Here is a 120167-nt window from a genome sequence, read left to right on the forward strand (position 1 = left end):
ATTATTGCACCACGTCAGAGAGAAGAGAGGTGGTGGTGGTGGTGTTTTGGGTTGAGGTTGTGGGTATTGGAATATATGTAGAGAGGAAGAATATAGATTTGGATGTTTTCTAGACAGAAACGTCTGGTTACTGATGTAACCTCTGTTCCCTGATGGAGGGAACGAGACGTTGTGTCGATGTAGTGACACTAGGGGTTCGATATTGAGAGCCCCAATCACCTTTGCTTAAAATAGAAAAGGTCAATGAAAATTGGCGAGTGGAATTTGCATGCCGCTCTCCACCCCGGACATACGGGTATAAAAGGAGATGGCGTGCATCATTCATTCAGATTTATGCTGAGGAGCCAATAGAGAGTCCCGGCCATGTCACTCCATCAGGGAACAGAGGTTACATCAGTAACCAAGATGTTCCCTGTCTGTCACTCACTCGACACTGTGTCGATGTAGTGACACTACATGTTCCTATAGGAAACGCTGCAGGCGCTGAACCGTGTCACAAGGCACGGAAATGTGGACACGGGCAAGCTGCTGCGTGCCTCATAGTGAGCGCCCAACCACGTCGTGATCTTCCAGTGAGTTAGGTAAGGCGTCTCCTTAGTCCCGTTAAGGGGGGAGGAGGCACTTACCCTAGTAGGCTACCGGCAGTGCCTTTCTAAATTTGCTGTTAAGCAATCTCCCGCCGAGCACTTTCTAGAATAGCTCTGGGAAGTGCTCTTCCCTCTCCAGGAAGGAGAGCACTATGGAGACCACATCCTACTCGAGGGAGGTTAACATGTGGAGCATACCTCACGTGGACTTACCAACGGGGAAGTACACGTGTGGAATGATACCACAGGAGGACCCTATCTACAGAGAGGGTATGCAGCACAGTGGCCGAGACAGAGAAAGCTCTGATGAGGGGAAACACAGGTTTCACCTAAGGGGGAAACCGAACAGTGGAAACTCATCATACGGGATTACCAAGGGGGAATCACCACACATGGAGCACTGAGCCTGAGCATACAGGCTCACCTGAAAAAGGGAATACCACGAGTATTGGGCTTGGTATTGGAGAAGTCCAAATCTCTCCCAAATCAGCTGGACTACGTGGTGGTGGAGTCTCCACTCCCCGCGGAGCATTACCTGCCGTGAGAGCGCATCCGCTGCATGGTTGAGGATGCCCGGAATGTGAGTGGCTCGCAGAGACTTTAAGGTCTGCTGATTCCAAAGGAGAAGGCGGCGGGCGAGTTGCGATGTGAGCTGTGTTGTCGGTTCGGACCAACACATGCTTGCCCTGAATCAATGGCCAGAGCCTCCTCAGGGCAAGCAATGTCACCAGCAACTCCAAGCAGTTGATGTGCCATTGGGGTCGGGGCCCCGTCCAGAGCCCCAAAACTACCTGCCCATTGCACACGGCACCCCAGCCTGAGTTCGAGGTGTCCATCATGACCACGACGCGCCTTGAGACCTGCTCTAGGGGAACAGCTGCTTGTAGAAATGCAAAAATGGTCCGACCAAGGGCTGAAAGTCTGATGGCACTGTGGCGTGATGGTCACACACTGAGTGCTGTGGTGCCATACCCACCTCGGGACTCGAGTCTGTAGCCAGTGCTGAAGCGGTCTCATATGCATCAACCCAAGGGGGAGAACCGCCGCCGAGGATGCCATATGCCCCAGGAGCCTCTGAAATTGTTTCACTGGTGTCGCTACCTTCTGCCTGAAGGTCTTCAGGCAGGTCAGCACTGACTGAGCACGTTCGGTCATAAGACGTTCCCTGAGAGTGACCGAGTCCAACTCCATACCGAGAAAAGTGATGCTCTGCACAGGGGAGAGCTTGCTCTTCTCCCAGTTGACCTGAAGCCCAAGTCGGTCGAGGTGCTGAAGCACAAGGTCCCTGTGTGCATACAATAGATCTCATGAATGAGATAGGATTAGCCTGTCGTCGAGATAATTGAGAATGCATATGCCCTTCTCCCTCAGCGGGGCCAGGGCAGCCTCTGCGACCTTGGTAAAGATGCAAGGAGACAGGTACAGACCGAATGGGAGGACCTTGTACTGGTATGCTCGTCCCTTGAAGGCAAACCGAAGAAAGGGTCTGTGTCAAGGAAGGATCAATACGTGAAAGTATGCATCCTTCAGGTCGATGGCTGCGAACCAATCCTGATGTCGTACTGATGCCAGGATGCGCTTCTGCGTTAACATCCTGAACGGAAGTGCAACCCCCCACCCTTGGGCATGATAAAATAAGGGCTGTAGAAGCCCTGGCGCAACTCGGCTACGGGGACGGGCTCTATTGCTCTCTTCGCCAGGAGGGTGTTAACCTCCACCTGAAGAACAGAGGCACCCTCGCCCTGCACCATAGTGGAGAGAATGCCACTGAACCAGGGCGGGCGTCTGGTGAACTGGATCATGTAGCCGAGGCGAATCGTCCTGATGAGCCACTGCAAGGGCTGGAGAGCACTAACCAGGCCTCCAGCCTCTGCAACAGCGGTACCAGGGGGACGACTGGACTTACCGTGCCAGGGCAGGGTGGTTTGCGGCAAGGAAGAGCAGGCGCCCCACCTGGAAGACAGCCGAGGGGGGACGTGCTGCTCCGTAAGCTTGCAACAGTGGCCGGTGACTGGAGCGGGCGAGCAGCCCCAGAGACCAGCACACTTACCTGTTCACCGGCTGCCACTTGATGGAGAACGAGTGAACGGGAGGTACTCATGTTTGCCTGATTGACCGAAAAGACTTCCAGCGCCTGGCCGTTGCGAGTGCGCTGGCCCAGGGAATGAGGAAACTGCTCTTTTATTGACCATGTGTGTGCCGTGGCCCAGAGGGCACTCAGTGATGTAATACTCACCACACACTGGCCCCGGGGCGATGGTGGGGCTGGAGAGATGCCCCGGGCCAGACCGGTCAGGAGAAGTTGCCTCATCCCTGGGTGGCCCATGTCAGGACCACCTCGAAGCCCATCTGGGGTTCTTGGGGGCCGGCTGACGGGCAGGTGGAGCTGACTTCCCACGGGAGGATCTTTTTCTCTGAGGCCGGCGTGCGGGCTCCAATGGTACACGAGCCAGGGCCGGCACTGCAGGTGAATGGCTCTGGTGAGAAGCAGATGGGGTGCGGGACTCGGTGGCCTGAAGGTGGCCGGGTTGCGCCACGGAAGGATGTGTTTAATCGCCTCGGTCTGCTTCTTCACCATCGAGAACTGATGAGCAAAATCCTCAATGGTGTCGCCAAAAAGCCCTCCTTGGGAGATGGGCACAAGAAAGCAGACTTTCTCAGCATCACACATCTCCGCAAGGTTGAGCCACAGGTGCCGCTCTTGCACCACAAGAGTGGACATTGTCTGGCCCAGGGCGTGTGCCGTGAACTTCGTCACACGTAAGGCGAGGTCAGTCACAGTGTGCAGTTCCTGAATCAGCCCTGGGTCGGTCCTACCCTTGTGCAGATCTTTCAGCACCTGGTGGACCTGCAGGATGGCCATGGCATACAGGGCGGAAGCGGCCTGACCCTTGGCCTTGTAAGCCTTTGTCATTAAAGAGGAATAGAACTTGGAAGGGAGCCTTGGTCGGTCGCGCCAGGTGGCTGTGCCCTGCGGGCATAAATGCACTGCTATGGCGCACTCTACCTGGGGAAGCCCAACATATCCCTTAGCCGCTCCGCCGTCGAGGGTAGTCAGAGTGGACGAGCCCGCGAAGCGTGTACGGGCAGTAAAGGTACCTTCCATGACTTCGTTAGCTCCTCGAGCACTTCCGGCCGTGAGTCGCACTCCGAGCCCAGAAACCAATCATCCAGCCACGAAGGCTCAGGGCAGGGTGGAGGGTTCCACTTCAGCCCGATGTTCGCAGCTGCCCAGGCAAGCACAGCTGCCATCACAGCGTCATCCTCGTCCTGTGCTCTACCGCCCGTGGGAGGGAGCTCAGAAGTTTCATCCGCTTCCAATAGCAGAAGCCCACACTCTGATGCCGTGACCGAAAGCTCAACCTTCTTTGCGAGCCGCAAACGACACATTAAACCCTCCCTGAGGCAGACCGCCTGCATCGCTCGACAGCTCGTTCAGACAGAATGAGCGTGCTTTGGGATGGGTGGTCCGCGGGGGCTGAGCCAGCGGAAATGCTCCCATGTCCACATCCAGATCACCTGCGGTGCTTGCCGACCCGGCCGGAAGTGAGCCGCGACCGCAACGTTCTCATGGGCATGTTCTCGCAATGAGAACACAACCCTTCCACAAAAGCTGCTTTGGCGTGCTGGTGCCCCAGACACTCGAAGCAGATTTCATGGGTATCCGGAGGGGAGAGATAACGGCCACATCCAGTAGCACAAACACAGAAGGACATCTTTAAAAAGATGCCAAGTGTTTGCGCAAGCTCTTTTAGAGAAAATATACTTTTTCGAATATACTCTTTTAACACCTACAGACTCAGGCTGCCGAAGCGCCCAGGGGAAGCACCACACTCGACCGTGCGAGGGTGACCACTGATATGCGGCGTAAAAAATCCAGCAGCGTAGCAAGAGGTGAGAGGACGAACACACAAGCATTCGACTCCGAAGAAAGAATCTGAATGAGTGATGCACGCCATCTCCTTTTATACCCGTATGTCCGAGGCGGAGAGTGGCATGCAAATTCCACTCGCCAGTTTTCATTGGCCTTTTCTATTTTAAGCAAAGGTGATTGGGGCTCTCAAATCAAAACCCTAGTGTCACTACATCGACACAACGTCAAGTGAGTGACAGACAGGGAACAAAAACCTCTGGGAGCCCAGAATTTGACAGGCATCTAATCTCTTGGCGGAACAAGTGTTCAGAAATAAATATTCAAATATGCTGGTTAACCAGAAGAATTAAAACAGTTGTCTGGATCATTGCCATGCATTGTAATTTAAAGCAGAACATGTTTAGATGTTTCACACCTGTTAGAATGGCACTAACTCACTTATTCTTGTATTTATTAGTGGGGGTCTGAAAAGGAGAAAGTTGTACACCTTCCTCTTTGATGTTTTTACATGGGTTTGCATAAAGGCGAGACATTTTCCTGTTCCCTTCTCATCTTCCCTCCCAGTACTCATAACCCTGGTTTGTTTTGCTGATTAGCTGCTTATATAAACATTTCTTTTGCCATCTCACACTCTGTGCTTGAAGCCTGCTTGAAGCTTGGTCCTCCTCTTTCCTGCTTGACCAATTTCTTCCTCTGAGGCCCCCACTGACCGCCTTGTGTGTGTATAAGCTCTGATTGCCTACAGCATGGGGAGTTTATCCATTATGGCTAATCAGCCTAAAGCCATGACCCCATTTTGTTGATGCTGATTCCTTTGGGGTGGAGGGGACATTGAAGGTACTCATCTACATTTAACAAATGGTAATAAATTGGGGGAAAATAATTAAATAAAATCAATGCTTCTCATGAATACTGTTTGTGAAAGTGCATATATTAAATATACATCAGATTCCAGTAGTATTCAAAGCAAATTATTTCCTATTGTCTTGCTTTTCGTCCTGTTGGTTTCACAAGCCTCACAATCTCATCAAGGCAGTTTTATTAACTTCAATAGGAAATTCATATTATCATTAATGACTAATACATATACAAGATGAACATTTCTTCATTTTTCTAAATCTTTTGATACACCCAAGATCAAAACCAGAGAGAGTATACTCCACTGAGTGATTGCACGAACACAGATGCTGGTACTTTTGTGACACCAGGTTCACTCAGAAGTGTCTGTGATGAAGACTTTGAACTTAGGCCTTCACTCTCACCACTTGTAGGTTTTGAAGTACCAATTAGGGAGAACCTACAGTATCCTGCAAGGTTGAGATCTTGTATGGCAAGCCTTTGATCAAATACTGTAGATGTGCTATCTCTCTCTCTCACTCTCTCTCTCTCTCTCTCTCTCTCTCTCTCCTCATGGCTTCCTCTAGACTGTACTGAGCACAACACTAATCTTGATTAACTTCTTGCTCAGTCTTCTGTTCTCTCATCCCAAGTTTGTTTATAAGATTAATCTGAGTTGAAGTTTATTTCCTGAGAGCACCTCTCCAGCTCTCATCCTACAACCCAAAATCCACACTTTGTGCTCTTTATAAATCACCATGGCAACAAAATGCCTCATCTTGATAGTTATACTACAGTATACAGTACAAATGTTGTAAATAGCTAGCTTGGTGATTCTATAGACAAAATACTAAAGACTAACAATTTGCTGGTTTCACTTAAAATACAGTAATTAAAGGAATGTTCTGGGTTCAATACAACTTGAGCTCAATCAACCACATTTGTGGCATAATGTTGATTACCAAACAATTAAATAAAAATAAATAATTGACTCTAAAAAATAAAAATCAGGGTTCCAGGAAGTCCATTTTAAAAGTACGTCCACAAGACATTAGCATTATACATGATTTTAGTGTTATAAAATCACTTGCTGATCTCATCTGTGTAAATTTATATCCAATATTACTTTGTTGTCATGATGGCGTAATGCTGGTATACCCTGTAATCTGGTAAAATGCTGTAACACCAGTAAATTCCAGATTTTATTACAATAAAAATCATATAATATAACATTTAAATCTTGTGGTCATAATTTTGAAACAGTGTGCATTTTAACATTTATGGACTGTCCCCATTTACTTCAATTGTAGATACCTCACTGTAACCATTATTTTTTACTTTTTTTATTTAATAAATGAGAGATGGGTCGAAATTAATAAACATTATGCCACAAATGCCCAAAATTGAGTTTTAATTGTTTTGAACCCAGAACATTCCTTTAAGACTTTCAAGATTTACACATAAAAACATTTAAAGGTAACAAAATCTGTGCTATTTGCAAGGGTTTCAAATAAATCACAAGAAATTAATGAGCATAACTCAAGACAAGTAGTTTATTCTAGTATTTGGCCTTAAATAAAATTCTCTAGAAATCAGTAAAAAAAAAGATTCATAGAGTATCATTAGTAGCAGAAGCTTCTTGTATGCAGAAATAGAAGTTAGACACAGATTTATGCAAAAAATGAATAGAAATGGCATACCAAGTTGCTCCAGAAAACAGGTACAGTATGTGCCACTCTGAGAGTATGTGCAGAGAAAAAATGGGTCTATACAGGTGGTATGGTAAAAATGAAAATTAGAAATAAACTGTAAACAAACAAAAATAGTGAATTTGCATATTGCACCAATAGGTTTGTACAGGCAGCATGTATAAGTCTGAATTTACAATTTGATTATACACATGGCACAGACTAGATAAATTACTTTCATGAAAATAAAATAAATATCAGCCCATATAACATAACTGAAAGGCTGAATTTAAAAGTACACACAACTTTTAATTGCATGAGCTTGCTTTGTCTATGAGTGCTTACAAAAATGTGGCACGCATCTGCTATACATATAATCCAGAACTACACACACTGAGCACTTTATTAGGAACACCTGTACACCTACTTATTCATGCAACTATCTAACCAGCCAATCGTGTGGCAGCAGTGCAATGTATAAAATCATTCAGATACGGGTCAGGAGCTTCAGTTAATATTCACATCAACCATCAGAATGGGGACAAAATGTGATCTCAGTGATTTCGACCATGTTATGACTGTTGGAGCCAGACTAGCGTCTCAGAATGCACAACACGCCGAACCTTGAGGCGGATGGGTTACAACAGCAGAAGACCACGTTGGGCACTTTATTAGCACCATAGTGTTCCTAATAAAGTGTTCAGTGAGAGGATGTTCTGCTCATTAGGTGTTGAGCAGAACAGAGTCTGAACAGAGGAATCTGGACTGTGTTTGATAGTGGAGGACAAATCCCACCAGGTCTGTGAATGCCTGCATATCTCTGAGATAATAACACTGACATTTATGGGTCTCTTTCCGCTTGCTTTTGTACACTCAGTGGGAGTGATTTCCTCTGCACTCAATGGTCAACATTTCCTGTTGAAGTCAGGTTCCAAACAGAATGAGAGCTTAGAGAAACATTTCGGTATTGGATATCACCAACAGCATGGCTGCACAGGCTTAAAGTAAAATAGGTTATATATGTCTGAAGATTGCTTGTTAATTTGCAAAATTGGTGTGGAATAAAGATATAGAAGCCAATATGGCAAAACTACATGTTGCAACACGCTTCTGTGTTACAGTTCAATGGGTCCAGTAAGGTTATGTTTATACACCCTCTTACCGTTTATGAATGGCCCTCAGAGTATCATTTATAATATTGATGGTTTTAACTGATAGTTAAATACTTAACCTGAATGATGCCAAATAGCAGTTAAAACATAAAAGCTACAGAGTTTATGTAAAGCAGCCTTTATATTGTAAGGGTATCTTAGGGTTAATAAAAAGAAAAAATGCAAAACATATTTTGGAAAATTGACTGACTCTGTTGTTCATCTGAATAGATGTCCAGAAATACAATACGCATAACAGACCAAAGGAGAAACAGTTAGCTTGGAGTGTTCTCAAGAGGAAATGCAGTACTTCAGTTGATTTTTAGTACAGAAGACTCATTAATGTAATGAAGCATATACTGTAATGTGATTTTCAAGAGAGAAGTATTACAGTGTGACATTTGATTCTCTGTTTCCTCTGCAATAAATGTAGCAAATCAATTCACATTTTGGCAAGTCTGTTCTAGATGTGTTTTAACTATACTAGCCTTATAGTATGGTGATGCAGTTTCAAATGAATGCTGACACTTTACTGGGATCTGATACACCATCCTTAAAGCATCATAACAAAAAGTCTTAAAGCTGAAGAGTGAAACTTCGTTCTATCCCAGCTTATACAGTATATGCAGAGATAACACTGGGAGTGTTCGGGAGTGAATGGTTACTATGATCTTATCGTGCTCAATGTTTAGGAGTCCAGCCAACTTAGGGGGAAAAAGAAATCATTTTGCTTTGGATATCACAGTCATTTCCTTTTTTTTTTTTTAACAAAACACCAAGTATATGAGAGGAAAAGACCCTTAAAATCCCTTAAACTCAATGGACCCACCGGCGGGTCCAAAGAGAGGTGCTATATCATGAAATAAGTTTACTCTTAAAATGTTAAAGTCCCCAGATACAAGTCAGGCATTTGAGGTATCATTTGAAAGCTTAGAATCTGAACTTTTTTTTATAGAACATCATGACATTTGCATTTATGTTACATAAAATAACAAAATAAGGCCTGATAACTTCAGGTAATGTGGTAGAAATAATAATATAAATATAAAAAACTTTCATATAGCACTTAAATGGACAAGTCCAGGCGTGTGCCATGGGCTATGAGATTGGGCAAACAACAAAGATTTTTTATAAAAATTATTAAACGCTGTGCCCAAAACACATTATATGGGTCAGTGTAATGTTGCGGAAAAGTTATTGATGTAAATTGTTGCCTTAGAACCCACCAGTCAATGGAAACAATTATGTCAGCTTCATTACCAAAGATAGCCAGTTACTAGTTTCATCGTAGGCCTCACATGTCACTCTTTCCACAGTTCAGAACCACTGGAATTGACAGCGGCAGTTAATCTGACCACCAAAGACAACAATCTTACCCTGAATGCACAAGGCAAATGTAACGTAGACACGGTAGTCTACATACCAATATTTGTTTTTTAAACAGACACTGTGCCCTAACGTTAAAACAGACAGAGCAAGTGACTCCTGCCAGGTCTCCTAAGCAACCAAATTGGCCCGGTTGCTAGGGAGGGTAGATTCACATGGGGTAACCTCCTCGTGGTCGCTATAATGTGTGGTTCTCGCTCTCAGTAGGGTGCGTGGTGAGTTGTGCGTAGATGCCACGGAGAATAGTGTGAAGCCTCCACACGTGCTACGTCTCCGTGGTAATGTTCAACAAGCCACGTGATAAGATGCACGGATTGACGTCTCAGACGCAGAGGCAACTGAGATTCGTCCTCTGCCATCCAGATTGAGGCGAGTCACTACGCCACCACGAGGACTTAGAGCACATTGGGATTGGGCATTCCAAATTGGGGAGAAAAAAACTGACAGAGCATAACACAAGAAGGACATGATTGCCAGATCACCACTACATAGCCTCAGACTAACCAGAAACAATGACCTAGTATCAATAACACAGATTTTTAATAAATACATTAACTTACCTTTACTTGAGTACAAAATCTAAAAGTGTGTCTTTGTACAAAAGTCTCTCCTTGTGAATGAACATCTCCGTCACTTTTTTGTAAAAGTCGCCCGCTTGTTGAAATTTCGATAGCCTCTCTTTCTCGATTCCATTGAAATCAAGTTTGTGAAATCCTCGTAGGTCGCCGATGCTAACACAGTTACGTAAACTTGAACATGTTGACACGAAACTAAAATCTAGCCGATCAGGTAGTGTAACTAAAGGAAGAGCATCTGATTGGCTTACTCATTTTAGTAAGCATACTTGGCCATTTGTAGTAGTGGGTGTGACTCAATTTGAAATAACATGCAATGTTGAATTAAAGGTTTATAAACAATGCTTTGAATCAGAGAAAGCATAACATAGTGCTTATACCTAAGGGTAGTGCCAAAGCGAATAAATGAATAACTGTCTGTGCTGCTCAACTGAGATGAAAGATGAAGAATTTGAACAAAAACAGTAGTTTATATTAACAATTATATTTAAATATTTAATGGTGTCATTTTGTTTTTCACACTTCTGTAAGGAAAGCACTGCTTACCTTGCATATGTGGATGGCACATCCCTGGAAAAGTCATATATCAAATGAAAGCTCTCATTTTCAGGAATGTGACTATACAGTTTATTCTGTTGTAAAATATGATTTCTGTAAGACATTGGATAAAAACATCTCTTTTATGTGCCAATCACTGCAGCTGTAAGCCCCAAGTAGCCAAAACCTTTATATCCGCTATTACATTAGGCAGTTTTCTAAAAAATGAGCCATTTTTTACTTGTCTGTGAGCTTGCTTGAGTGAATAATCCAATGTTATATCTTAGATGTCCAGAACAAAATATGCAGTTCAGCAGGATAAGCATGCTAAACAAATCATCAGAAAAATATGTTATGGACTATATATAAAATGTTATATAGCATTGCAAAGGGGAGGATATAAGCTTTCTAAAGACACCTAGTTTGAGCTTCTAGTCCACTCAGAGGCCGAGATATTCTATGAAACATTGGGGGTGGTGCATGAACTGAAAATTAGACTGGGTGTCTATGGACGTACACATCTGTGAGGGCTACAATGCATTAGAGTGCCATCTACATTTTAGATTTGTATTATGTAAGCAAAAAAAACAATTTCTAGTACTCGCTGTCATCTAGTGGGATGAAATAAGACTTTTTAAAGGGTGTTTACAGAACCATAATTACATGCTTACAAATTTAGAACAAATTTTGTTTTAAACTTCTCTTCATCTCCTCCACATTAATGTTACTTAATGTTTTGATGTAAATTGTGGTTTGTTTCTCGTTAGTAGGTCCTCACATTAACGAAAATGGTCCATTCAACTGCAGAATCGTAGTATTCCTCTGAAACCCAATACAGTATCTTTCCTCAGCCACAAAGCCTCCTATGCCTCATATATAAGGTATCTGAATGTAAAGCATATGAATCTTCAAATGCACTCAAACACAAACACTGGACTGATCATTCCACTTTAAAATCACAGATGATCTTTTTGCAAGCCATTTTGGCTACCGAAACTGTGCAAGTTATTGTTGTCCAGACATTTGCTAAGGAGGAAAGGTAGAGGCCAGACCTCTTGGAACTTTAATTAAATACCCCTGCTTTACTTTGTACACCATATAGTTACCTCACACATTTTGTCATTTATCAGTATGTATACCTTTATTTATCAAATTGAAAAACATTTATTAATATCCTCTTCAAACTTTAAGAAAGTGTCTAAGTGTTTATATAAATATAAAAATAAACATACTGTATAATAAATAAACTATTGCTATAATTGTTAGTTGTATGTCTATAATTGTTAGTATATATATAATATTAGCAGTAATGATAATAATAAATGCATGAATATTTCAATTCAATGTAAATCATAATAGTTTAAGTAGATTTAGCTAAAAAAAAAAAAAAAGTACTGCTATAAAGGAATTTTTATGCCTTAAGAAATAATATTATTGTTTTGTTTTGAAAGTTATTACAATGATAAAATTATTAAATTTTTAATTAAAATGTTTTTGGTGAATTCATAATGTAATACATTTCTCATAATGTAATAACCGATTACATTGTCCGCTTAAGTTGTGTTAAATTACATTATGAACATTACATTTAACGTATTACATTAGGTGCAGTTATTACGTTATGCTGCTTTGTTATTACATTATGTGTTGCTACAGACCATTTCCTGGATTATTGTGAGCAGGTCACAAGTGTATACTGTCTCCAGACTCCAGAGTAACACAAGAAAGGCCTCTTGAGCAGTGGCCCAGATTCCCCTAGTAAACAAGTGAATGGACATAAACCCATGGGTCTATTAAAGATATGGTAACACTGGAAATGCATTCTTACTTTGCAGAGGAACAATGCAACAAAATCATAAGATATTAGAAATTAGTGTGAGCAAATTTAAAATGTGTATATTTTATTGTTGGGATACATGAAATTTATCATGTATATTTCAGGTGCTGAAGTGTTTCACAGTTTTGATAACATTTTCCCCAACTTCATTTTAAATGGTTCTGCGGTGTCACAAATACATTTTTAAGTACAACGTTCCATGTTTTCTTTCAAAAGTATCATTAAAACTGCATATATAATTATAAAATTAGCTAAATGTTAATTAGAGTTTTAGATATAATTTAACATGCAGGACATGTCAACTACTCATACGCATTCACAAATTTGCATTTCTCCAATACTCGGTTTATTTTGAACTGAGATATACAGTACTGGGGCTGTTTGCACTTGGTGCTAAACAAAATAATTAGCAATATTATATTCTAAAAAAATCCGTTATTCCATTATTATATTCTAAAAAAAATAATTATGCCATTTCCATAAAATTTAGTTTAAAGCATAAAACTGATTCCCCATTTTATGGAGAGTGGATACTGCAGATACCAGGAGTCTAGTAAACTGGGTTGCCCAGAGGGATTTGTGGTAGTTGAAGTATGTCCTGTAAAAAAAAGTATTTTTGTCTTCTGCCCTTCCTCTCTCTGCTGCCACTAGTTTTGCTTTCTTTGGCAAGGTATGGGTTTGATGTGCCTTTGTGTTGCAGGATGATGTCAGCTGGGTTACTGGGAACACCTGCTGAATTACGCACAATGCTGCCACAAGAGGGGAAAGAGGTTGAGACCTGTCCCTTCTGTTAGAGCATCCAAGTACCACTGTGTGTGTTTATATGCGTACACTCATGTGCAACCCTGGAAACAGACACTCATGGATTTCAGCTTATCAACAAAAAGACAGCGTACTTTCTGTGCTTTCTGAATTGTCTTGCCATCCTTTTGCCACACCTCTTCCATTGCCTCTAATTCCTCTAATCAGAGGCCTTTTACTACAGAGTGCAAGCTTTTGTTCCATGAGGACACCACCCTCCATTGTCCCAGATGGGTGGCTCTGGCTTGTGAAAGTTGTCAGTGTAGAGTGGAGCTTCATGGCCAACTAAGCAGACAATCGTTTGAAATGTATCAAATATTATTTGGGGAAATAAATATGGCATGAATAATTTTGTTGAATTTTGTAATTCAATTTAGGCTATTTGATAAAGGGCATATTACATTTCTGCAGCCTCAACTAAACATACAGCAAAAGGCATGCTCTGTCCCAGGTTGTCAGTTCATGTTTAATGGCACAACACTGTAAAAACAGAGCCTACAAGGTTAAAACAGAGCCCACAAGGTTAGCAACACAATGCACAATGCGTAACGCAGTCCCATAGACATCCTATGGGAGGTGCACTGGTGAGAAGACCAGTTTTTTTTTTTAAATGGATGTCTATGGAGGAGATGCTTCATTGTGCTCAATAAACTGCTTTTGTGATGAAACAGCTCATTACTTAATGAACTGACCACCTGTCTGCCAATCTTCAACATGTTTTATATTAAACAATCCTTTTGAAATAAACTATGTGTGGTGTTTACTAAAATAAATTAGCTGTTTTATAAGAGAAGACAGGCAATTTTGCAACAGTTAGGTGTTAGTTTGCTGCTCTCCCCATTCATTTGTGCGTGATCTGCAAACGGTGACTTACTGTTGTAACATGCTAGTTGACCATTACATGCTGCTCTCCTATGGTGAAAACACAAAAGTTGCTTTATCAGTATAAAAGATCTCTAGTAAGAATTCTGAGATACTAAAGGCACCATTTGGGGCTCCTCAGATGCCACATTATTGGAACTTCGTGGTCCTCCAACCTTTAATTTTCGGAGAAAATGTTAATATCTGCAAGAACTGTCAATGTGTACTGAAGGAACTTATACTGCAAGTATATACCTTTCCCATGATAAATTTGGCTACAGTAGGTCGAAAGTTCAGTTTAAATTGGTCTGTACTTACTGAAATTCTAACCACTGCCCCCAGTGGCTGAATCTGGAAGTGTTGTTGAAAGTATTGGCAATTGAGAGAAGGATATAGCTGCAGGCAGAGTTCCAAAAAATGTATACAAATCTAACAGGGAAAATCTTACAGGGAAAATCCAACCTGAAAAACTGCCATCATTGAATATCTTGACACGATTATGTTCTGGTTTCCATGGGACTAGAAACTGTGTCTGAGACTACTCATGCAACGTGCTATTAATAGCACCTCAGGAAAACTTTGGAATTTATGCGAATATGTCTGATGGGAGGTTACCGAAACAGTCGGTAGTACTTTGTCATGTTCCCTTGTGATCATGTTGGATTGGGTTACTTAAGGAATGGCTTCTTGGGGTTCCATCAGCTGATCAGCATTGTCATGACATTTTCCTGCAGCTCTAGAGTGATTTGTCACATTACGCTCAAATGATTGTCATTGAAATTAATAGGAATGCCACCTGATTGATTACTCTCGGTACTATAGACCTCCTTAGTCTGACCTCAACCTCTTTACTAGTCAATTCTCACACACATCACACGGTGATCAATATTTGACTTAAATGCATGCAAGCAGCATTCTCTAGCTAGCCAAATCAAAATGCTCTGAAAACCATCATGTCGAAGACTTCTTAAATTGTCCATAGTTTACAGTTTTACTCATAGACTGCAAGTGAGGGATTTCCCCTCCTGCAACCTGTGAATTTCTAATGACAATTTAATAGCCCTTGAACAGAGAACTATGTTTGAGAAAGAAATGATTCTCTTTTTTAAGCATACTGCACTGTTTGCTTATTTTATAAAGTGACTCACAGTGCAACTTTGAATTTAATAAGAAATTAGATTATTAGATTGTCAAAGTTATTGCAAGTATTACATTTTAAATATTAAATTTACTGCTTGAACTTCACAAAGCTGTGCAGTAACTCCCCTAACTTATCCAAAACGTGTGCTATGTGCAAAAAAATCCACAACACAAGAGAAAAACAAAACGTTTCAAGAAATAGTTATGTCTATGTTCTAATTCCTCAGTCTTCTCCAGACTGTATAGTCTCCTGTGTGGCGTTCAAGGCTGCCAGGCCTGAGGGTGAAGTGGGAAGTCTTTGTTTTGACACTGTGGGAAAGCAAGCTTTGTTCTTACTTATCTTACTGCTTCATGCTCTCACCACCCTGAGCTGAGAGTGGCAGACATGCACTCAGAAGTGGGAGCTTTCATGTGGCTGTATCGGCAAACATGCACAGGTCCCCCGTCTCCAGCGAAAACTCATTGGAATGGAGGCATTTTCAAAATAGTGTCTGGCTTTTGTCTTAGTGTATGTGCGGTGCCGGTGAGCATTGGATAAAGGGTCTTTTCAAGTGGCATATGTAAAGTTTGACTTACATACTATATAGTGTTTAAATATTTGAGATCTTAACTATTAACGGTAAACACCATGGAAATAAGAGAACTTTGTCATACAGAAACTAAAACAATGATGCTAGATTTTTCCTTAGAACTTTTCGTAGCCATTATTGCAATTACTTTTAACTAACTAGTCTCATGATAATTTAGTGGATGAAGTCAGTTCCCTCAAGTTCACACAGGTGCTCTCGCAGAGTAACCAAAAATGCGGTTCATTACATTAACTATTGCCATGTTTCACAAAGTTTGACAACCAGAATGTGTGTATTTTGTGTCAATTTTGAACACGTCTATTTTTTATAATTTGAAATCTAAAAAAGCTTTTTGTGAAATGTTACTTAAAAATCTTAATATTTTGTTATACTGTATAATGCAAAGGCATACATTTTTGAGACTTAAGTGTCCAAGTAATTTTTGGGGACACTGTATATCATAGTTTTTAACCTTGTCTTCAAGTTAGTTTATTTATGTATTTTTCTATGTGAATAGACACAGACTGAGTTCTGGCCTAAGGCGAAATATAATTCACATGTTCACAGTAGTAGAGGATTGACTCCATAGGGAATGCTGTGACAAGTAACCCGGACCAGTTTTCATCTAATCCAATCAAATGACAGAGAAGTAAGAAACATGAAGGGATGGTAAAAAGAGGCCATCAGAAGCTGCAGGCTATACAGAGAAGGGGCTTAAAACAGTCAGTCATACTCATTTTAGGTCAATGAGTTTAGCGAACCTCATGGACTTGACAAGCATGTCTCTCCACCCCAAATTGTATTACCACAAGTGATATTGCATGATATTGGATGAAGGACCTCAATATTTGTAAATACAAAATGCAAAAATGATTGTTTGGGAAACCTGTATGAAAACAATAATTTTTCAGTTTGGTGATGCGAGTTATGCAGAAATGACACACTTAGGGCTCTATTTCGTGAGTGCACAAAGCGCAGCACTAAGCGCTTCGACTGTGCGCAACATCTAACAATTATTTATGCCAGTGCAAAGCACAAGTGGGTGTGGGTGGGAGTGTTTGCGCTATCTGTGGGTGTGTGCACACAAACTGTGAGTGTATTGTATGTAAATGAAGTGGCGCAAAGCACAATTAGCTATTTTCCAGAGAAAGAGGTCATTGCGCTAAGATGTTTCAACACCATGTCTGTTTGCAGTGCAAAGTCTATACAGTGGAACATCAAATTACGTATGTCCATGACGATCACTGTTGTAGCCATTTATGAAACAAATATTTGTTTTGAGTTTTTTTTTAGGTCTTTAGGTCACAGTTTATTTTTCAATTATTATTACTATGTTTATATTTGTATTTATGATCTAATTTGTATTGGTATTTTCCACCAAGTCACTGCAAAAGAGGTCGGTGGAAGTTGGAGAGAGTAAAATGTTTGGATTTAGTATGATTTTTTTGACCACTTTGTTATTTTGATTATATTTTCGTGTCGTTTGAATTGCATTTTGAATTTAGAAATATTTTTGGTTTCATTTTTTGGTGTTTCAACTGAATTCAATGAATTTAATTTTTCAAAATCAAAATCGACCACTAGAAATGAAGTGCGTTCCGATAGAGTCACTGTTAATATTAGCATGATTTGTGTGTTCCCTTCATGATCATGTGTCTTGTTTTCATTGGTTTATTGTCTTGTTAATTCGTTATCAGTTCTAGTTTGTCATTGGTTTAAGTTTATTAGTCTTGTTATCTTGTTTATAGTTCTGTCTGTTCATTGGTTGTCTTGTTACACTTGTCCGTGTATTTATACTGTTTGCCATTGTCTCTTGTCAGGTATTGTTTATGTAATGTTGTTTTGGAAGTCAAGTCATGTCATGTCATGTCATGTCATGTCATGTCATGTTATGTTATGTTATGTTATGTTATGTTATGTCAAGTCATGTCAAGTCTAGTTTAGTTCGTGTTTATGTTTTGTAGTCACATTTTTGGAATTCCCGTCAGGGGAATCGTCCCCTGGAGGAATAAATAGAAGACTTCTGCGCTTTGGCCAACCAGGTTGGGTTTAATGGGATCGCCCTCAAACACTTCTTCCAGGCAGGCTTGAATGAGCCGGTGTTTTCTCTGATGCCTGGTGGTCGGAGTAGCTTCAGTCTGGTGCAATACATCGACATTGCCCTGCAGATGAGTGGTTCTTCTTTCACTGTAGGAGAGGCTGATGAGGGACTAGTCACTCCTACAGTGGTCGCCGAGCCAGAGTTCCCCGTCATGTCCACCGAGCCAGAGTTCCCCGTCATGTCCGCCAAGCCAGAGTTCCCCGTCATGGCCACCGAGCCAGAGTTCCCCGTCATGGCCGCTGAGTTCCCTGTCTTGGCCGATGAGCCAGGTTCCCACGTCATGGTCACAGAGCCAGGGTCCCACGTCATGGTCACAGAGCTTGCGCCACCTTCTGCCCCGGATCCTGAGTCTGCTCTATGCCATGTCACAGCCACGCCTTGGCCTGCTCCATGCCATGTCACAGCCACACCAGAGTCAGCTCCATGCCATGTCACAGCCACGCCAGAGTCAGCTCCATGCCACGTCACAGCCACACCAGAGTCAGCTTCATGCCATGTCACAGCCATGCCAGAGTCAGCTCCATGCCATGACACAGCCACGCCAGAGTCAGCTCCATGCCATGTCACAGCAACGCCAGAGTCAGCTCGCCTGAGTCTGCTCCATGCCATTTCACAGCCATGCTTGAGTCTGCTCCATGCCATTTCACAGCCACGCCTCAGCCTGCTCCATGCCATGTCACAGCAAAGCCTCAGCCTGCTCCATGTCATGTCACAGCAACGCCTCAGCCTGCTCCATGCCATGTCACAGCAATGCCTCAGCCTGCTCCATGCCATGTCACAGCAACGCCTCAGCCTGCTCCATGCCATGTCACAGCAATGCCTCAGCCAGCTCAATGCCATGTCACAGCAATGCATCAGCCTGCTCCATGCCATGTCACAGCAACACCTCAGCCTGCTCCATGCCATGTCACAGCAACGCCTCAGCCTGCTCCATGCCATGTCACAGCCACACCAGAGTCAGCTCCATGCCATGTCACAGCCACGCCAGAGTCAGCTCCATGCCACGTCACAGCCACACCAGAGTCAGCTTCATGCCATGTCACAGCCATGCCAGAGTCAGCTCCATGCCATGACACAGCCACGCCAGAGTCAGCTCCATGCCATGTCACAGCAATGCCAGAGTCAGCTCGCCTGAGTCTGCTCCATGCCATTTCACAGCCATGCTTGAGTCTGCTCCATGCCATTTCACAGCCACGCCTCAGCCTGCTCCATGCCATGTCACAGCAAAGCCTCAGCCTGCTCCATGTCATGTCACAGCAACGCCTCAGCCTGCTCCATGCCATGTCACAGCAATGCCTCAGCCTGCTCCATGCCATGTCACAGCAACGCCTCAGCCTGCTCCATGCCATGTCACAGCAATGCCTCAGCCAGCTCAATGCCATGTCACAGCAATGCATCAGCCTGCTCCATGCCATGTCACAGCAACGCCTCAGCCTGCTCCATGCCATGTCACAGCAACGCCTCAGCCTGCTCCATGCCATGTCACAGCAACACCTCAGCCTGCTCCATGCCATGTCACAGCAACACCTGAGCCTGTCACAATACCGCCTTAGTCTCCTTCAAGCAATGTCACAGCCAAACCTCAGTCTGCTCCATGCCATGTCACAGCCAAGCTTCAGTCTGCTCCATACCATGTCACAGCCAAGTCCCAGACTGCTCCATGCCATGTCACAAGCAAGCCTCTGGTCCACGGTCCAGGTCCGCCTCTGCTCCACGGTCCAGGCCCGCCTCTGCTAAACAGTCTAGCGCTCATGCCTGCCATGGCCAACGAGTCAGCATCCACGCCTACCACGGCCAATTCAGGATCCTGCCGTACCATATTACCATGTCATGCCATGTAACCACGTCAAGTCACCATGGTCCCCCCCCCCACCCAGCTCCCTCTTGTACTTTCTGTTTGGGGTGTCAGGAGCCGCCCCTAGTAGGGGGGATATGTCACATCTAGATGTGTTTTTGTTCATGTTTTATGTTAATGTATTTTATTTTGAAAAGTCGTGCCATGTCATGTGATTCCCTGATTCCATGTCAAGTCATGTGATCATCCTGTTTCCCTCCATGTTCATGTGTCTTGTTTTCATTGGTTTATTGTCTTGTTAATTCGTTATCAGTTCTAGTTTGTCATTTGTTTAAGTGTAAACACCTTTACCGGCATTCCTACTGGCTTATCCACGTTTTCTTGCTTAGTTGGATTTTTTTTTTATTAAGCTGATTTTGTGTAGTTATTAAATACATTGTTTATTATTGAGACTTTTGTTTTAAACCATGTAACAATGGGAGATTTTGGGTTTTCATTTTTTACAAACCCTTTCTGTATAGCTCTTTGTGAATTAGAATTTGAAAAGCTTGTCTTTACCAGAAGCTTCTGTCCTCTGTCTCACCTCTCTATAAACTTCCTAACAGTAGCTCTCTCCCAGCAACAACTAGTTCCTGTCTCTGCAGTGTATAGAGCTTTTATGTAGGATTACTCACACACATTTATGATGCCTGAGGGAGGACACTCATATAGGTTTAAATAGCACTGTTATGTTACCACTGACAAGACCTTTCCTGCTGGTTCCAATATTGAGCTAATGAATAATATCGAAAGACTGACCAATCACATTTGAAGAGAGGCCTGGGTTTTAGTGCCCCAGACATACTAATGGTCCAGACGAAAAGAAGATCTGACATTAGAGAACATTTCCATTAATTATTATAACGTTGCACTGTTCATACCTGTTATTTAAGGGGGTTGATGAGCTGTGCTACAGAGCCAAATGCCTGTTTCTTTAATATAATATAACTGACGAGTATGTTTTACATTCTTTAAAGAGCACAGACAGTTCAGAAGCCTTTCTTATTAGCAAACTGACATAAATATTATTCAAATATGAACAACTTAAAGGACATCTTGCAGTTCCTAATAAGCATTTAACCTAACCAAATGCTTACGTAAACCTCCCTGAAGCAAAGATGCTCTCACTTTGGGGGATGTTTTTTTCTCATTTCCTAACTGAAGAGTAAAGATAAAACATGTTACACCATGAAATTGTTGCAGTCTTTTATTTCTATTCATCAATTAAATTAGGTATTGCCATTTATTTTCCCACTTTGACGATAACTCTCCTTAAATTGTCCTTAAATAGTCTTTAAATTGTTTAGTAGCATTGCTGTTTGTACTTTGCTGTCAGGTCACTCTTCCAAAATAGATGATCTCAATAGGTTTTATTCATGAAAAACAAACAAAGCAACTTTGTGTGTAAATTGTTCATGAATCCATTCTAACGTAAATTGTCCCATTGAATTAAATGGGACAATTTACGCAAGAATGGATTTACACACATTTGATCTGCACGTGTTTCATGAATAAGGCCCATTGCATTGTCTTTTACCGCAAAGGTAACGGAAGAGTATTCCAATTGGCATAATTTATCCTTTGCCCTAAATTTCTGCATGAAGTTGTGGCATATATTTCAACACCTGTTACTTTCTTCCTTGTTTCAGATCCACGTGTACGTATTTTCAGCCTGAAACCTGGCAGTAAAAAAGTTTACTTGCAAGACATTGTCCATTTTATGTAGAGAGCAGTGTTAGAATTTTAATAGCAATTACAGTGCGCTGCTGAGGAAATTATGTTAATTAACCAGCACAGCTGTGTGCTATGAGGGACATTTTAACTCACTAATGCTAATATTGTCAGCATACAAAAGCATGCAGGGGGAGGCACGCAGAATGTTCACACAAATTTTCTGATATAGTGAAGAAAAGGATTTTGAACAGTAGTTCTGTAAATGCTCAAGAGTCCTTCTCTTCCTTTACAAACTGTTGAATATTAATGTAACAGTTAAGGATGGGAAAGGAGGGGGTGGGAATCGGCTGAACAGTCAACGTAAAGTTTAATATCAAACTCAACATAAAACAAACTTAAAACAAACACACACACATGCAGCGCGGCTGCGTGCATCTCTCTCTCTCTCTCTCTCTCTCTCTCTCTCTCTCTCTCTCGAACTGGCATCTCCGTCTCCCCTTTATCTCGCTCTCCCGCTGATCATCTGAATCAGCGCCGGCCGTGCACCCTCACGGCCTGGCCACGGCCTCCTCCTTGTCACACTCCTACCCTTCCCGATTCAGGCCGGGGCACCACTGGACTGACCAAATTTCACCCCCCCATCTCTAAAGGGGAGACACTGCCCTTCCGGCCGTTACTTTAGCCGGTGGTCCACCCCGCCTCCTGGGAACCTGGGGGAGAGACGAGAGGAGGCGTGGGGTGAGGGAAAGGGTGAGCGGGAGACACAGAGAGAGAGAGAGAGGAGAGAGAGAAAAACTTGCCCGCTGGTCCCCGGAAACGCTGTCACCAGGTCCTCAACCGCTCCTCTGCCAGATGCCAGCTCACTCCTCCCCCAGCGGACGGCTGTGAGGCCTATGACTCCTGGTGGATGGAACAACTCTTCCATATCTCGGCGGATGGCAGCGGTTCCTCCGGCTCTCGGCAGCTGGCAGCAACCCCTCTGTCCCCAGGCAGATGGCTGCGGCTGCTCCTCTGAAAGACGGCAGCGGCGAGGACTCCGTGACAGCGCATCCCTCCTCCTTCCCGGGTTTAGGCACCACTGTAATAGTTAAGGACAGGCAAGGAAGAGGCAGGAACCGGCTAAACAATCAACGTAAAGTTTAATATCAAACTCAACATAAAACAAACATAAACAAACACATGCAGTGCGGCCACGTGCATCTCTCTCTCTCAAACTGGTATCTCCAGCTCCCCTTTATCTAGAGACAGGGAAACCAGTAGAAATAACACTCCCATCCATTGTAAAAAAAAATTGCATGTAAACATGCTACTAAAGTATGTATTTATGAAGTATTTGTTGATGTTGTGGCAGTTGGTTTGCATGTTTGTTTCTTCAACTTTTTGGATCCTCACGTCTATATTTCAAGAGGTTTTGGAAGGAAATCAGGAACTGTTCCAAAGCATGTGCTTGTAAGATTACAAAATGCCATCACAATGCCTTGGTAATGAGTAAAGCCAGGAAGGGTGCCAAAAAAAGAGCCTGCCTGTTTTTATATTTCCCTTCATTATCGGACTCAATAAGACCCGAGTGATTTCTAAGGGGCCCATAAAAACACTCAATAAATCTGTCCAATTTTACCTTCAGCCTTCTACCTCTGCAATTTCAGGGAAGGTAGACGATGTTTTTCTCTTTGATGCCCCGATTCAAATCACTCACATCAGCCTCTGTTTATTGCCTGACATTAAACTTGTTCCTGGCAGATAGGTTTTCTATGGGTAAGAGGAATGCGAATATAACAAGATGGTTTGGAAAACTGTGTTACAGTCACCAAAATGTGTCAGAATTGAATCATTCTAACTTGCTCCTTGACATTTTTGTCCATAAATAATCTGGGATTTCAGAGTAGAGTAATCCTTATCCGGAGTAAATCCTTATTTTTCAAGCTGTCCTTTTAACCTGTATAAACATCAATGACAAGGTTTTGATTGGAGGTTAAAATACAGAATTTTGTTACAATATGTTAGACACAAATATTTTCAAATCCATATTGACCACAACACTTTAAATCAATAAAATTTTAACATCAGCTTCTTCAAAGTAGCCACTTTACCTAGATTACACTCTGGCCATTCTCTCAACCAATTTCATGAGGCATCCACCTGGGATGCTTTTTAGTTTTTTTAGGCAAGAAGTTCCCATATACCCTCCTGAGACCAGACCATAAATGCTGTGGGCATTTTCCAGTTCCCTTTTTGATTTGTAACTAGTAGCATCGAATAAATAAAAAAATACTAGAGAAAATAGTTTTCCTAAAAATTTAAGTCCATATATAAGCAGGGGTGTAAAGTAACGAATTACAAATATTCACATTACTGTAAGTTTTGTACTCAGGAATTGTACTTTTTTAAGTAGTTTAAAGTTTTTATACTTTTACTTGAGTACATTTTAAGTGCTGTAACTGTACTTTTACTGTGCTCTTTTCCCACCTTCTGTGTTTGCTACTTCCCTGTCCTGATTTTATTTTTATCTATCAACATGATTGGCTAGAGAGAGTCTCCTGACTCCCATCCAATCAAATCACATGTAAAAACTTGAACAGCAGTTGCAGATCTGGCGCCAGCTGTGGAGGATGCCTTAAGCACAGTTCAACACCTGAACATCACGGCCGCACCTAAAAGGGCTTTTCGCAGTGAAAAAGGCCAATTGCATGACTGTGTCATGTGTGTTTCTCTTGCTCAAGCCAGATATCAGCATTAATCCTGCCTCTAATTTGAAGAAACATATCGAGGTAAATTTCATATTTCTGCATACTAAATTCTGTGTCTATAACATAGCCTGTAATTTAACTATCTATCACTGAGATCATTGGGCTGCTGTGAGAGATTAATGCAATGTTATCAATAGGGCTGGGTGATAAAACTATCTAGATGTTTATCGGAAAAAAGAGAGATGTCCTCGATCAAACTTTTGAGTAATTTTCTATATTTAGTCTATGTCCTACATCTAGACCAAGGGTGTTCATTACAACGATCGTGATAGCAAGAGCACCACTGGTTGGTTGATCTAGATAAAATTTTACAAGATTGACTTTTTATTTCCTGACGTCTGTAGCTGCGTGCTCTTTGATTGACAGGCAGTTAATGTTTGTACGCTTTACATGCGCGTGTGCTCCGAGAGCATTAATGCGTGTTCGCGCCTAAACGGTCAAATACACTTAATTCTGCCAGTGCCCGTCTTGGTGAGGCATTAGTGTAAACGCAGTCATTTATGTCTAAAGTGAACTTAAACAGTGGGACAAAAAGCGTATTTGCATCAAAATGTTGGACTTGAAGTGTAGTGCTGATTTATGTGATTTGTGGAGCTTACATTGTATGGACCTACAAAGCTGAAATATTCTTCTAAAAATCTTAATTTGTGTTCTTCTAAAGAAAGAAAGTCATACACATCTGGGATGGCATGAGGGTGAGTAAATGATAAAATAATTTTCATTTTTGAGTGAACTATTTCTTTAAGTAGCACATGGGGGGCCACATTGTCCTCCTCTTGAGATACAATGACTGTGTCTCATTTGGAAGGCTGCATCCTCCGGAGGTCGCATTTCTCGGCCGCATACATCATCAAGGCTGTCTCGTTTCAGAAAAGCGAGTAGGACACTTCGAATGCAGCCTTCAAATGCGACCTTCTTTCACGGGAATTCAGAGGATGCATGAGGTCTATCCTTTGTGGGCACTCACAACCCACAATTCTTTGCTTCAACGGAAATGTCTAAACAAAATAATGCCAATTTGCCCGTAAATATGATGTTCAAATGCAAGTAATGTTAATTCCCAAGTTGAAGTACCCCAGTGGATGGGTGCAGAGTATATAATGTGTATTATTATATTAATATATAATTAAAATAAAGTATTAGACTAAAATTACACCTGTAAAATTTATTTTCGTTTCTCTTTACATCTTTAGAACTCTCCTAAAATGTACCTCATACATTTCCTTCTTAAGGGACTTTGTTCCCTTCTCACTCAAAGCGCTCACGCTTGTTAAAGAGTGGTGTGCTGTCATAGCAACCATGTTCCATTCCGTTTCCATTTGTCCTATGAAGGCCGTCTCGTTTAAATGAGATTTGTTTAAAGGAGGACGCTCGGTATACTGCAGCCTTCAAAGGACGCGTCCTACCTAGTACACAGCCTTCGAAACGAGACACAGCCAATGTTCCACATTGATTTATTTCTTGTATCCTTTAAGGCAAGAAATAGTTGTGTTCTCATTCTAATGCATGATGCACAATTTTCTGAAGTTTGTGACTGGTGGAATGTTCTGCCTGAAGTATTGCTCTACAAATGTTGATCTTTATAAAGGCTAAGCATAATTATACATTTTTTAAAAAATTTTCCTGGTAATTTATTATACCAATTAACACACTCTCTACATCTGTGGTTGGTATTATTTAAAAACAAACAATATTAAAATATATATATATATATATATATATATATATATATATATATATATATATATATATATATATATATTATTATTATTATTATTATTATTATTATTATTAAAAATGTCACTGTTTTATTCTATTACATTAATACTTTTAAAGCTACTCAAGTTATTCAGCCAAAAGTAGTGAGTGGTATTTTCGTTTCCTTGATATTGTTGTCTGATTAATATCCTTTCTATGACATAGCCTACTAGACAGTGCTCAATTTACATACATGTACACTTCAAGTCCAACATTTTGATGCAAATACGCTTTTTGTCCCACTGTTTAAGTTCACTTTAGACATAAACGACTGCGTTTACATTAATGCCTCACCAAGACGGGCACTGGCAGAATTATTAAGTGTATTTGACCATTTAGGCGCGAACACGCATTAGTGCTCTCAGAGCACATGTGCATGTAAAGCGTACAAACATTAGCTGTCTGTCAATCAAAGCTACAGACGTCAGGAAATAAAAAGTCAATCTTATAAAATTTAATCTAGATCAACCAACCAGTGGTGCTCTTGCTATCGCAATCGTTGTAATGAACACCCCTGCTCTAGATGCAGAACATAGGCTAAATATAGAAAATTACTCAAAAGTTTGATCGAGGACATCTCTCTTTTTTGCGATAAACATCTAGATAGTTTTATCACCCAGCCCTATTGATAACATTGCATTAATCTCTCACAGCAGCCCAATGATCTCAGTGATAGATAGTTAAATTACAGGCTATGTTATAGACACAGAATTTAGTATGCAGAAATATGAAATTTACCTCGATATGTTTCTTCAAATTAGAGGCAGGATTAATGCTGATATCTGGCTTGAGCAAGATAAACTCACATGACACAGTCATGCAATTGGCCTTTTTCACTGCGAAAAGCCCTTTTAGGTGCGGCCGTGATGTTCAGGTGTTGAACTGTGCTTAAGGCATCCTCCACAGCTGGCGCCAGATCTGCAACTGCTGTTCAAGTTTTTACATGTGATTTGATTGGATGGGAGTCAGGAGACTCTCTCTAGCCAATCATGTTGATAGATAAAAATAAAATCAGGAAAGGGAAATAGCGAACACAGACGGTGGGAAAATAGCGCAGCAAAAGTACAGTTACAGCACTTAAAATGTACTCAAGTAAAAGTATACAATTTTTAAACTACTTAAAAAAGTACAATTCCTGGGAAAAACTACTTAATTACAGCAATGTGAGTATTTGTAATTCGTTACTTTACACCTCTAGCAGAAGCTTGCCCGTGTCTACTCTTCCGTACCTCGTGACACGGTTCAGCGCCTGCTGCGTTTCCTATAGGAACCCCTAGTGCCACTACATCGACACAACGTCGAGTGAGTGACAGACAGGGAACGTCTTGGTTACTGATGTAACCTCTGTTCCCTGATGGAGGGAACGAGACGTTGTGTCCCTCCTGCCGTGGCACTGAACCGGCCACTGACATGGCCGGGACTCTCTATCGGCTCCTCAGCATAAATCTGAATGAGTGGTGTACGCCATCTTCTTTTATACCTGAATGTCCGGGGCGGAGAGTGGCATGCAAATTCCACTCGCCAATTCTCATTGGCCTTTTCTATTTTAAGCAAAGGTGATTGGGGCTCTCAAGATCGAACCCCTAGTGTCCCTACATCAACACAACGTCTCATTCCCTCCATCAGGGAACAGAAGTTACATCAGTATCCAAGACGGTTTTTTTTACTTGCGCAACAAAATCTCAATGTTCTCTCTTTGTACTGTCAAACAAACAAGTTAAAGCCAGTGCTGATGCATTTTACCAGTCAGAAATTAGAGCAATTAATTCTGATACAATTAATGGCCAACATTGTCCAATCAATGCCAACCAGGTTAAAATAAAATCAGACATTGTAACTTCTGAATCTAAGTACTGATTACCATTGTCCCATGTCTGCCAAACATGTTGAGAGGTCCAAACATCATCTGCAGACTGAAACTGAACTTTTGATAGGAGGTTCGGATTGAATGCACTTGGCTTCATAGGAAAGCTTTAGGATGCTCCCTTGTTCCCTATTTAGTGAATGTCTTAATCTCCAGTATGCTGTCTATCTGCACTGGTCTCAGAACAGTTCGAATTGCACAATATGTTCATTCTAACTCCATATAAATCCTCTGAAAGCATTTTTTTTTTTTTTCCTCAATGTGAAAATGCACAGTAAATAATAGGATTTATAATGAAAACCTTGTGCTATTGTACACTATAGAGTACATTGTGATTTGCAGCGTGGCTTTTCGCAATTAATTCACATTGTTAAAATGGCATATCGGATTAAACTAGAGACTCTAATCTTTTGACTCAAACAGGTGGGGGGAGAGAGTTGAAGCAAGTTGAATCTTTTAAAAGCAGAGAAAAAGACAGAGCCCTGCTGAAGCCTTTGAGAGTGAATGGTTTTTTGACTGCCAATCAGTGCAGCCTTCCATGAGGTATGAAACGGAAAGAGTGGATATTGTCAGCATGCAGTGTACAACAGAATGCAGTAGTCATGAGTCATCTGCCGGTAAGGTTAATGCTGTGAAAGTGGCTAGGTGTAAACTGCAGCCATGAATCTCCCCGAAAGGTCAAATGTATACAGTGTTACGTTTGATATTTTATTTAGATTGCTTACTGATTGATGACTGAGTGGCAGTGTCAGAAATTAACTTTTTATTAAGTGGCAAATATTTGCCCCCTGGAATTGATTCATGGGGGTATATGTTTTCTGACGATATGTAAAAAACAGTGTGTTGTCCATTTTATGTCATACTTGAGTTTAATCAAATAACAATTATTGCCGTTACCTATAAAATCGGATTAACATCAAATACACTAAAAAAATGGCCACTAAAATGGTAACCTCCAAAGGCATTCCTGTCCAGTTTGATCAATGCTACATTAACACCACAGAAAGTATTTACTGTATGTAGTCCCAACTCAAATGGATTAAATAAACTTCCATTTTTGAAATGTAAATTAATAGAACGCAGTGAAATCAAGTTGACAATGTTCTAGAATTGTATCGCTTTAGTTCATTTTAATAATTAAACTGAACAAGAATCCTTTTTTTGAGTGTCACATCAAAGAAGCTGTATAATGCACAAGGTTTCATAGCAATAAACCTGCTACACTCAAAAAAAAAATGTAAGCCTATTTTATGATTTATGCATTTCAATTTCCTTACAAATTTCCATCAAATGTAATTTTGTAATCTTTATAAAATTAGATAAATAAAGCTTAAAATATCAAATGGTTTTTAATTTCATTTTCTTAAAGATTACTCAAATTTGATGGATAATTGTTATGAAATTGAAATGCATACATCTTACAAATATTTTTGTTGAGTACAGAATATGTTTTAAAATATAGCCGCAAGCAGCAATCATCGGGGTCATGTGAAGAAATAACCAAAATAATCAGAATTGACAGAAATCCAGTGGATGCCAAATTACACAAATTGACTATATAAAGCTGCTGAAAGCTGATTGGTCGATGGCGGCCATGTTTTTCAAAATATGCGACTGTCCTCATAGACCTTGATGACACCTTGGACAAATAAACTGCATACAAAATTTCAAGTCGATCGGACCAACGGTTCCATAGTTAGAGCCATTTTTGTTTTTAACCATGATAGCGCTACCAAGAGGCAGAGGTGCGTAATATTTGTGTTTGTCCTCAGAATAACCTCATACATAAGTGTACCAAATTTGGTGATAATATCTCAATCTTTTCAAGAGTTATAACCATTTTAGTAAAAGTGGCCACACCCATTATGAACGTTTTGGCATACCATTTGACGATAAATTACAATTTTACAATTCCTTTGATAACTTTTCATTTTGGGACTCCAGAGAATGTTTCTGCACTGGTTTGGTTCCAATCGGGCGAATGGCCTACGACTAGTTCGAAAAAGTAATCTTTTAAAATAGTTTCAAGTACTTATTAAACGTTTTGTTTCAAACCAATGGTGCTTAATGCAAAGTTGTTTAGAATGAGGAGGTTTACAGCATGGTCTGAATAATGTGTTTCTTTTTTAAACACAGTGGCATATACAACAATTTACATGCATGTAAAACACAATAGCGCCTCCAGGTGGCCAATTTTTGTCAAATTTTGCACAGACCTCTTGGGCCAAGAGACAAATAGTCATACCAAGTTTAGTTCCGATTGGCCTTATTTAACCCTATATAAAAGCTACTGAAAGCTGACTGGTCGATGGCGGCCATGTTTTTAAAGATATGCGACTGTGTTCATAGATGCACATTTAATTATTATTGCGCTACCAAGAGGCAAAGGTATGCAATATTTTTTGTGTGACCTCAGCATGAGCTCATACATACCTTTACCAAATATACCTCAAACTGTTGAAAAGTTATAACCATTTTAGTAAAATGGACATGCCCACTACGAACGTTTTGGCGTACCGTTTGACGATAAATCAGAATTTAAAAATTGCTTTGATAACTTTTCATATTGGGCTTGGTTCCGATCGGGCAAACAGCCTAGGACGAGTTCGTTTTGAATTTTTTTCAAACAATCTAAAATAGCAGGAAAATGAAGGGGCGGAGCAAAATTCTGTCAGGTGATAAAGCTTTTTGGCATGAGGCAAGGAATCAGAGGAAAAAAGAATTTTGTTTCTAGCCCTAACGGCCCAAGATTTATGGCCCAAAATTTGATTTTTGTTTGTTTTGTTCGCAATAGCACCACCTAGTATCTGAAGGATGTGTGTCTGTACGCCTGAATAGTGGGGGGGATTTGGAACCATCCTGCCAAGTTTGGAATCTCTACGACTTACGGTCTCTGACGCCCAGACACTTTTAGTGCAGAAAAAAATAATAAGAAAATCGGAACAAATACAGTAGGGTTCCTGCACCTTCGGTGCTTGGACCTCTAATAATAGAACTGTCCCTATGTTAGTTTTAAAGCTTTCTACTGTCTACCATGGAGAGTTGATTTTGTACTCATTGTTTTGGAGTTGTTGCTGTTGATTTCATAGCTGATTTTAAGGCTGATTTTATTTTATTAATTAGATTTTTTTTTTTCAAAGACACTTCATATTAGCTCTTGAGACCAATTTTTGAAAGCTACAGGTCACTAAGGTCTGTAAAGTCACTAGATGAATAGAATAGAATAAAACATTATAAAATATACCAAATGTTAGACAAAAACTAAGAATTCACTATATTGGATTTATTTTTTCCCCCACAAATTTCCCCCTGTGGCATTTTTGCCATGCCCCTGGTTAATTTGGGACCATTCTTGGTGGTTATGTGGCATATTTTTATTTTAAGACTGCCTATAAGACTCAAATCTGTTAAACCCAATAAAATCCATTTTGAATGATCACGATGACAAAGCCTTGAAGTACAGACAGTCGATGATTGGAGCCACATTCAATGACTCAGAAGGGAATACCCATTAAATCAACCAAGCTCAACATATATCTGCATGGGAAGATTCATAAGCTATTTTGAGCGGGAGCAATTATGTGAATAGCATGCAATCTGACTTCCCTGTCTCACTGTTTTTAAATTGATTAGGTTAATTACTGATCCTACGTAAATGTCCAGCATAGTCAGATGAAACAGTCTATTGTGTTTAGTCACCCCTAGACCTGTCTATAGTCCCCAGGATGGGCCATCTGACTGGGATTTTTTGAAGGGGGAATACTGAGTCATCCACAGGTATGCTGCGAAGGCCTTGATTTAGACGTGGCAGATACTAAAATAAGTCAGTTGTTAAACACTGACTTGTTAAACTTGTTAAACTTGCACAAACCTCAGGCATGAAGCTTCTTTTTCTTCCTACAGTAGATGGTCTTAATGCCCCATTTCCCCTTAGAATGGTAAACACTTAGTATCATTAAATGGTTAATCATTAGTGAAAAGAGCCATCATTTGGAAGTTGAGTAAATTCTGTAGGCTTGAAAGGTTTCCTGGAATGTGTGGAATGTCCAAGTTCCAGTTTGCAAAGAATGAATGGGTTAGCTTGGATTACAGCCTCTTATATAGTATTGCATTGAAATACTGTAAAGCAAAAAGCCACAATGTTGTGGTTTTTTTTTTTTTTTTTTTTTGGTTCCTGGGTAGTAAGTGTTATTTCCTAATTGCTTATGCCTCAAAGGTATAGAAAATGGCTATTATTCCCCTCAAACTTTGCTTTTGTGACTAGGACAGTGATATTTTGAAATTTACCTATTTTCCAGAACATTCCAGATAGATTCAGTGCTGAGTAAACTTGGAGTAACTTCTAGAACTTTCTAGAACTTTCCAGTAATATAAATAGTAGTATAAATACAGGGGCCTTAAGCCCACCAGTTCAGTTTAGTTCCAGCTGCCTAAGTAGATACATATCAAGACCTTGCTTTGAAGTATGATGAGTATGGCTGGGAGGTCATAGGAGACTTCAAAATGGTGGCATTCCTGATGGGTCTCCAAGGCGGTTTTACTAAGTTTCCCTGCTATCTTTGCCTTTGGGCAGCAGGGACACCAAGGCGCACTACCACAGGCGAGACTGGCCACAGCGGACCGAGTTTTCTAGGAACAATGTCAAGTGGGAGCCACTGGTGGACCCCTGGAAGGTGCTGATGCCACCACTGCACATCAAATTGGGCCTTATGAAACAATTTGTCAGAGCTCTAGATAAGGAGTCGGCAGCCTTCAAGTACCTTCAAGACTTCTTCCCTAAGCTGTCTGAGGCAAAGGTCAAAGCCAGTGTCTTTGTCGGACCACAGATAAAGAAGATCCTGGAGTGCAATGAATTCCCCAAGAAGCTCACAAGTAAGGAGAAAGTGGCTTGGAACAGCTTTGTCGCAGTAGTTCAGGGCTTCCTGGGCAATCACAAGGCCGAAAACTATGTGGAGCTGGTTGAGACTCTGTTGAAGAACTACGGCACAATGGGCTGTAGGATGTCCCTCAGAGTCCATATCCTTGATACTCATCTTGATAAATTCAAGGAGAACATGGGAGCATACTCGGAGAAGCAAGACGAGCGCTTCCACCAGGATATACTGGACTTTGAACGCCACTACCAAGGACAGTATAATGAGAACATGATGGGAGACTACATTTGGGGGCTGATTCGTGAAAGTGAATTACAGTATAATCGTAAGTCTCGAAAAACTACTCACTTCTAAATCTTTTGTAGTCATTTTTTAATTACTTTAGTATAAATACATGTTTTTTGTTTTTTTCTGACTTTATGTGAACGAAGAGACACAAATTTGCCTGTTTTCTCATTGGAAATACGTACATTTCAACATATCACTGTCCTGGTCACAAAAGCAAAGTTTGTGGGGAATAATGGCCATTTTCTATACTTTTGAGGCATAAGCAATTAGGAAATAACACTTACTACCCAGGAACAAAAATTGTGTTGCATAATGTAATTAGAATAAGAATCAACAATTCGTCCACCAAGTTTATTAGCCTAACTGTAGGCTTTTACAATTGTCAAGCAACTATGCTGATTTCAACTGATGTTCAGTTGATAACTCAACTGATGTTTACAGGTGTGCATATTGACTTTGAACACTGCTCATCCAATTGGGGTAGGAACTATCTATTTTATTCAGTTTTCCTGAAGAACCACTGGGCTGCACAATGATGATTCTAACTGCTGCTGGATGGTTTCTGGTCTCCATAAAAAGCAATGTAAATATTACCGTAACAAGCGATCCAGATGGAGAACAACCAATTTAAGTCATAGTTGGACTCAGGGGCGTGTCCAGAAGCGTGGCTTGGGGTTGCCTTGGCCACCCCTAGAATCTGATTGGCCAACCCAGGTGTGGGAAGATTAATTCCAAAGATTGGAAAGCAGTGTCTAGAAATGACAGTTAATCGAGTGGGAAACACTGCGTTCAGTCATCCGATAACAGTTCTTTTCAATGTTGCTCGGGCTCGACGACACGGAATTTATCCGGAACTATTTCCGTCAACTGAGGGGAAAAAGACAAAATAACTGCCAATATAGTAACTAAAATGTAAGTTACTCGATATAAACTTTATTCAGAGTAGAGCCATATTTCATTTTTGACAGGAATAAATGCTGTTAGGGATAGACTTACAGTCTTTTCAAAAGTTGTACAGTTGTTTAAAGCGGTATAGACCAATTCCACTGTTAACAAAAATGTCAGCGTGTGCACAGTAAGTGGTGGCAGAGAGCTGGCAAACTGTTGTGTTAGATTTGACAGACTAGACGATTAAACAAAAGTAAGACACAAAACCATCATAAATACACAAATATTCTTAGATATACAATTATTATAATGATATATAATGATCCAATCCTGTCAAAAATTAAATATGGCGCTACTCTTAATAGAACTATTAACATCTTGATCGAACTGATATGTAAAGAAACTGCATGAAAAAATGGTCTTCGGGTTGAGGCAAGTTTACAACATAATAAACTAATCATGAATGGAACCATTATTATTCGCTTACGTAAACATGCGTACTGTATTGATTAGGGTTGTAAGTGAAGCCACATACACTGAGCTGAATGACCAGCATGGCAGATTGGCAGCGGAATACTGATGAACTGATATTTGAAGAGCTGGTCACACGCACATCATCGCCCCTGGGACACCCATCTCCACGCAAAGCAGAAGAGGTTGGCAGACACCACAGACTGGCCTCTCATTTCCAATCACAGGGGAGAATTTAATGAGAGACAAACACCAGGCACTCCCACAGGACTTTAAGTGATAAATTCATACTTTCACTGATTAGAATAGGAGACAGCACAGGTGCTGAGCATGCTGCATACAATGTCAGGGACACTGCAACTTTCTTGTGATAAAGTGTAGGGTTTCATTTTTGGTTTAAAAGCCTTCTATTCATGACTTCAGGGGAGCTATGTATTATACTGCCATCTGCTGGCGGATGCATAATAAAACTGGTTTGAGTGTGCAGTCACAAAGATGGGATACACAGTTAAAGCAAAAACTTACAACTTGGTTATCTTTTATAAGTACATAATCATATTTTTATTTGTGAATATGCCTTTAATATTAGATTTAAAAAGATTTAAAAAGGTTGTAAAACATATCAAAGACGACATATACTTTTTGTCTTTAAGATGCAATTTAGTGCACACAGAGACTTTGTAAGTTACGGCTGTGCTATTTTTATCCCTGGTGTGAATCATAGGATTTACTTGTTCAGGGAGAACTAAAATAAATGAATGAATCACAGCGTGAGAACTGAATGTATGTAACATAAAATTACACTGACAAACAACACACACCAACAAAATATGTTCACAGAATATGAACATCTTCACAACCATCCAATTTCAATTAGTCCAATCCAGGCATAAAAAAGAATAAGTGATTTCAAAGACAAAAGCTTTGTTCATTTGCTGATCTCTCTCATCTCTCTCTCTCTCTCTCTCTCTCTCTCTCTCTCTCTCTCTCTCTCTCTCTCTCTCTCTCTCTCTCTCTCTCTCTCTCTCTCTCTCTCTCTCTCTCTCTCTCTCTCTCTCTCTCTCTCTCTCTCTCATCTTTTACTCCTAGGGGAGATATTTGTACATCTAAAGGAGAAAACATAGCATGCGACATGGGCTTACATGCTTATATGAGAATGAGAGGACAAATCCCTTATCATTCCAAGCAGATAATAAGACGTACATGTGTGTGAAACCCAGGTCAATATTTAAGTCCCTTTTTACTAAAAATCTCCACTTTCACTTTCCCATTCTTTCACACTCTGAAAGTGAAAGTGAATTTGGAGATTTCTAGTATAAAAAAAAAATTTTTTTTATTTGTTTCTCACCCAAAGCGATTGCATCACTTAAATTAAACCACTGGAGACTTATGGATTACTTTTATGCTGCCTTTATGTGATTTTTGGAGTTTCAAAGGTCTGGCCATCATTCACTTATATGGACTTATATGTATGGACCTACAGTGCTGAGATATTCTTCTAAAAATCATTGTTTACATTCAGCAGAAGAAAGAAAGTCATACACATCTGGAATGAAAGTGAGTACATGATGAGAGAATTTTCCTTTTTGGGTGAACTATCACTTTAATGGCCTCATTCTGCCCAGAACAGTTCACCTCACAGGTACTCTGTTAATTAATAGTTTATCTTTATTTAATAGTTCAAAGTATCATATTAGGCTTTTCGATATAGTGTAATGTGTCCTTTAGTTTTCCAGATAATAATCACAGTAAAAACAGCACTGTCACTGATGCCATTAGCCTCTTGATTCAGTGCACCCTATGGGGGTGGGGGGGTATCCCAGAGGGACTGCAGGACTTTAGCTACTTAACCTTTTCCATTAATGAGAGCCACAGGGGGGTGTTAAAGCTCTCTCTTTAGATCTGACTAGAAGAATCCATTGGTTATCAAAAGACTCAGAGTTGTGTTTACAGTACAGTGCTCAGCCAGGGTCCGTTACATAACCCCCTTTAGAGTAAATCTTTTAGATCAGCAGTGTCACCTGAGAGGGGCCATTGTCAGTCAACAGATGATTATGTTCCTAATTTGGGAAAAAGGACAGGGAATTCTGCCACAGCAGCCTCCACAGATATACAATGGCATAATTTTATTCAAAACCTCCAGGACCTCGGGAAAGTTTTCAACATGTCAAAAGCTACAATTTATGAAAAGTTGTTTGGTTAAAAACAAAAAAAAAAAAAAGAAAAGAGAAAAACCAATTATGATTCCTCACTGAAAATCTGGGATTATATTTTATTTAAAATCTAAACAAAAAAAATGGATTCTTAATAATGTGCTTTATTAACATTTCTAGGCCCCTAATCAATTAAGCAAATTTGTGACATTAACGCCTTTGTACAAAAAGTCATATTTCTTTGCTACCATTAAATCACACAAGCTGCTGTTTGGTACATTGCCAAATCCTGCTGGGAGAACACGGATCACCAGGTTTTGCACAAACTTTGAGTGTATTCAGTTACTAAAGCAAATGGTGGATATTATAAATGCTAATAAATTCTGTTAAACTCAATTCAACTTTTTCAAATTGTTAATAAAATTATATTGCTAATAATATAACTTATTACTGAAAAAGCTATTATATTATAAAAACAAACTGAAACATATTTACAAGTAGACATTTGAAATCACTATGTCTTTAAATTTAGAATAAGGAAAGTAACAGTTGGAAAACCATTGTGATGTGGTTCACCGTGTCTTTATTAGTTAACGACAAGTCCGTAACTTTGCTTGGAGGACTCTGTATCAATCACAGTAATCTTTTATTAATTCTGATCTTTAATATTTCAGACTTTGTGGTGACTTGCCACAGAGATTTTTCACCTTGAGAAAAATGAACTTCAAAGCCATTAGAAAAAGGAAAGAACCATGTGGGAGGACTTGGCTTGACATTGGAGATGGGCTTCAAATGCACACAGGGTCAGCAGATCACATTAATATACATGATAAGAAACGAACATTTCTACCATTAGTTCAGATTGTGACAGAGTGATATGTCACTGTCCACAACCCAGAGATTACTTCTAGGGGGGTTTGAGATCCATGTGTTTTATCATCAAAGGAAGAGTTACTTTCTCTTTCAAGACACAACTTTTATCTTTAAACTAAAGTCTAACATAAAAACGTAAACCTTCACAGGATAGTTACAGTTGCTGCTGACATCATTGCTTTGAGTGTCCAGAGATGGATCTGACAATGCAGATTTAAAAAATGAGAGATTCCATATAAAAACTACTACCTAATTGCTCTTGCATCAAGCCAGATCTTTTTGCCACGTATTTTACCCACTTTCGAATAAACCAGGCATTTTTGCTCATCAGCATTTTTTGCATTCTTTAGTGAAGGTCCGTTGGCGCTTCATATAGTGTGTAAAACTGTACATGGAGTTCTTGGACCTCGACTGGCAGAGCATGGTAGTATAGCAATGCTAAGATAAAGGGTTCAATTGCAAGGGAACACATGTACTGAAAAAGTATACCTCAAAGCTGAAGTGGTCATTTCTGCCCCACAAATGACTGCTTTCAAACAGGTTTTCCAAACACTGCCCCTGTCTGCTATTGGTCGACCCAACAGATAGTCCCACTCCAAACAAACACCTTTGGTTGAGTCAGTGCTGCTATGTCAGGCAAGTAGGTTTAGCTGCAGGCCGGAGGTCTCCAAATAGGAGCGGAATCTCCTAAAGAGGACGGGGTTACTCCAGAAGTTAGTTCACTTCCGCTCACGGTTAGGGTTCGGAAAAGGGTTAGGTTAGATGCGCCGTATATCTTTGCTGGCGGTTTGGAGCTCCGGACCCTTTTTGGAGCAGTGCCTGCAGCTATATCCTTTTCAGGCTGATTGGGATGCTCAAACAAACAAACTTTGATAAAGCCATAGTGTTTACACTTTTCGGGGAATCAACCTAAAATGGCTTACTTGAAGATGTCTCTTCATGTTAAGTTGGAAGAGGAGAAAGTATTTTTACTAGGGCTGTCAATCGATGGAAATTTTAAATCTAATTAATTAAATAATGTGCTGTTTAAATAATTTAATTGATCACATACATATATATTTGCAGAGAAAGGCCCCGAAATAAAAATAATTTAGTAAATGATAAAATAATGATCTTATTCTTCTTCTTTCAGCTGCTCCCGTTAGGGGTCGCTACAGCGGACCCTTGATCCGCATATTTGACTTGGCACAGGTTTTACGCTGGATGCCCTTCCTGACACAACCCCCAATGGCTGGGGGAATCTAAATGGCCTATAGTCCACAGCAAATCATTTTGCAATTGAACTCATCAATCTGTCCAAGACAGACTTATAAGGGCTATTCTAATGCTGCCTTCACATGCTATTGTAATTATCGTAAATACGAGTTCCCACTCAGAAACTGCACATGAGCTCCTTCAATTCACAATTATGACTGGGAAACTCTGAGATAATTTTGATACCCGAGTTTCCGAGATGGGAGGAGTCGTAAACTTTCAACATGGCTGAGGAGAGGACAGTTTCTGTAGTGAATGAGTGGTTTTATACATTTTTCTACAGCTAATTGTTAGCGCTTGACGTATCAGTCATATATTAATTTATGTATATCAGCAACCAATTAAGTGCCTCCTTAAAACTTCAATGTATAGCCCACTGTTATGATTGGCTAACATAGGGCAGCCAATCAAATACAGCCATATTTAAAACTCAGTTGGAAGAGAATGAACATGCCCCTTAACATTATAAAACTAAATTTCAGGGTTTACACATAACGCACATCCAACACATTGCATATGAATATATTACACTGTTCATCTTAAGCACAATTGTTAACACCATAAACTATCAAACAGTCATGACATTTGAAATATTCATGAATGAAACGGTTTACTTATGGTTTTGCGATCTGTGTTTTTACTGGCCCATCCTTCAATAACAGTTCCTTTGCAAATCTTGAATCGTATTATTATGACTGGTTCACAAGCAGTCCATGCTGATATTAGCCGAAAAAACGTAAAATGCACACTGGTATGAGCTGAAAAAAAAAGGCACATAGTCCAAAGCACAGGGAATAGACGCACACACATACAGCATCACGTCGCTGGAAACTCATCAAAACAGTCAAAGACATCCATCTAGTGCATGTTTACATATATCAACAATTAAAAATAGTGCAGATGAGCTCTAGAAAGCGTCCAGGACATGTTTGTGCTCAAAACAGCAAGAGGCAGAGCAGCTGATGAAACCGAATGGGTTTTCCTTTTCAGAGTTATAACTTGAGCCCGCATTTTTTAAAAGCAGCGAGATACATGACAATGGTCAAAGACATCTGTCTAGTGCATGTTTATATACAAAAATAATTCAAAATAGTCCAGATGGGTCCTCTTTGGTGTTCAGGAATAGTGAGGCCACACTAACCTGTATGTGTTGCTCTCTCTCAGTTTCCGTACTGAAGCACCATTGCCGGGCCAAGGGTGCGATGACGTAAAGTAGGTGTTGATGTTTTTTTTGCTGTAAAGGTGGTCATGAATTACTAGGCCCCCTAGCGACATAGAGAAGTCGCAGAAGTAGAATGAGGTGTTTATGCAGCTTGGCTTCAATAAATGCTTTTATTGCATTGGGGATTAAGTTTTATTTTTTTATGGTAGAATGACCTCTTATATATCAAAATATCAAGAAAAATGTGATTCCTCATGCATGACCCCTTTAAGATTGCTGTCAGCAAGTGTAGCTTGTTGCCTTTACAGCTGCACTTTGCCTCTTCAGTTTGAGTTGCGTTTACTGCCCCTACTGACAGAGACTCATAAAAACATGAACGTGAACATTCGTTATTATGGCCAAGGGATGTTAAATCGACAGCTCTAATTTGAACATAAAAAACTGCACACTTCAGCTTTAAATGCACTATAAGTTGTACTGGATAAAAGCATCTACCTAATGCATAAATGTAAATGTAGGGAGGCTGAAGGAATAGTGCTTCCCACTGATCAGTTTGGGATGTTTGGGTACATATAGAGATGAGCCAGTGCAGATGATGGAGATTGAGGGTTTTTGAGCTGATCCGCAGATGTGAGCCCTCCTGCTGGGAGCTCAGTATGAGGCCAGTCACTGGAGAACAGGCCACTTGTTTGCCATTTGATATGTGGTTGTGGTTTTTGTGTGCAATGGTTTCAAATCATTTGGTTGAAATCATTTGTGTTTTATGTATGTGACTCTGAATTGTTTGAATGGTTGCTTAAACAAGACATTATATTTTGAGACAATTATCAACATTTTAGCTGTAGTCTTATACCTTTCTTTTTCAAGTTTATAAACCACTAACCACAAATTGCTTGATGGTAAATGAATCATCATCAACCATCATGAAACTACAAATCTCATGAAAATATCCATTGTTTTAAAATGTACCAATCTTTGGTTGAATATCCAGCATGGAAAAGGACTGAAGAATATACTTTTACATTTTCCAGCTTGCATTAGCCCTTAATGCACACATTTTATACACTAAATTCCACAATGTATTCAAATGTGTCAAATTAAGTGGGTAATCAAATCTTTCCTTTGAAAACAACTAAAGTTACAATGATTCTGTACATTCTGAATGATAAAGAATGCAGTTTTATTTAATATACGTAATTTATATCATGCTAGTTGAAGACTCAAGCCTAGACATCACGGCCCTTGTAATTTTGGCATGTTTTGAGTGTGTTTGCCTCTGGTGGTTAATTGGTCTGTTTGTTGCCTCAGTTTGTCTTTCCATTAGTAAACATTGTTATCTCAGCAGGGTGCTGCCACATTTCACTATTCATGAGCACACAACACGTCAAGACTGACAATCACTCAATGACTCATCAGGCTCAACAAATGATGTATTAAGGGCCTACTGCATACAGACTGAACGAATAGACTATCTTCCTGCATCATCTGCAAGTATGTGTATTTGTACAAATAATATAATACTTCTGCACTCCTTAAAGGTGATTCAAAAGAGGAAAAAAAATCACATTTTATGATACGAAATTAAATAAAGCTATAGTTCACCACCAAAAATGGAAAGATTCAGTCATGTAGGCTACTTGCCGTTCATGCCCATGTATACCCACTTACCCACAAATCCATTTAATTCAAAGCCTGGCCAAAGAACTCTCAACACTTTACATAATTCTGGTTGATCTTTTTCCTTAAATTTGAATTACCTGATCAGCCTTTCTGTCATTTTTGTTTCAGGGTCTCAGGTAACTTTTCCGTTTGCTAGGGTTTACATTAATCATAGACATCACCACTGCGGCTTCACTACCTGATCTATATGACCATGTTGCTCTCCAAAACAGCCAAGCGCTGTGTGAAAAGGTGATAAAAAAATCTCTTCACACATAATAACTCATCAGGCTTCTTGTGTGAAGGAAAGTCAGTTCGGGGAATTCATTCATTAATCACGAAGCCCGGTACGGACTGTAACACCACTGCTCCTACTGAACATGCATAACTGTCCTGGCAGGAAGAGAGATCACGGGCCCCTCGCTCGGCAAGGATCTAAAAACATCAGGGCCCACTGCACGCTGAGAGTTTTTGTGAATGATAGGGCCCAGCTGAAATGTCCATCAGAGTGTGTATGTGGCATTTGGCTAGAAGGAAAACAAGAAGTGTGAAATAGTTAAGAGCCGAGTATGCTTGTCTAGCTGGTCTTCAACTCTTACAGCACGGGCTATAAGTGCCCCTGAGGTCCATATATGTTGCTTTATCCAATATTTCACAACAACCCAAGGTTGTTTTTTTTTGGGGGGGGGGGTGTTTTGATGATTCATACTAAGTCCTGTAAGGACAAGAACATTCAGTATTATAAAGATAATGAGTTTTACAGTGATCAGAGTCAGTATTTGCATGTTGTAGAGACTTATTGGAGAGAGGTATTGCTAATTGTGACAAAATAATTATTATTATTTAGGCTCCATTTATTTTGGCTCTATAATACTTTCATATTTTGTTGCTATGGTTATTTCAATTTCTTATAAAGTAACTACTGGTAATGAGCTATTCAATTCACATATCCAACAAAGAATTATTTTAATTGAACACTATAAAGGGTACGATATAGAACATTTTAAGGGTTCCAAGATATGAAGGGATTATTATTACCTTTTAAGGTTCTATAGAACCATTTCTGCTATATAATTACAAAGTCAGAGTTTCTCTCTGTCTAGGTTATCTCAGTACATCCTTAATTGATGTCTATAGCCCTACATCTTCTTTTAGAGCAGCATAAATGAGTCCTGCCCCTCTTTCTCAAATATAATTTTCTGGGGCTGTTTCAGGATACTGTTTCCCAGAGGTGTGGTAATTTTACCCTAAACATAAAACCATATCACATAAAATCATTATCTTGACCCAGAGGATAATGTGGGTGATGGAACTCACTCATAAACTTCATAGCATAAAATTGACCTTTGGATAGATGTGCAGCTGATACCTCCAAATGGAATATAAAAATAATGTCAAGAATTACAGTTCCCATTACATCTGACAGTGTCATGACATGTCTGACATGTACTATTTCCTTTGGTACCGCACCAGTTGGATCTGTTGGTACACAGGAATGGATAAGCAGTCCATAGGAAATACAGACTAAATGTGTTTACTCTCAGGCTGTAATTATGAAAGCCACATTGTACTGAATGGAAAGTGGGGCCAAATCAATCATACAGGGCATGGCAAATCTATGAGTGTTCTGGAGCAGAGTCATTCAAAGTCAGGGTGTAATTGCTGGATAAGAAGCATCAGTTTTCCACACAAAGTCTTGTGGGCCTTGTTTTTATTTTTGCTGTTGCACTTGCCAGCTTATCTTTGAAATATCTATCACAAAATGTATGCTCTGTACAAAGCCAGAATGTTACGCTTTATGTGAATGTGTTGGTGAGTATGTACTCAAACTTTGCTAGTTTGGGGACAAATTTATCCCCAAAAGTGAAATAAATCTGACTAAACCTCGCCTTGTGGATATCTTTTGGAAAGAAGATTAACAAAGCACTGTTTTGTTTTGTGTTTTGATTTGGTTTTTGTTTCAAAAATTGAAAGTTTTTTATTTGTTTTTTATTTTTTGAGTGTTAGGGGTAGCCTAAACCTAAATAAGGAGTTAGTCTAAATGTAATTAAGACCTACTAATTTACCTTTAAATTATTTATCCATGGGACTTCATTACCACTCAGTCACAACAACAGAAACAAATCTGAGTGGAATCTATTTGGACATGCTCTCATTTCAAAGACAAATCAAAGGAATATTAGACTATTTTATGCACACTTATTTGTAATCATTATTAAACCTGCTTTAAGATTTGATTCCCCCCTCCAAAGTGTGGGGCTGGAGTGTGGGGCAACAGAGAGATCTGTCTCCTTCGCATGGCTCACTCCCCCAAGTGTATGAGGGTCTTTATTAATGACTGTGGCTCACCCCAGAGGGTCAAACCCATTCTGCCTGCTGATGGATCTCATATGCAACTGAGTGTGGTGGGATCTTCTGCCTCATATGTGCTGCACCATCAGTCTTACAGTGAACACAGGGTTACACTGATGCTCTGTATCCAGAGAAATGACCAGTGACCAAAAGAGAAATGATGACAAAACCATGTACAATACATGCAGAGATTACAGTATGAGGCAGTACATGAATATAAAGAACACTCTCTCTCTCTCTGTCTGTCTGATCAGTAAGTAACCCTTAGAGTTGAGACCTCTTAAGTCACTGTTAGGAAAGTCTTAAATATCAAGAGGTAAGATTTAAGTATGAGGGAAGAACTCTGTTGACATATTTAAGTTTTAAAAAAAAGAAAAAAAAAAAGAAGGAAATATACCTAATTTATAAGTAAATTATTATAAATAAATTTTAACAAAGGTTGATATCACAACAGTCAATACAAAATCAATGCATGGAAGCTAGAAATTTGCAGTAATATATAAGCTTGTATCAAAGTTATTAAACTGAGAAATTACTTTAATCTTATGTTAATCCATATGTAACATAAAACACTCAAATGACCGATTTGCTTTATAGTTATTTATAGTATTTACACTATTTATAGTCTATATTACTAAATACTATGTGTATATATAATCTACATAACATCCTAACTAATTTTAACATTTAATTTTATTACACTACTTTCAGAATACACTTTTGGTACATCTGTATCAAAATACTGTGTATGTATTAATCACCAGTTTATATACTGTATATCAAATGATCACATCTTTATAGGACCATAAAAAGCAGATATTTTTGAAGAGGCTGTTTATTTGCCAAAAGCCTTAAATAGTCGATTTAACTTGATAATTTGATTATTTTTGTTCTTAGGAGAGACAACAATTATATAGGTTAAATTCATAAATAACTGTTAACAGAGCAGTTAAAATAGATCAATACAAAGCCAATATTTTAGTAGTACTGGTAATGATGACGATTTTGTCAGTTACATTTGTTACATATTTAAGATCACTGAAAAAACAATGTTCTCCACAACTAATACCTAATTCACAAAATAATAATAAAGAAGTGTGCATTGAAAATGCAAGTGTGTTACAACAGGGTTTCAAATGTGCTAAATTACATTTTTAAAACAGCTATGATTTGAAATTACTCAACAAATCTCATCTGACCTTCAATTAAAGGGCTCTAACATAAGAGTGAGGGGCGTCTAAAATGAATAAATCGGAACACATTAAGTATAGTTTTAACAACTTTTAATGAACTTTTATTACCATAAAATAAAAAATTGCTCCTCCGCATGTGGCACAGTGCAGACCAGCCACAGCTGAAGAGCATTATACAGCTTTGCTGCAAAGCACACAGACATACAGTAGTGTTAGTATGTCAGTCACAACATCTCTGTAAATCATGAGAGTATAATACTTTTGAGCGCTGTGCTCTTGATAATCACAACAAGAGATGCTAAGACAAAAATTACAAAAATCACTGTTTTGTTAAGAGATTTCTGTAAACAGTAATTCTTGGAAGGACAGAAAACTCCAAATAGAATATTCTATAATCACTGCTGATACCTTTGTCTTTTAATTTACAGTATTATTGCTGATAATAGAGAATAAGTCTTTCACACATTCTTATAGTTTGTTGGTCATTGGGGCAACAACTGATTCATAGTGAAAAGGTAGAGTCTTTTTTTGGCAGTTTGGTGCCCACAATTATGGCTGTATTGTTATTCTTTTTAAAACACTGTTCAGATCTGCACTATTAGAATAGGTTTAGAGTTCACATAGCCCAAGATATGTTGGCTGCATGTTCCTTAGCCTTCATTCGCAGTACAGCAATGCTGGATGAACGCCTTTCAAACTCAGGTTTGGTTTCAAATGTGGCATGATTGTTTGGTGAAGGAGCCAGAAGTGAATCGGCAAAGAAGTTATTAAGAGACACGTGATTAACTCCAAACTGGTTTTGCTGGTGATTAGGGAATCCCACGTAACCATGCTCACTGGCCCGCGGTGAGTGGGGGTAGGGAGATGTCACACAGGGAGGGGAACCTCGTGGGATCATGCAGGAAGAGACTACAGAGCTGCCTGGAGTTGGACCCGTCCACAAGTTGTTGGGAATCTGTGTGGTCAGGGAAAGGCGGAATAATGAAAAATCAAACAAAGATTGCACCTGTATGTAAATCACACCAAATCAGCAAGCTTCCAATTTAATACACTGTAAAAAGTGAATACACATGCAGTTGTTACCTACACTGAAATTTTTTTTTTGTCAGATAACCTAATAAATGTGCATCATGTGGTAACATCTAAATTTACAGGTTTTATTCAAGTCAAAAATATGATTTAATATGACTGAATCAACCTGACTACATGAGGTTCCAGCAACAGCAGTATTTTTATGGGTTGGATCAGGTAGTAATATAACCTAAGACAATTGCAGGTTACCACTTTCTACAGTGTATTTCTACACTGCAAAACCTTAGTTGTCCTTAATTAGATTTTTTCAAGGCATTCGGTTTGCATGCTTTTTCTAAGTAAACATACTAATTTGGCTCAAGTAAACTGAACTTCCTTTTTTTAAGTAATGTTAACTAGTTACAAGTAAACTTAACTCATCTGTGATTAAAGTATTATTGTATTTAAATTGAGTTATAGCACATCTAAGATCAATTATGTCTGGAATCTCAGTTAGCCATACGGCACATTGGATTCTACTCAGTACTTCTCAGTGCACATAAATAGGCACTTTTGTAAAGTACAATTGAGTAGAGAAGAATGGCTTAAATTTAACAGGCATCAAGTTCACCAGAGGTAACACTAATCACCCTCATGGTGACTTCATACAAATCTCATCAACCAGCTACAACGAAACACAACAACAGTCAGAAGAATGAAAACTTTATACATTTTTAAATAACAATTATTATTTTTATACATCAGTTCCTTTGTTTTGACCAAACATACATAATTTATACAAGCGCAAGGACTTATGCATATTCCACACAGCTGCAATTTTGTACTGGATAATTTTAAGTTAGCTGGACTCAAAGCCAAAGTTTAAAGAACATATACTGTATATTTCAGTTCTGATTCCAAAATGTGACATTTTAAGTACTGATTAATTAGGACCTCTTAAATGTTTTATTAATGACAACTTTAGGATTTAGAGAGTAACGTTAACTTAAACTAGTAAGAATAGTGAAAAGTTAACCTTGAGTAAACAATTTTATTTTTATAATTTCAGATAACTATTAATATTTACAGTGTACCTAATCTGACCGTTAAAATTACTTTTGTTAGAAATAACAGTGGTCAATTATATCTAATAATCTATGTCAATAAAACCAGTTCTTTTAAATGTTATCACATAAAGCTCTTGTTTTTTAGGTTACAAATTGTACAGTGTATGCTAATGAGAGGTGAACTATAATTGGACATAAAATCCCTGCTTAGTAAGGATATCTACAGTAAATGAAAAAGGGAGGGAAAACAACATCAGGAACTCATGGAGCAAAATATCCACAATCAAAATGAAAGAAATCAAAATGTTTGGAAATTCAAAGCACGTATAGAACATAAATCTTGTATATATATATATATATATATATATATATATATATATATATATTTTCCCCAGGCATGCTAAAATGCATATATATATATTCTGATAAACTGGTGACATCAAATCAGATATGACCTCAGACTAAATTAAAGTGCAGTTTCAATTATATCTAAAGACTTTAAATAAATCCAGACCAGGCTTTAAAACAAACAAACAATGCATGCAGCCCACAAAAATGCATTTATGTTGGCCACAAAAATCCACATTATAATGTTGACTGTACACGTCAAGGGCATAAGACAAACACAAGCACTGCAATCTTGCTTAGCCCTCCCTCCTCTTCTTGGCATGCTCAGCAAGGACCTATCATAATCTCATATGAAGGCAGATAATTTTTTTTTTTTTTTTTTTTTTTTTTTTATGAATATTGAAAACGCATGAGCGAAGAATATAAACCCTGTGAAATCTGCTCTAAAGGAAATTGAGGTCCCGCAGTGCCAGAAAAATCTTCATCACTGTCAGTTACCGTGAGACTACGTTTTGCGGCCTGACTGGTGGACCGCACCACACCCGTCAAAAGTCAAGTTAGGAAGACGTTGCTACCCGACAATTCATGCCTAGTGTTTGTGCGTTATTTGCCATGCGTTATTAGCGACCCATCCAAACACACACTTCATTACACTGTGCAGACATCACAAACAATATCATGTTCCTGTTTTATTGGGGGGAGGGGTGCCTTACAGGGGTGGGGGGAATCAAATAAATTATGAAACCTACTGTGCGGGTATTAGCAATAGTGAAGTGTAATAATGGACAAATAAATGTGCAATATATGTTAATTAAGGCCTGCAGCATGATAAATTCCATGCATAATAATAATAATAATAATAATAATGCTGATTTGGAAGAACACATGTCATGCGTTTGCATATAGGAAGTGTGAACCTATAACCAATGCATAGCCTACCTAATTAAAATGATCGGCCACGGTGGGTCTATATGCCTTAGTTGATTTTCTCTCTCTCTCTCTCTCTCTTTTACATAAGTCTTTGAGGACACTAATAAAAACAAATAATAAAGAAATAAAGAAAGTCACTCACCTGTGAATAACTGTCTGTCCGGGGCACCATTGAAATGTCATACGTCGCTGCAAAGTGACTTTTGGCCTGCTGGATCTGTCCATATCTCTCTCTCTTCCTCCACTTGGCTCTTCTGTTCTGGAACCATACCTTAAAATAAAGAGAAACGTACGGTTATATTTCCTGAATGTTAAAGAAATGATTAAAGATTGGGAACTAACTTTTTATTTAGCCCTATTTTGACATTTTAAGTGACTCGCCTAATGATTGAAGGCTAAGTGTTTTATTGTTTGATGATTGTGAGTTGTCAGTGAGTAGATACTATTCGGTGTATAGTAAATGTGAAGGCAGAATTAATTAGAGGTTTGTGGGACGTAGTTACATAGTTACAAACTTTCTCAAACACGCACATAAAGAACGATTTGCTGTAAATCCACTATGCTTTATTATTATAGTAGCCTACGAATAAGCGTCCATTAATCTAAATTAAATGTAGGAAATTCTAATTTAGCCTGCAATATGTATGCATAAGGTTTCAAGAGATTATTCAAGGCTATTCTCATGTGAAAATTAAATGCCAAAATGTTGATAATGACAATGCTTTCTCAAACTATTTGAATTGAACATGCATACAGAATGTATTCAAAATAACATTGTCTCAGAACTGTAGATATTTAATGAATCTAAGTTACCTGTACTCTGGCCTCCGTGAGCTCTGTTCTCATGGCCAGCTGTTCTCTCACATACACATCTGGATAATGGGTTTTCTGGAAGACTTTCTCTAGTTCCTCAAGTTGAGCACTCGTGAAGGTTGTGCGATGGCGTCTCTTTTTGCTGCTCGACACGTTACTGTCGCATTTCTCTTCGAGCTCGTCTAAGTCGGTTTTCTCTGGTCCGGTTGTGACCGGTGAGGCTCTGATGTTGCAACAGTTCTCCATCGAATGCAGGCTGCTGTCCTCAGTTTTAGGAGCGCAGTAACTCACGCCTAGTCATTATTAACAATTAAAATATACCTTAGTGCAAATAAAGTAGCTCAAACATATCTAATGTAATGGTAAGTTTATTATAACATCAACAAACATTATTGCATTATATAATGCGTACTATCTTTAATCCATGTACAGTAAAGTCATTCAACTTTGACATATATATATATATATATATATATATGTGTGTGTGTGTGTGTGTGTGTGTGTGTGTGTGTGCATTTATTGTATGTGACTGTGTATCACTGATCTGAAAAGCATCATATAAGTTTGGTTAATTTAATTAATGCAAGTGTTAGCCTACCTGTTTATTAATTAAATAGGCTAGAGTTAGGGTAAGAAAAATAAAAGAGCAATGTTTTGATAAGTATGCCCAATATTGTAAGGACAAAATGGACTAGGACAGCTTTACAGCAACCATAATTTCTCGTTAAAGTCTCACACATTGCAATTGTAATTATATCTTAAACATTTTGAACTGTTGAAAAAAAGCGGGCCCTCATTGAAAAAGTTAAATGTGTAATATGTAGGCCAACTTTTTTTCCATCTAAAGTTTATATAGAGGCTATTTCACATTAATCACAGAAATAAATTCAACTAGTCAATGGTAAATAATAATAATAATAATAAAATATTTAACAGTTAACCTTTTTGATCAACATTTGTTTTACGCTTTAAAAAAACAACAACATCGAGTTGGATTACTTTATTATTATTATTAATGGGTTCAAAATATTTTTCTTTTACATGTCACATTTTTTTCTTTCTTTCAAAAATCCAAACTTACTGTTTTGGTTGTCACATGGAGAAGACCTGTCCATTGTGCTGTGGTGATCATTGCTCTGCATTGAGAAGGCCTGAACGCATTTAGGTGATGCCTTGTTGTAGTACTGCACATTATCTAAAGTCTCCATGACCTGGTCCATGTAGTAATCGCTGCCTTTAATCGCTTGACTTTTCAAGGCGAACTTGTCACTCAAGTATTCCATCATCGTCTTCTGGCCTCGTCTCAAGCATGAAGCTCGTCAAAGGACACCATAAATGTTTTAGTGATGTCAAAAAGAAGTAATACAGCCAATAATTTGCACAGGCTGTTAATTTGTCTTGTCTTAAAGAGACCGAGGGCCTGTTTTTATACTGCAGAGAAAGGGGGCTTCAAGCAACCACCCAACTTCTGAATATGGAGAAGTTGAAACTCCACCCACGCGCACATCCACAATAAATAAGATTTATGAAACTCTGTGATGACCCGAGATGAAGCATTTACACTTTCTTTCGCTTTCAATATGTTTGAATATCGTTATTGGTTATTTAACTGACTAACCCGATTAAAGTGCGCCATTTTAAAATTTTGATATTGCTAAAGCCTAAAACATCCTATTTAACAGATTAAAATTGGTAAAAAGTATAAATAAATTAATCTTAAAATGCGGGATCTAAAATCTAAACCCCAGATTTGCAAAGTTGTAACAACAAATGTAACATTATAATTCGAGTAAATCTTCAAAATAACTTTCTAGTAAAGTATATTTTGTGGTTAAAAGTTATATATATATATATATATATATATATATATATATATATATATATATATATATATACACACGTTATTTTTCTAGCGGCAACCTTTGTACAATTGTAATGGTAATAATTAGCCTAATAATAATAATAATAATAATAATAATTCCCTTATATGAGAATTCAGCTTAAAAACTAAACCCATGCATGAATGTTCCGACGCTATTTAATATGACTTATTGTTTAACTACTTGTTTGTTGATTATGACGAACCCTGAAATGTAAATACATATAAAAGTTCAACGATTTGTCTACCCAGAAAGCAATTCGACATCTTTTAATAATTGTAAATAACTTCAAAAAACTATTTATATATTACATAAGTTTATATCTTAACTACTAAACCTTCATCCAAATCTATGATATTTTAAATATCTTCATTCTTAGCTTTTTTCAATGGCATTTACAGCTCTAATAAAGTCAGAATCTAGAATCTTCCGACCACGAGTCGATCAGCGCATGGCAACTTGTGATGTCCTATTATATTCCAATTACAAATAAATCCCGATACTATGACCCGAATTAAATAGAAGACATTGAAAAAACTAATCATATGTTATTGTAGCACATTTATATGGAATTGTCACACAGTATCATGCCTGATATATATATATATATTATTATTATTATTATTATTATTATTATTATTATTTTTTTTTATTTTTTCCTTTAGAAAAAAGTCTTGTAATACAGATAGCAAACGTGGGCTTGGTTCAATTCTAGCCTCATACACACACACACACACAATTTTAAAACAGTCCTTTCTACATATTACAGTTTTTTTCTGATTGCTTAGGCACTATCTTTGAAAATATAGGCTATTTTTCCTAAACTCTACACACTAACCACCAAACCTTACACCAAACCAGCAAAACATTATACATCTCTTGCAAAAGCAAACAATTCTTGCAAAACTCTTCAAACTCTTTTAAAAAATTGTGTTTTTGCGTCAATACAGTACACACAAACCATCTCTTGAATAAGCACAGGAAGCACCATCTACGCACTGATAGTATAAATGAAAAACACTTGTGGCTTTTGCTTTTTCTGTGTGCAGGGCATAGCAGTTTGCAATAAAGTTTTGTCATACATGTAGTAAACACACATACCCGCATGTCATCCAAATGTGTAAAGTATGGATGTGTATTCCGAATATAACACACTATCAATAAAAATAAGGGGAAAAAGTTATTTATTTGTTTTCTCAATGTTCTAACCCCCCTCAAACAACAAAAGTGCACTAGAAAAAAATAAATAAATCTCGCCTTCTTTGTGGGTCTGGACATAAGACTGTGGCCGATTTATAGTGCTCAAGCTCTGATTTGTAAGTGAACTCATTATCTAAAAGTATTTTCACATGTGTCAATATGGAAAGGCAATTGGCGAAATAGTGTAGCAATGTAGAGACCAGTACTTACAGTTTTGCTACAAGTGTGTTATAAAATTACAAACTGAGTGTAAAGCAGAGAATGTGCATTCAGTTTGGCAAACTTTGTAAATGCATTGGCTACAAGTGTTAATGGTTTCAGAGATAGTGCTTCAGGAATCAGTTAGTGTTTAAGCAATCAGAAAAAAAAAAAACCTGTAAACGACACAAATTCTTAAAATTTTTTATGTTCTCTTTTGACACTCTATAGCCAAACTCCATTAATAATGGATATAATAACACTTTAAGAAACTCCAAACAGTCTCTATTTTTGGAAATATGACCAACATACAGTGAGCATAAGGCTAATAAGCAGTTGCCAGTCTTTTTTGGATGCCAGAATAAAAGCCGGCACCAAAATGATTTTGCGACCACCTGAATGTTTGTATTTAAAACAGGAAAGGCGTCATCCGATACCACCATCCAAAAGTCTGTGTAAAAGAGATCACACATCGAGAAGCTCTCTCCCCACTGCCAGCAAATCATACCACCTGCCAGGCTAGCCATATCTAAGGGTCACTTCCAATGCTTGGGGTTTGATGGTGCCACTCTTGGAAAAAATGAAAATAAATAGGGACGCTCTTAAGTAGCAGGGGGGTTTCTTATTAAGGTTCTGAAATGACCTTGTATTTGGGCCCCTTGCTGAGGGGAAAATGTGAGAAATTCTGTGTGGTTTGTTGAAATTTTTTCTGCAAATTATAAGTAAAGCACATGAAAGGACTTGACTTATGGTCTGATTTCACTCAGTTCAGAACATAACCCCATGTAAAAATAAATACATAAATCTTATCAAATAAAATTTGTTTTTGTGTGAAAATGTATGCAGTGAAATAATTAAAATGTTTAAGCTATTACACAAGGTCTGTCAGTTCCTTAGCTCCCAAATGCTCCCAAAACACCCAATACAAAAAAAGAAAACACTTTTTATTGCTGTATTAGAGGACAACATTTTCAATTGTCACTTAATTTTTTTTCTTCAGTTCTTATTTTGTTGTCGTTATTTTAATTTTTTTTATTAGGCCCGCTTTAAACTACAATTGCTCAACTACTTTTTGAACAAACAGAAAAAAAAAAATGATATATATATATATATATATATATATATATATATACACACACATACATACAGCTCTGGAAATAATTAAGAGAACGCTCCATATGTATATAACTACCATGTGCTCATCGGATGCTTTGTTGATTAAATGTTATGTTAGGTTACAGTGGTACTCATACAAATAAAATACTTACTTTTCCACAATAATTGCTGTTGTTTTCAGCCCCATAAATACTTGTGGTTGGGATAATATTTGTGTATGTATTTGAGGTGGTTGTTTATGCCTTTATTTACCTGGGTTTGTTTTCTCAGGCCATTGCTGGCTGCAGAGACAGTGTAAATTCGAACGCAAAAGTTAGGGTCGACTCAACTGGTATCTCTCCACCTCTTAACAAACATACTCAGGCTCAAAGACATTCAGCTGAAAACATAAGTGAGTGTCAAAACATAATATATACACACACACATATATATATATATATATATATATATATATATATATATATATATATATATATATATATATATATAAATACTGTATATATACAGTATAGGCCAATAACATAAAAGTGGCAAAAGGTACATATAATGACTAAAGGAACTGCCTTAATTTGTGCACTGTCAGACTGGTACAGACCAATCAGAGATAAGTTGGTGGTTTCCTCTATTATGAATGTTATTACATTTGTTACATTCTTAAATATTTTTTGTACAGGCCACATGAGGCTTTTAGGCCAAAGACATGTTTGCCATTGTTTACTGCTTCTCTCACTGCCGTTCTCTTTCTCTTATGTAGGATAGACAGAATGAATCCCTAGTAGAAGTCAGAGGTCAGTATAAGCATGTCAGCTGGGTTTGTGTACATATGCCTTTGCAGTCACTTAAGTAATTAAAATGATAATAAATGGATTGGCCACAGTCAGTACTTCCAGCTGCAGAGATTGGGCAGCTCAGGCTGGGTCAGCGAGTAACATTTGGTTTGAAAGGCTGGTTTACTTAAGTGTGAAGCCTTTGCTTCTTGTCGAAACGGCTAAAGGATTTAGTCAATGCATACAGTATTTATTTTCCCTGTAATGTGTTCCTGAGTAGGTAAGTACAACATAGTCTATTACAAACCCAAACACACCAATAGGTTTTCGATGGCTCTGAATGCTCTTGCTAACCCTGCACAGATCTGCTCTCGCTGACAGTCAAAAAGATTATCTCTCATGGTTTGCCTATGTTTTTTTTTTTTGTGGGTAACAACTGGCATGAATTACCCACTGGCATCCAGTCAGTGAATTCAGTCATTCTGTCCACTGTTCATAGCTTTTGCAAAAGTGGAAACTTGTAAACTTACTGTTAATGCAACACTGCAGATCTATCTATGATGCTTCTTTTGCTCAAAAAGACCATATTACTCCCTTATTATTTTAATTCTTTGTGTGCTATAAACATATTTCATATATGAACAGAGTCAAGCAACGTGATACCTATGGGCAGCCTGCCTAAACACAATGCCAAAACTCTCACTAACAAGATTTATTTGATCATTTCTAGGCTCAGAAAGCAGCTCCAAGACTCTAAGCTGTATGCAGAAAAATATTTTTCAACCAATATTTGTGAATATAACCAGCTTTTTATGTCCAATTTAAAATACACAAACACAGAGATTGCTATCTGATATTAACACTAGAGAAAACACAAGTCTAATAGTAATTCTGGTTTTTGTATTTATTCTACTTACTTTTGGACCTGTTTGCCATAGATTTTAGACCTGTGTTTTTTAACAATTTATCAAATAGATTAAAAATGAATGTTTGTGCTGGAAATTTGTACAAAACCAATATTTTATTGATGGCTATATTTGATATATAACTTTAATTTTTAGTTTTATGAACAGTACAAAGAAATGACAAAAAAGAAAAATGTGAAGAAAAAAACCCTAAACTGAATCAAAACAAGAATGAGCTGGTTTCTATTGCTTGTCATTGTCTGCATATTAAGCATGTCATTTGTAAATGCTTTCCACTCATTCCATGGCTCGCTGTGCACACGTTAACTGGAATGATGCTTGAAAGCAATACATATCCTGTGACCGCCTGCAGATATTTGGGCTATATCTCATCCATTGCTTCTAATTCATTTGCAGGAGAGGAAGCTGGATTTTAGTAAAAACAGCAGCTGCAGGGAATTTCAGTGGAGATCAAATGTGCATTATAAGTCTTGTTAAGGGCTTACATCAACAAGACATCCATCACACTCTGAATATATACACACCCACAAATATGAAGTTCAAAACTAAAGAACTGAATCAATATTATCTCACAAACACGAGCTGATGTTGTCTTTTTACTTGTTCAATTTGGCCTTCTTTCCTCCACCCCAGCCTCCACTGCGTCGGACCGGGTTGTCGCGGAATGAGATCCGTTCCTTTCGGGTCGGAGCTGAACTGACTCTATTGGGTGATGGCACTTTGGTTTCTGTCAAAACAAAGACAATATTTCAATGATAATGCACCTTCAGTTATACAAGGGTAGTTGACATACTCAATCTAAAACTATTATAATAGCATTTTGCTAATTATATTATTATTATACATATTGCTTTTATTAACCTCATATTAATTGAAGACTACATGGGATATTTTAATATATATATATATATATATATATATATATATATATATATATATATATATAAATCATTTGTCACACAGCAGGGCCATTTAAAATGAACTAGTGAAGGCAAAAAGGTGTTTAACCCTTTAAGCTTGAATTAGCGGGTCCGCAGAGAAAAAAATTTATTATCAAAATATTAAAAACTAGTCTTAACCAACACAAAATTGGTATTGTTTTAAAGCTTAGAAGCTGTATTTTACAATGCATGTAGACATTATGACCAAAACTGAAAACGTTCTTTGAAATTTGCAGTGTTCCGTATCATAAGTGTTCCACTTTGATAATTTATTAATAAGTTTGCACTACACATACAGTATTATTGTAATCGGTTAAAATATCAAACTGATCAAATAGTCATATGTCTTATGTTGTTGGAAATCTCTAAAAGAGTAGAATATAACCAGCCTATTTGTTTTACTCACCGAAAAATATAACAAGTAATAGCTAAGTATGTCTTTGACATACATGTTACATGTAAACAGATGTTGCTTATATGCTGCGATTTTGCTTATAACTTCACGAAAAATAAACAGAACATAAAATATGACATACCACTACTTAGAGAAGGTAAAATGAGCCCACACACAGCGTAATCTGATGCATAGATCATTAGATAATCCACACAAAGCAGTGCACACAGCACATAATGTGTTATCTGGCTAAAAACATGTTCGCTTTCCTGGATCAGATGACTTCATCGGGAATTAAGTAGTACATTGTCCAGCATCATGGAACGCTAAATCAATCGTTTTAGGATTCAGATCGCTGCAACCAGAGGTGGAAATCATCCAAATATGGGCAGAGAGGATCATTCACTCTAATTACATAAGTTCATGACAGACTCAATGATGGCTGAAATGACACAGAATGGAACTGAATGAGATCTCGTTACTCATGCCTACATGCTGTGGAGAGAAAGCAAACCTTTAGTCATTGTTGTATTTGCATGTGTAATTAGTTCTTATGTACAAATCTTATGTTTTTTTTTTTGTTTTTTTTTTTTTTTGTTGGAGAGGCTTTTGGACACGTTTTTGGACACTATGATAAATTATATTTTAAATGATATAACTTTTGATTGCTTTATCATATCAACACAAAATGTTACTCAGTTACAGTTGACATGATTGGGAACAAAACAAAATCAGTTTTTCAGAGCTACCTTATTGACACCCTGAGATATACAGTATAATGTCTAAAATCTAAGTTTTTTGTGTGTGTGAATTTTCAGCAGTTTCTTAGGCTGAGAGTCTCAGAATTTATAATCTAAATAATTTAAAAATGTGCATCTTTAAGCATCTTTACAATGATACCAAATACTTGACCCTCCTTGTTTTCTTATATATATATATATATATATATATATATATATATATATATATATATATATATATATATATATATATATATATATATTCTAGTTATAAGCCTTTAATTTTGTGTATGCCACTGAAAGAAGTAGTCTTTAAAAACACCCTCAGAGCTTAAAGAGCAATAAAAATAGTGAAAACTTCAAACGAATGGTGACTAGTCACAACATCTAAAATGTACACTTTCCATAATACATTTATTTTTATTTTACACTGAAATTCTGATATTGTTTAAAAAAAAGTGTCTGTCTCTGTTTATCTGTCTATCTCTCTATCTCAAAATAGTGCTATCGTATATACAGGGTTGGGGAGTAATGAAATACATTTAACGGTATTACATATTTAAAATGCAAAATATAAGTAACTGTATTCCACTACAGTTACAATTTAAATAATTGGTATTTAGAATACAGTTACATTCAAAAAGTATTTTGATTACTGAAGAGATTTCTTTGTATTTTATTTTCATTTGTTTCATTTAATATTTAGTCCTTTCAGATGGAAAGCATTCATACATATAAATGATGCGATCCAAAGTGCATTTGAACAGCGGTGAAACACTTTCTTATGAAGTGTTACATTCATACAAGCATACAGAGAAGTACGTTTGAAGTAAGTTTGGAGCAGAAGAAACAGAAATAAACCTTGTGTAAACTGCCAGCTTTATGCTAAGCTAAAATGCTATTTCTAGCCATTTTACATGCACGTTACCAGGCACGATCATATTTTTTTATCAAGAAAATTCACGTTGGATCATAATTTATTTTTTCTAATAAGACCTTTGATATTAGGGCAAAAATTTTATTCTTGATAATAATTTCTAATTTTTGTATTGTTTTCCTGTAAAATATCTAAAAATCCTTAAAACAAGATCAATTAGATTGATCTTGTTTTAGAAACAACACTGCATAAGATATTTAGGTTTTTCAGAGAATGTATTTTTAACATGTGTATTTTGTCTTACTGTACTGGCAGAGTTTTTATAGTCAAAACAAGTGAAAAAATCTACCAGTGCTGAAGAAGTAATCCAAAGTATTTAGAATATGTTACTGACCTTGAGTAATCTAACGGAATACATTACAAATGACATTTTACAGCATGCATTCTGTAATCTGTAGTGGAATACATTTCAAAAGTAACCCTCCCAACCCTGCGTATATATAAGTATAGATAGAATGCATTTGAAATTCTCTCCCAGCAGGGCATTATGGTCCTCATCCGTATGCTATGGCCCGTCTGTGTCCATTCCACATTGAGATAAGAACAGTTTTTCTTTTTCCAAACAGAGAACAAAGTGAGCTTTTTTCTGTAGCCGCTGTATCCCACGTGTAGAACCCATGGCCACACTAGGCAAGGAGTCATACGTGGCAAGACAGAACGGTATATGGAAATCTTTATAGACTCAAGGCTGTGTGCACCACACAAGTCACTACCCACTATGATATATTGATGTATTCAAAAAATTATATATATCATCTTTATTTCAAAGACTACATCAGCGCTGGACAGAGAATGTTGTCTCATCGCCAAGTACCCCTTCCCTTAAAAAATTCTATACATTTTACAAATGCAGTACTTGTTTACCTAACACAAAATTGTGTTTTTTGCTAAATTTGTCTATGTTGTTCTTTGCCTGTGTGTGATGGATATTAATCACACTTCAAACCCTGGATGTTTATATTAAAAGAGACACTTGTTGTTGCCTGTGTTTTGTGGGCAGATATTAAATAAAAAGGCCAGACACTCATTTAACTGCTGTGACCAAACAAATTGTTTTCAGCCATTTTGCTCCCATTACCTTTGGACAAGGGCAAAAACAAGGCACCAGGAGATTTCCTCTACACGCATAATGAAAACGTTTAAGGCTTCCTAAACCGTTCTTTATGGCTCTGCCCCAGTAAGCAGAGGGTATCTTGTTGCATTAAAACAAAGTAGTACTTAAGGATTCCTTAGTGGAATTTGAACACAGTAATAAGCCTGTCAACTTTTTGCCCATGACTTAAAGGCCCACACTGATTCAATTCAAATGACAAAAGGCCTATATGAGGGACTGGGAAAATTTGCATTATGTTAGCTGATAAACAACAGACATGTTAATGCACTACGAGAATAAAACATTCCTTTCAGAAAATGAGTACTGATATTTGTGGCCATGATGATTGTTACCATGAGTCACTGGAATGGCTTTTGAAATAATAATGAATACAATGCATACAAACTGCAAAATGAACAATCTATTAATGAATCTTGGAATATTTCCATATATGTCAATTTTATCCTTCCAACACGACAAGAGCTTTGATCTGCAGAGAAACAGCCTGATGATGCACTTTTTCTTTGTTAAAATACCTCCCATAAATCACCTAAAAATACCTCCGTATGAAAGACTTGGTTCAGTCAGTCATTTAGACAGACAGTCAGTCAGTCAGGCTGTCAGCATCCTCGTGGATTTCATTTTCAAATCATCATCAGAATCCAATTTGGCTTCATTAGGAGAGACAGTGAAAGGCCTTCACAGTCCTACATGTCTGTGTTAAATGTGCTTGTGTCCCTTAGTGGTATCTTTGTCAGGGCGAGTCACTTTGTGTGTATGACAGTGCTTGCACTCATTCAGTGAGCTGACAGTGCTCTCTCGCTGGTAGATTCCTGCTGAAAGAGAGATTATTCCCTCTGCCCCCTCTTTGACACTGTCTGCTAAGCTCACACACGTGCACACATGCAATTACACGCACACACACACACACACACACACACACACACACACACACACACACACACACACACACGGGCACATACTGTATGCTCAAGCATACCTCTATGTACACATACACATGCATTTAAGCTTAATCATTCAAACACAGGCACTATATCATTATCTACAACACAGCAACAGAACAACAATGAAATCTGATTTATTGTAGGTGTTGTTATTGAGGATGATGTGTATATTCATGTCAGTTTCCATTGTGCACTTCACCCCACACTGTATATATATATATATATATATATATATATATATATATATATATATATATATATATATATATATATATATGTGTGTGTGTGTGTGTGTGTGTGCAGTATATGTGAGTATATATATTCATTCAGTTTATTTATAGTGTATATATATATATATATATAAGTTTTGAAACTCACTTGTGTGTTCAGCTGAATGTCTTTGAGCCTGAGTATGTTTGTTAAGAGGTGGAGAGATACCAGTTGAGTCGACCCTAAACTTTGCTTTCGAATCTACACCATCTCTGCAGCCAGCAATGGCCTGAGAAAACAAACCCAGTTAAATAAAGGCATAAACAGCCACCTCAAATACACACACAAATATTATCCCAAACACAAGTATTTATGGGGCTGAAAACAACAGCAATTATTGTGGAAAAGTATTTTATTTGTATGAGTACCACTGTAACCTAACATAACATTTAATCAACAAAGCATCCGATGAGCACATGGTAGCGTAAGGGTTTATGTACAGAAAAGCCAAATAACAGTTCTTACCACAAGCTGCACCCTTCCACCATTAAGAACATCAGGGTCAATCTCAGGGAGGAAATGACTCCTACAAAATAATTGAATAGATTACCTTTAACACTGCATTTACACCAACGCACATTCTCAAAGATTTAAGCTCTCAAATTTGAGATGTATAGGTGTACATCTAAATTCATCACTATCATCTATTAGTATTAGCAGCTATTGTTTTATAAATTATCATCCATCTGTACATTTCTTAAAAGTATACAGTATAATGCAAAGCAGATATCTCACTGTCCCAAGTCTGCAGATTCTGCATGGGGGTGGACTGCTTGTGGGTGAAGCCACTGGTAAGTTCTCTCCTTATAATTTTGTCTTTCCTTTGCTCTCAGTGCGTTGTAAACTTCCTCCTTTGCATGGCGAACTGCACTTGACATAAACCAAGAAGCAAAGCATCCAAAATATTTTTTTTCCTGTTACTTCCATTTAAACATTTACAGAAATCAACATTACATTTAGAAGGTGGTTGTTTGTCATAACATTTCTGAAAAGCACTATGTGAATCAAGAAATGAATTATTTTTTTTTTTTTACTAGATTGTAATGGAAACAAAAGTACAAACAAAAAAAAAATTACATTTAGTTTGGCAAGGCATTACTATATAGCTCCAAAGGTGGACAGTGCATGTGGTTTATGTTTAAGCCTATTGAGCAACAAAAATGAGCAAAAGAGTCGGAAGTAGGAAAATTTATGGACATTGTCGATACTTGCCACCCAAAAGCCCTAATTCAAAATAAGCACATGCTCTCAGTGGAGACTAGAATGAATTGATAACGACTTCTGACGGCCAAGTGCTGGAACTAATGAGCCATTTATTTAACTCATTTTCATGGTTTTGCCAAAAAGTAAAGAAGACAAGGTTTATGGGTTACAGTTGTCATGGGTTAATTGAAAATCCACTAAAAATGTCAAGTGATTAACTCCTCCCTAAGGGCTGAACAAGAAACGAAAAAAAGGCTATGCACATTTGTTGGTGATAAAACGTGCTGAAATGTAACAATTATTCAGCATTAACACGAAGTATTTTGTATTTCTGGGCTTTCAAGCACTTGCTTACTACTGTTTTTAGATGTATATTATGTCATAAATAGAACACAAAATTACTTTTTGATATGTGAGTGACAAGCATATACTGTACATACAAATTACAGTTTTTGAACAGAGAAAGAGAAAAAAGAATAGAATACAAAATCAAAGAATAGAGATTGCAGCTATTACACTTCTAGTTCTTAGGCTTACATGTTTATACATCAATATTAATATTTTTGAATCTATTTAATGTACACTCACTGAGCACTTTATTAGGAACACCTGTACACCTTCTTATTCATGCAATTATCTATTCAGCCAATCATGTGGCAGCAGTGCAATGCATAAAATCATGAAGATACGGGTCAAGAGCTTCAGTTAATGTTCACATCAACCATCGGAATGGGAAAAAATGTGATCTCAGTGATTTGGACTGTGGCATGTTTGTTGGTGCCAGACGGGCTGATTTGAGTATTTCTGTAAGTGCTGATCTCCAGAGAGTTTCACTAACAACAGTCTCTAGAGTTTACTCAGAATGGTGCTAAAAACAAAAAACATTCAGTAAGCAGCGGTTCTGCTGACAGAAATGCCTTGTTGATGAGAGAGGTCAACAGAGAATGGCCAGACTGGTTCGAGCTGACAGAAAGGCTACAGTAACTCAGATAACCACTCTGTACAATTGTAGTGAGCAGAACAGCATCTCAGAATGCACAACACATCGAACCTTGAGGCAGATGAGCTCGTCTGGCACTTTATTAGGACCATAGTGTTCTTAATAAAGTGCTTAGTGAGTGTATATCTTATATCAAAATTTTACATTCAACTAACAAAAATGTATCATGAAAAAGATTTGAGTTCTAGATCATTCATAAAAAGTATACAAATTGGGGAATCAACAGGTGCATATGAAGTATCTTGGAATTTGCTGAAATAAAAAAAAAATTCAAAAGAATTGGAACTGTTTGAAAAGAACGTATGTACATACAGTATACACACATTTATGTAAATGACATGCAGAGTTAACAGAGTTTATAGGAAAGAAGCACATCACATCTAGTGTCCGGTAGTTCTCGAACCCATGTCCCCCCATCTATCCCACCCTCAGGACATTAGGGGGCCCAGGAGTCATGCCTGTTAGAGTATCTCATAAGTATATTAGGCTGTGTGGTACTGCAGTGGTGGTGGCAGGGGTCTGGTCTCTGAATTAGTGAATCGGCTCTTTCATGGGGGGCACAGGATGACAGAACCAAACTGCGGGGTAGCATTGGTGGAACAGGTCAAAATAGTTCCTTGAGGTCACTTTGCAGGTATTTAAAAAAATACTGTTCTCCCTTCATACCAATACTGATTTTTCTCATTCAAATAACTATTTAACAGGCTTATATGAATCCCATCTGGGGAGGCGATATCATCTTATGTCTATCAAAAATGCTTCCACTGATGATGCCAAACTTTTGAGCTATTTTTGGGTCTGACTTACTAAACTGCAATTTGGCCTCCAAAATGCCTACATTTTTTTCATCACAATTAAGTCACCACATGCACTCACACATTTCACAATTTCGCATAGGACACACTGAATGAAATTGTACTCTTGCATGTGGGGGATTCTTATGTGTGTATGTGTGTGTTTGTGTGACTATGAGACATACCCATGGGGCTTTGATTGTTTGGAAGTTCTCTGAGCAGAATCAAAGAGGGAGGTCAGGTCTTTTATCGTAAGGTTCTGTCTCCCACTTTCCTTTACCCTGTGTCAAACCTTCACCTCCAGAGGGCAGACCACAGGCGGTCAACCAGCGGTCAACACACACACATACACAAACACATGCCACAGCAAACGCTTTCGAAATGCAAGAGGCTTGTATGCATGCATGAAGTACTTGTCAATCATTTCAAACTGACAAAACCACACTGAAATTGATGGATCAATGGAGGAAAGAAATATTATAACATTTTAAGGTGCAAGGATTTCTCCTACAAATTATTGGTTGAATTGGTGGGGGAAAAATGTGAAACAGTGGTAATATTAATTTAGATTTGGTTATTTGGTTAAGAATTTTGGTTGCGAATAGCCTCTTACAAGTCTGGGTCTTATAAAACCACAACGGAGCCAGGGAAAAAAACAAGATGTTTCTAGACAAAGCCTATATTTCAAACTTTATTTACTGAAAAATCAATTAAACATGGAAAACATGACCAAACTATTGATGCAAGGCAGATTTTATCTGCAATTGAAATACGTAACAATTTAGGGGTTTGAATTGCTTGGGTTTTGAGTTGCTTCGAGAATTGTGTTCTAGTGGTTGTATTTTTAATAATGTATGTGTATTAATATTTACTAAAATAAAACATATCCATAATATTTTAAAATGTAATTTGAGCAATGAGGTATTTCTTATGTTAAACAGCATTCATTCATTTATTAACTAAAGTAAGACATTATATGTTAGGTAAATCCTTTCAGCTGATCTAAAAAATGATTTTGCAACTAGTTTTCAAAGGAATGCGGCCAAACCAAAGTATCATCTACATGGCGTGATATACTGATACAATGCCACAGGATACGGGGCTGGAAATATAGTACACACAGTAGAGCAGTGAAAACTAGGAGGTTAACAAAAGGCATCTACGTGTGATGATTGCATTTCTTAAGATTACTTGAGCATTTAGTATAAAGAAAGATAAAAGAGCACCTTAGAGTGTCATGGAGTGTCTCTTTAACTGGGTAACTCAGAACTGTGTCCTGGCTGTACGGTTTGGTTAGGCTACCTGCTCTTCCCATTTGCTGACCTGCGGAAGACACCAGCAACACAACCCCAAAACCCCACCCTACCCCATCCCCACTAGGGATGGCCCCAAGCCTCAGACTACAGGCCGGCTGCTGCTTCCCTGCTCTCCCCCAGCAGGGGCTTACATTTCAGCTGAGCACTCCAAGCCCCCTTCTGGAGGTGATTAGCCCCCCGAAGCCGTGACAGATTCTTTCCGAGATATCCGACTCACTCTTGTTTATTTTATCCGAGCTCTCTTTTGTGGATGTGCTGGACATAAGTAACTCACTTGAAAATGGGTATCAGCTTACATACGCCAGGGAACTGGTGGAGTCAGAACAACAACAAAAAAGGAAAAGGAAAAAAAAAGCAACCGTTTGCATGTAAAGAGAATATCTTTCCAATTTACTTGCCCTGGTCTTTAATGTGACCCTTCATCTATCCCTCTCAGGGCTAATCTCTTATTCTTGACCTCCCTTGGTAGCCTCACTCTGGAAGCCCCTCCCCCCTGGGGTGGCACTGGGGCTACAGACAACTCTCTCTCAGTCTGGAACCCCTAAGTTCCCTACCTCCTCTGCACTTAACTCAATTTCACACTTTAGGTCCACTACAAAGTCTCCTGAAATACAATCACCTTGTTTATTCTTTACCATCCCAAACAACCTAATAGCTAGCTATTTACGATCCCATCATGTGCGTTCAATTTTATCAGTCGATGTGTATGTTTTCGTGTATTACACACAAAACAGGTCCAAGCGTGTCTCAATCAATTGTATGGATTTGACCATTTCACAAAGTTAATGTATAGGGGTGGGCGATATGACTAAAATCTTATGTCATGATATATATGATAAGAGTAATTTTATTTCATGGTAATGATATAGATATGTTTGGTTTTTTTTCTTTTTTTGGGGGGGGGGAAATCAATAAAAATCTATTTATATATTAAATAACCATATTGTAATGCCTATTTTTGGATAATCTAATCAGTGAATTAACTTCAAGCGACCCCGCGTCCACATGCGTGGACATTGTATTTTGGCTTCGCTATACACAACACATAATTTAAATTAATTTAAACCAACCAAATACTGTTCACAACACTCTAGACTGTCATTTAATGGTTAAACTTCAGGCGCATGACACAAAAACATGACATTGATTTCCGTTAAGTACTTCCATGGACGCAGAGCTAACAAAAGTGCCTCTGATAAGAAACCTCTAAGTTTTTTTTTTTAAACCTCTTTGGGTGTAAAGAGTAGCACCACTTTGAGGCTTTGTTTGATATGGCACTTTATCGCATCATCGCGCTGATAAGCATGATGTCAAAATATGTGGATTTTGGGACATTATTCCCTCAAATGTTGAAAAAACATGTTAGTTATTTTGAATAACTTGCAACATTAAAACATCTTTGGGTCATTTTAATATACATTTTGTTATCAGTGTACAATATGGTTCTATTCATTAAAATTAGTACATGCTTTCCTATATTCACTGTACATTTTAACATTGAGAATCAATAGATTCATCCAAAAGCTCAAAAAATTGTTGCTTTCAGAGGCTTTGTTTTTAATTTAAATTATGAAAATCTTTTAATGCCATAAAAATCATGTCCACGTTTCTTTCTGATGGATAAGCCCACGCTGCACACATGGATATTTACATATTGCGATATACACAATACCGCATATATATATATATATATATATATATATATATATATATATATATATATATATATATATATATATATATACAGTATATATATATCGTCACCATGATATATATCATCATATCACCCAGCCCTGATATAGAAATGATGGAAGGGACTGTTTATGGTGTACAATGTCAAGTGGGATTGCTGAAAATGGATCTGGGAATTTTCTTGGGAATTTAGGAAATTAGGTTGAACTTAAACTGCATCAGTTTTTATCATGTAACATATAAGTGTGTTGAGGGTGTTGATACGTTGCACACTATAAATTCAAATCAAGATCTATTTTCAGCTTCTGTATGAGTTGTTTAATGATGACTATGTGAAACTTCTAGTTCATTGGGTCAGTGGTTCTCAAGAGGTTTTGCTTCAGGACCTAGATTTTATGGTGGATATAAGTGGCGTCTGAATAAGGTACCAAAATTTTCATCGTACCAAAGTTAACAAAATGTCATATATAAAATGCCACTATGCAAAAATTGGTTAGTTGCATTTTATTATTTGCATTTAGTATTTTTTCCCCTGCTTTTGGTGTGTCCTGCCAGTCGAGAACCACTGCGCTACACTGATACATTTAATTCATAATTTGAATATCTTGTATTCTAGTGTGACCGCATGTCGAAAATTCAGCCCTACCTTCAAAGCAGTCCTTGAACCTCAGGCAGGTTTGCCTTTGAGTTTCAATGGAAACATTCTGGTTACTGTGTCTCCTGAACATGGCCAGACGTGCACTTGGGTCTAGAACACATAACACAGACAGGAACGCAGCCAAAAATGAGCTCATACGAATGCTAGATTCATCGAGCAGACCAGTGCAAATAGAAAATTGACAGAAACCAAAGATTCACTTTCCATTAAGAGACCAAAAGAGGCCTTGGAGAGCTTCACACAGGCCTTCATTGCATTAGAGTCACGCACTCCTGACCTTGATCAAAGCCAGCTTCAGGCCAGCCCTGGAGGATCCAGACCAGGACTACTGTGTCTGGACTTCTTCTTAGACTTACGAGCATTGGTGTTCTCCTATGTTCTAGTAATCAAAGCCGGTTCTGGGCCCTCTGAGAGAGGGGGACATTATAATATATGAATGTATGTTTGAGGACAGGCCAATCGAACATGACAAGGCATGGAGTAGAGTGGAGCTACTTGCTGTTATGGCAGATTAAGCTTCACATGTAATTACAAGCTCTATGCTAGTGTGGCATGACTCACTAAAGCACTAGAGGAAAAATTATAAAAAAGGTCTTAAAGACAGGCATGGTTTTGGAGAAATGGGCATTTTTCATTAAGTCTCGTAAAGTTTCATTTAGACTTCCACCCCCTCAAAAAGACTGTCTTCAGACATCAGATAGAATGAAACTCATTTCCAAAAGAGCCGCAGAGGGAGAAATCTGAGAAGTTTGCTAAACAGTTTGAATTACTACAAATTAAATGAAAAAAAAAAAAAAAAAACGTAATGAAGTTAACAGGTGAACAGTTTTGAGTAATTTAAATGTATCTATTTTAGTTTGCTTTATTTATTTGAAAGATAATAAATCGGTAGTCTTACCATGGACTGATCATCAATTCTTTTAGAGATACACCTTTCTAGAATTATGAAAGTAAACAATTCAAAAGAGTAGGTGAATGTATATACTGTAGATAGCTTACCCAATAATTTCTTCTGCTGCTGTTTCCTGCCCTTCATTTTACTGGCTCTCTTCAGCATAAGAAGCACAGTGGAGTTACTAGTGAAGCCCCTGATAGAAAAGTCGGAAAGAACACATATAGACTAACAGATTTACTTAAACTCTATAGATTTTTTTTAATTATATTTGTACATTACATGTATAACATGTAAGTGGGAGACTTGTACAAAGTTGCAGAGAAACATACCATTCTTTGATGATTTTTTCAGATCTCTCAGAAAGGGTGCTGTTTCTGGATATTGATGAGAAAAATGTGTGTTTGCTAAATTTTATTCTTGCAATTTCTTTGGATTTTCAAAGAATTTATGTTACGAAGTGTGAAGTGGCTCTTCGCTAATTACCTACTACTATGGGGAAGTGACATGTTTTGCTCCAAGCGGGCTGTTCCTTCTCTGTCTGACCAGGCATGCTTGGGTTGCTGTGGAAAAACAGAGTGGTCTTAGGGGGCATCAAAGGAGGGAGTAGAGACAGCAAGTAGCACAAACATGATCAAAGACTAGCAATTCTTCTTCTTACTCAACCAACTTGAAGTTTTAGGGGGGGAAAACAAAGGAATCATCTCATTATAAAACACGTTTAAATAAAACTAATCCTGAAAAAGGTACAGCATATAGGAAATTATAAAGGGAGATTAAAAAAAAACAATGTACACTGGCGGCCAAAAGTTTGGAATAATGTACCGATTTTGCTGTTTCGGAAGGAAATTGGTCCTTTAATTCACCAAAGTGGCATTCAACTGATCACAAAGTATAGTCAGGACATTACTGATGTAAAAAACAGCACCATCATTATTTGAAATAAGTCATTTTTGATCAAATCTAGACAGACCCCATTTCCAGCAGCCATCACTCCAACACCTTATCCTTCAGTAATCATGCTAAATTGCTAATTTGGTACTAGAAAGTCACTTGCCATTATATCAAACACAGCTGTAAGCTATTTGGTTTGTTAAATGAAGCTTTACATTGTCTTTGTGTTTATTTTTGAGTTGCCTCAGTATACAATAGACTGGCATGTCTTAAGGTCAATATTAGGTCAAAAATGGCAAAAAAGAAACAGCTTTCTCTAGAAACTTGTCAGTCAATCATTGTTTTGAGGAATGAAGGCTATACAATGCTTGAAATCGCCAAAAAACTGAAGATTTCATACAAAGGTGTACACCACAGTCTTCAAAAACAAACTGTTTTTGTAACTGACTCTAACAATGACAGAAAGAGATGTGGAAGGCCAGATGTACAACTAAACAAGAGGATAAGTACATCAGAGTCTCTAATTTGAGAAATAGACGCCTCACATGTCCTCAGCTGACAGCTTCATTGAATTCTACCCGCTCAACACCAGTTTCATGTACAACAGTAAGAGAAGACTCAGGGGTGCAGGCCTTATGGGAAGAATTGCAAAGAAAAAGCCACTTTTGAAATAGAAAAACAAAAAGAAAAGGTTAGAGTGGGCAAAGAAACACAGACATTGGACAACAGATAATTGGAAAAGAGTGTTATGGATCTTAACCCCATTGAGCTTTTGTGGGATCAGCTAGACTGTAAGGTGTGTGAGAAGTGCCCAACAAGACAGCCACATCTATGGCAAGTGCTACAGTAAGCGTGGGGTGAAATGTCACCTCAGTATCTGGACAAACTGACAGCTAGAATGCCAAGGATCTGCAAAGCTGTCATTGCTGCACGTGGAGGATTTTTTGATGAGAACTCTTTGAAGTAGTTTAAGAAGTTCTGAAAAATGTTTCAAATTGTAATAATAATTTTTCACGTTATTAATGTCCTGACTATACATTGTGATCAGTTGAATGCCACTTTGGTGAATAAAAATACCAATTTCTTTCCATAAGAGCAAAATCTGTACATTATTCCAAACTTTTGGCTGCCAGTGTAAGCCAAATCTGAACTGGCACACATGCTATCTTGGGTTATTAGTAGGGCTGCCCCTGACCAAAGATTTTTCTAGTCGACTAGTTGTCGTTAGTTTAAGCCATTAGTTGACTAGTTATCGCACATTTATGATATTAATTTAATTACTTAAATATATATATTTTGGGGGGCACCAGAAAATGGTTTGAGTTCCAGGGCTGCGAAAGAATTTTATAAGTAAAATTGCTAACACTGTTCTACATTACAGAGAAATACTAAACCGTAATAATGAGCCTTTAAAATATAAATGTTATAAGCGCACGCATGAAGCGAGCCGCAGCGACGCCGCAAAAGTGGTAATGATTCTGAATGTGTCGGGAAAAACCAGCAAGGAGACTGTCTGAACATTTTGTTAATTTATAGAGAGAAATGCACATATATATATATCATGAAGGAGGGAACAAAACGAATTTATTCACACACATTATGATGTATTTTCCCAGATAATGAAATACCCGACTGGTAAAGAATGCACAGATGAAGTAGGTTCTTTGCCAGAGAGATGTTGCCCTTCACAACTGTTGTAAAGTCATCTTTCAAAAAGTTGAACAACACACATTTTAATTGCACTTAATTTTTTTCCAGTTTGAATTTTTAGTTAAAATAAATACAAAATAATGTTCAAAGTTTGAAATCAAGGTGTCTTGCTTTATTGTGTAGGCCTGCATGTTTGGAAAGCTGGTTACTTATACTGTATATATATTATTGTTTTGATCACTTCATAATTTTAATTGCTTTTTCGTTTCGTTTGGAGTGCAATTTGAATTTAGAAATGTATTTGAAATAAGTTTTTCATTTTTTAAATATTAATTTTCAATGCAAAATCACTAAAGCAAGAATATTCACTGATCCCTCTGCCCAGGGGTTGCCGATGTAATTGGATATTGCGAGATATATATATATATATATATATATATATATATATATCGTGAAGGAGGGAACAAAACGAATGTATTCTCACATATGATGTATTTTGCCGGATAATGAAATACCCGACCGGTATAGATTGCACAGATGAAGTAGGTTCTTTGCCAGAGAGATGTTGCCCTTCACAACTGTTGTAAAGCCATCTTTCAAAAAGTTGAACAACACACATTTTAATTGCACTTATTTTTTTTTCCAGTTTCATTTGAATTTTTAGTTAAAATAAATACAAAATAAATTTCAAAGTTTGAAATCAAGGTGTCTTGCTTTATTGTGTAGGCTTAACCCTAACCCTGTTTAAAGAAAATTACCCCATAGTACCACCTAGCAATATCGGTGTTCATCGGTTTCCTGTGGAGTTTTTGTTTTCTGGTACAATGTTATGTTATGAGTCAAATCACTAGTGTTTAACCCATATGGCCAAGCTGGCATAGACACACATAGAGATTGATTTAGTTCATTAGCATTATGCCATTTGGCCAAACTGGCCAAAAGCACACTTAGCTAGCATACACTGAGCACATGGATCTTTGGAGTAGCAGCAGTACACAAGTTTAGGTGGTAGATCTGATTGGTGCTCTACAGCAGCATCAGCTTAGAAGATCTAGTCCGCCAGGACCAAAATCTTGTCAATATATCATACCCACATTAATATGCTCAATCTTGCAGAGAGTTGTCATGACTAAACATGCATTAGACAGACGTCTTTGTCTGTTGCGTCTCACTGTTTTTTTAGTGTCTTGCAAAGAAGGGCCTGTTAAAAATGCATTTAGAGACATTTGCATTCTGTTTCATTCGTTTTGTCTGAATGACCTCTAAAACACTACACCAGTTCATTTATGTATTATGAACACTTTTAGGTTTATTTATAACATCTGTAAAAGCTTTATAATATAAGAGAAAATAAAATGTTTCTGACACAAAGACCTATGTGTGACATGCACACATAGGTTCTTCAATTCTTTTGGAATATATTTTGAGAATGGACGGAGTTCCATTGTATCTGCACTCACTCAGTTTTCATTTTGGTTCTAAAGCATTGAAGTGCCAATGGAAACCTCTACATCTTTACAGCAGCAGCTGCATCACATCACAGCACCACTACCATGATAGAAAAGGCCAGCTCTCTCTAAAGAAAAGAAACCGCAGGAGAAAAAGCACTGTCCTGAAAAATTACATCTGCTGACGAGAAGGAAGTTTAAGGCAGCCCAGAAAGTAATTGTGTTTTTGGAGGCAATAAATTCGGCACTTAATCACCCTGAGAAACTCTGATTGTGCCGACCCACAGACAGAGGGAGGGTTAGTAGGCCTGTTACCTTTGGCAATGGCAGCTGTGCTGAAAATGGCATTGTTCTGGCCGGTGAGGCATCGGAATGTAGGGTTATCCAGTCTTTCTCCAGCGCTTTCTATTTACAACACAAAACACACACAAAATCAAAAAGCTCAACATGGACTGCATCATTCCAAAATCAATGGGATTTGTACAGCTGTTGAAGTGCATCTTGCTGTTTTCATTATTCCTTCAAAGCAAGTGGCAGATCACATTAAACTAAAAGCACTTGATGTTCCCTGTGTGTGCATGCAGACGTACAAACACTTGAAGACATATCCATTTCAAAACAGCACATTTAATTTTTTTCTTCAGTCGATATGTATGTGATGTTTAGAAGAATACAAGTTAGTGGAACCTTTCTGAATCAAAGAAAATTGGAGAGATCCAACAATTGAAAAACCTGAGATGTAGACCAATAATACAGATCAATGTAACATGACATTGTAATACACTATAATGAAGCATCTAATAAGCTACATGGATGAGCTCACTTAGCGTAATGCTCAGGTTAAGCCAAAGTTGAGTAAACATGATGCAAATGGGCAGAAAATAGCAGATGACATAAGTAAAAGAAACAACATTTTCCTCCACTCATTGACTGTTCTTTTTCTACACCTAATCAATGCTGACAGCCTCCCTCCTTACTGCTACAACAGCTAGTTAAAGGTCTGTCAGCACACCAGTACAGGCTATCAATCTACCGACTTCACTATAATGGCAGGAGCACCACGCATCTGCTCATACCTCATCAAAAATGAATTCGTCCATGTCCACCTCTTCAAAGTACTCATCGCTCTCTGTGATCTGAGCGGCGGCTAGAGTGCGGGCCAGCCTTCTCCGCAGAGCGTAGCCCCTCCACGCAGCCTGCAGGGGCAATACACACAGCCATGAATCACATACAAGCATAAATATTGTGTGTTATCCCATTAGGAAGATAAAACATGTTAACCTCTGTTTAATTGCCCTGCGGTCTGCAGTTTGAACTTTCGGTGACTTTGGCTTTGCAAGACAAATGTAACACCGGGATGCCTTTAAATCTGCGTATTCCCCACGGGCAAAAAAGACTTAACGGATCAGAACCTGAGCGCTCCCACTCCTGCGACACGTTGGAATCTGATTAATCATTTTTGTCTCTCAATTTTGGTCCTCTGAGACTCATTAAACACAGACAGAGAGAGAAAATATCCCTTAGAAGTTGCATGTGAAAGGAATAGACTGTTTTTAAAAGCACTACCTACCGATTCAAAACAAGCCCTTGGCAGTAATAGTATAATGAAGATGATTTAATTTTATACAAGTTATTTATAGCATTCATAAAAGGAGGTATGGAAAACACCTTTCCAGAGGTACGATAAGCACCTCAGAGCAGTAGATCACACAATCAAAGGCAAAATGAAGCTCAATTATCCATGTACCTTTAAATTAGGAGAGCTGCTAGAAAAACTCTCACCTGAATAACAACGGCAGCATGGTCCCTATTATGCAGCTCTGGCCTCCCAATGTAGGAATCTTCCATCCAATGAATATTCGATCTCTCGTTAGTTTTCGCAATTACGCTTAAGAGGCCCCCATGTCTCTGCATTACACATCTCCGCCAGCGTCGTTGGATCACCACAGCTGCCGCTCTGAGTGAAAGAGCAGAAGACAATTTTATCTGATGACTCACTGAGGTCATGAGTGACTAAATGAATGTCGCTGAACTCATGCCTTGGATGATTCATCTTTGTGAAGACATCTGAACAGAGACCCACTAGGGATCCAATGTCATCTGAATGATATAGAGATGAGCTTTATTTTGGTTACCTTTAGCTAAAAATAAATGTACTCTAAATCATGTGAGATGTTTTCTCAAAACAGAAATCTTCTACACATCTGAAGCTTTTAAAACAAGATAAAATGTGTGTGAGAGTCATACATTTTAAGGTTCGGTGCTTGAACAGGTTCCTTCTCAGCTGGTTTCTCAGAACAATCGGCTTGAAGGTCGTTGGAATGAAGCTTAAGGTCAGAATTTTTTGTATTCTCTGGATTGTGTATCTGCCAATCTGCTGTACACTGAAGCTGCTCTTCTGGGCTTTGCCTCTGTGATAGAGGTGCGTCAGAAACATCATGTAGACTACTGTCAGCAGCTGCTGCCGGTGCGGGATCCTCTGTGACACAGCTATCGGCATATTCATGGGCATAACGCTGATCTACTGCCAATCTGAACAGCTCTGCATGGTGGCCACTGGCAAGAAGTTGGGCATCATGTTGTGAGGGGGCAGAACTTTATGACAAACAGAGAAAAAAATGCACATAGATTCAATGCATTTGATTTCATTTCTAAACTATGGAGATATGCAATAAAAAAAATTCAATTCTCTTGATAAGGAATTTAAAACAGAATACCATAGGGAAAAAAAATTATCATTACAAACAGCTGAAGTTTTCACTGTGTGATGCAAATATGGAATACAGTGGCTCCAAAAAGGATTTGGAAAATTAAGCCACTCTTAAAAATGTATGAATGTCATTGCATTAGATAACAAAGAAAACATCTGGCATTTATTTAAAGGAAAGGGCAAGCAGATGTTTCAAGCAGTTTGTTAGTTTTTAACCTTGTGCGACCCCACGTCGACAAGTGTGGATGTTGTATTTTGGCTTTGCTATTCGTAACACATAACTTAATTTCATTTAAACTGACTGATCTCAGTTTAGGAGACTCTGGGCTGTCAGTAAAGGGTTAAACTTTCGATGTATGGAGTCATGTGACAAAACAACATGGCGCCGATCACAGTGGAGTTTGTCTTTGTAAGAAATGCCAACAAAACTACATCTGGTAAGAAACCTAACTACATTTTTACATTGAAACCGTTTCAGTAAAACCACTCAACATGTTTGGCAGACATGGGACAATAGTAATCAGTACTTAGATTCAGAATTTATAATGTATAATTTTATTTTAACATGGTTGGCATTGATTGGATGATGCTAACTATTACTTGTATCAGAATTAATTATGCTAATTTCTGATTGGTAAGATGCTTCAGCACTGGCTATAACTAATTGAGATTTTGTTGCCAAAGTAGAAAAACACACTAACAGAAAAAAGTTAATTCAAGTGAAATAATTTTTATTTGTATACTTTTCCCAATACACGTTGTTCCAAAACAGCTTTATAAAAAATCATCTGTAATATCTGTAACGTCTCAAAGACATGAATAACCAACACTCCTGGAAAAATGATAACAAATTTTATTTAAAAAATTGGACTTTCTATAGCTTGGTATTATTTGAAATTTCACAACTTAATCTCGCTGTACACATATGTGAACATACATTTTTAGGAAAACTATTTGCTCTAGAAGATTTTTGTTGCATGTTTATTAGGTGCTACTAGTTACAAATCAAAAAGGGAAATGGAAAACGCACACATCAGTCATGCTCGGGTCTCAGGAGGATAAAGGATAAAACAATAGATATACTGTTAAAAATTAAGACAACAAGTAATTGAAGTAATTATCAAATGAGTGAAACATAGTGGTCCATAATGTGATAAGCTACACCTGTGGTTACTGTTAGGACACCTGTGTGAACTTGAGGGAAACTGACTGACGGAGATACAACAGGTAAAAGTAAATGGCACAAATGGCTCAAAAAAGTGACGTTAGTTCTGAGAAAAGGTCTAGCATCATTTGTTTGCAAAGGTCTCTTTGTTTTATATTTTGTCATCTAATGAAAGTCATACATTTTTAGTGTGGCCAATTCTTCAAATACTCTTTGGGGCCACTGTCTAATGAGGTTGAAGTCCCCACAAAGGTGCCTCAATGCCACTCTAATTACTCTATTAGCCATGGCGAGTTTGTCCCCTCCTGCCCCTGACCCTTGAGCCCGTCTCAGAAACCAGCTCTGTCACTCCAGTGTCCCTGCTATTCTAATCCTCTGACACGGTTAAGGGGCATCCTCATTCCGCCACAACACACACACATCTCGTATATAACAGTTCAGCACAGTCATAGAAAAAGCCACAAGAGTCAAATGCAATGTACATTTGTAATGCGAAATACAGTAAACTGTTGAAACTGTTGAAACCCACTGCAAGCATAGAGATGTATAACAACAAGTCTAATTTGATTACCTCATTAAAACAAATTAATGTCAAATTGCATATACAGTCCGCAATGGACATATTGAGAGCCAAACTTTGTTACAAGTAGTAAAAAGTATGCCAAGGCAAATAAATACAATTCTTAAATAGTCGCTCTACTTACTGACAACTGAAATTACCTCAGATAAATTTCGGGAAGGGTTTTTGTTTGCACAGAACTAAAGTGGCTTTACCGTAACACAACATGCATATTTATGATGCACTGGCAAGCCATAGAAAATCCCATTTTATTGCAGTGGTTTGGTGGTATTAAAAGGAATAGTTCACCCAAAAACGACAATTATTCTATAATTTACTCACTCTCATGCAAGTATGATTTTCTTTTATGGTGCTTTTTGTCATGTTGGAGCTTGACAGCCTCAGTCCTCATTCATTTTCATTCTATGAAAAAAAGTGGCCAGGATATTCTTCAAAAACGTAACCTTTTTTGTTCCACGCAAGAAAGTCATATGGGTTTGGAACAACATGAGTGTGAATAAATGATGAAAGAACTTTCATTTTGGGGGAACTCTTCTTTTAAATTAATCCCTTATAGTTCAGTTGGCCACTCTATGCCTAACACAGACATCCGTCGCCTGACTGCAATACAACGTTAAACCAGACTCTTCACCTTGCCAAAGCTGGGGACTGACACTGGGTCAGGTCAGATGTTAAACGGCTGCAGCACTCCCCCTGGGAGTGCAAAAGACCCTTTGTGCAGAGTATGCTGCAGAAGGGTTAGGGGGTATCTCGAAAGTCCTCCAAGCCATGAGAGACCTCAGCTTGAACCACAGGACACACAGACTTCTGCCAATCATCCTTTATGAAACATGACAAGTGTTCTGCTTTATTTGCTGGTGGTCTGTGGCAGCGTCTAAGGGGGCTTTTGTATTGATGGAAGTGAAAATTTTATATCTTGTTGATATTCAGCATGTGTAGCCTAAGAACATAAGGGGTTTTATCTTACACACATAGACATGGGAATACTTAATCAACACAGATGCCAATACAAAGAGATGTTTGATTTCTCAGCCAGTACCACAAGCTTTTAAAAATGAAACACATAGTAAAAATTTTCTCTGCCACACTGCATTCAAAAATTAAAACATACACTTCTGCTCTAGCGTTGTACTACTTATACACTTTGGTATGGACACTTTTCACAGACTGTGGTGATGCTTTTTTGCCTTAATTTAGCAAAGTTTTTATATATACTGTATATATATATAAATATATATTTTATTTATTTAAAACAAATTATGTACATTTATAACATTATTCTTTGGCATTAATAAAAAATAAAAACACTGCTGTGATAGGGTTTGAAATACATCTTCTAAAGGAGGAGCCAGTAAATCTCAGTCTCCTCTGATGGCCGCTATAGAAGTTTATTCCACTATAATTTACTTCCGCTTCTCAAACCTGGAAATGAGTCCATTGTGTTCTTCCTTTGATTTTTTTAATTTTTTTCGGTGGGAGGGGGGATTTTCAATTTGGAATGCCCAATTCCCAATGTGCTTTTTTAAGTCCTCGTGGTCACGTAGTGGTTCGCCTCAGTCCGGGTGACAGAGGATGAATCCCAGCTGCCTCCGTGTCTGAGATCGTCAACCCGCGCATCTTATCAAGTGGCTTGTTGAGCGCGTTGCCACGAAGACATAGCGTGTGTGGAGGCTTCACGCCATCCACTGCGGCATCCACACTCAACTCACCACAGGCCCCACCGAGAACGAACCACATTATAGTGACCACGAGGAGGTTACGCCATGTGACTCTACCCTCCCTAACAACCCGGCCAACTTGGTTGCTTAGAAGTCCTGGCTGGAGTCACTAAGCACACCCTGGGATTTGAACTAGCGAACTAGTGAACTCCAGGGGTGGTAGCCAGCGTCTTTTACCACTGAGCTACCCATGCCCCCTGTTCTTCCTCTGATTAATTGTTTCTACTTGAATTATTCTCATTAGTAAGTTGCTTTGGATCAAATTGCCTGCTAAATGAATAAATGCAAATGTAAATTAGTAAATTAAATGTACACAGTATTTAATAAGTGAACATGCAAGAGATGGGAAGATGTGTAGAACTTTGTGAATGATGGCTGTTCCATTTCTTCATAAATCTGCAGAGTTCCGTGGGCACAACAATTTGTGTGGGCTTTGATATGTTACTAAATGCAGAGGCATCATGCCCAGCCAAACTGAGGGAGCATGTGCCCACTTAGATTTTTGAACCGAGAATTTTGAATGAATTACTTGAAATTTCAAAAACGCATTTGTACCTTTGATAATTAAATTAAATTACAGGAATATTCCAGGTTCAATACAAGTTAAGCTCAACTAACAGCATACGTGACATAATGTTGATTACCCCCCAAAACATTCAACTTAAATCTAGGTTATAGTGAGGCACTTAAAATGGAAGTGAATGGGGTCAATTTTTGGAGGGTTTAAAAGGCAGAAATGTGAAGCTTATAATTTTATAAAAGCACTTACATTAATTCTTCTGTTAAAACTCATGTATTATTTGAGCTGTGGAGTTGTTTAAATCATAATTTCTACAGTGATTTTAGGGTTTGTTGACATTACATCATCATGGCAACGAAGTTGTAAAATTGGCTTTACACTTAAAAATCATGTTAACACACATTTTGTTTACATCTTTTGTCCGTACTTTTGAGTATTTAAACGTTACGGATTGGCCCCATTCAATTTCACTGTAAGTGCTTCAGTGTAACCCAGATTTGTGCTTTTTTTTTTTTTTTTTTTAAAGAAAATCAAAATAAAAGTCAAAATAAAATTTTGTGGTAATCAATATTATGCCACAAATTCTGTCAACTGAGCTTAACTTATAGTGAACACAGAATATTCTTTTAAATGATTATTGCATGTAAAGAAGAATGTCTGTGGCATAAATCTTTATTCACATGTCTACATTTTTTTCAGTCCAATCAAGTCACATGTTCCACCATAGGCGGTGCCCCGTGGCAGCTTAGGAGATCGCTTACGGCAAAGGTCCAGCACCAAAGGAAAACGGGGTTGTTGTGGTAATAAAAACTAATTAATTGGATCAATTTAGTGCATTTAGCATTTGCCAACTATGTCTGATCTCTACGGAACAGTCAATCAGTTTTTTTTCATAGTCTAATAGATTCTACCTGTTTTTTTTTTTTTTATCGGTTGCTGTTCATTTACTTTGGTGCTGAAATGCATTTGACAGGTTTTGCAGCGTCTTTACACTCTCTTTTCTTCATGTTTAAAGAAAGCAGCTGCTTATTATCTTATTTTAATGTGAATCCTCTTCGTTTCAGTAATAATAAAAGTTTAAGTAACAAAAGGCTCTCTGGATAGGGGCACCCGGCAGGGTTGCCCTCTTTCCCCATTATTGTTCTGTCTTGCCCTGGAACCATTAGCAGCCGCGATAAGAAAGGAGGATAATTTTCCAGGGATGATGGCGGGAGGTGTGGCACATAAGCTTTTGCTTTACGCAGATGATCTTTTATTATTCGTCTCCTACCCTACTAGATCTATGCCTTGCCTCCACAATATTATTAATTCCTTTTCTAAGTTCTTGGGATACAGAGTTAATTGGTCTAAATCCGAAGCTTTGGCTCTGACTGCGTACTGCCCGATAACGGCTTTTCAGCCGGGCGCCTTTCAGTGGCCCAAACAGGGCATTAAGTATTTGGGTATTTTATTCCCAGCAAATTTGTGTGATTTAGTTAGACTTAATTACTTTACTGCACTCGCAGAAGTATAACCAAGTGAAAAAATACACTTATATACAAAATACACTTATATTTAAGATACATTCTCTTAATGCAAGTCTAAATACCTTATATGTTACTTCTCAAGTAAATGTATCTTGTTTTAAGGATTTTTAGACAATTTTAAATGGAAAAAAAGACAAATACTTGATAACAATAGGATTTTTTTGTAGATACATTTTTACTGAATTAAACATAATAAAAAGTACTTTTTCCCTTTAACTCAGTGAATGTCATTTAGAGGTATTTTTAAAAGATGATTTTGTCCTCTTTATTGTTAGCAAGCACGTTTAATACAACCTTTTAAGTCGGAACACAAGCTGAATAGTCGGATAATCGTTCTAATAATCGTTAGTCGATTATCAAAATAATCGTTAGTTGCAGCCCTAGTTGAAGTTTCAGAGTTTTGTGTTTGATGTATTGGGCACTCGGGTTTCATTTTGCTCCAGACTCTGTATTTTGGACGATAGGGCGGTCATCGATGTTGAGAATGGACACATAAAGTTGTTGGCTCCTAAGCAGTGCATGATCGCCAGACAGATACTTTTAAGGGGATGGAGGTCGGCTGGAGCGCCCTCATTTCAGGGTGGCAACCTTTGAAGAAGGGTCATTTAGAAGACTGGGGAAATTGAACTTCTTTGTGGGGAAATGGGGCAGATATCTGGTGTTTCTGGATGTGTGATTATTATTATTATTCTTTTTTGTGTCTATAATCATGTATGACCACTGGGATGTTGTTGGGAGCCAGGGTGGGGTTGGGGATTGGGAGGGGTAATAGTGAGGGTTAATTGTTGATTCTGTGTATATATGTTTTGTTTTTCTGTGTTCAATATATGAATCAATAAAAAATTGTTAATCAGAAAAAAATTTGTCTTTTTTTAATTTATTTTTTTATCCCCTTTTCTCCCAATCTGGAATGCCCAATTCCCACTACTTAGTAGGTCCTCGTGGTGGCGCGGTTACTCGCCTCAATCTGGGTGGTGGAGGACAATTCCCAGTTGCCCCCGCTTCTGAGACCGTCAATCCGCGCATCTTATCACGTGGCTCGTTGTGCGTGACACATCTGAGACTCCACATGTTGAGGCTCATGCTACTCTCCGCAATCCACGCACAAATGACCATGTGCCCCATTGAGGGCGAGAACCACTAATCGTGACCACTAGGAGGTTACCCCATGTGACTCTACCCTCCCTAGCAACCGGCCCAATTTGGTTGCATAGGAGACCTGGCTGGAGTCACTCAGCACACCCTGGATTTGAACTCGTGACTCCAGGGGTGGTAGTCAGCGTCAATACTCGCTGAGCTACACAGGCCCCCTAGTGGCATTTGTCAAGCTCATTAACTAGACATCAGCTGTTTTGTCTTGCATGACAACTTTTTGCAGCTGCTGCATGTCATTGACCAGCTCACGAAGATAACTTTAATCAGCTGGCATAGCTTTTATTTATTCAGCTCCCTTAAACCTCTAGGGTCGACGGACGTGCCAGCGCGTCCTGCTGGATTTTTTCCGCATAACAGCGGAAACAACTTAAAATACTCCGTCATTTTTGGGCATACAGATAAGTGTAAGACATCATTAGAAACTATAAAGTGTCTACTATTATTTGTGGACACTCACAAAAACAACAAAACCTTGTGCTTTTGTAAAATAAAGAAAATAAACAGGGTGCGCTTTTAGCCGTCTCTGTTTCCACGAGCATCTTTCTGAAACACGTCAAAAAAATGAAGTGAAACTCCGCGAATACTTATCAGACAAACATGATACAATCAGAAAAAAATTTGTCTTTTTTTAATTTATTTTTTTATCCCCTTTTCTCCCAATTTGGAATGCCCAATTCCCACTACTTAGTAGGTCCTCGTGGTGGCGCGGTTACTCGCCTCAATCTGGGTGGTGGAGGACAATTCCCAGTTGCCCCCGCTTCTGAGACCGTCAATCCGCGCAACTATAAAGTGTCTACTATTATTTGTGTACACTCACAAAAACAACAAAACCTTGTGCTTTTGTAAAATAAAGAAAATAAACAGGGTGCGCTTTTAGCTGTCTCTGTTTCCACGAGCATCTTTCTGAAACACGTCACAAAAATGAAGTGAAACTCCGCGAATACTTATCAGACAAACATGATACATATGTCTAAAGAAGCTTAAAATTGAAATTTAAAACAAATATTCTCCTGCAATGTAATCTGTATGAAACAAAGTGATGTACATTTTCTCCTGGCTCAGCTCATTATCACTGTGATCACACCCATGGGCAGAGGGCGCTATTCATACGGTAATGTGCTGAGATGATCAATGCAAATGGTAAACGCCCCCAACAGTGCCTTAAAAAACATCAAGTTCATCATCAGATTCATTCACTTTCCTGCGCGTTTGGAAGATGGCATGCTGCGCAGGTGAGGAAGCTCCACAGATGGTCCTGGATAGTGAGGAAGAGTTCACATTTTCCTCAGAAGAAGAGCGGGAATCCAACGAGGAACATTTGCATTTTGAAGAGCGTCTTGATCCAGCCGAGGATACAATTTCGGATGAGTAATCATTTAGTTTTACTTACATATTAGTTGACATGCTATTTTATATAAACATATACATATTTTACAAGTTGGACTATTTCCAGACTTGCCAGCCAGTATTCAAAGTATTGAAATTTGAAATATGTCCTAATAGGCAAGTTTTAGTTACATTTAAATGTTGTTTCGGCTAAAGCAGGTATTTAAATTGTATGCTGTATGATATAAATATGATATGTAATATGATATAAAAATAATATGCATGTTTAGATTATATTTTAACTAGTGTTTATGCTGCCTCATTATCATCAACGAAGCTTGTGCTTGCAAATATCTGTTTGGGTGTAAATGTGTAAAATGTTCTGTAAATATGCCCATATTAGAAAATCAGCATATTAGAATGATTTCTGAAGGATCATGTGACACTGAAGACTGCAGTAATGATGCTGAAAATTCAGCTTTGATCACAGGAATAAATTGCATTTTACAATATATTCAAATAGAAAACTAAAAAATGTTCAATTGTAAAAATATTTCACAATATCACTGTTTTTGCTGTATTTTGGATCAAATAAATGCAGCTTTGGTGAGCAGAAGAGACTTCTTTTAAAAACATTAAAAAATCTTACTGATGTAAAACTTTTAAATGGTAGTGTAGGTCTAAAGTAAAGTCTTTATGTAAAGACAATGTATAGTCAGATTACTTCTTTTAATTTAAACTTGATTTTGTGAATAAGCTACAAACATTCATTCTCTCTCAGGGGAGGGGTCTTTGTCTCCTCAGGTGTGAATCACATCAATATTCATGATCATCCACGCCTCCTCGCATATGGCCTTTCTAACACTAAAAGTGTCTTAAATGTTAAATGACTATATTGTTTTGTATGAATGAGTGATCAGGATGGTTTTCACAACATTTTATAGCAAAAACTCTAGGCTACAAGATCCAGTCCTCAAAAGTCTTGTGAACAAATGTTTAGTATGTGTTATATGGCCTTATTTCAGTGACTTTAATTTTTTGTTTTTTCAAAAACCACGCATAAACGATATTTTCTCAAAAATACAAACATGTACATACATGTTGCTCACATATTATTGTAGCCCAGTTTGTGCTGAATACAGTGTTATCAGACTTTAGCCATTAATATGTTTTTAAGCAACTGAAAAAAGCACAAATGTCAAGGCATGTCAAAACTTCTCCAGGGCCCAAAACACCCTCAGACCCCAGAGGTTTAAGCACAATCTAATCTGATCGATCGCTCTCTGTTCCCTACATAGTGCATTGTGTGGAAAATCACTTTATACCACGGTCTAACCTTTCTGATTAACCTAAAAATGTTAATGATGCCCCTGACTGAATGTGTATTAAATCGTTAAGGACCACATAATACACAACCAGCACTTTAACTTTAACAAAATTGGTCTTCATCAGAATGTTCTAGAGCAGGGGTCTAGCATTGGCATGCGGAGGAGTAATCACTGGCACGCCAGCAACGGCGAGAGAGGAGTAGACTATTTTATTCATATAAATTCCACACCTGTATTCCAATTTACAGCTTGATGTAATCCTTCCTCATGATCATGCAGCATGTTTTCATGAAAAAAAAAGTTAAAATGTGACGAGACTGCATTATACCCAACAGACTCGTGCAGCTTGTGCAAGTCATTCGTGCATCACGAGCCGGCAGCGCTTAACATTTGGTTAATCACGCGAGTAAAAGTGCCCACTTTGCTTCGGTTAGGTTGCACAGATGACAGCCTACATTCTGTGTTTCATTTGTATCTTTTTGCTTTCAGAACAACATGTGATGTAATAAGGAAAACACCACTATTAATTCTTGAGATTTCCAACCCAGCATACAGGTACACCCTCCTTAAACCAGTCACACATTAAATGATTAAAAGAGAAAACATAAAAATCTGAGTCTATTCAAAATATAAATTAAACCTGGAAATAAAGTTTTAGGATTTTGCAGGTGCGATTCACTGAAAATGGCTAAATAGTTGATTGGCTTGTGATGTGCGAATGGCTTGCACACAGCGCGAGTCTCGTCACACATTAATAGTGTTTAGTCTCCCATTCAGCTGATGAAAACACATTCATGAGGAAGGATTACATCAAGATTTAGATTGTAATGCAGGTGCGAAAAAAGTCATATAAATAAAAACAGCCTGCTCCACTCTCACTGTTGCTTGCGTGCTAGTGATTACATGATTACAATGGCATAATATCAGAAATATTTAAGATTCCACACAATTTCGTGATCAGTAATTAAATAAGCAAATTTGTGACATTAGATGTAATTCATTTTGTACAAAAGGACAGGTTTTCTTTCATTAAAGCACTGTGATGCTCTGTGAAAATTCACACGCAGGATCGTGATTATATCATAATCATTGGTTTTGCACAAAATTTTCACTCAAACTGTTATACTGATAATATCATTTGTAATGAAAAATAAATGATTAAATTAGAAAAATGCAAAATAGAAACATTTTTACAAGTGGAAATGGCATACATTTGCATGGTTTTTTTTTTGGGGGGGGGGGGGGGGGGTCCTCAGCACAGCCATTGACCAGGAAAATAAAAAATGGCACTCCATGTCAAAAAGGTTGCCGACCCCTGTTCTAGAGACTGAAATCAGATGTCTACCTGATCTCCATCTTTTGTTGCTGGAGGAGTAAATCACGCTTCCTCTGCTGTGCCTGACACAGGGCCTGGAAACTCCACTGCTCTCCTGGACCTTTAGTGGGCGCTGTTGTTGTGCCAGTTTGCTCATTATTCAACTTAATCAAGCCAGGCATTGTCTCCAGAAGCAAGGACCTGAGGGAAAACATGGATTTACATGATGAAAAATTGAAGTGAAAAGACCACACAATATGCTGAAATCTCTATGACTTAATTAGTCTAATTTTTATTTTACAAGGCTTAAGGTAGTTTTAAAGAAAAGCTTTCAATTGCAAAACTTTCAAAAACTTGTATTTTCAAGAAATGTCAGCTTGAGGCCTCAAGATATAATAATATTATATCCTCAATCTAGATAAAATAATAAACAATGTGCCACTAAAAAAAAAAGAAAATGAAAACAAATAGGGGTAAATCAATTATTTTTAAACAATTATGATTTAAATAGTTTAAAAGACCCAAAACAGTTAGCACATCAGAGTAATATGTAATGTTATCCAATTGACTGTCCTCTGCAATCATAAAAGCATGTGGAAATTTAAGTTCCAGCCCCTCCCTCCCTGTCTCCATGGCTTTTCTATTGGAGAATATTTACATTGAGCAGATGAAATCAGTTAGGAAATAGGTATAAAACGTTTAATGAGTTTGACATTCTGGACCCCAGAGAATCAAAAGAACGTCTGTGCATTGAGTAAAAGGTTTGGTCAGAGTTTGCCTTTCTCAGTGAGAAACAGCATGATGACACTCAGCTTGAATTAGAAGTGAAAAAGGGTTTGCTGGCCTCACTCCAGAGTTGTGACAGCTATTCATGTGAGCCATTATTGCATTTGTTGGTCTGTTTTTAAATGTGTGAGCATGTATGAGAAAACACAGGTGTGGCCTAGTCTTTTGTAAAGCATGCTGAGAGAAGTAAAATAACTTTTGCAAAAAAATAAGCTTTTTTTACTCAATCCTCCCATGTTCATATTACTCAAAAAAATCATGCAACCAATGGAATTTAAATTAACTGTGTTGATTCAACTAAAAAAAGAGTATCTTGTAAGCTTTATTATTTGCGTTGGAACAACAATATTTTTTGTTTGGTTAAATGAAACTGGGCAGAGTATTTCTCGTTCCCAGCATGCTTTACATGGGACTCAACAGAGAGAGTAAATGTTCACATTAAGTGCTATTTTATGTGTCTTTGTGCAAGATGAATACAAAGGGGGCGATACAGTATGTTAATGTTTTTCTATGTTGATATTTAGAAGAATTTCTCTTATGTTGTAGCTTTTGGAGTTACCATCATGGTGAAGAGTGGAGTTTGAGCCTAGGTTGAGGACCAATACATTTGTATGCTTGATTTTGCTTTATTCATCGAGCAATTGCTGTGCTAACTAGGGTTGCAAAATTCTGGGAATTTTCAAAGTTGGAAACTTTCCATGGGAATTAATGGGAATATATGGGAATTAACAGGAATTAATGGGAATAAACTGGAAATTTGCAAAATTGCAAGTTAGCCTATAATGTAGTTGAAAAAAAAACATCTTGCAGCATAATCTTGGTTAAAACAACCAGATTTAATGCAAATTCAGTTGAATTTCTACCCTGCACATAGCACACTACTTACTGCAGGCTACTTACTACAGCAGAACTATTGAAGCCACACTACTGCATTTGAGCCCAAGGACTACATCCAGTCAAGTAAGTTTTGATGATATTACTAGGGTAAATATATTTGATCTATGGTATTAAAGTTTAACTAGCAAATACTAAATCAAAATGTGTTTATACAGTAGCTAGCTAGCCAGTAAATCAGATATGCTATATGTAAGCTAGCTAACACCATTTCATTGACAATTTAAGAGGCTAGCTATCATGGTGCTAGCTAACTCAACTGTGATGCTGTTTCTTCTGCCTTCTGCTTGCCAGTTTTCTGTTATCATACAAGAACGTAGGTTATAGTTTGATTAAGCATGCTGATTGAGGAGTGTTCATCTATTCATCTAGCCTATTTTATTCATTTGTCCAGCATCAATTGTAAAATATTTTTACCATTCCAGAATATAACAATTGTTTAGTCTTATTCTACAGAACAATGCCACATGCTCCATCTGATGTGTGGATACATTTAATCTCAGCCAATGTAGAAGGAAAGGCTGAGTACATTTGCAAATACTGTGCAAAGACCTATGTTAAGAATGCCACAAAGATGCAGCAGCATATAGCCAAGTGCCCAAAGTTTTTTACAATATTTCCAAAATTCCCCTGCTTGACTTCCCATGGAAAGTTTCTAGAAAGTTTCCGGAAATTTACCGGAAAGTTTCTGCCCCTTTGCGACCCTAGTGCTAACCATAACATAGTGACCAAGTTAAATTTGGTAGTGCTTCCCACCAACATGTACTTAGCATGCTAACATTTACTGTCACTAGCTAGCATATCACTAAAAGTTATTTATATAACAGTTATTTTGACATATTACATTTTGTTGGGTTTGCTTGATTCAGTTATGTTCCCTCTACTTGAAGTAGTCAAGTTAAAATACATGGTAATTTCAATTTAATAAAACTAATTTCAAACATGTGGAACCACTGTCCATGATAGAATCAAGTTCAGCCAAAGCATTATTTATTTGAGTGTATAATCCGTAGCAATTAATTTATTGTAGAATTATTGTATAATTTTAGGATTATTGTAGCCATTTTTTATTTAGAGATTGTTGTGTGTTTGTTCTTGTTACCATTCTGAATACTATTGCTGATATGTTTATGACATTTATTAAAACTGTACTAATAATAAAAATATATATATATTATAAAATACAATTTTGTAATATACAAAATACACAAAATGTAAAAATGTATTTTACAAAAAAGTCTTAATTTTGGTTTTATTCAAGACAGTCCTTTTTTGTAAAAAAAAAAAAAAATACTGTTTTAGGTGTGGCATATTAGAGTTATTGATAATTTAATTAATTTATACAGTTGCTCTTTATGTCAGTGACTTAAGCGATGGTTTATCACTAGTACAAAAGCAAACTCATAGGAAACAAAATAATGTATTTTTTTATTTGTGATAAAGTGTTACTATAAACAATAATAAGTACAACCCGTTCAAGTTAATAATTGCTTCAAAAGAGGAGATAAGGAATAAACAGCTCAGGATTCCAACAATTTGCAACATAAGAGCTTTGAAAAGCAAACTGTGACATTTAGCAGACAGTTAAGTCTGAGAAGGCATATTAATGTAAACTCTTGTTTTGTCGCAGACAGGCCCAGATCAAGAGCAAATCCAAATGCTTTACTTTTACAAACATCAGGCATGGTCATGTTTTTGGTCATGATGTGTTCAGTCGTCAGGCTCCTATTGCAACCTAAAAGTGGACTCTATTCTATTCATCACTTAGTGAAAACTTCCCTGCAAATAAAGAGTTTTAGAGCCGTTCAATTAATCTAGCTAAAGTCCTTCTGTTCTCCCAGACTCTGAACACTCAGGCGCTGTGTACTGCTTTGAAATTTCCTTCGGTCCTTTAATTTAGCCTTTGTTATCACTGGATGAGGATGAAAGAGCAATGGGGAGAGAGGAAAATACTGGCTCTAATTCCGTTGTTGGCATATAGGGTTAGACTAAGTTCAGTGGAATCCAGAGACTGATGAGTGAATTTCCTATCCGTCATTCCCGAATAAAACAAATGTAAAGACAACATATATTTCACCTCAAACTTCTCCTTGAGAGTCACATGCAAAATGTGGAAAATAAAGTTTAAAAGAACGAAATAAATAAAATACCAAAATATTTTGCTACCAGCTAAAATGTCCTTAAAAGTTGCTTGAGTAAGGGGCTGTTCACAGAACTCATTCTTGTGTTTAAAAAAATCTTGTTGGACCACAGCTGATTGCAACAGAATTCAGGTGTCTCGAAGGATATTTTGAAAATTGTGTTTTTAGTCTTAAAATTTGGCGTACATGGCTCAACAGTCAAAAATGTCTGTGTAGGGCAAGAACGCATCTTGTGTAAACTGCACCTTAAGAAAGATTCTGAAAAGAGTCCTGGAAAATAAATGTGGTGCCAATCTGAGCTATTGAACTACATGACTCTTTGGAATAAAGGATGTTATTATTTTTATTTAATTTTTCAGATTTTAACAGGATGAACAGGCTGATTGGTACCTCAGTGTAAAACTAATACCAATATGCTTCTATAATTTTCTTGATGTCCTTGTTCTGTCTCTAACACATTTTTTTCTATCATCACATAAGAACATACAATTTGCTCATTTTTAAATCAACCCATTTAAGTATAATTAAAAACACTCATCAAACTGCTGGCACTTTAGAGCAGGAGCACATTTGCTTTTAAAAATATTCCCCCTCTGAGCAAATATTTTCAGAATTATGAGCACTTAAGTCCACGTGCGTACAGATGTCATTGGGTAATCCAATAGCAGACACAGATACAATGGCTGGTGTGCTGATATGGGCGGGAAGCTCGGCGGTAAAGAGGAATGTTTATTCTGCTTTAGACGCCTGGTGCACTTCCAGGCAATGTCCCCATTCACATTAGTTTCACATTTTTGAACAATTATGAAATGCTCAGTGACTTTTGCTGGAATGTACACATGACAGCTTCAGCACAATCCAAGATAAATCTTTCCATTAATGAAGGGGGAATCACATCTTCTCTAAATCCTTGTGTGAACCCGCGGACAAATGCGTGGACATTGTATTTTGGCTTCACTATATGCATAATTTTATTTAATTTAAACTGACTGATCTCAGTTCAGGAGACTCTGGGCTAGTCTTTCGATGGACCGACATGGTGCTGATCACAGCAGAGTCTTTGGGAGAAATGGCAAAATAAAACTACATCTGGTAAGAAACCTAACTAAGTTTTTACATTAAACCCTATTTGAGTCAAAAGATTAGAGCACCTAGTTTCATCTGATATCCCATTTTTTTTTTTATTTTTTTTTTTCATTTTTCTCCCAATTTGGAATGTCCAATTCCCAATGTGCTTTTTTTAAGTCCTCGTGGTCACATAGTGATTCGCCTCAGTCCGGGTGGCGGAGGACGAATCCCAGTTGCCTCCGCGTCTGAGACCGTCAACCCGCACATCTTATCAAGTGGCTTGTTGAGCGCATTGCCACAGAGACATTGCGCATGTGGAGGCTTCACGCCATCCACCGTGGCAACCACGCTCAACTCACCACGCGCCCCACCGAGAACGAACCACATTATTGCGATCACGAGGAGGTTACCCCATGTGACTCTACCCTCCCTAGCAACCGGGCCTATACTCTATTTACTGTGCATTTTCACATTGAGAATTTATTATTTTTTTTTTTTTTAGAGGCTTTATATGGAGTTAGGATGAAAGTAAGGTGCATTTCGAGCTGTTCAGAGACCAGTGCAGACAGACAGCACACTGGAGGTTAAACCATTCACTAAATAGGGAACAAGGGAGCAACCTATATCTTTCCTATGAAGCCAAGTGCATAAAATCCAAACTTCCTATCAAAAGTTCAGTTTCAGGGTGCAGATGATGTTTGGACCACTCAACATGGTTGGCAGACATCGGACGATGCTAATCAGTAAATAGATTCAGAAGTTATAATGTATAATTTTATTTTAACATGTTTGGCAGTGATTACACGATGTTGGCCATTACTTATTAATTATGCTCATTTCTGATTGGTAAAATGCTTCAGCACGGGCTATAACTTGTTTGTTTGACAGTGCAAAGAGAGAATATTGAGATTTTGTTGCCAAAGTAGAAAAAGACATTGTAAGTCAAATTATTTGTATTTGTTTAGCTTTTGATTTGTGCTTTTCCCAGTACACACTGTTCCAAACCAGCTTTACAGAAAATCAGCTTTAATGTTTGTAAAGTCTCAAAAACATGGATAACCAACACTCCTGGAAACATAATACACAATTTGATATAAAAAAAATTTCTATAGTTTGTTATTATTGACAATTTTACAACTTAGTCCTGCTAAGTTGTAAAGTAGGAAAACTATTTGCTCTAGAATTTTTTTTTTTTTTTTTTTTGCATGTTTATTAGGTGCTACTAGTTCCAAATCAAAAAGGGAAATGGAAAATGCACACAGTAGTCACACTCGGGTCTTAGGAGGTTAAACAATTATACTAGTTCCAGCCCTCTATTTTGATTGGCCAGGCAGCATTCCAAAAGTGTTGATATTTCACATAACAGCACTTAGATGCTTCACTGTTTGCATCACTCCACTTGTCTACATTCTTTAACAAACAGCTGTGAGTTTCCTGATGAAATTTTATCCAGCTTTGGCTTCTTTTGGAGCTATTTTGGTTGACAGAGCAAAAATATTCAAAATAGCTGGCCATACTTAGTGCTCTATAGCTCATGGGACATTGCTTAAATGGTCCATCTCAACAGCAAATACACTCCTGAACTCACTTTGGCCTAGTAGATTATACATTATACACATGATCTGCTCTCAGTTAAACATTCTGATAATGGACTAATCTTCAACCATTAAATATCTAAATCTAAATAACTAAACTGGTTCCCTAAGTCACACCTACCTCCAGTCGTTGTCCTGCTGTAGTGGGTTGCCAGTCAGGTTAATTTCTTGGAGCCCAGTGCATCCCTGAAGATTCAGACAAACGTTCTGCAAGTCTAAAGTGAGAACAACTCCTCATGAGGCCGAGACACTTCTATTAAATCTATTTATTGGTATAATTCTATTCTGGAGACTGCTAGGAATGCACAACAAATATTAGTGTTACATTCTGGCCTAAATTAGAACTCAGATATCATAATAAAGTCACTGTGCATTCAGTTAATATTATCTTTAAAGATACAAATCAGATACATTTTATCTTTCAAAAGCATTTTTTGTCAAGCCACCCCATGTCTACAACTCACCTGACAGACAGTTGTGGCTGACATCCAGTGTCTTCAAAGAGACCAAGTCCAAGAGTGGAATTAAATAAGTTATACTGAAGGAAAAAGTGAATCATTATTTTAAACAATAAACAAACATCTTTGCATTGCATATTCATAGGATTTTCTTACATTCTGTATGACCACTGCCCAGGGCCGTTTCTGAGCATATGGGGGCACTAAGCGAATTCCAACCCACCCAAGAATGACACCACAATACAGTCTTACATTTACATTTATGCATTTGGAAGACCCTTTTATCCAAAGCGACTTACAGTGCACTTATTACAGGGACAATCCCCCCGGAACAACCTAGATTTAAGTGACTTGCTCAAGGACACAATGGTGGTGGCTGTGGGGGTTGAACCAGCAACCTTCTGCTTACCAGTTCTGTGCTTTAGCACACTATGCCACTACTCTATCTTCAACAAATTTGAATATATTGACTTAAAATTGGAATATATTAATTACACAAAAGCAAAAAAATGAATACAAAATTTACAAACAATTAACAATAAATTACCAATAAATAAATATATAAATTAACAATAAATTTCTAGAAATAACAATAAATAACTGTATATACCGAAATTTAAGAAAAAAAAACTGACCTTGCTTTGTGGGGCCCCCTGGTGGCTCGGAGGCCCTAAGCAGCCACTTATACCACGTATAGCTAGAAACAGCCCTGCCACTGCCTCAGAAAATTTTTAATTGAAAGAATTAACTTCTACTTTAAGTAGCACTTAATTGTGAGAGAGTGTTAAACACACTGGCAGTGTCTCAAAACCTAAGCGTAGGTGCTGAAATGATGCCCAAAAGCTCCCTAGTTTGGCAGCTGACTAGATTAGGAGCTACAGCTGTTCTCTATATTGAGGCCTACCTGTTTTGAGCCACAGAGAGGTTTTGTAGCAAAGGTAACCAATAAGATTCCAGATGATGTATAGAGGATATCAGATTGTCATCCAGAAAAAGGTCCCTCAGAAGAACGTGGTTCTGCAGGACAGGTAACTATGCCATAGGACAGACACAAAAAAATGACCATATGATCAAGCAGTAAATGTCAGCCTGTCTGTTCCAACCATGAACACTGTCCCATGAGCAAAGGAAACTCAGTGGGTGGAAACTCAAATCTCTTCCTGAATATGAGATCTCATTGATTAACAGCCACACACTGAGCACAACAGATAACAATAATTGAATTAAAGTGATGGCAGCCAAGGATTGCAGTCTAATGGGTGAGCAATTTTGGTATGAAGATAATGTTTTCAAAGGCTGTCATCATTGTATTTTATTTCTCTCCAATGAAAAATGCATTTCTTGTAATCAACACTGTCAAGTTACTAATTTCCTGAACATTGGAATGGAAATATGTTTCTACATAGAATCTAACAGGTGAAAATCTCTTATTTCAGCCTAGGTAATTAAAGTAAGAATGCAAAACAGTTCTCATTCACAGACAAAAAAAACAAAATAATGGGGGGAAAAACAGGACAAATTGAGATTATTCAGAACAATGATCTTGATCCATGATGTCATCTTTTAACTTGTACGGTTGAGTAAGATTTACCTCGGTCAGACTGTTTCCTCTCAGGTCCAGCGTGTTAAGCAGAGCACAATTCTCCAAACCTTCGATGTGGCTTAGGTGGTTGTGCGAACAGTCTAGATGCAGTAGGGTATACATTTCATTCAAACCTCTTGTGCTGAGCAGCTGGTTATGGTCCACTGACAATCTCAGAAGCATTTTCAGGGATCCTAAACCACCTAAGAGAACAAAGATATTTCATCAAGTCAGTGCCACTGTAGAAACCTGGTTAGAGTGTATGAGAATCATTCAGGGCAGAGTGAAAATATCTAATACCAGCCAAAGAATAATCTAATCTAAAAAGGCAATATTGGCAGGACATCATCAAACACTGACAGCATATCCCTTTTAACTGCATTTATCCCCTTTCTTAATGACATTTATCCATATTTTTTCAATATGAAGCCAATTTTTCAGAAGTGAGATATATTTGGAGAGCTGTATAGAGAGAGAGAGAGAGCGAGAGAGAGAGAGAGAGAAGGGCAATATGAAGAAACCAAACTGGAACAATGCTGCCCTCTACTGGATCATGGCATGGCTGAATGTTAGATGCTAATTCACTGCCACACTTGTTGTGATATAAAGTGTACATAATATGCATAAAATTTAGTTCTTCTCTTTCTTGAATGCACTCGTTAAAAAATAAATAGAATATATAGCATACAATCTATCAACACTTTCAAAAAGACACTCACCGATTCGGGAGATGTTGTTGTGTGAGAGCTGAAGCACTTGTAGATTTTCAGCACCATCAAGGCCATGAATGTTTGTCACCTGGTTCCTGCCAAGCAGGAGGACCTGAAGTCTGGCCATACCTCCACAATCCATAAGGCTAATGGAGTTCTCCTTAACATAAGAAAGAATAGGATAGAAAACGTTCTTAAGAAATTTCTTCTTAACTACCATTTTCTTCTTAATTTGTAACTTAAGAAAAAAGTTACGAATATTTTGTATTCCCAAATAAACTTCTTAAGAAAGTTCTTATCTTTTTACTTAAGATTGTAAAAACTTTAGAAGCATTCAAATTCTCAAAAAAAAAAAAAATCTTAAATATCGTCGTAAATAACATCTTGAAGTTAGAATAACCTCACAGTTGTCTGAAATCCTAAAAGGTAAGATGTTTAATACATTTACTGGGTTTTTCATGTTGAGTCTGAAGTCCCAATGGGCTGATTACGTAGAAATGTTATTTTAGATCAAAAAATGTTTTGGACTGTTTTGTGTTTAATTATATTTTTATTTTCAGCTTGTAAACCATGTAAATGTTATCACCAAATTCAAACAAAAAATGTTGTTAATGTGACTTAATGTGGTGACCAATCATGCTAATACAAAAGGATGCGCTGCATATAGCGCTCTCTCTCTCTCTCTCTCTCTCTCTCCACGATCTTTAGAGTTCATAGAAACATAATAATTATAACAACAGAAAGATTAGACTTTCTTTTTCACCCCCATCCACATCCCTATCGGAGTTGGGCACAGCAGAGCCAGCCTCCGGCACCTTTTCCCATTTACTTACTGATGTCATATTATTAACAAGCTTCCTAAGGAGAACTTTTTCCTTGTAGTAATTTCCTCAACAAGAACATGTAAAATTAAAAGTGATCAAATGGTTAGCAGCAAGTAAACACTCTTATGACAGATAATGTCATTAAACTAACACATCTCGTGCACTTTACATTCAAAAAAACGTATCGCGAGGTGCTTGCTACTTTAAAAAAAGAAAAAAAAAGAAAAGGATAATAGATAAATTTGCCAAAAGTATTGAATTTGTTATAGGCTATTAGACAAAGCAACTCCATTAGCAGGCTGGTCAGATAATGTCAAAGCCTGTCTTTTCATTCTTAATAAAAAAAAATTAAGATGTTCTTAAGAAAATATTTGAGAACTTCTTAAGAATTTTTCAAGAATTGCACTTAGGAACGATCTTACAAACTTCTTATAATTTATCCTAAGAACTTTCTTAATTTTTTTCTTAAGAACATTTTCGCGAATTTGGCCCCAGTATTCACGTATATATAGTTTAACATCAAGTACACTATCAAAATCAAACACTCTTTATTGAAAGATAGAAATTAAAGGGTTAGTTCACACAAAAATTTAAATTCTCTCATTTACTCACCCTCATGCATCACAGAGGTGTATGACTTTCTTTTGCTGAACACAAATAACATTTTTTAAAAGAGTGTTTCAGTTCTGTAGGTACATTCAATGCAAGTGAATGGTGACCAGAAATCCAAAAGCTACAAAAAGGAGTCTGCACTGTACATCTTGACAGCAGTCTCCTTGGTGATCATGATTTCAAGCTTGTTTACACTTCCTGTAGCGCCATCTAGCGCTCTGCGCATGAGTCAAGTACTAGGAAGTGTCAGCTTGATATCATAATCGTGCCTAGATAATGCAATGACAAGATGTACAGTGAAAAATGAATTACATTTTGGTCTGTTCTCACCCAAAACCAACTGGATCACCTCAGAAGACATTGATCTGACAGATTACTTTCATGCAGACTTTATCTCCTTTTTGGAGCCTTTGGAATTCTTGTCACCATTCACTTGCATTGTATGGACATACAGAGCTTAGATATTCTTCTAAAAATCTTTGTTTGTGTTCAGCAGAAGAAAGAAAGTAATTCGCATCTGGGACGGCATGATGAGAGAATTTTCATTTTTGGGTGAACTACCCCTTTACTAATTGGGATAGAAAGAGGAAGAAGGAGAAGGTAAAAGGAATAATTTTTGAAATTTAGTTTGTCCTTTTTAGAGTTTTATGAAAGCTAAAAAAAATTCTCCTTTTGTGTTCCATGGAAAAATTAACAGCATACAGGCTCAGGACTACAGAGGCCCTTAGAGGACTGAAATAGTTTTCCTTTCCCTTGCAATAAGTTTTGCATGCCCTCCCAATAGTTTACGTTCCTCGCAATAAGTTTTGTGTGCCCTCGCAATAAGTTCTGCGTGCCCTCACAATTAATGTACCATGGTTTTACTACAGTAACCATATTTTAACCATGATATTCGTAATGTAACCATAGTGATAATACAGGAAAACGAAAACTATGGTAATAAAAATTATAATTTTGTGGTTATTATGGTTTTACTATACAAATACCATAGTTTAACCGGTTACACAACCTCTGTTCCTTGAGATGAAGGGAACGAGACATTACGGTAAATGCTTTTGGGGAATTCCTTCTCCGGCAACCTAATTGAAGCCCTTGCAAAATAACGGCAATCCTATGATTGCCAATGGTGTTTGAGCTCCACCACTTTAGGCGTGCAGTTGGCCTATATAAGTGGCCGTTCAATCACCATTTCTTCAGAATTTTCTGATTGAAGGACAAGAGCACATCGCTGATACCTCGAAACTCTGAAGTAGTAGTGCGGCCAGATTTCGCAATGTCTCATTCCCTTCATCTCAGGGAACCGAGGTTACATGTGTAAACAGAGTTGTTCCCTTTTGAATACGGTTAACTCGACATTGTAGTAAACACCTTTGATCCCATCACGCCGCACTACATGACGTCATACCCCGAGAGATACACCAGGGTATGAACACTTGTAAAAAGAATATGTATTTGAGGTCACAGGCCTGCCAGGCGGTGACTTATTACAACATATTTCAAGTGTATAGAATAATGAACAACCCCACATGGTGACAACCAGATGGGAAGTTAATCTTATGCTGGGGATATATTTGAGTCATACAATACACACAGTATCAATTTAACCCCTTTCATAACCAGAAGTTGAGAGGGAGGTTTATTCATTTTGGAAGTGCTTGTGTCTTTAGAGAGAGTAATTTGGACAACAGCCTACACATGCAGTTGTATTAAAATTACAACAGGTACCCCACCCATAGTAAAGGAGCTTGGGCTCACCCACTGGGTGTTTGGATATTAAGCACTCTAGACAGAGAGGACTCGCAAAGAGATAGATGCCACGTCTAGAATATGAAACCTCACAAACGTATTTTGCGAAGACCATCCTGCTGCAATGCATATGTCCTGCAGGGACACACCCTTTGTCCATGCCCATGAAGAGGCCATGCCAATAGGGCATTTCGCGCCCTGTGAATTATAGGCAAGGGCAATCGCGTCAACGATTCAGTGAGAGAGCCTTTGTTTAGATACGGACATGCCTTTTGTGTGTCCTTCTAACAAACAAAGAGCTGATCTGACAGCCTAAACTGGCAGGTGCGCTCCACATACGTGTGTAATGCCTGCACAGGGCATAATTAATGCGCTAACTGCTCCTCATCCAAATTAAACAGGGAGAGAAAGCTTGTAGGTGAACTATTTGAGCCCTAAATGGCGTGGAAAGCACCTTAGGCACACAGCCTTTTTTGGGTTTGATTCTGGCCTTTGAAAACCCCGGTCCAAATTCCAGACATGGAAGTTGACAGTGCCTGTATATCACCCGCAACCAACAGAACCGTTTCCTTGTCCTCTCGGACTTTGCAGATGACAGAGTGAAGGAGACGTATTGGGGGAAATGCATATTTGCATTTCGCCAGCCACTTGTGAGCCAAGGCGTCCACCCCAATGGGGCTTGGGTTACGGAGTACCAAAGAGGGCAGTGGGCGGTCTCCGCGGAGGCGAATAGGTCGATTTCCGCTTTGCCGAATACTTCCCAAATCATCAGAACCGTCTGAGTATGAAGTCTCCATTCCCCCGCCATCAGTCCTTGGTGCGACAGCATGTCCTCTCCACAGTTCAAGTGGCCCAGGACATATGTCACTCGCAGAGAAAGGAGACTGCGCTCATTCCACATGAGGAGGCATTGCGCCAGGCTCATCATTGGTAGACATTTAGTTCCACCCTAGTGATTTTTGTACGCCACTACTGACATGTTGTCCGACCGGATCAGAATGTGATGATTCGCTGCGTCGGAATGTAAAGCCTTCACGGCTAAGAAGACAGCCAGCTGTTCCAGGCAGTTTATGTGCCACACCCGTTTCGCACCTGTCCAGGTGCAGAAAGCCAGGCGTCTGTCACACAGCGTGCCCCAGCCTGTGTTGGACGCATCCGTGGTCACCACTTTTCACCTGAAAACCTGATCCAGCATAATACCCTGCTGATAAAAGGTTGGAGCTGTCCATGGTGCCAGACAGCGGTGAGTCACAGTGACGCGCATGCGCCCTTGGCTCCAGGCGTGCCGTGGTATGTGATGTTTGAGCCAGCACGGGAGAGGTCTCATGTGTAAAAGACCTAACGGTATGATGGTGGATGCTGCTGTCATAAAACCCAGCATTCTCTGAAATGACTTGAACTGAGACAGATATTGATGAATGGTCCAAATGCGCTCGCCCATGAGGTGCGCGCTCATGCTCACAGGGTCTAGTCGAATTTCCAAAAAGGAGATTTGTTGGCTGTGAGAAAGTGTGCTTTTCGCCAGTTGACATTGAGATCTAGGCTGTTCAAATGGCAAAGTATCAAGTCTCTGTGCTCACATAACAATATGCTCAATTAGAATGCTCATGCCGCTCATCTTGAAAGGGGTGAGCGCCGCAAACAACACATTTTGTGAACATGCGGGGAGCCAAAGACAGGCTGAAGGGGAGGACATTGAATTGCGAATCTCAAGAACAGTCTGTGATTCGGTACAATTTGAACGTGAAAGTACGTGTCCTTTAGATCTATTGACACAAACCACTCCTGTGGTCGGATTTAAGATAAGATCTGTTTCTGAGTTAACATTTTGAACGAGCATTTTGTCAAGCATCTCAGATCTAAAATGGGTTTTCTTTTCATTTTGAAAGCAATTTGTATTTTTCTACACAACACACAGAAACAACATTTTTCGTAACATCCCAGTCCCGACGAACTTCTGTGGGAAGGGGGAGTGGAACAGCTTGTGTCGAACCAAGTTTTCTTCAGATCTGGGCTGAGAAGAACAGTGGGGTCCAGATTCCTCTTCACACCCTTGAGCCAGTCAGGAACACGCCTGCTACCCAGGAGGGTTCGTGCGGAGTCAGGCGAGGCTTTCGCTTGGGCCATGGTTTATGTGGTCTCACTGATGGCTCAGTGCTGAGGGTTCTTCACAGGGTGCTGGCTCGAAGCAGAGCGGGAGCAGGATGAGATGAAGTGCTTCTTTTTGGCAAAAAGTGCTTCATCACTTGTGACTGCTTTTGCGCCACAATGAAGCACTCAGAGAAGCCTTTTACAGCGTTGCCGAAAAGGCCATCAGGTGACACCAGAGTTTTGAGGAGGGTGGCATTTTCCGCATTACACATCTCCGTGAACAACCAGACATGATGGTCCTAAACCACCAGATTACTCATTGCTTTTCCGATGGCCTGCGCAGTGATTTTTGTAGCACTCAACATCAAGTCTGTGGCGGTGCAGAGCTCCTTAAACACTTCAGGGTTTGAGCCTTGCTCATCTATATCTTTAGAAGCTTGGCCTGGAAGACTTGAAGCACCACCATGCTATGAAGTGCAGAGCTGGCCTGGCCCATCACCATATAAGCTCACCATATAAGTGGACATCAGTCGACATGGCTTGGAGGGGTGGGTGGGGCGGGACTTCCACCCCATAGCGGTAGTTGAGCAGAGATGGGCTGCAACTGCCTCTTCAATGGGGGAAGCTTCAAATATTTCTTCTCCTCTGCATGGTCCACTTTCATTAGAACTGCAGCTCCTCCGATCTGGACGCAAAATGAATAGGGCGTGCGGCAGGTCTTCTTGAGCTCTGTGTGGACCTCTGGAAAAAATAGTGCAGATTTCCGGGCCGCAGTCTGCTGGCGACGGCTGGCCTGCAGGAACCACTCGTCCAGGCGGGATTTACCAGCTCCTCTGGAGGGGACCACTCGATACCGAGCTCCTCAACTGCCCATGTGAGGATGCGAAGGAGCTCTCTGTCTGTGGCCTGTGCTCGTTCTTCACTTCACTGGGGGAAGGGGCGGCAATATCCTCCATGGATCATACGCCCATGTCTGATGCTGTGAGGGACATGGCATCATCTCCGCATTCAGAACAGCCAAATGTGACCAGACCGTGCTCTCCAATAGAGGGCTGGAGTTCATCACGTGCATACTACACTGGGGAGGACGCTGCGTGGGAAGATCGAGGTGCTCATGGGGCTTGCGCTGGCGCAAGATCCTCCTCGGATTCTTCCATCTCTACCTCACAGCCCCGCCATGCCTCCTCATGTGGTCCCTCAGAATTTAACACAGAGGAGGCGGATTGGTGGGCATGGGAGGTGGAATCATCCCTCAGAATGAGGGCGACCCTCAAGTGGAGCATCCGGAGAGGGCAATCTGTCCCCATGAGAACTGCTTTGGTATGGGTGTGGCCCAGGCAGCGAACACAGTTCTCATGCTGATCTGGTGGAGCGATGTGTCGCTCGCATGCAGAACACTTATAGAATGACATCACGAGAAAGACGAGTACACGCAAATGGCTCTTTTTTAGAACTTTTAACGTCCCATGGACGGATTTATAGACATATAAAGGATACAGCTCCTGCCAGAATGCTGCAGGAAGCGGGTAGGATTCTTGCTGAGGCGCTGTTGTCAAGGCGACAAGCGTCTAAAGCAAAGAACCTGTTGTCAGCTGCAACAGAGAGAATCAGCAGAGAATCTTTGCTGGAACACTGCAGGGGGCTAGTGAGTCTTTCGCTGCAGGTGTAGAGTCAGGTGATGAATCGTCCTGTTGCGTCTGCAGGGAAGTCCTGTCTGCTGAAGGGTGTATGTCGACGGTGAAGACGGCTTTTCAAGATGAGATGTAGTCATAGTCGTAGTCAAGATGAGACGATGTCGATCTCGAAGGAAGAAAATTCTGAAGAAATGGTGATTCAGAACCCACTTACATAGGCCAACTGCCCGCCTAAAGGGGTGGGGCTCAAACACCATTGCCAATCACAGAATTGTCGTTATTATACAAGGGCTTCAATTAGGTTGTCGGAGAAGGAAATCCCAAAAAAGTTTACCGCAATTTCAAGTGAACCGTAATCGAAAGGGAATCATGGTTTTACTATAGTTATATTGTAGTAACTTTGAAAAGAAAGTAAAGTAACAATAGCTGTGTCCCAAACGACACATTATACACTATGCACTTATAAAATATACTATGCACTCAGACATGTTAAAAGTGTAGTACCGTCCCAAATGGAACACTTAACGTTTTTAACTACACGGAAGCATTCGCCGTTTAACAGCTGACAGAAGTGACGTGCCAAACGCATGTGATGTGTTGCCGCTAGTTTTAACACGTTAGCCAACCTCATTTGTATATTAAAAAAACATACATTTTCACACAGCTTGGGGTGATGGTAAAGCATTCAACTCACATTTGTAAGGTACTGTATCCACTGAAGTTTCGCCAGCTGCTACATTCGTCATTATTTACAATTGTTTTGTCAGACCAGCAGCACAGCCAGGTAACTCCACTTCTTCCGCTATATACGACAAGCCATGTGCGCTGGGTGCATGAAGTGTACAACATTCCACACTCTGTTCTGATGGTTGAAAAAGTGCATCATCCAGGTACTTAAAGTACACTTCTTTTTGCTGCATTTTCAGTGTAAACCTACTACTCGTACTACTTACACAACAAAATGGTGTAGAATAGTGCAGAAGTGTGCGGTTTGGGATGCACCTCATGTTTTTTTTTTGGTGTAAACCATGGTTTTAATACAGTATACTGTATCAATATAGTAACCATGGTTTTACTATAGATTAACCATGGTCATTTTTGTGGCTACTATGGTTTTACAACAAATATTGTAGTATAACCATAATAACCACAAAATTATTATTTTTTTACCGTAGTTTTCATTTTTATGTTTTATTACTATGGTATTACTACGAATATCAAGGTTAAAATATGGTTACTATAGTATGTAAATTTGAAAAAAAACATGGTAAATTTATTGTGAGAGCACGCAAAACTATTGTGAGGTAAAGCAAAGCTTATTGCAAGGGAACGCAAACTATTGCGAGGGCATGCAAAACTATTTCAGAACAAAAAATTCCTACCCTGTCCTCTAAGGGGCTCCATACGGGAATACATGAAGGTGGAGTAAATAATGGCAGAACTTAAATTTTTTTGATGAACTGTTATAAGAACCATTTGACAGTCCTTTTGTCTTTCTTACCTGTACATCAATGTATCTGATATGGGCACACTGATTAAGTCCATCTAAGGATCTGAGTCCACAGCGTCTAAGGGTTAAAGTTTGCAGTTTGATACACTCAGACAGTGTGGACAGGCTGCAGCCCGGCAGGTCCTCCAGTGTCACTGTTGTAACCTAATTTTGACAGCACAATGAACTTATAATCTACACGTCTCATTCAAGTAATCAGATTTTCTATATACTTCAAGTTTAATCAAACTGCTACCTGTTTGATAGAGCACCACTCTCCTGTCTTGAGAATAGTGTCCACAGACAGAGGAGGCAAGCTGGGTACTCTTGTCCTTCTTGGCCCTCTCTTTTGGGACTGTAGCTGGGCAGAGGGACCCTTTCTTTTATTCAGCATTGATAGTTTGGCCCAGGGAGTGCACTTCATCATCCAGGCCAGACGTTTTTGCTCTGTGCTGTCAGGCAGATATAAAGAATTTAATTGTCGAATCTCTGGTACACATTTCTCCAACTCAATGTCTGTAGCATTTGTATGCACCCTAGTGTCCATCCCAGGTCCTACACCATGAAAATCAGAAACTGGCTGAGTCGTGTCTGTCTCTGGGTTCTGGGTCGTATCAACACTTATGTGATCTGTATCACCAGGGGAACCAACTGGACTAATGCCACGTTTATTATATAGTGGCTGATGTGCATTTATGTAGGACTCTGGTGTGGCTGTGGTAACTTCCAGGCGTTTTCTTAACTTTGAGAGATTTGTTATAGAGTCAAGGTCTCCATTATCAAGTCGTTTCTTCTCTTTATCGCTCATTGTTACTGGTCTCCGATCATTTAATCCTTCTGTAACTTCTAAGTTCATGCTTTTTTCATTTTGTTCCATCATATTCTTCTCCACCTTCACTGTCTTTTCCTCTCCATTCCCATCTCTTTGATTATTATCTTCTTTTCTTACATTTTCCTCATTGCCTTTGTTTTCCTTTTCCCTTCTTTCCTCAGTTTCCTCCTTTCTTTTACATTCATCCTCCGCTCTGCTTCTTCTCTCTTTTTCTGTTTCCTTTGTCTCAACATCCCCTTCCTGTCTTCTTCCTCGGCTACTCTCCTTCACACTCTTCTCTTCAACTGATTTATTGTTGTTCTGCTTCTCCTTTCTCTTCCTCTCCATTTCCCTCCTCCTCTCTTCGTCTTCCTCCTCTTTCCTCTTCTTCTGCTCAAGTCTATGCTCTCTCTCCAAACGATGGCGCTCTAGTTCTTTTGCTCTTTCATAATCTGCTCTCCTTCTCTCTGTCTCCTCCCTCTGAGTGCGTTCTTCCTCCTCAATCCTCCTTCTCTCCTCCTCCCTGTATTTCTTCATCTTCTCCCATTCCCTCTTCTCCTCCTCAAGCCTTTTTTTCTCTTCTCTCTTTTTGTTCAGCTCTGTCTTGCTCCACTGGCGTGCTAATGTTCCTCTGAAAGCAGCTTGGATCTTTGTGACTGCTCTGCAGTGAAGCTCCTGGGTTCTCCTTCTCTCCTCCTTCTGAGCATCCTCAAAAGCTCGTCTCTCCTCCACCATCTCCTCCGCAAGCTTCCTTATCAACTCCTGAAATTGACCATAAAACATTGATTGGTAAACACTGTGTATTGAACAGTCATTTACGAGGAACTGCATAGGGTTTAAATAGAACTTACACATGCATACTGCATAACATTTAACAGATTACTCACCTGCTGTTTATCCATTTCCAATTGAAGATCCTCTGTGGGATGTACTTCTTTTTTTCCTCCAACTTTTTGAATCTATTATCATTATACAGAATTATTATTATATTGCAAAACATCTTGATTCAATCCTGCTTCCTCATAATGTTCACAAGGTATCCATTGATGTCATCTCAAGATTAATAAATGTTATGTTAAAGATAAACCTACCAGAGTGGTCTCCTCTATCCTCCTTAGCTCCTCCTCAAACTCCAATTGTCTTCTCCTCTTCCTCTCTTCCTCCTCTCTCATTGAGTTCAAATGCAGCTCTCTTTCTTCCTCCTGTGCTGCTAGTCTCTGCTTCTCTTCCTCTTGCAGTCTTTTCTCCAGTTCTCTCCATTCAATATTGAATTGTAATTCACTCTCAGTGCATATATCATGCTCAGTTACATCTGAAACCAACAAATTACCTAATGAGGTAAATTGAGTAATGAGTGATCCATACAAAAACATTGTGGATTTGGTGTTTTTAAAGGGATAGTTCACCCAAAAATAAATCTCATCATTTACTCACCCTCACGCCATCCCAAATGTGTATGACTTTCTTTCTTCTGATGAACACAAACAAAGATTTTTAGAAGAATATCTCAGCTCTGTAGATCCAAAAGCAAGTGAATAGTGATCAGTGCGTCTATGCGAACTTCCGCAGTTAATCCAGGATGGACTTCAAAGACATTAGTAATTAATTTTACAGTTCATACAAAATCTTTTTGTTTAAACACTGGCCCTTATCACTTATCTAGTTTACTAATTTTAAACCATGACTTGCACTGCACATAAATAACTAATATGGGCATTATATTTATGCTGTTCAGCCAGAGGGGAACTGGCCCCCACAGTGAACCTGGTTTCCCCAAGGTTCTTTTTCTCCATTAACCAACATCTTATGGAGTTTTGTGTTCCTTGCCACATTCAATTTTAGCTTGCTCACTGTGGGGTCTAAATATAATTATTTTTATTTACTTTTTTAATTTTTTTTTTTCATAAACATCAGACTCCATTGGTTTAATCAATGTCTTCTAAAGCAATCCAGGTGGTTTTGGGTGAGAACAGACCAAAACGTAACTCCTTTTTCACTGTACATCTTGACAGCAGTCTCCTTGGCGATCGTGATTTCAAGCTCGTTTACACTTCCTACAGCACCATCTAGCGTTCTGTGCATGCTCAAGTGTAATCGAGCTTGAAATCGTTATCATGCCTAAAGACTGCAATGACAAGTTGTACAGTGAAAAAGGAGTTATATGTTGGTCTGTTCTCACCCAAAACCAACTGGATCACTTCAGAAGACATTAATTAAACCACTGGAGTCTGATGGATTACTTTTATTCTGACTTAATCTCCTTTTTGGACTTTTAAAGTTCTGGTCACCATTCACTTGCATTGTATGGATCTACAGAGCTGAGATATTCTTTTAAAAATCTTAATTTGTGTTCAGCAGGAGAAAGTCCTACACACCTGGGATGGCATGAGGGTGAGTAAATGATGAGAGAATTTTCATTTTTGGGTGAACTATTCCTTTAAGAGGTGAGATTTTAAAAGCTTGTCTAATGGTATATTTTTAAAGGGTGCCATCTACTGGCAAACTATTAAATGACTCTCGAGCGAGTACTGATACTGACTACCACCCCTGTAGTCACGAGTTCGAATCCAGGGTGTGCTGAGTGACTCCAGCCAGGTCTCCTAAGCAACCAAATTGGCCCGGTTGCTAGGGAGGGTAGAGTCACATGGGGTAACCTCCTCGTGGTCGCGATTAAGTGATTCGCTCTAAATGGGGCGCGTGGTAAGTTGTGTGTGGATCGCGGAGAGTAGCATGAGTCTCCACATGCTGTGAGTCTCTGCGGTGTCATGCACAGCGAGCCACGTGATAAGATGCGCGGACTGACTGTCTCAGAAGCGGAGGCAACTGAGACTTGTCCTCCGCCACCCAGATTGAGGTGAGCAACTGTGCCACCACGAGGACCTAGTAAGTAGTGGAAATTGGGCATTCCAAAATTGGGGAGAAAAGGGGATAAAATAAAAAAATTAAAAAAACCTCTCTTTGCAGTGAACATTGTTCAACACCTGAACATCAATACAGATTTAAGTTTTGATACATTTAGTTATCAAGATTATCATGATTACATATTTTAATGACATAATGAATTTTTAACTGCAGTACTGTAACAAGGCTAGGCTTCTACTTGTGTTAATACATTTACCATCCATGTATGACATCTGTGACATCTCCCTCTGGCCATTCTGTGGCTCAATGTCTTTGGGAAGTCCAACTTGTTCCTTAATTTCAGAATGTACCTGAAAACACACACACACACACACACACACACACACACACACCTTCAGCAAGATAATTTGGCTTAGGGGTCAGAATAAAAGCGTGTTTGTGCTGCTTTAACCTTAATTAATTTCAAATTACTAGTTAAAAAAATCTATCTGAGATGCCATTTTAGGATAAGGGCATGACTGAGTGTAAATAAGGTCCTTTTTCTCTCCTCATAACATCTTGAGAGCTAAATCTTTTGGAATAAACTGTCTAAATGTATATTTACTGAACATACTTAGATAAACATAACATATCATTAGTATTATAAGGGACAACCTGTATTTAAGGTTAAGGACAAAGCACAGACACTCCTGAGTGATGGGTTTATTGTCTCATTTCCATTTAATCACAAACAGCAAACAATGAAAGCATGACTCACCTTCTCTTTCCACTTTATGGGGTCCTCACTGAATTCTGAATCTGATTCATTTATAAGATTATCATTGCAATTGAGGTGAGACAGTTCCTGGCTTGAGATGTCTACTAGTAAACAGAAAAGAAAAAAAAAACAAAACAATGTAATATTCCAAGAAAGCTGTCTTCAATAAGACCTTGATAGGGTACAACGGGCCTAAAGGCTCCTTGGGTTAAAATTATTTATATAAATTATTTTTTCTCTCTCTCTAAATAAACACCACCACAGCACTTTCCTAAATACTTGTTTGTCACTATGTACTGCAAAATTTTCCATGCAATGACAAAAGGTTGCTTTTGGGGTAATTTGGTCTAAAATGCAGGGTACAACTGGGCTAAAGGCACACCTTAAGGAAAATGTGCCTTTTTTCTGGTCACAAAGTGTATCAAGATTAAAAAAATACATTTATTTTCATTGAATATTGATGGAGCAACGTAATTTGTGCGAAAAGAAATAATAACAGATGGTTGTTTTGATAAAAACAAATTCAGCTGCGCCACTGCTGAATTATGCGCGCCGCTGTTGGGATTTCACATGGTTAAATTAATATTCCTTTTTTTTGTTGCCTCCACGTCTGAGACAGTCAACCCGTGCATCTTATCACGTGCCTTGTTGAGCGCGTTGCCACGGAGATATAGCGCATGTGGAGGCTTCACGCCATCCACTGTGGCAACCACGCTATACGAACCACATTATAGCGATCACGAGGAGGTTACCCCATGTGACTCTACCCTCCCTAGCAACCGGGCCAATTTGGTTGCTTAGGAGACCTGGCTGGAGTCACTCAGCACACCCTGGGATTCGAGCTAGCGAACTAGCGAACTCCAGGGGTGGTAGCCAGCAAGCTACCCAGGCCCCTAATTTAATATTCTTGACACAACATAACACTTGCCAGCCCCAGTCAGCTGTGCGCTTTCTACATGCGAAAGGGACCCCACCACACACACACAAATACACACACTTACTCACAATGACGTCACCGCATAACAACATGTGTCAAACTCGCTTCATTTCAAGAGGCACACAAGCTCATTTCTGAAATGTAGGATGGCTGGGAATTGTAACGTTTCACTGAACAATCGGTTAGCGCTTTCCTCGTGAATATCGTGAATATAAATGAGACATCCCCTGTCATCTATATGTTTTGGAGTGCATTTTGCTTGCTTCAACAGTGGAATGAAACAGCGCTACATGGGTCAATTATCAACATGGCTTAATCACAGCAGCACGAGCGCAGAGCAGGTGCAGTAATTTGCGGACTGGTCTCAACCGCACAGACTATTTTAAATGTGCTTGTGAACCAGTGAGATGCACGGCGGGGATTGCCTGCAGTAACACTAACTGTACTGTGTTACCTATGGTAGTTGTGGCAGAAAAACTTTCTAAATGAATTTAGAAAAACAATTTCATTACAAAAATGAAAATGAATACAGAAACTATAGTTACTAACCATGGTAGTGAGGAGCCATGCATGGTTTTACCTATGGTTACCATGAACTATTACAAATATCATTGTTAAAACTATGGATACTATGGAAACACTATGGTGCATTTTTCATAATTATGGACCAAGTTATCTGTTATCCATCTGTGTAAAATCTGTACTCTTGTAATGCTCTCTGACTGTGGGAAAATGTAAGTTGTTTTGTTTGCCTTCAGACATTCCAAGACACGACTGTAGTTTAATCAGTAGGAGCCTGATGAAAGGAACATGTAAGGAAGACCCAACTTATTCACACTGTCAGAATATTTCAATGTAGCCATATAAAAATTAGGTGTTCATTTTTTCCACAGATGTTCCTGTTGTTAATATTATAATTTTCATCTTCATCCCAACCTCAAAATCAAATCATATGTGCATTTCAATGCACATAACATGTAATATTATTTGAATGGGTGCTACCAAAGCAGGTGCTGGTGCCACATTTTCAAAGGGCCCTTTGAGGGCACAAATAAACCATGATGTGGCCCAGGCTGAAATTGAGTGTGACACCCCTGTTTTAATCTATTCTTTGACCAACACGTGTTAATATGGGTCCAGTGTTGTGGGCTTGTGGACACGTGCACAACAGCACCGCTGATGAAAAAAAACAAATGGAAACACTGTGAAAATACAGGGGAAATAGTTATAGGGCAATATTTGTCAAATACATTTGAGACAGCAAGTAAGAAATTAAGAAAATGCTTATTCAAAATAACCACTTCAGAAAAGGGTTAACCATTTTCTGTTAATCTCAATCACATTTGGCATTTCATAACATCTCAAGTATTCTATAAACAAATTATTCACCATTGTGATTGGATCAGTCAATATGAGCACAATTCAAACATTTTTCATGACATTTCTATTCGCCCCACTATGTGCTTTATGAGGGCCTTTAGCACCCGCAACAGAGGGGCTTTTTATACCAAATACTATCCTTTCACATATTGGACACTTTTTTTAAAACTGTTGATTTAATCACCTTGAACAAAACTGAAAACGACAAACAAGTATTTTGTTTTTAAAATAAATGTGATCATTTCATGGATTCTCATTAGCTACATACATTTTCAACATTTAAAAAATGATTAAATATTAGATCAAATTACCTCAAAAATCCAACTTTAGATATCGCATGCAAAGATCTCATGGATCAGGAATATTTTTCCGTGTATACTGACACACAGGTGTTTAGGAAAGTACTGTGGTATTTTTTGTTATTGTTTAGTGTTTTGGGAGAAAATAAAATCAAAAGTGCCTTTTATTTTACCCCATGGGGGCTTTAGCCCTGTTGTACCCTAATCATTTTTTCAAATGTTACAGATTTACTATATGCAGAATGAGAATCCCTTAAAATATCACATCTGTTTTGAGACAAAAGACTTGTATCTCACCTTTTTCCTCAAAATCTTCAAGGATTAACTGTTCAAAGGCGTTCATTCGATTTCTTGAAGCTTCCATATATGCGAGGACTGAGTTAGGAAGTTCTGCATGCAGCTTTTGTGAAAACACAAATAATGTTAGTGATACAATGACAGCTGAGGTAAACATGCAACCTTATAGCTGAACTATATTGAATTATGTCTACATAATGTCACAAAAGTTAGGGTACATTACATTTCATCCTCATTTTCAGATTGTTCATATTTCTTATAGTTCAAGTTATACATGAACTTATGTATGGAAGTATGACTTTTTCGCCCATTGATTTGTTGGAAAAGTCGATTGAATTTCAAATGTTATTAAGCAGTTGTGTAGGATGTTTAAGGACTGTATATCAAATGGCACAAGCAAAAGCCACTTACATTTCCATCCAGCATAGTAAAGCTGTCATCTTCTGACTCTTCAAAGTCATTTCCAGAGGGATCAAGGTTTAATTTATTCAACTCCTCGTCAATTGCCTGCTCGATGTCATCCATATTATCACATCCCGGATCAAAAATCAATAAACTGTCTGGGAAAACGAACAGAAGGCCTATTTGTTAACATCTTTACATCTTATAAATCACGCGCATTTGCGTCAAGGTTAAACATATATCAGTATCAACTCTTCACGACATCACTAAATAATAATAACAATAACCGAAAGGGTCTTAGAAGTATTTAACAAAATAAAGATTGTGTCTTTATTTGACATCCAGCACCTGTTTCTTACGATCTGCCTCATGCTAGTACCATGCGCGTCTATCGTAGTTGCTATGGAAACCAAGAATACAGGGTGGCGTAAGGGACAAACTTCATGAAACACGCGAGTGCTAAACCAATGGCAGATGGAGCCGCAAATGGTACAATTAAAATACAGTTTGTGGACAGAAAAAAAAAAACTGATATTTTGCCCAGATTTAGCATAATAAAACAAATATACATTTTCAATTGTGACAATTAAATAGAATATATATTTAATATAAATCATAAATATTAACGTTACTTAAATGAAAATGTACATCAGAAGTAAAGAACTATAGGCCTATGACAAATCTAGAAACTGCACATAATTTATAATAGCTTGTTTGAGCCAACTCATTCACTAATTCATTGAGGTCTCTGTATACAAAGGCCTTGTTATTTTACAAATTATTACAAAATGAGTGAAACAAGACCAGTTAATACTTTGGAAAATAGTAAATGCTACTTTGATGTTAACTATACATACATCAGACACAAATTGATTGCACAAGGAAGCCTAACATCATTCTACTGCATCACTGCTGTATCATTTTCGGTGCATCAAATTCTTCATCAACGTACAGTCAGTGTGAAATCTTTTATTTGGGCAATACACTGTTGTTGATAAAGTGTAAATTGATGGGGATTATTTACTGTACCAACCTCTTATTGTAAAAAATCAATCGTCATCACAATTACAGTGCATTCAAGTGCACATCTTATTTCTTTAAGTGCACATTTCATTTTATACTGTAGGGTACAACGGGGCTAAAACTGGCTGTCTCAAAAGTATTTGCCAAAGTTGACAAATTTTGCTCTTTAACTATTGTCTCCATATTTATATGGTCTAACTATAACCTCCCTGGGGGCCTTTTACCCCAAGTGTTGAATCTAAAAACCAACAAATAAAATGCTTAGAGTAGATCTTCCTTTATATACACTGGCAGGCAATAGTTTGGAATAATGCACAGATTTTGCTGTTTTGGAAGGAAATTGGTACTTTAATTCACCAAAGTGGCATTCAACTGATCACAAAGTATAGTCAGGACATTACTGATGTAAAAAACAGCACCATCACTACTTGAAAAAAGTCATTATTGATCAAATCTAGACACGCACCATTTCCAGCTGCCATCACTCCAACACCTTATCCTTGAGTAATCATGCTAAATTGCTAATTTGGTACTAGAAAATCACTTGCCATTATATCAAAAACAGTTGAAAGCTATTTGGTTCGTTAAATGAAGCTTTACATTGTCTTTGTGTTTGTTTTTGAGTTGCCACAGTATGTAATAGGTAAAAAATGACAAAAAAAAAAACAGCTTTCTCTAGAAACTCGTCAGTCAATCATTGTTTTGAGGAATGAAGGCTATACAATGCTTGAAATTGCCCAAAAAATGAAGATTTCATACAAAGGTGTACACTACAGTCTATAAAGACAAAGGACAACTGGCTCTAACAAGGACAGAAAGAGATGTGGAAGGCCAGATGTACAACTAAACAAGAGGATAAGTACATCAGAGTCTCTACTTTGAGAAATAGACGCCTCATATGTCCTCAGCTGACAGCTTCATTGAATTCTACCTGCTCAACACCAGTTTCATGTACAACAGTAAAGAGAAGACTCAGGGGTGCAGGCCTTATGGGAAGAATTGCAAAGAAAAAGTCACTTTTGAAACAGAAAAACAAAAAGAAAAGGTTAGAGTGGACAAAGAAACACAGACATTGGACAACAGATAATTGGAAAAGAGTGTTATGGATCTTAACCCCATTGAGCTTTTGTGGGATCAGATAGACTGTAAGGTGCGTGAGAAGTGCCCAACAAGACAGCCACATCTATGGCAAGTGCTACAGGAAGCATGGGGTGAAATGTCACCTGAGTATCTGGACAAACTGACAGCTAGAATGCCAAGGATCTGCAAAGCTGTCACTGCTGCATGTGGAGGATTTTTTATGAGAACTCTTTGAAGTAGTTTAAGAAGTTCTGAGCATTTTTTTCAAATTGTAATAGTAATTTTTAACATTATTAATGTCCTGACTATACATTGTGATCAGCTGAATGCCACTTTGGTGAAAAAAAGTACCAACTTCTTTCCATAAGAGCAAAATCTGTACATTATTCCAAACTTCCAGCTGCCCGTGTATGTCTTCAGGATCTTGCAACCAATGTTTCCAAAGCCTCGCAGGATTTATCAAGGGAATACATCAAACAATGCAATACAGTGAACAGATTGAAAGATTAATTTTGGAGGGAAGTAAGACTTTTCACTCCACTTCTGAGTAATTTATCTCAAATACAAAGAATAATGTTCCAAAACCTAGTGTCAACTTTCAAAAACTCACACAAATTGTAATCATAGGTCTCTCTGAGTGGCTGCACAACTTCAGTTGCATTGCTGGAGTCTGTTATTGAAGTCAAACCAACTGTCCATGTTTCATCAGATCCATTCACCAAGTTCAATTGCTCAAAAAGGCCCCATCAGCAAGCCTTGTCCGCTTCAATTAGCGGGGAGTGGCATCGACCTCTTTGTTAGTGGGCAAGGTGTCCGGAGCTTTTTGTCTGAGAGCATGGAACCCAAACAGGGACTAGACAGGCAGTGGCTGCAGATTTACACTGCAGATTAGGCAGTCATAGCATGCTCAGCTTGAAATAGAGCTCAAGTTTGTATAGTATCCCTGTGTTTACACTGTAAAGGGTTTTCTGTTACTGGTCTGTTGCCATTATCTGCACACTGCTCTTCAAGCTGATTGTTTCCATTCATTCTTTCTCTGTGGATGAGAGGGAAAGAACATGTTGAATAAAAGGTGGCTTTAGTTTTGGGCTGCTATCTGTGATTCTTCTTTATACTGTATTCCGTCTTACTACATACCACATTGAATAACTGGTGAAGAATTAGAAACAGCATTAAATGATCTCAGATCTCTGGGGCAACATGATGTTACATTTTAGACATTTAGATGGAGTCATTAGAAAATAAAATCGAATCAATATCTAAACGAAGTATTTTAGTGTTGGCTATGCAAATAATTGTAAAATTGTTACTTTATTTCCATATTTAACCATTTATCACTAAATACAGACATACAATATTTTCCTTTGAGCATGTAACAGCAATGATCAAATTTAATAAAAAATAAATAAATAAATAAAATGAAAAACAGGCTTCTACACTTCTTTTTCAAGTGTTAAACACGTGCAACTTACTAATCCATGATGTGACACATGGACATTTTCATATAAGTGTTCATTTTAATTTGCAATCCCCCTTTTTCTACTTAGCTCTTTGTAGGTGAAGGGCAAATTAACCAAAAGTAGCTTGTGAATCTCATGTAAAATATATGCGAAAACTTTATAAAGTTCTTTATGGGCAAGTTATTTGTGTTGCATTGGTGCTGCATGTGGATTTTTTATTTATTTTAGGCTTTCATTTGATATAAAGCATTATATTACCTGTCAACACTCTGCAAGTTAAAAAAAAACAAAACAAAAAACAGACAAAACTGGGCTCCCTGAAAAGGGACTCATGGAATTAACTGATATTCTGGCAAATTCTGAGTAAAATACCTATTAACACTTTGTATTTACACATCTACATAGCAACATCTGGCAGCTGTGAGTTCCAAATATATTCCATTCCAATACTCCAGTTCTTAAAGGGAATCTATTGGTATAAAATCTTTAATCTGTAGTATCTCTATATTTACTTCAGGTTTCATTCCTTAAAGGGATAGTTCACCCAAAAATAAATATTCTCTAATCATTTACTCACCCTCATGTCATCCCAGATGTGTATGACTTTCTTTCTTCTGCAGAACACAAACAAAGATTTCTAGAAGAAATATTTCACCTCTGTAGGTCCATACAATGCAAGTGAATGGTGACCAAAATTTTGAAGCTCCAATAAGCCCATAAAGGCAGCATAAACATAATCCACACAACTCCAGTGGTTAAATCCATGTCTTCAGAAGCGATATGATAGGTGTGGGTGTGAAACAGATCAATATTTATGTATTTTTTTACTATAAATTCTCTTCCCTGCCCAGTAGGTGTGATATGCATGAAGAATGCAAATCGCTAAAAACAAAAGAAGAATGTGAAAACGAAAGTGGAGATTGAAAGTAAAAAAGGATTTACATATTGATCTGTTTCTCACCAACACCTATCATATAATTTCAGAAGACATGGATTTAACCACTGAAGTCTTATGGATTACTTTTATGCTGCCTTTATATGCTATTGGAGCTTCAAATTTTTGGTACCCATTCACTTGCATTGTTTGGACCTACAGAGCTGAGACATTCTTCTAAAAATCTTTGTGTTCAGCAGAAAAGAAAAGTCAGTGGGATGGCAAGAGGGTGAGTAAATGATGAGAGATTTTTCATTTTTGGGTGAATTATCCCATTAAAGGATTCCCAACCATCTGATTATCCCATGACTAAGTTGAACCCAATGACACAGAACAATTTTCTAAGAAAGAGGAACTTAAAGACCACATTAAAATTAATCCTCTCACTGTCAAACATCTCCAAAAGCTTGTGAAGGCACCTCTGTCCACTCCAATTCCCACATTAATTCCACTATTTTGGAACATGGACAGTGAAGATATGACAAGTGGTACTGGACAGAGAGAGATAAAGATAAAGAACCTTTTTTCATCAGGGTGAAGGTAACTACAGTGTGGGTGAGTGTTAGCAATGCAGTGTGAATGACTCAGGTCTCAGAATACATTAAATGCTCTTCTTTAACTCAAGAGTCTTGTGAAAGGACCTCCAGTCTTCTAACTCCTACTGTCCAGTTATTATTGGACACTCATTCAGTCCAGCAATCAGAGTACCTCATGATTCTCAGAGGCATTTATTTTATATTTTTTTAGAATCAAAATGCATGACTTTATCATTACACTGTTCATATTAGAAACGTTTTGCTGAGAGGACATTTGCAGTTTTTTTGTGGAGGGCTGTTAACCGAAAGGTCGCTGGTTTGAGCATGAGCTATCACCATTTTACCCTTGAGCAAGGAACTTGAGGTTTCTCTGTGGATTGTCCCTGTAATTGTTCTGTTGCGATATCACATGAAATTCCTGGAAATAAATTCCATGGTTGAGTAGTCATAAATAAATAAAAGGTTCTAGAGAAGGATGACACTTTTACCATTGCCCAAAGCCACAACTGTTCAGATAACACACATTGTCTGCTGGTGTAATATTGGTCAACAATTAGAAACATTTTACAAATGAGCACACTTAATGGACTCTTAAAAGGGATAGTTCACCCAAAAATTAAAATTCTCTAATCATTTGCCATCTAAGATTTGTATGACTTTCTTTCTTCTGCGGACACAATCAAAGATTTTTAGAAGAATATCTCAGCTCTGTAGGTCAATACAATGCAGGTGAATGGTGATCAGTCCTTTGAAGCACCAAAAAGGAGATAAAGTCAGCATAAAAATAATTCATAAGACTCCAGTGTTTTAATCAATGTCTTCTGAAGTGATCCAGTTGTTTTGGGGTGAGAACAGACCAAAATGTAACTCCTTTTCTCTGTACATCTTCTTGGCAACCATGATTTCAAGCTTGATTATACTTCCTACAGCCCTATCTAGCACTCTGCGCCAGCGTCAAGCACTAGGAGGTGTAATCGAGCTTGAAATCATGATCGTGCTTAGAGGCTGCAATGACAAGGTGTATTATGCTGACTTAATCTCCTTTTTTTATCCCCTTTTCTCCCCAATTTGGAATGCCCAATTCCCACTACTTAGTGGGTCCTTGTGGTGGCGTGGTTACTCACCTCAATCCGGGTGGCAGAGGACAAGTCTCTGTTGCCTCCGCTTCTGAGACCGTCAATCTGCGCATCTTATCACGTGGCTCGTTGTGCATGACCATCATGTGGATTCTCATGCTACTCTCCGCGATCTACACACAACTTACCACATGCCCCATTGAGGGCGAGAACCACTAATCATGACCACGAGGAGGTTACCCAATGTGACTCTACCCTCCCTAGCAACCGGGCCAATTTGGTTGCTTAGGAGACCTGGCTGGAGTCACTCAGCACACCCTGGAATCGAACTTGCGACTCCAGGGGTGATAGTCAGCGTCAGTACTCACTGTGCTACCCAGGCCCTGACGACTTTATCTCCTTTACAACTTCAGTTGCATTGCTGGAGTCTGTAATTGAAGTCAAACCAACTGTCCATGTTTCATCAGATCCCGATAAAGCATTCACCAAGTTCAATTGCTCAAAAAGGTCCACCAGCAGGCCTTGTCTGCTTCAATTAGCAGGGAGTGGCATCGACCCCTTTGTTTGTGGGCAAGGTGTCTGGAGCTTTTTATATGAGAAATTATGAAAGAATTTTAAGGTGAACTATCCCTTTAAGAACAATACGATATAATTTTCAGGTGTTGTTACCATTACCCAAGAAAGCTAGATTATGTCTTTAGTTTCACTCTGTGAAGAACTTAAATTAGTCATAATAATACATAGATCATTAATGTAACTAATTCTACTCAAAATAATGTAATTTGTTTTTTACACAAGCCACCAGAGCAGTCAGATAAATTTAACAAGATTAAAATGTCATTCTGGTTTTGGCGTAAAAAAAAAAGAAAAAAAGAAAATGAGTAAAGACTTGTGACAGCAACAAAGCATCATGTTACATGATGCATTGCGTAGTTAAGACATTAACTATTTAACAGGTAGCCAGAACAACCTGCCATCTGTGACTGACCAGAGCTTTGTCTTGGACAGGAGACACTATAGGACACAAGATTTAGGGGGTCTGCTGTTCAGGTTCCAGTGAGATCTCTGTAACATCATTAGCTTTTTCTCCAGCATATGATGGTCAAGTACAAAACCTTCCCATCAATGGAAACTGCTCCAGTAGATGACATCACAATGGTCCGAGTTAAATGTGTCACACTAAAGTTCCAGGACATGACCCATATCTGACATCATGTTCACCCAAATACTTCAAACAAGAAAGCCTTCCAAGTGTTCTTTTTAATAGAATGTGTTATGACTTTTAAGTCAATTGCACATTTTAATTTAATTTATACTAGCATGTATTTCACATTCACTGTCCCTTATCGTTGGAATCAAACTCCACCCAAGCAGTTGAGTCCTTAATAATCTTCAAAAAACACCTGCAGATGGAACTCTTCTACATATCCACCTTTATCCTGAATTCTCCATGGGCGGCGCCATTGCGGCGAGAGACTTCCTCTCGGATGCTCCACACTTCCGCTTAGTTGTTGTTATCAGCTAGACTAACGTTACTGGTGATGGCGAGCAGCTAAGGGTCTGGATAATTATGCACTGTTATAGGGTGTTATAACAACTACAGGTGGCTTAAAACGACTGGAAAATGAATGTCACAACGATAAGCCCCCCAAAAGCTGCCAATGCTGAAACATTCAGAGTCGAAACAAATTTTATAATCAGAGGTTGCATTAAACTAATTCTCTAATTTAATTCCGTCACTTGCCTTTATAAAAAACAAAAAAAACATTGACAGATAATTCCAAATACTGTATGTCATTATGGAAGATAACAAAGATGAAAAACATTTAAGCTAAGCTTTTGTTTTATTAATCATCTTTACAAGGTTCATATCTCATGTTGTGCTGTGAGTCTATGTAAATAAGGGAGAGACCAAGTTGTTCTCGGCAGAGTGTGTGAGAAGGCGGCACTTGTTAATGCAGAAATAATGCAACGGTATGTGCCTCAAATCTGAAGATTTTTAAATGTAACCTATGATGACCATACACCCTCTTTTCACGGACATGTCCTCTTTTTTCGAACCTTAAAAAGCGACCAGTCAGGATTTCTAGATTCCCTAAATGTCTGCGATTTGGCTGTTTTCATATTGAACTGCTCAACAAAAATGTAATTAAATCTAGCGCATCATATATGTACATGAATTCTCTCATGCTGTATGTCTGTCTCTCTCTCTCTTTTACACACACACACATACAGGGCGCGTGCAGAGAGCACTAGAGCCCAGTAACCTTACCATGTAAATGTGTATGATTGTGTACTTATCTATTCAGGGATTGCCGTCGAAACCGAATGTCCACACACGGCCTTTAGTGAGAAAGGGATTTACGTTAAGTAAACACAGACTGTTCACTCGTTTCTGACTGTTGTTAGAGATATTTCAGTGCTTGGTAATGGGAATAAGCTGCGAAGCAGAAGTCTGTAGCATCCGCATTGGAAGAACATGCTAAGCATAGTGGGTGAAAAAGTTGGACAATTAAAGGGTTACTTCACCCAAAAATGAAAATTCTCTCATCCTTTACTCACCCTGATGCCATGCAGATGTGTATGACTTTCTTTATTCTGCTGAACACAAACAAAGATTTTTAGAAGAATATTTCAGCTCTGTAGGTCCATACAATGAAAGTGAATGGAGTCCAGAACTCCAAAAGCTCCAAAAAGGAGGTAAAGTCAGCATAAAAGTAATCCATATGACTCCAGTGGTTTAATCAATGTCTTCTGAAGTGATCCAGTTGGTTTTGGTTGAGAACAGACCAAAGTATAACTCTTTTTTTACTATAAATCTTGACAGCAGTCTTGGCGATCGTGATTTCAAGCTCAGTTACACTTCCTATAGTGCCATCTAGACCTTTGCGCATGTGTCAAGCACTAGGAAGTGTAACTGAGCTTGAAATCATGATTGTGCCAATAGAGACTGCAATGGCAAGATGTTCAGTGAAAAATTAGTTACATTTTTGTCTTTTCTCACATTACTTTTACTATGACTGTCTGTGCTTTTTGGAGTTTTAAAGTGCTAATCACAATTCGCTTGCATTGTAGGGACCTACAGAGCTGAGATATTCTTCTAAAAATATTTGTTTGTGTTCAGCAGAAGAAAGAAAAATCATACATATCAGGGATGGCATGAGGGTGAGTAAATTATGAGATAATTTTCATTTTTGGGTGAACTATCC

At 38.4% G+C, this 120167-nt stretch overlaps 2 protein-coding genes across 2 annotated transcripts; both read right to left on the reverse strand.

Moving 5' to 3' along the window:
- Positions 1-44717: 44717 nt before the first annotated feature.
- Positions 44718-50739, reverse strand: LOC127456520 (ALX homeobox protein 1). Its single transcript, XM_051725057.1, has 4 exons — positions 50239-50739; positions 49158-49450; positions 48487-48615; positions 44718-45943 (listed from the first exon to the last, which is right to left on the reverse strand). Exons 1-4 carry the CDS (start codon positions 50441-50443, stop codon positions 45605-45607), a joined length of 966 nt encoding a protein of 321 aa, XP_051581017.1. The 5' UTR covers positions 50444-50739; the 3' UTR covers positions 44718-45604.
- A 3410-nt stretch (positions 50740-54149) lies between these two features.
- LOC127456514 (leucine-rich repeat and IQ domain-containing protein 1-like) lies at positions 54150-110995 on the reverse strand. Its single transcript, XM_051725047.1, has 26 exons — positions 110859-110995; positions 110448-110550; positions 107535-107638; positions 107034-107127; positions 105007-105227; positions 104803-104874; positions 103361-104677; positions 103117-103269; positions 94718-94868; positions 94008-94201; positions 93321-93448; positions 92423-92496; positions 92080-92173; positions 85505-85675; positions 74379-74726; positions 73914-74088; positions 73208-73327; positions 72447-72536; positions 68626-68702; positions 68472-68516; positions 68247-68335; positions 67236-67337; positions 61320-61449; positions 61050-61110; positions 60693-60813; positions 54150-55971 (listed from the first exon to the last, which is right to left on the reverse strand). The coding sequence occupies exons 1-26, from the start codon at positions 110970-110972 to the stop codon at positions 55841-55843; spliced, it is 4479 nt and encodes a 1492-aa protein (XP_051581007.1). The 5' UTR covers positions 110973-110995; the 3' UTR covers positions 54150-55840.
- Positions 110996-120167: the final 9172 nt, after the last annotated feature.

Source organism: Myxocyprinus asiaticus, chromosome 18 (assembly GCF_019703515.2).
Source record: "Myxocyprinus asiaticus isolate MX2 ecotype Aquarium Trade chromosome 18, UBuf_Myxa_2, whole genome shotgun sequence".
In the NCBI taxonomy this organism is placed as follows: Eukaryota; Metazoa; Chordata; class Actinopteri; order Cypriniformes; family Catostomidae; genus Myxocyprinus; species Myxocyprinus asiaticus.

Excerpts from the sequence above, each read along its gene's own strand:
- LOC127456520 (XM_051725057.1), bottom strand. The coding sequence starts at position 50,443 with ATGATGGAATACTTGAGTGACAAGTTCGCCTTGAAAAGTCAAGCGATT. Across the intron at positions 49,451-50,238 it reads TCCATGTGACAACCAAAACA|GCGTGAGTTACTGCGCTCCT; the intron begins GTAAGTTTGGAT and ends AATAATGACTAG. Across the intron at positions 45,944-48,486 it reads GGACAGACAGTTATTCACAG|ATTCCCAACAACTTGTGGAC; the intron begins GTGAGTGACTTT and ends CTGACCACACAG.
- LOC127456514 (XM_051725047.1), bottom strand. The coding sequence starts at position 110,972 with ATGGATGACATCGAGCAGGCAATTGACGAGGAGTTGAATAAATTAAAC. Across the intron at positions 107,128-107,534 it reads CCATAAAGTGGAAAGAGAAG|GTACATTCTGAAATTAAGGA; the intron begins GTGAGTCATGCT and ends GTGTGTTTTCAG. Across the intron at positions 93,449-94,007 it reads GAGGAAACAGTCTGACCGAG|TTACCTGTCCTGCAGAACCA; the intron begins GTAAATCTTACT and ends CCTATGGCATAG.